At 45.0% G+C, this 116,413-nt stretch overlaps 4 protein-coding genes and 1 non-coding gene across 5 annotated transcripts; 1 reads left to right on the forward strand and 4 right to left on the reverse strand.

Annotated features, from left to right (window-relative positions):
• Window positions 1-15,739: 15,739 nt before the first annotated feature.
• On the reverse strand, window positions 15,740-26,875 carry LOC144937994 (calcium-activated chloride channel regulator 1-like). Its single transcript, XM_078865691.1, has 3 exons — window positions 26,825-26,875; window positions 22,972-23,199; window positions 15,740-15,970 (listed from the first exon to the last, which is right to left on the reverse strand). Exons 1-3 carry the CDS (start codon window positions 26,873-26,875, stop codon window positions 15,740-15,742), a joined length of 510 nt encoding a protein of 169 aa, XP_078721817.1.
• Window positions 26,876-27,485: 610 nt separating this feature from the next.
• On the reverse strand, window positions 27,486-35,345 carry LOC144937995 (calcium-activated chloride channel regulator family member 3-like). The gene is made up of 5 exons (XM_078865692.1): window positions 35,184-35,345; window positions 33,360-33,500; window positions 30,998-31,148; window positions 29,506-29,614; window positions 27,486-27,759 (listed from the first exon to the last, which is right to left on the reverse strand). Exons 1-5 carry the CDS (start codon window positions 35,343-35,345, stop codon window positions 27,486-27,488), a joined length of 837 nt encoding a protein of 278 aa, XP_078721818.1.
• Window positions 35,346-36,572: 1,227 nt separating this feature from the next.
• LOC144937932 (calcium-activated chloride channel regulator 1-like) lies at window positions 36,573-65,877 on the reverse strand. Its single transcript, XM_078865554.1, has 14 exons — window positions 65,253-65,877; window positions 62,778-62,918; window positions 61,105-61,255; window positions 59,014-59,119; window positions 58,152-58,326; window positions 56,155-56,379; window positions 54,476-54,700; window positions 54,160-54,334; window positions 51,878-51,984; window positions 51,109-51,333; window positions 47,798-48,068; window positions 45,901-46,071; window positions 40,897-41,130; window positions 36,573-39,984 (listed from the first exon to the last, which is right to left on the reverse strand). Exons 1-14 carry the CDS (start codon window positions 65,424-65,426, stop codon window positions 39,356-39,358), a joined length of 3,009 nt encoding a protein of 1,002 aa, XP_078721680.1. The 5' UTR covers window positions 65,427-65,877; the 3' UTR covers window positions 36,573-39,355.
• A 14,885-nt stretch (window positions 65,878-80,762) lies between these two features.
• Window positions 80,763-110,373, reverse strand: LOC144937996 (calcium-activated chloride channel regulator 1-like). Its single transcript, XM_078865693.1, has 14 exons — window positions 110,227-110,373; window positions 104,448-104,588; window positions 103,158-103,308; window positions 99,948-100,053; window positions 98,847-99,027; window positions 98,033-98,248; window positions 95,298-95,525; window positions 94,085-94,262; window positions 92,597-92,703; window positions 90,576-90,800; window positions 87,856-88,129; window positions 83,363-83,533; window positions 82,380-82,613; window positions 80,763-81,181 (listed from the first exon to the last, which is right to left on the reverse strand). The coding sequence occupies exons 1-14, from the start codon at window positions 110,371-110,373 to the stop codon at window positions 80,763-80,765; spliced, it is 2,778 nt and encodes a 925-aa protein (XP_078721819.1).
• TRNAA-AGC (transfer RNA alanine (anticodon AGC)) lies at window positions 86,711-86,783 on the forward strand. Its single transcript has one exon. It is a non-coding gene; the product is annotated as a tRNA-Ala (tRNA).
• Window positions 110,374-116,413: the final 6,040 nt, after the last annotated feature.

Below are 116,413 nucleotides of genomic sequence, written 5' to 3' on the forward strand. Positions count from 1 at the left end.
TTATGTGTGTGTGTTCAAAATGTTTAGCGTACTTCCCAACATGCAAATTTGCCATGTGGGTACTTTCCAGACTGTACACCATGCAAACATTATAAAAATACACTTTTGGGGGGGGGGGGGAGCTCAATAATGTATATATGTTTTGCACGGCAAATGAGCTGTGACGTCACATCTGTCATGTGACCCGCGCATGTGGAAGCGTAACACATTGTAGTGTCGTGGTTAGCGCGCTGCGCTACGAACCCGGCGACCCGAGTTCGATTCCTGCTCACGGCCACCACCGGTGACGATTATTTGAACCGGTCCTGGGCCTCCCCTAGGTCGACTCAGCCTCAAACGAGTAACTGGTGTGGTGTGTGAACATCGCCACTGGGGGGACAAAGGCGGCCGGGCGTGGTGAATCCAAGTCCCGGGCGAAGCTGGGTAGTAAAGCTAGTAAACAATAAAACTACACAGGGCACGGTGACAGAATCGATGTTATGGCATATTGTTGTAAAACAACAACACCTTTTGTCTGGATTATTACTCTTATTTACAGTGGTGGCTCCTCCTGACGGGCTGGTGGTGGCGGGCCAACTTGTAAAAAAATTAAATGGGGGAAAAAAACGTTAACAATACAGGCAGTCCTCTACTTACGATGGAGATGCGTTACGACGACCCCATCGTAAGTCAAAAATATCGTAAGTCGAAGATGGCCTAGCCTGCCCAGGAGTCTTAAAGAATGGTGATAATTTAGCAAAACAGAGCAATTTACAGTACCGTACTGTATAAACTATACACTATGTATTTATTAATTACAATACTGTATTGCACAGTAAAATGTAAAGTAAAAAAACAAGGTAAATTCTTAGCCTACCTATATTAACTGCAATTTAATAGAAAGTTTTTTCAGGAAACAATCCTATCTGCTATAAAAAAAAAACTTTTAACATGCATTGAACGTATCGCACCTCCCACGCTGCTGCGTTTGCCTGCCGCGCGAAATGTAAAATATTTTACAATTTTGTCGTATCGCTATCGCCATCCTAAGATCGAAATATCTATACTCTTAGGTTTTTTCGGTAAAGTAACGTAGGTAAAAATAAATAAATATTTTACCTACATTATACAAATTATAGAAATAATAATAGAAATAAACTAATAATAGAAATAAAATAATTATTGTATTTCTATGATTATTTCTATTGTTTTTATTATCTAAACCAATTATTTATTTATATTATTATTTCTATACTTTTTATTATAAATGTTTATTTTGTATGTTTTATTATTTATTTATTTTTACCTACGTGACTTTACCGAAAAAACCTAAAAGTATGAATCCTTGCAGTCACGAAAGCTTCAAATCTAGATCGAAATATCGTAAGTCAGACCATCGTAACTCGGGGACTACCTGTACTTAGCTGTTTATTCTAACGACCGTAGAACCTCCCTTACCACTCTCCACCTCGCTCTTTCACTCCACGGTCCACCAGCCCCCCCTTTCCGCAACAACCCGTGGGGCTGCCATGCCTCTGCCAATAAATTTACCCCAGCGGCCGCCGCCGCCGCTTATTTGTTCCCCAGCATGCACGCACATCCCAGGACGCTTTTCCCCAACAATCGCTTCACACCTCGGCCGTTGTCGGCGTTGCCCCCGGGCGCCGTCCAGGCCAGGTTCACGATGCCGAAATCGAGCAGCTCAGCCGTCAGGTCCGTCACACGGCACGGGGGCCACGCCGACTGCGCCGACACCTGAGACACGTTCACGACAGGCCGGTCACGTGCTGGCAGCCTTCGTCTGTAACACGACCCAAAAAGACCAGCTGTTCTCAAATAAAACGAAACAATTTTATTTTTATTTTTTACCAGGTTAAGGCCCACTGAGCGACATCGCAATACTCTTAGGCTTTTTCGGTAAAGTCACGTAGGTAAAAAATAAAAATACAATTAATAGAAGTAATAATAGAAATAAAATAATAAATCACGACGTTTCGGAGGCAACACAAGTCTCCGTCATCAGGTGGGACCGTCACAGCTAGATATACTGTATCAAGTGATGAATCCTTGCAGTCACGAAAGCTTCAAATCTAGAACTACATCGCTATTTTTTCAAAAGCGACCTGGCCACAAATTGACAGCTCAACGAAGTGACTTATCGCGTTGAAATGTGTAGCGGCCAAATACTTTATAACGCATGTTTATAAATGTGGAGGTAAAAACCGAACCCACGACCTCCTGCATACCGGCCGAGGGAGTTAACATCTCGCCACTGTGGCACCCCTCGCAAAGCAATGCGCCTGGTCTTGTCAGATCTTGAAAGCTAAGCGGGAGTGGACCTGGATTGGGCTATGGGCAGCAGTAACAATGCACACAACAGCAGGGGGCAGTGCAGCAAAATCAATTGTTGTACTGTACTAAGCTCCAATGTCTCTGGTCCTCGCCTTCACCAACTCGCACTGACCAGCGTGGTGAGGTATGGTCATAATAACCCCCGCAGTCTACATGGTGTGTGGGGAGTCATCTAGCAATGAATTGACAAAGGCTAACATTTTTTTAAGGGAGACCTGGGTTTTAAAAATATAAACAACAGCAAGAAATATATAAAGCTACAAGTTTAAGACACGATACTGGCTTCTTGCGAATCCGGTGAACAGTTTTCATTCTATTTTTGTGTGTGGCAACATGTTCAGGAAGGAAATGCCAAGGTCGAGTTCTGGTAGGATGAACAAAGACAAAAATTCCCCCCGTATAGCCTTTACAGACTGTTGGGGCAAGTGCTGTTAGCGAGCAGCACCTGCAAAGGCCGGAACGGTACACGAGGGGGGTGGGTGGCCAGCACCAGGCCCGGCCGCCTTTGTCTCCCTAGTGGCGATGTTTACACACCGCACCAGGTACTCATTTGAGGCTGTGTCGACCTAGGGGAGGACCAGGACCGGTTCAGATAACTGTCACTGGTGTTGGCCGTGAGCGGGAATCGAACTCGGGTCGCTGGGTTCATAGCACAGCGTGCTAACCACTACACTACCGCTCCACCCGAGGAAGGTTGAACAGTGACTCACACACGCACAGTTTGTGCAGCAGACAACAGTTTGTGGATCACAGTTGTGTGATTTCTTTTTGTAATTCCCAAACCCTAAGAGGTGGCCAGAAGATGGCAGTACAGCAAATAGTGTTTATAATTCATCTGTGCAGTCCTTTGAAGCTAATCTGAAAGTATTTAGATTCAATTTCGATTTAAAGCTTTCGTGACTGCAGGGATTCATCTTCTTGGTTCTTTCGGTAAAATCACGTAGAAGAGAAATAATAAAAACATAAAATTATATTATTTTATTATGTTTTTTTATTATTATTATTTTATTATTTCCCTTCTACGTGACTTTACCGAAAGAACCAAGAAGACATTTAGATTCAGTAAATACGTTAGATTTTCTAAATGAGGCAATTAATTAAATGATGGTAAGTCACCAATCTACTGTGAATATCCCGTAGGCAGCAGGAGAAATTCCACATTCACATGGCAAGGGGGATTTAACACAGTCGGTACTCATTCTGTCAACCCCACAGGAATCAAAATCTGAGTCAACCCCTAACTGGAATTAATTTCACAACCTTCAAATTCCCCACGCACCTGCGATTAGCACGGTCGACTACGTACGGTGCGAAACAATATCAACATACACACAATTGCGAGTCTCGCTTTCTAGCCACTGCACCAGCGAACTGGCTACATAGAGTCACTGTCGAGTTGCATTTTCATTACAGAATATGTAAGACCTTGCCGATAGGTAAAGTAAACATTTCCTTATATTGCGCCTTGAATGGTGATCGATATAACCCTGGGTTTAAAAGGAACTCAGCACTGCCTATGCAGCAGGTCAAGAAGCAGGGCACTCAGAGGAGACACGGGAGGTCACCGTCCTCACACTGCAAGACTCGGCGGTCACGCTACCTTGAAGTTCCCGCCTGGAGCGGAGCGGCTGAAGTCCTCGGTCGGCTGTGACACAGGCCGCGCCTCCGGTGGAAGCACCTGTGACACCACCGTCTCTCCTGGCAGCAAGAGGCATCCTTTCAGTGCCTCGTTTGGTGATGAGCACGAGTAGGCGCGACCCGACTCACTGTGTGTGTCTGTGTACCGAGGTGAGTGCCTACGGCTGTGCCGCTCGCAGATATTGTCTCCGTGAGGCTGGGCAATTCATTTTATTTTATTTTTAAAAAATATATTACTGTACCTCGACAATACACCTGAGATGGAATATCCCCATTGACGCGTACACAGCGTTTGTTTAGAACACTGGAACCCTTATGTATCCTAAAGACGTTTTAGCTCTGAGCCTCACGCAATGACCAAAAACCCTAAAAATCATAATCAGGCCTTGGTATGGCTGTATCAGCCTCAGGAATTAACATTGAATCCTCATATTGATCAATCTGGCTTAAGCTGGCTGTGCGAACCACGGGCAGTAATCATATGGGAGCATTGGTCTGGCGAAATAAGCCTTGGTAATAATAACAACAATAATGTCTGCTATGTGTTGTAATATCATACCGGCTTGTGTAAAATTGTCTTCTTGTGTCAGATGTAACATTACTATACGTATGGCACAACTGGAAGTGACTTCGTGTATGCATCTCTCTATATGTGGGCCATTACATTCAACTTCTCATATCTGCAATCGTAAATCACCTAGCGGCCAGGTCATTACCTCACACAAATAGAAAACAAATGCATCTTCTTATCCTCAGAGTGTCTTTGACCTCCAGTGACCTTGCTCTCAAAGATGGCACATTCCAATGCTCTCTATTGTTGACAGCATAGGGTCAGTAAATACGAATACTCTACATCAGCAATGACTAAGTGTCACCTAAATTAAGCCTGTACCAGTTGTATAACTCGCATTTTACATGGAATCAGTTGTAATCAGTCATATTGTCACGCCATTTCCCTTCCAAGGCTCTCAAAGACTTAGGATGTTCGTAGAAATGCATTGTATAAAAAAGTGTGCCAATTTTCCAAGAGCGACTGCTGTATTACAAAAGAGCATTTTTTTTTTTACTTACATTCGTCGCTACTTCTTTAAAGGTTAAAACGAATCATTAGTCCACGGCATTGACAAAAAAAAAGCTACGCGTTATGAATGTTTAAAAAGGTCAGCTGTGAAAAATACGGCACAGCCGAACGCGCTTGGTTTAAACGTGTCAAACGAAAGGGCGGCGCGATAGTATAGCCTTACCATTCTCGTTTTGTATTCCAGGAATGAAACTGCTTTTGAGACTGAATCTCTCTGAAAATCGCGTCTGGCTCCTCCATCCTTGCACGATGACTTTAAAGCTGTATTGGTCAGAGCCAGCGTCGCTGTTTTGAGTAAAATATCGGGAATAAACCCCGTCATCCTTTATCACGTCCGCCCCTGAAAATGAGACAACTCGTGAATTTACAGCTTTATTTTTTCAACGCGTATTTTACGCGTGACAATACAATTCTGAGCGCGTCGCGAGACCTTGAATCCATCACTTTTCACCGAGCATCGTTTGGGAGAAGCACAATTTTTCGCTCAGGTTCGTGTTCGGTGGAAGTTGTAATTGCAATAAATTAGACGCGTTCACAGTCATTCCAGTTTGCCGTTTTCCACGACGCACGTAAAAAACAAAAAAACAATCTTAATTTATTCTTGCATTTTAAGTTCACATGAATGATGGGTTGAGATTCTGCGATGTATAATTTAAACGCGTGGAATCGTATCCTGGGACGCCAAGCCGAAAGGAAACGTCCTCTATGCGCCACGCACTGCAGTTCGAAGAGTGGTTACCCACGTGGCCAAAAAACCTGTCTCATAACGACCCCGCATTCCCGACCTCACGGTCATAGCCGATTAACGAGTCACAGTGGGGGGGGGAGGAAGAAAAAAACATTAAAAAAGGGGTTTTAAATGGGTTTATAATTGTATAGTCAAAATGGGCCTGAAGCCAACGTCGTATGTGAACATAGCAGGGTATGGGTTACTGAGAACAGGCTGCAAGCTGTAATTACAACAGCCTGAGCCCCTTTGGTATTAAATAGTATCGAATGGATGGTGTATAGACGTGCTGCATGGCGCATGTTGTAAGCTGGCCAAACAGGAAGCCTGGGCGTCAGCCGTAGCCTATCCCGACTCAAACTAGTTTGTCCCTGGCTTCTCTTGTATTAATTGCCCACGTCAGGAAGCGTGCCTTGGATCTGTTTTTTTCATTTGAAGCTTTGACCTATGCTGTCTTTTGAAAAACAGCAGCTCACGATGCCACAGGAGTGACGCTACATCAACTTCAGTTGAAGCAAGGGGCATTGTTTCTTAAATCCATTGAGGTGGCGAGATGTTAACTACCTCGCCTGGTGTACAGAAGGTCGTGGATTCCATCTCAACCCTGATGCCTGTATATTTGGAGTTTGCATGTTCTCTCTGTTGTCGAGTGGATTTTTCTCTGGGTCCTCTGGATTGTCCCTCAGCATTTAGAATCAACACGCGTTTAGACTATTTGGCTGCTATAAATTTCCACACGGTATGCTACTTCGATGAGCTATAATTTGTGGCCAGGTCGCTTCTTAAAAAGAGCTCTATAGCTCGGTGGGCCTTACCTGGTAAAATAAAAAGTTGAGTTTTAGTTAGTTTTAGAATCGCCCAGTGACAGGGCGGCAACCACTGGCAAGGCGATCAAGTGTGCAGGCGATGTAACTGCAGTGGGAGCTATGGGATGGCTGGGCTCAGAACACAGGGCTATGAAAAGGGACGAAATGGGACAGGGGACCCCATGTTATTCCACTAGCAAGGGACCCATGTAGATTTGACACCTGTGCTGGCTTTACAAGGATCTTTTTATTTTTGAGGCAGCTGTCCTGGAAACATCTGTAAGTCTCCCCGGACCATGAAAAAGTCACAGTTTTTTTGCTAGTCATTAAAGACAATGCATCTAATTGCACATCGACCCTCCAGTTCTGAGGGATATTCTTCCCATGATACGTTATGGATTTTTTTGTGCCTCAAAGGTGGCAGCCATCGTCACGCCCTGTGCAACATGGCCACATGGCGGGTGCCTCACTTTAGACCCAGGTGCTCCCTGTGGCTTTACACAGCCGACGAGAGCCGGATCCTCATTCATTGTGAGAGAGGTTGTGCAACCTAACCTCTCTCAAAAACTGTGCAACTTAATCACCCGTGGCCGCTTTGGCCACATCTCGGCGAGCCGTTGCGCAACAAGGAATATTAAACGGCGTTACCGTAGAATCGCAACAAGCAATCACAGTCCGCAGACCGACTGCCCGCGAACGTCGAGCCTCGCTCTACCGTGAGCACCCAGTTGCATGACCGCTCGCAACTGGTTGCAGGAGGTGCCCAGTCCACACGCAAACGAGTGAGTTAAGTTTGCGCGCGTCTGGCCCGCTCACGGCCGTGTTACCCCGCCTTGGACGGACTGCGCGACTCCGACCTCCCCACCCCACCACCGCACCTGCGCCGTTGTCGAGCATCTGCAGGTGAAAGGCGTCGACGCCGGGCACCTCGACGACCGCCGTGACGTTGGCCCCGCTGATGGCCCTGAAGCCCTGCGCCACCAAGGCGTGCAGCGACATGGGCCGCCGCTGCGCCGCGGCCTTCTCCGTGCCGCTCACGCGCACCGTGACGCCGATGGGCGGCACGGTGGGCGACGCGACGCGGCTCGTGACCGCCAGCGTGAGCAGGGTGCGCGCCTGTCCGCCGTTCACGATGAAGTAGCTCCACGGGCCTGGCTGGAGAACGACAGCCGGCGTCGTGAAGGTGTTCATTTAGCCACTGCACAATCCGACGCGTGGCCTTTCGCGAGCAATATTATTCTTCTTCTTGGTTCTTTCGGTAAAATCACGTAGAAGGGAAATAATAAAATAATACAAATGAAACATGATAAAATAATTCTCACGACGTTTCGGCCACAACGCAATCAGCCGTCCTAAGGTGAGGAACAGGTCTGCCGGAAAGGCAGCGTCTGAATGTTTCGTTTTTTTATTATTTTATTATTTCCCTTCTAGGTGACTTTATCAAAAGAACCAAGAAGATGAATCCCTGCAGTCACGAAAGCTTTAAATAGAAATATTATTCTTGATAAAGGGTTTTTTTTGTGGGGGGTGTAAATGTGTCGTTAACCCGCCTCCACCTGACGCAGCCAATTAATAAAGTTTCTGACGGCAGGTTGTAATCACCAGTGAAACGTCGTACTCAAATTGTGAATGTTGTGGGTTTACTCTCCAACACACCGGTGTGCTGAAGTATTTACAAATTGAAACTTTTTTTCCATGACAAACCTTACTAATTGGCTGTGTCGAGTGGTGGGGGGTTAACAACACATTTATACTCATGCAATCTCACCCAAATTAGTTTTTATTATGAATTAACCACTGCTGTTGTAGTTATAATAATAATTTAGTACATTTGGTACTGGTACTGTCATTCTTGTACTGCAAGGCTATCACGAAGTTACGCGTTACATTTGAGCGCTATATTTCAGAGACACAGTCTGCAGTAGTTTCACAGTAGGGGGCGATGTTGCTTTGTGTAATCCCGATTGAGTAATTAAAATTTAATTTCTACAATTTTGAAAAATTTGGATCATTGCGCTGGCACACAATGGCCTTCTCTTGCCGAATGATGTCACGGGATCTTTAACATTAACTGTGAAGCAGGCGGCACATATTTTACGGCTAATACACCCGCAGTAATAACCAGGGCAGCCTGCAGGATTCGATCCATGAACCTCAACAAGCGGTGAACGCGCCACCACTGCCTGTATAGAGAGAGAGTAATTCCATGTCAGCTGAGCTTCATATTTATTCATTCAACGGTGTATATATGTGTGTGGTGTGTTGTGCATTTGTGTAAATGATGTGTGTACCTGTGTGTGTGTGTGTGTGAGCAATGTGTGTAAGTTTGACTCAGCCTCAAATGAGCACCTGGTAAGGTGTGTGCCATGCTGGCCTTCACAGGTGCTCGCTAACAGCGCTCGTGCCAACAGCCTGTTCAGGCTACACCGGGGATCTTTGTCTCTATATGAATGTTGTGTTAGAGTGGTGAGTGTAGCCCTTTTGTCAATCCAGTGGCGGATGAGGGCCTTCAAACAGCATGCAGGTTATTAGCGTAATTTGACAATACTTCACCACACTGGTCATTGCGGGTCGGCGAAGGTGGGGAGCAGACACGGGAGCACAGTATAGTCCAACAATGGAGTTTGCTCCACTGCCCCCAAAGTGACCCCTAAACCGCCTTTAACTCCTGTTTTTTTAAGCATGGGAGTTGCCCATCCAAGTACTGTCCAGGCTCAAATTTGGTTAGCTTCTGAGATCTGATTAGATCGCATGTATTCCGTTTGATGTTGTTATAATGTTAGCACAGTTTAAATATTTAGGGGCACAAATCGTGTGTTGGTGCAAAGGTAGCGTCGGGCACTTAATGGCAGAAAAATGGCCACACCACTGGTTTTAACATAATTTTCCTGGATTTTATTTCTGCAAATCAGATCCTTTGATGTTAATCGCCACTCTCGTCATTATTAGCTCTGTCTTTAAACAGAAAAAAAAATCATAGTGGGCTAACACTTTGACCAAACGGCTCTTCTGCCAAATGTTAAGGAAGAAAGTTTATTGCCAGAAATGTTAGTTGCTCGTATAATCTATTTAAAGGCATCGTTAGTGATGGAAGTGGTGAGGTCTTTATTTGCCTGTGGTTGTACATCACTGCCAACACAGTTCCTTAGGCTGGGTCTGAATTAATGAGTGAAAACTTGAGTTGTACATCTGTTTTCTTGGTTCTTTCGGTAAAGTCACGTAGAAGGGAAGTAATAAAATAATAAAAATAAAACATAATAAAATAATTTTCACGATGTTTCGGCCACAACGCAAGCAGCCGTCCTCAGGTGAAGACCAGGTCTGTCGGGGAGACAGCTGTCTCCGCGACAGACCTGTGGCCGAAACGTCGTGAGATTTATTTAATTATGTTTTATTTTTGTTATTTTATTACTTCCCTTCTACATGACTTTACCGAAAGAACCAAGAAGATGAATCCCTGCAGTCACGAAAGCTTTAAATCGAAATTTGTACATCTGTATTTAGCTGCCATGTAGCAATTTATCATTTTCAACCCTGAATGAAGGCTTCAAACACACTGTGTCAGTCGTGGGGGATGTTTCACCAACGACGCCACGCTAATCAGGCTGGTGTAGAGGGGGGCCCAGGACCGGTTCAGTTATCACTCGCCGCTGATGACAGCCGTGACTGGGATTCGAACTCGGGTTTCCAGGCTCATGACACAGTGTGCGAGCCACGCCATGCACCGCTGTCCTCAAGCTGCCATGCATTTGTAATAAAGGTCGTGGAAGCGACTTCTGGAATCCGGTCTTTATTTGTCTTTCGTTCACAACACTCCCATCTTACTCCTTCACGCTGCTGACAGACAGCGTGAGAGGGAGAGAGAGAGAGACACGCGCGGCCACGTGGCAGCCTGGACCCCGCTCCAGCGTGGCCTCACCCTCCGTTCGTTCCAGATCTGACCACGTGTTGTTCGTCTCCTCCCCTTTTAATACCTAGGTCACGTGGTACCTTTCCACCAATCCTGGTTAGCCTGTATGGAATCTTCTAGACTCCATAGTACGCTCCCAGGACCACGCCCCTGACTCGTCCCCCCATTGGCTGTGGCTAAAGCCAGCAGAACCAATCCTCTACTTACAGATGTCACCTTCCCATTACGTCAGGGCCACGCCCCTAGACTTCTCCCCATTGGCTATGGGCCAGGACCGGCAGAGCCAATCATCATACGAGGTGTAATCCAACAGCAACCCGGATATTGTCCTCACATTACACATTGACATGACGCTTGTATTTTTTTGTATTGCATGTATATTTGTACATTGTACACTCTATCCGTTTTTACCGCGTTTGTATTTGTGATTTTTGGTGCGTTTTAAAGGGTAATGTATAGGCAAAACTGAGGGCTATTTGAACAGTTTTGTTTAACCTGGAGATTGTAGCCATGCAGAGGGCGTCAGCATTTCAGACTGATTTGTGCATGTTGATATATTCAGTGGGGTATAATAATAATAATGTGCTTTGGCAAGGTCTGAGCGCAGGCAAAATATGGTTTCACTCACCTTGGCGATGCCTGGGATTGTAAGGCGTGATGTGTTGAAATTAGCATCGATATTGAAGTCGGAAGTGTTATAGACCCTGCCGTTTGGGCTGGTGATGAGAATCCTCAGACTTCCGTGTGTGACCTCTGTCACAACAAACTTGGTGTCGTTTCCAATCGTGCTGTCGAGGTACACTGTTCCTTGTACGTGTTCCTCAACATCCATCATGAAGGCCTTGCTCTCCAGCTAAACATACAATAAATGGAAAAGAGCTGTCGTTGTGTTAATCGTACTTAATTGCGAGCTTTGGTGAGCTCCAGACACATTTATTTGTACTTGTAAATGCACGCACAGCACTACACAGGGTGGTCATAAAGTGTCTGGTTTGAAGATACCATCTTGTCGCTTGTTCAACAAAATACTTTAGGAAAGAAAACAAATTGCCATCTTGGAATGTCACCCAATAATAGCTCAATACATTAAAAACATTAACGTTTCAATATATGAAACATTGCGTATTAATAGAACACGTAACTATTGGGATTTATTTGACGATCACCCTCGATTACGTACCTGCACGCACACTCACGCACGCACAGAACATGTTGACGTTAATATTTCATGTACAGCTTGTCAAGCGCATTTTAACGAAAGAGCATTTGAAGGTCGTCATTATCGTCTGGGATGATTTATTCATTCGACGGGCAGCATTGCGGCCGCCGCCGATGGTGGGTCTTCGCGTGCTCGCACTGAAGGCCATCACCTGGATGACCATGCTCTCCCAGTTTCCGTCTCGATTGCCGGTCATAGTAAAGGCGTCCATCAGTCCATTGCTGTCCACGTTGTCTGTCGCGAAGAGCTGCAGTCCACCTGAACGCGCGTTTTCATCGCGGTGGAGAAATTCGCGAGAGCTAATCATTTAAAGTAAAGATGTAAAAACAAATAAAGGAACACAAACTTGTTTTGGAATAACACACACACACAACAATCGAATCAAAATGATGTAACGAATGATTAAACCGTTGACCAAAGTCCATGATAGGAAATATATTGAAAGGTGTAAAAAGCAGACAACCCTATTTTACCGTTATACATAAATAACCAAGCTATTTAATAACCTACATAAAAGAACCATATATGAAACTTCAAGTAATGTAAAATAGTGTGGCGATTTGGGCGTTATTTTAAATGACCTGCTCTGAATATATTGAGAAGACCAATAACATTACCATTTTCCTTGCAATGGGGTTGATTTTTAATTTAGATAATTCTCGCTCAAATGCCCACACGCTGGCGGTGTGATGGCTCGGCAGATTAGCACCTGCTTTGTAACCAGGAGGAGCCGAATTTGAATTCTGCTGCATGCCAATTGCCAGTGTACAGAGCCACACGCCTCTGCACTGACCAACGTTTCCACATCCTTCCCTTGTCCAATTTCCACAAGGCAGAAATTTCTAACACGGTTAGAATTTTTTTTTTAAGTGGCCACAAGATGGTCGAGATGCACCCAATCACGGGAAGAGAGGACGCGAAATGGGAGCCGATGACTCCGTGCGACACTGGGATGCTGCCGTGATGTGATGGTTAGCAAACTGGACTTGCAGTCCGGTGGTTAGATTTGATGTTCCAGTTGTATGTTTGCATGTTGAACTTGTATCACACCGTACATAACCAACTGTGCGAATCAGAGGTGCGGGGGAATAACAACAAACTAAACACAAAAATCGAATCTAAAGAAATTCGTATTCAATCTAAATTTAAAAGTGCATAGCTCCAGTGGCTTCCTAATATCGGAAGGAAGAGCGTTCCAGACGTCCGCAGAAGCGCATCTGAAAGCGCGCGTTATGCAGTGACCGTCTTTGTTCAATGGTTAGCCAAACGCCGCTGAGAGGCGAATCGGAGTTTGCGTGATGTTGTATGCTCCTTGACGAGATCAGCAAGGTATCGTGGTTCATTTGTGGCAAGCACGTTGAGTGCGACCTTATAAGCAATGGTGCAAGTTTCTTGAATCCCTCCCCGCCTCTGTCAACTCAGCAGTATAGCTTTTAATCAATCGGTAGGTCGCGTGCGGTCCAATAGAGTGCAGCTACTCCCACCTCTTCCAGGTCTGGCTAGCGTGGAAGAGAAGGCCAAGTACCCTCTAGGCTGGGGCTGTCTTGAGCTCCGTATGGTTGAGGCCCTTCCGCCAGCAATGACGTGAGCAAGCAACATTAGGATGGAGGGAAATGGATATTTACCTTCACCATGCAAATTATTTTTAGCTGTTTGGCCGTTCCATGGCCGTTGTGCATTGCATCGCTTCACCTGTGATAGCAGACAGCTGTTCAAACTCCTGGGTGGGGGTGTTGCCCAGCGCGATGGTGTGCACCACACACTGGCACTGCTGCACGGTCTCCAGGCAGTTCTCGTTCGTCGTGTCCCCGGCGTCCGACAGCAGAATTATCTCGTCCCCAAGGGCGTCCCCGTTGTCCTGCGACAGCACCTGCGTTCCCGTCAACACGAAGCTGTAATGTTTTAGGGTTGCGATGCAACCAGCAGCGAGCGTGATGGTTAGCGCTGGGAACGCAACCCAAAGATTTGCCGGTTCGACCTTCCGTCGCCGCAGTTGAAGCAAGAGGCATTGTTTCCTAAATCTGCCACGGTGGCGAGATGTTAACTACCTTGCTTGGTATACAGGAGGTCGTGAGTTCAATCCCGACCTGATGCCTGCTGTATATTTGGAGTTTGCATGTGTCTCTCTCTCTCTCCCCATGGTCGCGTGGATTTTTCTCCGGGTCCTCCGGTTTTTCCCTCCCTATTTATGAACGTGCGTTTACAGTATTTGGCTGCTATAAATGTCCACGTGATAAGCCACTTCGTTGAGCTATCATTTGTGGTCAGGTCGCTTCCGAAAAAGAGCTGTATGTCTCAGTAGGCCTTACCTGGTAAAATAAAAAATAAATAGTTTAGTTTTAGTTTAAATCCCCCAACCCTTGTCCACCCAGCAGTAAAAATGGGTACACCACAGTTAGTCACTCGGCAGGTCACATGGTGGGGTAAAGGGTGGGGAAAATACTCTCCATAGAGGGGTTCTTTTGAACTCTCTCTCACGTCGGCTCTTTCGTCAGCAGTGGCGTAAGCAAGCGACCGCCGGGCTGCTCCTTCGTCGCCTTCAACTTCACTTACAGTTATCGGAGTGATTATATTCACATACGTGTTGACATCGTGTATAATGATGTGCCAGTCAAAATTAAAGTGCTGAGGTGGCTGGATGGCTCAGAGGACAGAGCAGTGAGCTCAGCACCGCTGGGGTCTTTAGTTCAAAATATGGGCGACCACCCTCCCTTACTCCCCCCTTGATTGAGCTGGTTCACAAAGCGTAGTGGGTTGATGGTCTCAGTCTGGTAACTGCATTAAAAAGTTCATGCCATATCAAATTTGCGTTTTCACTTAAATGAGCTAAAATTCCAGCTCCAACCATTATATACATCAGTTTGACTGTCACACGACAAACGCTCTCATAGCAGTGTGTGGGAATGCGTGGCCGTGTAAAGGACCTACTTTGCAGAGGATAAACAAATCACTTTGAGAATGTGTCAGAAGAAAATCTGCTCTACAGCTCGATGAGAGTTCCAAACAGATTTTTTGTCTCATGATATGAGGCCAATAGTACAGTTGCAATTTGGGGGAAAATACCAACAAAATTTCAGACAAATTGTTTCCCTGATAAAACAAGCAATGAGTTGGCGTGTATCTTCATTGGCGACTCTTAATTATAGTGAAACTCTCAATTTTGTACATGTCTTTCCATTAGGAAAATCATTGTTGACTTCTCAAACAATAGTACTCAAACGTATCAACCATGGAGGGTGATAGGCAGAGTCAAATCCCCGAACGTAATTTTTTAACTTATAATTTTCCAATTTTGAGTTTGTCACTCCCACCACATGGCCACGTAGCTGGATTATAATCAATTGCATTCCCATTAATAAAATATTGCCACTTACCAATTACAAGTCCAATCATAACTGCATGCCCAAGTATATCATGCACACATGCAGCTCATGGTCATTCTACCACTGGATGATGGCCTTTCCATGTCGTGAGGATTGTGGGAGTTATTTTACCATACAGTACTTCATTACGCTGGTCAGTGTGAGTTGGTGATGGGGGAATGTCGATGTGGGAGCGTAGAATATGTGGTACAAGAATCTATTTTGTTTCACTGTCCTCCGCTGTCCATCAAATTCCCAGGTCTATCGATTACATGTCCACTCATATAAAACTAGTAATGGGCAAGCATTATTATTTCATATACAATTAAAATACTACGTTGACATTTTGCCAGCTTTTGCACTCTTCTCAAATATCTAGCAGAAGAGAAATGTTTGTTGCATGGCAGTCAAACCAATGTGTCTCAATTCTCAGAGCATCACATTTTCTCAACTTAGCTGAACTCCAACTTTAACGTGATGGATATTTTTTTTTCGCGTGTAGTCAATAATAACGACCATGAACTCACCACGCTCGAGAACTCAGTTTGATCACAGGCGGTAGCCCAGATTCCCACCCAGGCTTCTCAGCAGTACCACCTCAGCGATGTGACCCTTAAGCCACCAAACCATCTCAGAATTTTGCGTCGAGGAGACGAGGCTGCGCATCAGACCTGGATCCCTTGCTTCAGTCCGTCGCACATCTTCGTGGCCCCATAGGCTGTCTGCGGGAGCAGCTCCACGAGTTGCCTGCGACTGGCCTCGTCGCTCAGCAGCACGAGGGGCGAGTTGACGACGACTGTGTTGCTGAACGACACGATTCCGAGGTAAGTGCCGTACTCCAGCACCTGCATTATGAGGATCTCGGCCGCCTGTCTCATCCTCATCATTCGCGAATTCTGAAACAAAGACGTTGTGTTTCTCACGGTCACGAGTTTTTCAACGGGTCGCCGAGCGTTGGTTTTGGGCCCTGGCACAGGAAACGAAGTGTGGGCCGGTTCCCCTTGTCCGATTCCCCCACTCTGTGTACCCCTGGTGCCTGTGCTTCTGCGGGCCGTGGGGCTCGGTGCAGTTGCACCGCCTGTACACTCGAAAGCTACGCCACTGGGGCTCTGGCTGTGCAGGAAAAGGTGAAGGTTTTTTGTCAAAAGGACAGAGGATAGATTTTATAGGACATTTTAAAATGTTAGGGTGGAGGAAGGAACACTCTCCTCCTCAATTGCGAGTTTTTGGGTGACGTGTGTGGGTGATCGATTGATATATGATGCAGAGGCAAAATAAAAAAAAAACGCACTCAGATTTTATAGCGTGCATGTACGCTTTCTCAGGGCAGACTATCTTAGGAACTTTAACCACATACTCTCTGTGTAGACCGCAGTGGTGTTCATACTACTTATCCTGATTGGAGTAAAACGAACCTGATGACGGTGACTATATTAATGGTTATGGCAAAAGCGACGCGGATCTCATCCGCCACCCACACACGTGGCGCTTGCAACACGTATACAAATTGCTCCTTGCAGTAAAACTGTCTTTTAAAATGCGCCCGTTATTAACTGTATCTGTGAAGGACAAACCGAGAGTCTGTGGTCCAATAAAAAGTGGAAATTTACAGGCCATCGTTCGCTGCTCATGATATGCTGCTCATATACGGAGCCGTACATCAAGTGGTTGCGGGTTGAAGATCCACCGTAGCTTACTCCTTTACACCATAAACCCAACTTAATTCCAGTAACTGTCCTCACGAACTCATTTAATGTCACTGTGGACCGTGAGCCCGATGGCATGTCCCAATTCATGATTGTGGTTCTTCCTTAACGAGCATAGAAATATATTCTCCGAAAAACGTGCGGTATTCGAGAATTGAGTCATCTTCCTAAGCGCTTGTCCAAGGAAACCAGTTTAATAATGGAGCTGAAACCCTTTTCGAGATGTGAATCAATATAACAGGATTACTGTATGTGCAATATCTAAGAACATAACGTGCTTAAATTGTATGAGCGTTCAATCAAAATGCTAGCAATGAATTCCCCTTTGACTGCAGATGGTGGAAATTGCAAGCTATAACTTGTTAAGATTGTGCTGCTGCAGAGCTCTGTATGGCCAGTAGTGTTCCACTGTTTCATTCTTGTCTAACTACCAAACAGCCTTCCAGGTTGACATTCGGCAATTGCGGATGCACCTTTCTGGCATGGAGGTTTCTCTGGAGGGGGTCGGAAGTGGTGCGATTATTTTGCTTGGGGATGTCCTGTTATTTTTTTGGTGACTACAATTAAATGACATTTAACAAACCCCCTTATCTACCACCACAATTAGAATTAGCCTGACATGCAATAGTGCATCGGTATGCGTGCAGCCCTTTGTCAATTCGCAGCTGTATGAGTCGTGAGGGTTATTTGACGATTCTTCACTACGCAGGGCCGTCCATAGGGGGTTGTGGGGGGGCCGGGACAAATTCCACTCCGTGCCCCCCCCCCCCAACGCCTTACATCTGACACCGTGAAGTTGAAGTGCTGATCTCCCCAAAGCGCGGGGCCTAGGGTGGTTCCCCCCGATTCGCTGCACCCCAAGGGATTTCGCCAAGCTGATGAGCGTGATTGTTGAATAGCAGGGGCATCTAGGACCGGTTCAGACATCACTCGCGACTGATGTTAGTTGTGGCCAGGAATTGAACTCGAGTCGCCAGATCCATTGTGCCGTGCGCTAACCATTGCCCCACCGTCCCCTGTTTTTTGGTGGTTCCCCATGAGGCACATCACATGATGTACGCATAAAAACTCATTAATTGGCCGAAAACACCTTAATGTATAGAGGACTACAGAGCTTGGGCAACGTTTGGAAGTGCCTGCTCACCGCCTGGCTGCTGCTGCTGCCTTGCAGCTTGTCTGTGTGTGGCTCCTCGGCGATTGTGAAATCACACTTCATGAATGACGACGCAATCTGAACCCAGCATAATCATTGCCATAAAACATTTGGCATAGCTTCTCGAGATGCAGCCGCATTTACATATTTTAATAAAATTATAAAATAACAAGACATCATAATTCCACATTGTAATGTAACTGGTAATGATACTAGCCGGGTCTAAAGTGCAGTGCGCTAACAATTGTACCCATCCGCCCCTCCCCCCAACTCCCATTAATGGTAAAACTATTATCTATGCTTCCTTCACAGTTCACATGTGTAGTGACAGAGAAAGGTCACTACTGTGTCGGCCCGTACGAAGGCTGGGGGCCCCAAGGGGGTGCCTGGGGGGTCACGTGATGGAGGGATCCGGACCCTCCCAGAGGTGGGGGAAGTGAGGCGTGTCCTGGGAAGGGAGGCGTGGCCTGAAGAGAGCCAGCCACGCCCGGGCGGAGCCAGCCACGCCAAACCAAATATAAGCGTGGTGTGAACGCAGAGCGAGGCGGCTGTTGTACTGTACTCCAAGGTGAAGACATCTTCGGTCGTCAAGTCCCGAGTCGTCGTCCTGGGCCAGGCAGGCCGTTGCCTGCCTGGTCCAGTCTGTGTCGTGTTCCAGAGTGTTAGTGAGTTGAGGAAGGTGGTCACCACCTCATGTAGAGTGTTATATTATTTACCGTTTAATAAATAGTGTTGCCTCCAAGTTGCGTGTGTGTGCACCTAATTCGGTCTTACTACATTTGGTGTAGAAGTGGTTATCGAACTTTCGCTGATTAATTTGAAGAAGCTGTACCCTTCGCTGCCATGGTGTAAAAGCTGGCAGCGAAGTGCAAGACCCAACCGGAGGTGCGGATGGACGGTGTAGGTTGCACCTGGCCTCTCCCTGCGACGACCCCGGAGTCCGGGGCCCCGGTGGTGTGCCCCGGGGGATGGGCGACTGCAGCCTGCATGGGAGGAGGCTGCGGGCCCGGGCTGGTCGCCATCGACGGCGAGTTGGAGCGACGTCGCTCGTCAACTCGACCAGCTGCTGGTGGCAAGGGAGTGGCCGGGTGTTGGTGAGTGATGGCGAAATTGCAAGATGACGCAGCTGTGGCGTTCGCGCCGTTTCGGCGGTGCCGGCGTTCCTGCCATTTCACTGCGGCGGCGTTCCCGCCAGTTTCACAGTGCCGGCGTTCCCGCCATTTGCACCATGCCGGCGGTTCCCGCCACTTCAACGTGCCGCCGTTCCCGCCATTTTTTTACGTGCCAGCGTTCCCGCGGCGGCGGCGTTCCCGCCATTTCAACGTGTTGGCGTTCCCGCACTTCCCACAGCCGCGTTCCCGCCATTTTCACCGCGGCAGTGGTTTCGCGGTGGCGGCGTTCCCGCCTTTTGCGCTTTGGGTGCTGCGCCGGCCTGGCGGCGCGCCGCTGCAGCCCTGTGATTACGGGCCTCCCTCCCCACATTGAAGTAAGAAGAGCGGGGGAGGGCATCGGTGGTGAGAGCGAGAGGGGCCCGTGATTGAAGAGAGGGTTTCGACGTTGGAGACACTGCTGGGAGGGACTTTTTCAGTTTGACTCTCCGGTTTTGTGTTCCTCGCGGACGGTTTTTCCCTCTGTTCTTTTTGCATTTTGGCTTTGCGAGTGTTATTTGGTGTTATATTGTTGTTGTGATGTTGTGGCCAGGAAGAGGTTGGCTTAGGGCTTTTGGTTTGCTATTTATAGGGATGTTAGTTGGGTGCTTGGTGTTGTGGTGTGTTGCTGTGTGGCGTTTTTGATGCTTGGCGTAGGGGTTTAGGATTGGTTTGTTGTTGCGGTTGTCTAGGATTGTTGTTGTTTATATGTGGGGACTGGATGGAGCATTGCGCCAAATGATTGACTGTAAGAACTTCGTATACTGCATATACTGTATTAATCAATTCGGCGATTTTGGACGTTTGTGTCTAGTTTTTTTTTTGCTCTCAAAATTCGAATGCCCTGAGTCCCATGGTTAATGTTGAAGGGGATTTTGAAATGACAGGTTCGGTTTGTTTCAAACTCACTGGTTGGTTTCTGTCCGTTGTTGCACAGATGATGTCTTTTGTGCGGGAATGCTCCTTGTGTTCTACGTGGATTGGGGGTGCGTTTCCGTTAATTGCCGTCAAATTGCGTTGCTCTCTCCACTCGGTTGGTACAGCTGCATGCTGCAATGCGAGTCTCGGAGATGATGTGTACGGATACGGGATGTGAGGTGTATTGTTGTGACCATTGAATATTCGGGATCGTCACAAATTGTGCGTACCTGTTCGGCATTGGATCAGTTCTGTGGGGGATCATAATTCAAATTGTATGTGTTGTGATGGTGTTAAATTGCGATGGTGACATGCTGCCAGGGATTTGGAATTGTGCTGCTGGCTGTCACCTATCTTGGGGCGCAGGTCCTGACCAGGATGGCCCAGTGAGTGTTGCGTGTCTAACATGAACGTTGTGGTCCCGTCATGCTATGGCTGACGGCTTGACCTGACAGCCCGGAGATTGAAACACTCCGTGGTATGTCTAGCCTAGCGGGCTGTGCGCTCACAGGGCTCGGAGAGTGTGGTCCCGTCATGCAATGGCTGACGGCTTGACCTGACAGCCCGGAGATTGAAACGCTCCGTGGCATGTCTAGCCTAGTGGGCTGTGCGCTCACATGGCTCGGAGAGTGTGGTCCCGTCATGCTATGGCTGACGGCTTGACCTGACAGCCCGGAGATTGAAACACTCCGTGGTATGACTAGCCTAGTGGGCTGTGCGCTCACAGGGCTCGGAGAGTGTGGTCCCGTCATGCAATGGCTGACGGCTTGACCTGACAGCCCGGAGATTGAAACACTCCGTGGCATGTCTAGCCTAGTGGGCTGTGCGCTCACATGGCTCGGAGAGTGTGGTCCCGTCATGCTGTGTCTGACGGCTTGACCTGACAGCCCGGAGATCGAGACACTCCGTGGCTTGTCTAGCCTAGTGGGCTGTGCGCTCACATGGCTCAGAGAGTGTGGTCCCGTCATGCTGTCTGACAGCTTGACCTGACAGCCCGGAGATCGAGACACTCCGTGGCTTGTCTAGCCAAGTGGGCTGTGCGCTCACATGGCTCAGAGAGTGTGGTCCCATCATGCTGTGTCTGATGGCTTGACCTGACGGCCCGGAGAGTGAGACACTCGGAGGTGCGTTGAAACAGTGGGCTGGAGATTCGTAAGGTTCAGGTGGAGTTGTCCTGTTACGTTGGGACTGTATCCCTCAGTTGTTAGGGTGCATGTTGTGCAATGAGTGAACGATGGGTCGTCTCAGCTCGGTCGGTACAGTTATATGCTGCGATGCGAGTCTTCGAGAGAGACCGGCTCGTCTCAGCTCGGTCGGTACAGCTATATGCTGCGATGCGAGTCTTGGAGAGAGACTGGGTCGTCTCAGCTCGGTCGGTACAGTTATATGCTGCGATGCGAGTCTTCGAGAGAGACCGGCTCGTCTCAGCTCGGTCGGTACAGTTATATGCTGCGATGCGAGTCTTGGAGAGAGACCGGCTCGTCTCAGCTCGGTCGGTACAGCTATATGCTGCGATGCGAGTCTTGGAGAGAGACTGGGTCGTCTCAGCTCGGTCGGTACAGCTATATGCTGCGATGCGAGTCTTGGAGAGAGACTGGGTTAAAATCCCACCGATATGGCCGACGTGTGCTACTGGTTGTGACGCCGCGTCGGAAAGGCGGTGGGGTGGTAACATGGAAATTCCCCCCCCCCGATATGGCCGACGCGTGCTACTGGTTGTGACGCCGCGTCGGAAAGGTGGTGGGGTGGTAACATGGAAATTCCCCCCCCGATATGGCCGACGCGTGCTACTAGTTGTGACGCCACGTCGGAAAGGCGGGGGGGGTGCTAACGGGTGACTGTCATTGCATGCGTGATTCTAACGGGTGGGGGGGCTGTGCTGGAGCGTAAGTGGGTTAGCCAGTTTTCATGTATAATTGTTGTTAATTCCCCGTTTTCTATGCGGTTCCCTTTTACCCTCGTCGATTCTGTATATATTACGTGATTGTATTTCTTATCGGTCGCCGGTCATTTATTGATGTTGTTGGTTCGGAGGCACACCTTTTCGATGTTTCACAGTTGTGTTACAGCCGAGGACGGCTGTGTGTTTATACAGGGGGGGGTGATGTAGTGACAGAGAAAGGTCACTACTGTGTCGGCCCGTACGAAGGCTGGGGGCCCCAAGGGGGTGCCTGGGGGGTCACGTGATGGAGGGATCCGGACCCTCCCAGAGGTGGGGGAAGTGAGGCGTGTCCTGGGAAGGGAGGCGTGGCCTGAAGAGAGCCAGCCACGCCCGGGCGGAGCCAGCCACGCCAAACCAAATATAAGCGTGGTGTGAACGCAGAGCGAGGCGGCTGTTGTACTGTACTCCAAGGTGAAGACATCTTCGGTCGTCAAGTCCCGAGTCGTCGTCCTGGGCCAGGCAGGCCGTTGCCTGCCTGGTCCAGTCTGTGTCGTGTTCCAGAGTGTTAGTGAGTTGAGGAAGGTGGTCACCACCTCATGTAGAGTGTTATATTATTTACCGTTTAATAAATAGTGTTGCCTCCAAGTTGCGTGTGTGTGCACCTAATTCGGTCTTACTACACATGGACACACAACTATAAAAGATAGAACCCCAAAACCGTGCGAAATTTACGAGATTGCTTTTTAACTCGCACGTCCGACTTAGCCCAGTTGGCTTCGTAGTACGGTGCGAAAGAAGCTCAGCATACGGCGCGTACGCAATATCGGTCGCGAAAGCCTACGTGTTAAACTTACGTAACGCACAACTCACGTACATGTTCCTACGTGTTAAAGTTACGTAACGCACAACTCAACGTACATGTTCCTACGTGTTAAACGTACGTAACGCACAACTCACGTACATGTTCCTACGTGTTAAACTTACGTAACGCACAACTCACGTACATGTTCCTACGTGTTAAACGTACGTAACGCACAACTCAATTACATGTTCCTACGTGTTAAACGTACGTAACGCACAACTCACGTACATATTCCATGCTTCCCGAGATGTCCAGGACGAGCGTCACCACCCTTCGCGTCACCTGGACGAGTTTAAAGGTGGGCTGTGTGGATGGCACGTCGCCAATCGCATTTTCTTTGCCCGCAAAGTCCTCGGATGTGAGCATGACCTCCCAGCTGCTCCTGAAACCGCACACGCGGTTCTGCATGCTGGGCGCGTCCACGTTGTGAGATTTCTCATCGCAAAACTCGGTCACCTGAACGCCCCGGGGGAAGAGAGAGAGAGAGAAAAAAAACATCCCACGGTTACACGGTGATTGTGCATCGCCTGTAAAGGTGAAGCATACGCGAGATATCTCCACGTGTCTTTTGACGGTTCTCAAGTGCAACAAGTGGCTAGGTTGTGTTTGAAAAGGCCTAACGTTGGCGAGTAACAAATTATTTGGTGGTTCTGCGTTGGCAGTGGTGCACAAGTACAAAGAACAAAATACAATTCGGGACATTCGTCAATAACATTGTGGCCTTAAGAGAAAAAAAAAACTAATAGGTGACATTTCAAGCAATGCACCTTCTTAGCGCATTGCCTGAAACGTTGCCTATTCATACACTTTTCCTTTGCAAGGCAGTGCTGTTGCAGAATTATCACGCTTGGCTACATACAGTGGAAAGAAGTTCAACATACATACATTGACGGAGGTTAAATTTCGATTTAAAGCTTTCGTGACTGCAGGGATTCATCTTCTTGGTTCTTTCGGTAAAGTCACGTAGAAGGGAAATAATAAAATAATAAAATAAAATTAATAAAATAAAACATATTAAAAAAATTATTTTATTATGTTTTATTTGTATTATTTTATTATTTCCCCTCTACGTGACTTTAACGACAGAACAAAGAAGATTGACGAAGGTGTTCAGTTTGTTTTTGCTGTTGTTCATTTAACATCTTGAACACCAATGGTTTATATTGAAATATGAAAGGGAGGATATTTTTCTCTTTTATTTTATTTATACATTCAGCAATGTAAGCGCAGAAAAATGGAATTAGGGTACAAGGGATTGTCGCATTCGGTGCAAACCAATGGATCTAGAAAAAAAAACCTCGTTGTGATCTAGGGCTGGGAAGAGAAGCAGAGGAGAGAGAAGAGAGAGGGAAAAGAGGGAGAGGGAGAAGAGGAAAGAAAGAAGAGTGATGGGCGGAGAGTACACAGCTGTGTGAGATGATGAAGCCAGTTCCAGGCTAACACACGGAGCGGACACTAAACTGAAAACTAAACCATTTTTATCTTACCGGGTAAGGTCCACAGAGCTATATAGCTCTTTTTCAGAAGCGACCTGGCCACAAATGATAGCTCAACGAAGTGGCTTATCGCGTGGGAATTTATTGCAGCCAAATAGCCTATACGCACGTTTATAAATGTGGAGGGGAAAACCGGAGGTCCCGGAGAAAAATCCACTCGGCCACGGGGAGAGAGACACGCGCACTCCAAATATACAGACGCCAGGGTCTGTATCAAACCCACCACGACCTCCTGTATACCATGCGAGGTAGTAAACATCTCACCACCGTGGCGCCACTGTGAACGGCCAGCGAAGCCTCCGAGAGAGCCACGGGCTGTGTGAGCACGGCCACTTCATGTGGGTAGATCGACAGTTTCCCACTGTCTCAGTTGTTAAAGCGTAATTATTGATATACTCTTCTTGGTTCTTTCGGTAAAGTCACGTAGTCACATTGATATACTGTCATGAAGGGGCCAATCACAGTCCACAAGTGGGAAACTTTCTACTCAATCAGATAATAATAATAATAACTTGTCCAGGGAAACTGTGTATGTGTTGCCGTATTATCACAAGGCAGTTTCCATGTAGAACATGTTTTAAATAACATTTTTCACTTTCAATTAAAGAACACAGCCATAATTATAGTGGGGGAGGGTGGAGTGGTGGTGCAGCAGTTAGCGCACAGCACCATGAACCTAGTGACCTGGTTTAAATTTCCACCCACGGCTAATAAGAATAATAACAACTTATTTTTATATAGCGCCTTTCATTGAAAAATCACAAAGCGCTTTATATGTGAAAATGTCAATACTCCATACATATAATAGCATTTAAATATCTCATTTAGTATTTACCACAAAGCCTGGTGATATCTTCATCCATCTGCAAATGCTATTTATGAGTAACAGTCGTAGCCATTATCACCAAATTTTCATTCTATTCAGAGCCACCATCTTAAAGAATATATATGTTACACTCAAAGCCAGTGGCTTGGTGCATAAAACGCCTTCATCATATTTGTTTTAGTTGTCCTATCTAAATCAAATTAAGGGACATTTGCACTTGGAAGTCCTTTATAAAATCCACGCACGAGCTGTACATTTGCACGTCTCACATTTTGCGATGTAGTTAATGAGAATGAGGATACATATTTTATGTTTTAGTTAATTTAAGCAAGTGGCGGCATTGTTCACATTTCGTATAAAGCATTTTCATTCTCACCTCCCACATATCACCTCCAGAAATAACCAAATAAAAATGATCCCTCTCCGCCCCCCCCGCTCTCAACGTGGGCATGCCCCCACCCAACCGCCCTTCACATTTAGACGCTCCATAAATCCAAATTTAATTGAATTGATTCTAAAATTTCATCAATATTTCCATCAGCTCGTTGGATTGGATCGTTGGTCGACGAATGAATGAATGAATACATTAATAAAATCGTGTCTCGAGTGGCTTTGCATGAGAAATGAGAGACATTTGCCATTGTTGTAAATAGTTTTGTTCATTTACAGCCCCTCCGCGCGCTGTGCCGGTCATAGGGGTCATTGGATCATACTTCACCACAGCTGTCAATGTGGGTTGATGGAAATAATGGTGGGAACCAGGATACCGCTCACTACTTATGTTAGCCATGGCCAGGAATCACACTCAGTTTGCCAGATGTCATTGCATACACAGAACGCTAACCACTGTGCCGCGGCTGCAATAACATTGTTGTAGTTAGCATTATTGTCACTTGTCCAACAACAAAGTGCCTTTGTGTATTGGTTAAAGTGTTTTGTGTTTATCTCTGTAAAAATATAGCTTTATGAACACTGCATTGCTTTACTCATACGGTTATTTTATCATGCTTGAGCTTCGGGACGCATTTTTAACAGCTATTGGGTTTCTAATAAGTGTCGTCTACTAAATTTTAAATTATTTGGGAACTCAATAGCAAGGATTACAATGAATACGTTCTTCCAAAGATTATATGGGGCGCCATGGTGGCTAGAAGTTATCTCCCTCGCCTGGTATGCAGGAGGTCGTGGGTTCAATCCCGACTCGGCTGTATATTTAGAGTTTGAATGTTCATCCCGTGGTCGCGTGGATTTTTCTCTGGGTCCACTGGTACCCCCCCCCCGCGTTTAAAGTATTTGGCAGCTATACATTTCTGCGCGATAAGCCACTTCGTTGAGGAATCATTTGTGGCCAGGTCGTTGCTGAAAAATAGCTCAGTGAGCTTTCCCTGGTAAAATAAAAAAATATTCATATTCTTAGGTTTATTCGGTAAAGTCACGTAGGTAAAAAAATACAACTACGGTTACCACCTGAAGACGGAAGCTTGTGTTGCCTCCGAAACGTCGTGATTTTTATTGTAGTTTTATTTTACTTTTATTAATTATAATTTTTTACCTACGTGACTTTACCGAAAAAAACCTAAGAATATGAATCCTTGCAGTCACGAAAGCTTCAAATCTAGAAAAAAATTGTTTCAATTTATCCGGGTAAGTACCGTGGATCCAGGTCCAGTTTCTAGTCATCCCCATCTCAGGTTTTCCAACCACGAGCTTCGCACCGCCTCCCAGGAGAGCACTTCGGTAGCAGCTCAGCAGCACCCACTGGCGCATTCAAAATCACCTTCACTTTCCTCTCGTTCTCTAATGAATTCATGGCCTTTCCGTGTCAACTGTAATTCCAACAACCAACGGGGAGATCACTGCCCGCCTGAAACCGGAGTCACTGCACGCACATTAATTCACCCTACTTGTTAACAGGCTATATAAATATATAAGTACTCTTACGTATACGTTCCTATCGTAAAATACTTTACGACTCAGTGGACACGTGTTAAGTTGACAATAGCCACACGATTTTCATTCAATCACAGTTCCAATTGGGAGGCTGCCGTAAAAAACAATGCGTAAACAACTACACGAATTTTGTTGTAGAAATTTCATTTGGGAATATATTGTTACTTTTTCAAATAAACACAGGGCGCCTGATTTCAATAAGTTGACTTATTTATCCTACTTCTTCCTTTAAACCAATGGAATATGACACGTAATACAAATTATACGCTGCCACGCGTGGTGGTGTTTCATTCAGACGCTGTCTTTCCGACAGACCTGTTTTTCACCTGAGGACGGCTGCTTGCGTTGTGGCCGAAACGTCGTGAGAATTGTATTCTTTTATTATGTTTTATTTTTATCATTTTATTATCTCCCTTCTACGTGACTTTACCGAAAGAACCAAGAATATGTGACGCTGTTGTTATTGCTGCTTAGATGATGATGCTGCTGATGAAGACGGGTGACAACGATCCATGATGGTGATATTGATGATTAATGACCGCACGGCTCAGAGCCGGCCTCCTCACATTGTCCAGCCACTGCAGACTCATGTAGGACACGTTCGTCTTCTGTATGGAGTTCGGGTAGAAGGTGCATCCCTGCTCTGGCAAGTTGGTGGCTTCGTCGATGCTGCAGTCCTTGGATGTGCACATGACGTCCGTGCACGTCACCACGCTGATGGAGCCCTGGATGTCCTTGCTGCACCTGGAGAAGCACACGGGCAGATAGCCCAGAGCAGAGGTCGCAAACGGGTTTTGATTCCTTACCCGTAACCGGCCGCACCAGGGTCGCAAACGGGTAACCGTACCCTACCCGATACCCGGCTACCCGTACCCGGCCAGGTATCGGGCACCCGATTGCGACCTCTGGGATGAAGCCATGTTGCAGGCGCGGGTGGGTTGATTCTAGGAACTTGAATTGTGAGAAGAGACAAGACGTTGGGAAATGAGTGACAAACGGTGACTCACCAGTGACTCACGGCCTACCCGTACCCGTACCCGGCCGCACCAGGGTCGCAAACGGCTACCCGTACCCGGCCGGGTACGGGTAGCCGGGTATCGGGTAGTGTACAGGTATCGGGTACCCGATTGCGACCTCTGGCCCCAGAGCCGACTTGGTCTGTGTTTAATGTGCAGATTGCAGCGTCTGTCTGCAGGGGGCTCTGCTCCTACACACTCGGAACTCAATGTCAAATTTCAAACGAAACTCAAACACATACACGGTGACCAAACGCAGAGCTGAGAGGGGGGGGGGCAAAAATAAAGGAAATCTACTGCTGGATGAAGGCCTCCCCACACACACCGTGTTAGCAGCCATGGGAGTGGTTTTTACCATATTTCACGACGCTGGTCATGATCGCGATCGCAGTGTATGGTGTCTTAATGGATTATAAAAAATATATAGTTTACAGCGTTTTTTTTAAATCCACTGCTGGATGAGCACCTCCCCGTGCCTTGTCGGTGCTGTGGAATTTTGACCATACTTCACCACGCCGGTCAGGGTGTGTTGGTGAAGGGGTGGTGGCGGTGACAAAATGGACTGGATCGGGTGTCGCTTGCCACTGACGCCACTGAACCAGAGTTGGGAATCAAACTCAGGTGGCTGGATTCAAAGCGTTCTGCGATAAAACCATGTTAGCAGCCATGGGAGTTGCAGTTAAAATATTTTTTTTTGTTATTTTCTTGGAACCTATCTACGTGACTTTACCGAAAGCCCCAAAGAATACATTTTGCGATAACTACTGTGCCAATCTCTTCGTCCTCTACCCCCCCCCCCCCATGAATCAAGGGGTCGTCCATAAATGACGTCACGCGATTTTAGACGATTTTTTACCTCCCCCCCTCGTCACACGGCGTCACAAAAAAGTCAGACCCCCCCTCAAATATGACGTCACAAAGATCTGCCCCCCCCCCCCCACAAAAAATAAAACATTCAAGTTCAAGTTAATTTATTAGGTATAGCCCTGTGAGCCATTCGGCTCTTGAATCGGGTGCAACCGCAACAAACAAAAAACAAAAACATGAACAAAAAACATCTTAAAGTGAATATGTGACTAAGTGCAAACAGAAAATCCAAGAAAAGACAGCAAAATATTGCAGAAAAACACCGTACACCAACGCTGTGTGCAAAAATCCCATGCTTCAAATCGCTTTAAACTATTGTCATTGTAGTGCGTATTTAATGTGGCGCTGCACTCTGATGTTGTAGGAGAAACATTTATTAAAAAGTCTATTCAATTAATTAGAACGTGTGGTCTATATTTATTTAAAGTTGCGCATTTTGATGTGACGTCACATTTCTCAAACCCCCCTCCCGTGTCACACATCGTCACAAATGTCTGACCCCCCCCCCCCTAGGTGCGTGACGTCATTTATGGACGGCCCCCAAATGTGTAAATGCTCTGAATGCTGCGTCGAGCGACACGCTCCCGCCGGCTCTCTTATTACCTACCGAGTGTTCTCGATATTTCCAGCCGCCGAGACGTAGAAGGGCTGCGGACTGCCGTACTCGTCAAACAGACCCCACCGTAGGTGGCCCCACTCGTGCAAGAACGACTTTTCTGCACGGCAAAGCACGGGCGAGGTGGGGTGGGGTACTACGTTAGAGTTGTCAGTGTTCACGTGTACGTGTGTGGAACTTCTTTCGCGCCGTACGTAGCCAACCGTGGCAATCGGTGGTGCGGGGGAAGGACAACGAAGCACAACAAGCAGTTCTAAATATGTGTGCAGTTCGTGTGTGCTTTTAAAGTTATGTTTGTTTAAAAAAAAAGGTGTATGTTTGTGTCTCTATTTATGTTCAAACATTAATGGTCATCTTTCATGACTTAATGGCATACGGTGATTATATTGTGCTGCTTGTTTTCGTTGTAGTGGCAGTCGTCAAATGTTTTTGCATTCTTGTTTTTGTCAAAATATATTCCTCTTTCCTTCCAGAAATCGCTTTTTGTGTATTATTACTGGCTTTGTGAAATATTATGTAAACAAACCATTACGGAGCTGAATATTTTATTTCTTAAATTTTTAAAGCGGGACATTGTTTCATCAACAGTGGTTTTCCTATAGCATGACTTGCCCTCATCATGACAACGTAGAATTTCCACCCCCGACGAACAGCGATGGACACTGCCATCGGCTAATTCTAGATTTGAAGTTTTCGTGACTGCAAGGATTCATACTCTTTGTTTTTTTCGGTGATTTAATTTATGTTAATTGTTTTACCTACGTGACTTTACCGAAAAAACCAAAGCGTATGCCATCGGCTAGTTTGAGCAAAAAGAGACTGACCGAATTTGCCGGGCGGTGGTAGGGCAACGCTTGTAATCCAGAACTGTGGAGGCGAGGGTTTGCTGGAGCGTACAAATACTGCGTTGGGTGTCGAGGTGCCATACCCTGGCTTGCCAGTCAGACGAACACGGTACAGCAAGTGTGGACTGATATCGTCTGACACATCTGTGTGGGATATAACGTTGCCCCTTCGCACGTGTGTGGGTTACCTCTGGGTTCTCCGGTTTCCTCCCTCTTGCATGAACACGCATTAATTGGCTGAAAATATCTGAATATAAAAGCCCCATGTAGCAGGATATTTCTGAAATAGTCATTGAGCTCAATGTGGCTTCCTGGGTAAATAAGCAACATTATTTCGTGGAAACCTAACATACAATTGCGCAGATGGGAAAAATACATTCAAATGCCAAATTTACTGGAGTAATATAAATCACATACAAATGACCAATGACTTTGAGGCGTGTAAGGTAGATACCAATTGCATATGAAATGAAATTTAATATTTAAATCAACTCCAGATAACATTTCTTTAAAAATGTATTCACCTATCTTCCAGGGGATTTTATATATAAAAAAACAACATCATATAAACAATTGCCAATGTGAAAGAGCAAGACGCGGTTTAGGTAACGTGGCACGCCATGGCATCCGTGTCGTACCTCGTGGTCCATACAAAGAGATGGCAGTGTCTTGCAGTAGGTAGCTGGGAGCGAGGCGGATGTGCTGGCCCTTCTCTCCGCACAGGCCGAACTGCACCGTGTAGGGCGCATCGTTGCTCGAGTCATGCGGCTGTGCCACGACCACGTCCGCCTTGTTGTGATAAGGACAGACAGACGACCGTCATCTTTCGATTTAAAGCTTTCGTGACTGCAGGGATTCATCTTCTTGGTTCTTTCGGTAAAGTCACGTAGAAGGAAAATAATAAAATAATAAAAATAAAACATAATAAAATACAATTCTCACGACGTTTCGGCCACAACGCAAGCAGCCGTCTTCAGGTGGAGAACAGGTCTGCCTTCTCGACGGCTGCTTGCGTTGTGGCCGAAACGTCGTGATAATTATTTTATTATGTTTTATTTTTATTATTTTAATGTTTTCCTTCTACGTGACTTTACCGAAAGAACCAAGAAGATGGACCGTCATCTTCTTGGTTCTTTCGGTAAAGTCACGTAGAAGGGAAGTAATAAAAAAAATATATAGTAAAATAATTCTCACGACGTTTCGGCCACAACGCAAGCGTGGCCGAAACGTCGTGAGAATTATTTTACTATGTTTATTTTATTTTTTATTTTATTACTTCCCTTCTACGTGACTTTACCGAAAGAACCAAGAAGATGAATCCCTGCAGTCACGAAAGCTTTAAATCGAAAAGACGACCGTCACTCCAGCTCCGCTCGGTGTTTCCCTATAGCGACGGGGTTTTTAGTTCAAAGCGGTGTTAAATGTACATTGTTCGGTGATGCCGCGTTTGGCAGTGATGCACAAACACAATAAACACAACAACTCAACACGTGCGTCGATAACACTGCCTTCGGAAAAATAAGGAGGGTCATTGCCCGAAACGTCACCGATTAGGTTTCCTTTTAATGCAGTGCAGTTGAAGAATTTGTGTTTTTTTTTTATAACGTACAGCGTGGCCACAGCGTCTATTCGCATGAAATGTTGTTCTCCGGCGCACTGTGACCTCGCGATTTGGCAATGTCTGTATCACGAATTCAGTGGACGATGGATTTGTAGATGATCTAATCTGATCTTCCCACCCCGACGCCCAGATCGGATAACAAGAACATGTGATGACAACAATAATGATTTTACAATATGCAGCCATCCACTTGGAAGAATCTGTGGAGGACAACTTAGGCACGAATCCAGCCGTGTGCTGAGAAAGACGGTCAATACAAGGAGGTCAACACAAGGAGGTCAACACAAGGAGGTCAACACAAGAAGGTCAACACAAGGAGCCGTTCGAATCGGAGGGGTGGAGGTACACTATCTCAGTTTCACGCAAAGGGAATTTGTGGCCAATTCAGTTTTCAATATAACTTCATGCTGCATTTGTCTGCCTCTTCATTTCATAATTCATGTCTTAATTTGTTGTTGTTTATCCACTCAAATGTTAATTATGCTGATCCCGATGATCTTTGTAAGTAAAAAATATATGTTTTTGGGTAGTTCATCTTTAATATCTAAAATCTGTATTATCTCCCTTTTTCCAAAGAATAATGCTAGACATAATTCCATGATTGAGGTATTACATTTGTGTGGTAACATTAAGTAAATAATATTCTTGGTTCTTTCGGTAAAGTCACGTAGAAGGGAAATAATAAAATAATATTAAACAATGCAATTCTCACGACGTCTCGACTGCAACACAAGCAATCATCATCAAGTGTGAATTTCACTTGACTTTACCGAAAGAACCAAGAATATGAACCCCTGCAGTCACGAAAGCTTTAAATCAAAATTAAGTAAATAAGTTCACGAATTATGTTTCAACAGATGGACCCGCGTCTGTGATGAAGTCCACATACATTCCATCTAGGATGGGAGTTTTTCCATTTTTCACACTGCTCAGGGTAGTGGTCAGTTCTTCTTCCCCTTGTGAATTTTTTTTTATTTAGCCTTGTTTATATCAATCAAATGTCAAATAACAACAGGGGAAGTACAATTATGCGCGCCGAGTCATCGCAACACACTTTAACTGACCCGAGAGATGGACACAGCAAAAGCACTCAACGACGTTTTTTAAAAATAAATATACATTCCTCACAGGGTTACGAGCCCGCAACTCTTCCACCTCGCGATGCTGATTGACATGTCTCCCGCCCCGGCTTCGTCCCAGTAAACATTGCCAACGATTAGCAACGGTTGGCTACGTCCTGTGCGAAAGAAGTTCAACGTACGTGCACGTACGCGGCCTGATTTCGTGAGAATCAACGTTGGCACCAACCTCTCTCCGCGTTCTACCTGGGTGGGGTGGGCCGGAATGCCCCCCCCCCCGTGGCCCCCCAAAGTTCTCACCGTGTTGAATGCCTCCGTGCTTGGCCGCCCGTATCCCTCGTGGGGGCTCCACGAAGCGGGCAGCAGGATGGTGACGTTCCTGAAGAAGGCTCGTCGTCCCGTCGACGAGTACAGGCGGGCCGACGCTGCCGTGATCACCTCCTGCGGGAGAAGGTTGTCGGCAGCGTTTTTGGCCCCACAACGCCAATCCTCACCGCGACCACTCGTTCGACACCCATTGCTCACCACCACCGCACCCCCACAAATAAATCAAAAGAACTCATCGCTTGCGCTCGCGGCCGCACGACCGCGCCTTAGCCAAAGTAAGACGTCTCGACTTGGAGACCAGCAGCACTTTATAGTTGGTATGCTTTATTTTAATTGTTATTCATCTCTATTTCTTGATTGTGGCTACAGACATTGATGTTTGCATTTTATTGTTGAGAACAGCGCCGTGTGACCCCCCCCCCCCTTCCCCTCCCCCCTTTGGAAATGTGTTGTAGTTCTTACCACCTTTCCACTATATCTATTTTTTATCATCATGTATTTCTGAAATGATGTACGCAGCCGCGACGTATCGGCTGCTCTGACTCACTTGAGTGTGGCTCTGTGAATAAACGATTGATTATTACGTTCAAGACAGGAGGTTAATGACTCTCTAATATTCAGGAAGAGTAGGTACCTCACTTTGTGAATAATATGATTGGCGTCAAGCTATGGATTGAGTTATTTAATTGAAATGTAAACATTTAATAAGTCCACTAATTTTTATTTCAACAGATGGTATCGCATCTTTGATGCCACCTGCACGGCCTGCGTGCGTACGCATCGCGTGGCCGCCTTCACTCTCCGGCTCCAGCCCTTTGGGAGTCCCTCTCGGTCATCCGCAAGTCTCCGACTCCCTTCCCGATCCCAGGTCCCTGCAGGTGGCGATCGACCTGATTCAGCCACGAAGGAAGCCGACCACCACCTCCCCCCCTCCTGGTCTCCTCCAGCCGGCAACTGGCGCTGCCTGCAACCAGTGAAGTCTCAGCCTCGTCTCCCGAAGCAATCGATGATGTGATACAACATTTTAAAACTAAACTGATCTCCTGGGAGGCGGTGGGAAGCTCTTTGGTTTGAACACACATGGGGTCGAGATCGCTAGAAACTGGACCTGGAGCCACGACACTCCCCCGGATATATTTAAACATTTTTTTTTATTTTAGCAGGCAAGGCCCACTGAGCTGTATAGCTCTTTTGCAGAAGCGATCTTGCCACAAGTGATAGCTCAACGAAGTGGGTTATCACGTGGAAATTGATAGCAGCCAAATACTCTAAAAGCATGTTTCTAAATGTGGCGGGAAAACCGGTGGGCCTGGAGGAAAATCCACGCAATGACAGGGAGAGAGACACGCAAACTAAAAATATACAGGCGTCAGGGTCGGGATCGAACCCACGGCCTCCTGTATACAAGGCGAGGTAGTTAACATTCCGCTACCGTGACACCCCTCCCCATGCCCCAAGATCCTGTGCAGGGACCTCGTAATGAAGGCGTTCAGATGGGCCCTCAATGAATTATTTAGTGGAATCACGATGACCGCTCAGCATAGATGTATGGGTTATCCCTGCCTCAACACCCACTTTACAAATTGTAAACACACTGGCGTCTAGTTTGCTGAAAGTGCAACTTCAAGATGACTTGATGGATGTTTTCTTCATTGCCCTAAAGGGTTGATTTTGTAATAGACATATACGCTAGAATGCTCGTATTAAAATGTGAAATGATCATGTGAAATCATAAAGGCGAGCTCCCATTTTAAACATTTAAAACAGCACCGAGTTTGTCATAATCCACACACGTACCTTGATTTTAATAACGAGTTGCTCATTCTCAGAAACGCTTGGGTGAATGGCGACCACCAGTCCTTCATACCCATGGTCCACAAGCTTCACATTCGAGGCCTCGCTGGTTAAAATGGTCAGTGCGCCGAACAGCAGAGCGGCAGCCTTCACGTAGACGATCATTTTTGTCTTTACGGTTTTTGCGCCGCAGTCCTGTGACTGAAGACTACAAAAAACCCGGCAGTGTTTGTGTCTCATTAAAACTGTTGACGTTGTGTTTGCGGTTACACAGAGAATCTAATTACTTGCCACAATAAATCCGGCATATTGCTAATCCTTTACTACCTTATTTCGAATCAGCCCTCGCGATTAAATTTAACAACAGCAATATACTATAATGACAATCGTGAAAATACGAGCAATTAAAAAACAATTCAGTGCGAGAAACTGGAAGGAATTAAATATAAATGTAGGCAACATTAAACATAAAAGTGATCTTTGTACCATAGAATATTTAGGTAAAGCATCTGTTTTTTAATGTTATTTTGTTGAATGTTTACTTTTCCTGATGTGTCAATACACCAAGTTTATGGAGCAAAACTAATTTGACTGAAGGTTGATAGTACAACCGCAATTTTCATTTAGTTAACAATGGCCATAACACAGAAGACCACACCCTTTCTGCATTTGCGTATCTGATATTCATCAAGTGTGCTTTTCTCAATTAGAGGTTGACCGCTTGACATTTAACACATTGTAATTTATAAAAAAAAAGTAGAATTATACAACCGCAATCATTTATTTGTAATCTTTTCTTTATTGTAAGTTTAATATAAAAAGCAAGACAGACAGTACTTTATCTCAACATTGATACACAACATGTTATGATATCCACACGTTTAAGCATTTCAAGTGGGTTTCGACACAATTAAGTTTTGGCCAATTCTATTCTAGGTTATGGTGGCAATGTTCAGGTGGCTAAATGCCAATGTTGGGGTCTGCTAGCCACGAGACACGGCTTCAGGAGAGAGTCGTACTGTGACTTGTGTCTTTAACCTTCCATCTGTGAAGGATACGTGCGCATTGGCCTGTTGATGTTCTTTTTTTGCGGTTTGATGGTTATACTAGTGTCTTGGAGGGATGTCAAAGCCAGGTGGTGCGATGTTTGGGTATCGAATGAGATGCTTAATCTTTCGATTTAAAGCTTTCGTGACTGCAGGGATTCATCTTCTTGGTTTTTTCGGTAAAGTCACGTAGAAGGGAAATAATAAAATAATACAAATAAAACATAATAAAATAATTCTCACGACGTTTCGGCCACAACGCAAGCAGCCGTCCTCAGGTGAAGAACAGGTCTGTCGGGGAGTCATTCAGATGCTGTCTCCCCGACAGACCTGGTCTTCACCTGAGGACGGCTGCTTGCGTTGTGGCCGAAACGTCGTGAGAATTATTTTATTATGTTTTATTTTTATTATTTTATTATTTCCCTTCTACGTGACTTTACCGAAAAAACCAAGAAGATGCTTAATCTTGTTCCACTCTTGTTTACCAGTGTTCTTCTGGATGTTGGTGAGATTCTATGATGGTGACAGCACGAACCCAATAAGAAGGACGCTTGTGTTGCGCCCGAAACGTCGTGATTTAATTTATTTTAATGTTTTACCTACGTGACTTTACCGAAAAAACCAAAGAGTATAAATCCTTGCAGTCACGAAAACTTCAAATCTAGAACCAATGGGGGAATGGGAATTGAGTCGCTGGCGGCGGTGCACATCGTTGAGGTCTTGGTTGATGGATATGTTGTCAATGACGAGATAACGTGTAAAACTCCCTTGGAGTTTGCGCGTCTCTGTGGATATTTGGTGGCAGAATTGTTCGCCACAACGGGGAGCCAGGGGATCGGTGTCAGTTCCAGTGTTGCCGGTTATGATGAACATTCTGTCAATTGTGCATCCAGCAGTTTTGTTAAGGAGCTTCCGGGCCAGGCTGGAACACAATGGCTCTGCCATTGAGTAGACCAGTGAGAGGGCGGGCAGGTCGTTCCTGAAAGTTTCTGTAGCAGGGCGATTCTTGGGTTTTGCCTCTTCACGTGTGTTTTATGTGGTGCTTGAAGGTGAGGCTTCTGTCCATGATCACCCCTAGATATCTAGGAGTGGAGTCATTGCGCACTGGGCTACCACAGGGCACAGCAAGGGTGCCATCTGTTGCATAATTGTTCAAGTGGAAAGGCGATTGTGGTGGTTTCGGAAGGATTTGTGCAGTCTCCAGCTATGGAAATATACTGCCAATGAAACTAAAACGTTCAGTAAATAAGACAAATATTTTCTGACGGAGGTCTACATACACAAAGCAATACAACTTTACAGTAGTTTAATAGAAAAAACACGTTTTAAAATGTGAAAGTAAAAAACCCGATTATAGTTCTCAGGCCTAGAAAACAAGATAATTACACACACACAGATAGAATCAACAGAGGGCGTGTGTTCGTTCATGCATCTGTGTGACCACAGTGAAAAAACTGTGATCATGATACCCACTTCCTTGTTCATCTATTTTCCAGAAACCAGAACAATAAGCACTTGCGATTATTGCCACGACCATCAGCAACGTTAGTCCCATCGTCATGAGCATGTGGAGTGGTGGTGGTGATGAAGACAAACAAGTGAATAGCCTCATTCGATTCCATTGTTGCGTGTAATTATCTTTTATACTGTAAAATACTATTTTTATTTTACCAGGTAAGGCCCACTGAGCTATACAGCTCTTCATCAGAAACCTGGCCACAAATGATAACTTAATGAAGTGGCTTATCATGTGGAAATGTATGGCAGGCAAATACTTTTAAACGCACGTTTCTAAATGTGGAGGGAAAAAACGGGAGGACCCGGAGAAAAATCCACGTGATCACGAGGAGGCCTTCACTCAACAGTGCATTTACGAAGGGCTGCAAATTGATTTGTAATAGATTTTTGGGTCAAGCCACTATAGTAAAATATGTGTCATACACCCTCATCCACTCGACATAGCCAGTTCATAAATGTGTCACGTGAGCAAACGTGCCTTCAAACCGTCACTTGAACTCAGGTCATCCTCGCATGGCTTGTGGATAGCCATCGAACAAAGATGTTCACCGCATCGCACGATTTATGGTGAGCTTCTGCAGTGGTCTGGAATGCTCTTCTTTCCGATATTAGGAAGCCACTGAGGCTCGAAGCTTTCGAGATGTGGCTGTATCGAAGAATGCTGAAAATCCCATGGACAGCCAAAACCACCAATACACAAGTTCTGCAAGATATGGGCACTGACAGGCAACTGCTGAAGACCATCATTAGCAGGAAGTGTTACTACCTAGGCCACATTGCCCGAAACGACCACAAATACCAGCTATTAAAGCTAATCCTGGAAGGAAAAATCGAAGGGAAAAAACGACCAGGACGGCCAAAAACGACATGGCTCAGTAACATCAAAACATGGCTACAATTAACAACAGCAGCACAAACTCTACACGCCGTGCTAGACCGGGACCAATATCATCGTGAAGTCGCACATGCCGTTAGGCAGCACTAAAGAAGAAGAGGCTATGCAATTTTAAATCTATAATTGAAAACTAATTTCTTTGGAACTTATTTTCGTGTTTAGTTTGTCGTCCTTCCCTCACACCTCCGATGAGCACTGTTGGCTATGTACAGTGCGAAAGAAGTTCAACATACATATAGTTTTACAGCTGATATGAGCTCTAATTTTATCACAACATAGCTCAGGTCGCAATGTAGACAGCTTAGACATGCTGTAAACATAGGCTCACTTATGTAGCATGTTTATCTTCTGTATAAGTGTATTTAGATCATGAATACCAAAAGCAAAATAGAATTGCTGCTTGCTAAGTTCTGTGCGTGTGCCATGATTCTGTGTCAGAAAATATCCTAAGCATGATTATGTTTATAAAGCGGTTGAGTATATTTTTGGATTAGCTCACCAGTATTATGATGTGGTTAGTTTCAGGTTAACAGAATACCATATTGGGCGATTATGGAATCTTACATATATTTTTAGACAACAAGAGTATATTTTATTGGTTAAACAGAAAAAAAGGGAGATAGTCAAAACAAACGATCTTGCTATTTGGCGTGGCCATTGATCTGTAGACTATATGTTCAGCTCGAAATATCGATAACTGGGAATATTCCAACAGTTTAAGCATCCTTGAACAGTAATATTTCACAGGCATCTTTCGTGGAGTCAGGCGATGAATTGGGTGCAACGACTTGGGAATTGGACACCGTACTCAAAACGGTCAACGCCTGCACTTGGCCTAGTTTTTCCTGGTAAGCCATGTCTTGCGTCGATATTCGGTAATGGCCGCCTTTCCTATTCTTAGTTAGGTAAACGATGCCTGTGAGCAAGCACGCCGACACCAAGACACATATTCCAACGGCAGCGATGATGGTGCGCGTGTTACTATGCGACGCGGCGTGTGCCGCTGTGGTCGGCGCGACCGTGGTCGGAGCGACCGTGGTCGGAACGGTCGTGGTCGAAACGACCGTGGTTGGAGCGGCCGTGGTCGCAGCGACGATGTAGGTGATGAAGGCCACGTTGGAGAGGGGCGCCACGTTGTCGCTGCTGTCGACCGCCTGCACGCAGAAGTACAGCTCGTCGCCGGGGGAGAGCTCCGTCGTCGTGACGGTGAAGTTCTCGATGTTGCCCGTCAACCCGGGGGCGTTCAGATCACCCCACGCCAGGTCCTCTCTCTCCACCAAGCGAAAGTCCGTGCCATTCAGCAAGCCATCAACGCTGCCGCTCATCATGATTTTGTACATTGCGGCTGCACACGCGCAAAAGGATGACGTTTAAGCAACAACAACAACAAAAATTCCCCTAAATAATAATTATCTGAATGCGGTGAAATAACTAAAAAAGATTTCCTCCTCAGGTAACTCTTTTAAATGAGACTATACTTGTCTCCTGTGAGTCCTCACCCTGGTTAAACATAATGAACTTACATTTGAAACCTCCCAGAACTCAAAAACAAGTTCTCTCAAATACAAGTTTTAATTTAGCTGAAGGAAGAATCCATAACAAAGATTGTATTACTCTTTGCATTACAATTTGGAATTACGTGACACGTGAATGCAGCTGCTAGACGCTGTAGAAAATGTTTCACATGTCTCATGGGGAACCACCTACAACAGGGAGTGGTGGTGCAGCGGTTAGCACACTGCGCTCTGGTTTTCGCGACCCAAGCTAAATTCTTGACTACTGCTAACACCAGTGGTGAGAGATATCTGAAGTGGTCCCAGGTGTCCCCATTCACCAACTCCCACTGACCAAGATCGTCAAGCGCGGTCAAACAACCGCCGTGACCCACAACAGCGTGGAGAAGCCTACACCTAACAGTGGACTGATCTCTGAAGTAGCTCTGTGACATCCGCTTACGTGGGTCGTTCTCGAACGTGAGGGCTTCAGGTGCCCTGCGAGAGATTCGAATGGACACGTTGTCTCACGACACGATGCCGATAGCACATTTGGGATATGATTAGGGAAACGACGACCAAAACATAAATATTTATTTTAAAAAAGCCATGGAAAATACTGGTATGTATGTATTTTGCACTTCTTTCGCACCGTACATAGCCAACAGGTGCGGGGGGTGGGAGGGGGACAACAAAATAACACACAAAAAGCAGTTCGAAAGAAATTCGTTTTCAATCGAGATTTAAAAGTGCTGTTTACGTACCTTGTCCAAAGTCACCGTCCCCTCCAGGGGCTGTCCACGTGAGGGTCACAGAGCTGGAGGTCTGCAGCTCAGCTTGGAGGTCAGTTATGCGGCACGGCGGAAAGACGTCCTTCATGCCACCTGGCGGCACCGCAACCTGGAAGGAGCCTGCCGACGCCACCCGGATGAAGTCTGGAACTGGCGTCGGGTCCTGCTTGATCACCGGGGGAGGCAGCTCCGTCACCTGCAGTTCACCTGGTGGACCGAGCCAGCAGACGAGTCAATTCTGATACAGAGACATAGTCGAGTCAGCTGAAATAGAGGCCAAGCGAATCAGTTATGACAAGGGTACAATTACACTGGTCAACACACTTTTTCTGGCATGAGGTATTCCAACGGTTTAAAGGTAATTTTGGGGTGCTGATTTCAAATGTGGCATCAGGTTTTTGAGATATCAAATATTACATTTTCAATAAAAACTGCAGAAGAAAAATATTAAATAAATGTGGATATCTACATAAAATGATATTATAAACACACTATCCTAAAATACAGCACCATATTTTAACACTAAAGCAGTCACTGACTCGCAACAACTTGCAATCATAAGTGACAGAGTTAATTTCGGGTAAAATCAATGAAAATGGGGTATGCCGATAGCATAAAATGAGATGTGATAGAGCAAATCTGAGATCAGATTTGGAATCAGCACCCTGAAATTAGTTTAAAACAGCTGCAAAAGTCCAGGCCAGAAAAAAAATGTTTTTGTTGTTGTTGTTGACCAGTGTTATTAATGATACAGAGAAGAGAGCAGAGTCGATTCTGACACAGAGAACATAGAAGAGTCAGTTATAAAAAAGGAATAGCAGAGTCAATTGTAACAGAGTAGAATTCTTAATGATACAGAGACAGACCACGGTCAATAATGATAAGAGACACGGCTGTTATTAATGATACAGCCACCGTTCCGCTGTTTGTCACGTATGACATGATGAGCACAGTAGCTCTAAAAGAATGCTGGCATATTTTCTATTTGATTGTCTATTGGTGGTGGCCAGTCATTGGATGCTTGTGTGTTCCGTTATGAGGAAGGTTGCATAGAACTTGAAAGCAAATAGTTCTTCTGGCCCTACACCAATGGGGACTAGGCTCTAAAGAAAGCCGTCTCGGGTGTGGGCCAATCAACTTCAAGGACAGTGCATATTATCATCCTCATCAGAGTTGCTTCTTTTTGTTTGCTTTTTTGACTACTTGTGTTGTGGTCATTGCAAACATGATGCCTTGAATAAAGGTGTCAGTTTTGTACCAGTTAAAAGGGTAAAAACCTACTATTATATTTTGCCACTGGTAAAAGAGATCTCATAGTATAAATGCTTACCCCGAGCTCTCAATACTCTGATATTGCACTGTGTTTGAGTTGTACGCCTTCTGGTGTCATCTGGCCCTACACCAATGGGGACTAGGCTCTAAAGAAAGCCATCTCGGGTGTGGGCCAATCAACTTCAAGGACAGTGCATATTATCATCCTCATCAGAGTTGCTTCTTTTTGTTTGCTTTTTTGACTACTTGTGTTGTGGTCATTGCAAACATGATGCCTTGAATAAAGGTGTCAGTTTTGTACCAGTTAAAAGGGTAAAAACCTACTATTATATTTTGCCACTGGTAAAAGAGATCTCATAGAGCAAATAGTTGTTTGATAAATGTGGCCAAGGGACTTCTGAATTCAGTTACTAAAACATTGCGGAAGGATTACAGCAGACTCCGAATGCTTTCGACATAATTTCCGGCAAATGGTAAAACTGTCAAAGGTTGTAGATGTTTAGCGGTGTTATTTCACGCGGACAACTGTGTCACTTTATCTTCTTGGTTATTTCGGTAAAGTCACGTAGAATGGAAATAATAAAATAATAAAAATACAACATAATAAAATAATTTCACGACGTTTCGGCCAGAACGCACGCAGCCGTCCTCAGGTGGAGAACAGGTCTGTCGAGAAGACAGAGTCTGAATGACACACCCCAGGCTTGGAGCGTATATTTAAGCTGGGACTCTATGTCTTCTCGACAGACCTGTTCTCCACCTGAGGACGGCTGCGTGCGTTGTGGCCGAAACGTCGTGAGATTTATTTTATTATGTTTTATTTGTATTATTTTATTATTTCCCTTCTACGTGACTTTACCGAAAGAACCAAGAAGATGAATCCCTGCAGTCACGAAAGAAGCTTTAAATCGAAATTGTGTCACTTTATTCGTATATAACTCCTCGCGTTCAACACCCGCGTATGTCCGTGGCAACTCTTCCTCTTGCACTGCGCGTCTGCTACGCTCCGCTCGCTTTCTCTCGCTCCGCTAGCCTGCTACGTTGCACTCTGCTAGCTTCTCCACTGCTAGCCTCTCACTGTACACTCTGCTAGCTTCTCCACTGCTAGCCTTATCACACTCACACTTCGGATTCTGCTAGCCTCTCACTATACACTCTGCTAGCTTCTCCACTGCTAGCCTCTTGCTATACACTCTGCTAGCTTCGCTACTGCTAGCCTCTCACTATACACTCTGCTAGCTTCTCCACTGCTAGCCTTATCACACTCACACTTCGGATTCCCCTAGCCCAGGGGTCGGCAACCTGCGGCTCCGGAGCCGCATGCGGCTCTTTTGAACCTTGACCGCGGCTCCGGGGCGGATGCTAGCGAGGGGAGGAGGCGCACTGTGACACCTGCTCTGGCGTTGCCGCTGCTGACAGGTCGCCGCTCCGCTCCACACTGCCCGCCCGGCGACAGGCAATAACGTTGCCGTTGCTTTGTCACATGTTTGGAAGAAGTAAAAACCTTCCTGGGCAGCAAAGAGCTCACCTTTGCTGAGCTGGAACAGCCAGAGTGGCTGGAAAAATTACATTTTATGGTAGACATGACAGCACATCTAAACACGCTAAATACAACCCTTCAGGGGAAAGGAGGCACAGCCCTGCACATGCTGGAGGAGGTTTTGGCATTCGAGCGCAAGTTGACAGTGTTTGTCAAAGATTTACAGAGAGGTACACTGTCTCACTTTCCCTCTTTGAGAGAGTTCAAACAAAGTCATGATACGATAAATTTGGAATATTTCAAGTCTGCAATCACCACAATGCAAAGTTCGTTTGGGAAACGATTCTGTGAGTTCAGAGAGGAAAAAACGACATTATCCTTCCCTGTCACTCCCCTGGCGATCGATCCATCCCTATTGAATATGACTGCATTTGCAGGTGTAAGTCAACCTGATCTTGAGATGGAACTGGCCGATATAGCCGACAAAGATATATGGGTGTCCAAGTTCAAATGCTTGACCGCTACTCTTGAGGATGTTGCCCGTCAGAAGGCCATTCTGGCTCAGAATCATAAATGGAGTGATATTGAAAACCTTCCCAAACAGGACAAACTTGTATTCGAAACATGGAATGCCATCCCCAACACTTATATAAACATGAAAAAGTATGCATTTGGAGTCCTGTCGATCTTCGGCTCCACATATGAATGTGAGCAGGTCTTCTCCAACATGAACTATATTAAAAACAAACATCGATCACGCCTCACAGATGACAGCTTGCAAGCCTGTGTGAAAATGAAGGTGACGTCTTACAGCCCTGATGTGCAGACACTGTGCACTGAGGTTCAGGAGCAAAAATCCCATTAACCAGGTAATTTAGCTATTAATTTGCAAAAATATATTTTACATTGTTAAGTGAAAAAGTCCTTTTTTTATTCAGATTGACAGCTGACTGCACGATCCTGTATATAGCAATAAGGTAAGAAACAATATATGCAGTGTTATATTTGTTTTAATAGTTGCAATGGTTTTGCGGCTCCCAGTTTATTTTTTCCTTCGGAAACGGGTCCAAGTGGCTCTTTATGTCTTAAAGGTTGCAGACCCCTGCCCTAGCCTCTCACTATACACTCTGCTAGCTTATCCACTGCTAGCCTCTGACTATACACTCTGCTAGCTTCTCTACTGCTAGCCTCTTGCTATACACTCTGCTAGCTTCTCTACTGCTAGCCTCTTGCTATACACTCTGCTAGCTTCTCCACTGCTAGCCTCTTGTTATACACTCTGCTAGCTTCTCCACTGCTAGCCTCTTGCTATACACTCTGCTAGCTTCTCCACTGCTAGCCTTATCACACTCACACTTCGGATTCCGCTAGCCTCTCTACTGCTAGCCTGTCTAGTGTCTACCCTCCCTCTCTGCGCCTGATCGCCCTGACGTGACCTCACTGTCACACGTGTGTGCACACTGTGTGCAAACCCCCGCGTGTGTTACTACACCACGACATATGCAAGCCAGCTTTTTAACACGTGTAAATTATTTGTTTACTGATCAATAAAGGCATTAGTGTGAGTCCGTGTAAGTATTCATAGCCAATGCAGTATATATACATTTACATTTTGCAATGTAAATTTTGATCATGGGAGCCTTGATTAAACCAATTTCATAGGCTTTTGGGAAATTATCAAATTCCGTGACTGTGCACAATCAACTGGCCTATAAAGAACATCATTTACATTTAAACTGCACAACCTAACTTGAGTACATTTCGCATAATATAAGAACATTCGGGGAAACATTCGCCATAGTCATGTAAATATATAAACAACACATTCACTATACCACAAAAAATCATTACAAATATCTCATTTTGTTTTGCGTAATTATCATCATCATCATCAGTTACCATTTATACCGCACCTCCTATGAAGTTAATCTCGAGGCGCCAGAACACAGAGCTATTTGAGATCATTACTCAGTAAGGATGTTATTCGAGGAAAAAACACAAAGTGCAAAAGCAATAGAGTGTTTACAAAATAAGTAACAAGTGAGAATAAACTAAATTGAAAAGTTAAACTGTGCCCAGTCCTTGCACTGCTGTGCTGCAAGGGCCCCTGGTTTCTTACCATTCTGTAATTTGCTGACACGCACCTACTGGACATGTGCGAAAAAATACTTAACAGCTCATTGGATTCCTCCAGAATACATCCAGATTCGGATTATCATTCTTACCATTCGCCTTTCGTTTCCCTGGAATGTAGAGGGACCGTGAGCCTCTCTGTGGAGCCAGACTTGTCGTTTTGTTATCTCCTACAACCTTGACCTTCAAGCTGTATCGTCCAGTTGCCGTAAACTGTGCGAAGAATCTGGAATAAATGCCATCATTCTTTTTGGCGTCAGCACCTGCACACAGCAGAAGGGTACTTCATGTAAATCCTGGCATTTGCTTGCATTTTTGTGCAGCGTCATGAACTCCGACGCAGCAGTAAGTGCACTGCACTACGAACCTGGCCACCTGAGTTAAATTCCCAGCCGCGGCTCACATCAGCAGCGATATTATCATCAGTGCTGGTCCACCCCTCCCCCCTTCACTTCACTCAGCTGCTTTAGTGGACAGTGTCAAACAACGCCCATGAACGATATGCTATCGACAGACCTTCGTGCAGCAGTAGATTGACAAAGGGCCATATATTGCACGTAGTTAGAATTGCCACGAGCTATATTTGTTACTGATTATGCCACGGTGGTATTCAAAATATCAATGAAATTTTAAAGGCGCATTCTGAATCCGACAGATTTGCTGTACGTAAGTTATGCTTTAGTTGTGGTGCTGCATTTCCCAGTTCTACTTGACACGTGCAGGAATGTAATGGGAAATGCTGAATTTATTGTGGTCTGTGCATGGTCTATACCGAGTGATGTATACATAGGATGTCAAAGTTGATGTCGTGCTCAAATGCGCATTGAATGATTGCTCATCTCTTGTTTACTGCTCTGAATCAGTGGTGGAAATGTTACATTCTGTTGATAGTGTTTGTTTTTATTGAGGCAATACACGGGCTCGTTACATCACATAGGGGCCATCCATAAATGACGTCACGCGACTTTGGACGATTTTTGACCCCCACCCCCCCATCGTCACAAGGCGTCACAAAAAGTCAGACCCCCCCATCAAATATGACGTCACAACGCTCTGCCCCCCCCCCCCCCAATTAAATATGCTTAAAATCGCTTTAAACTATTGCCATTGTAGTGCGTATTTAATGTGGCGCTGCACTCTGATGTTGTAGGAGAAAACATGTATTACAAAGTCTATTTAAGTAAGTAGAACGTGTTGTCTATATTTATTTTTAAGTTGCGCATTTTGATGTGACGTCACATTTCTCAAACCCCCTCCCCCCTCATCACACATCGTCACAAATGTCTGACTCCCCCCCCCCTAGGTGCGTGACGTCATTTATGGACGGCCCCTTAGTGTCGCGTGGTGGAACCCTCTACGTGAGCGAACGAGAAAGGGTTGCAGGCTCCGCTGCCCCAAACATTTATATATTTACGCGATCTAACCCAGAAAATCTGTATTATGGATGATTTTGGTCGCGAAAGCCTGCTCCGTGTTATGCTGAGATTTGTCCGAGGTGTTCGTCAGCACCTCAGGTGCGATTGTTTGGTTTGCTCATGTTACGAGCTGTTGAAGGTCACTAGAGCTTTCCAATGTTTTGGCATAATCGTCTTTCAAGTAACCCCAATCTAACCCCAATATTCATCCAGGCAGTTAAGTAATGATCTGTATATTTGAATAGATGATACCTGTTTGGACACCCAGTAATTTCTGGTCATGTTTTACAAACTCCAGATTCAGTTATGCCGATTATGGGATCGGAGCAGAACAGGCCTGGCCAAAACAAACATAATATACTTCTGCTGTTGTCTGGTCAAGAGCGCCCATAGGCTAATGGACGCAACATAGTCTTTTTTATTAGGATGAATTTTGGTGTTCATCTATTTACAGATTGGCTACAATCATCCTTAAGGGCGCATTCTAAAACGTTACGCAACAATGCTCACTTTCATGGGAAACCCTTTTCTCTCACGCCAGCTAACAACACCCCAGACAGCCCACAGAACGCACCGGCCCCGTTGTCAAACAGCTGCAGCTCTAGAGGCTTTTCGTGGGGCCTCTCGATGGTGGCGATGACGGTGGCGCCCACGACGGGCGTACTGCCCTGCTTGACCTCCGCGAACACCTGCATGGCGTTCAGCTTGTCGTTACTATCCGTTGGCTTGACGACTTTCACCTCGATAGGTGGGAGGTTACTGTTGGACTGGCTGCTCGTGATCGAGATCGCAATGTTGTCTTTGACCGAGTGTTTGTTCTTTAATTTGTACGTCCACGCACCAGGCTGTGAATATAAATATAAGAAATATACGTATTAAGAAAAAAAAAACAATTTTACAACACTTCTACGTTTAGCCGTTGGGTTTTACAGCGTTGTGGTTCGGCATGATGTCCGACGTTTCGCTCCATCTGCTGGGAGCTTCTTTAGGTAGCCCGGTTGAGTTGCTCGCAACTGAATCGAGAGGGGGCTCAATTTACTTCCATAAACAAGCTCCCGTGCCGTAGAGCAAAACGTTGGACACCGTGCCAAAGACGAACATGCCCTTGTATGACCCCAACACACATTAGAGAACTACACAGCACAAGCACGAAGCCTACGCAAGGGTACAAACAACAGTTGGCATTTCACATCGTGGCTTTCACTCATGCGGGATTGCAGGATACACTTACTGTGTCACGGATTCCTAATCGATATTTATGGCCCGTTTACGTCAACACATTTAAATAAACCATAAATTTAGGACAACTGTTAAGGTCCCTGAACGCATTTTCCCACACTCAGAAATGTTATTGTATGTATGTTGAACTTCTTTTGCATAGTACATAGACAATCAGTGATATTTATAATCGGAGGTGCAGGGAAAGGACAACAAACTAAACACACACACACAAAAATGCACTTCAGTGAGATCATTTACATATTATCTCCTGGAATGTATTTTTTAAAACCCTTTCAAAATACCTCCACCCACCCTCTCTAGGATATTTAAGACTCTCATTGTGCCCTGAATAAGGCCATTTACTTAAATTGTCAAGCTGTTCTTTTTCTCCCAATGACTGCAGGACAATTGGTGTAATTTCCAAGTACAGTAATCAGTTTTGAGCAGCAGTCTTGTGAATAGATGTAATAATGGATATAATCTAGAAGGACTTGCTTAACAAGTTGTGTGCTTATAGGTATGATACATTATTAATTGTAATTATGCAGACCGGCAGGCATGCCAAGTATAATTTGTCTTATACAATGTGTAGCATTGTATAGAGCTTACAAAATACGAGTATGTATTCAGAGATCGAATAAATAACTTAATTAAGGAATACCGCAGAGTTTGACTCGGCATACGTATGAACAAAATGGAAGTCACATACATCGAGATGGTTAAACAAAAAAAATATAACAGTTAGAGCACAACAATGTGACATGCCTGTCAACCCCCTATCAGTGCCTACCTTATTACAGACTAATTTAGACCTTATTGGTCACCTCGTACACTTATAAATCTCAACGTTCATCCTACAAAGTCCCATCACAAGGGAGATGGGTTTTTTGCCCGTGTTGAAACGTCTGTACGTTGTATAAACCTGAAAACTCAATTTCCCTGTACAAGAATACGGATAAACTATATAAGTTGACAGGTATGACGTGAAAACAAAGCAGAATATATTATACATTGAGCAATAATTGTAAGTGGATAGCAATCAACATTATAGTTTAAAAGAGATAAACAAGAGGAGGCCGGAGTGTTTTTAGAAAATGTTATTTGATCGTAACAAGCAGCAAACCAAGTTGTGAATTGAGAGAAAAGTGTTCAATTGGCGCAAATTGCCAGCTATGGCACGCGGATCGCAAACGTGGACAATGAAAATTAAAAGGCAAACTAAATTTGAAGATTTAAAGCTTTCGTGACTGCAGGAATTCATATTCTTGGTTCTTTCGGTAAAGCCACGTAGAAGGGAAATAAAAAAATAAAAAAAAATAAAACAATAAAATTCTCACGACGTTTCGATTGCAACACAAGCAATCATCATCAGGTGTGAAAACCACGGCAATTTTTAAAAAAAAATTCTTGCTGTGGGTTTCACACCTGATGATGATTGCTTGTGTTGCAATCGAAACGTCGTGAGAATGTTATTGTTTTATTTGAATTATTTTATTATTTCCCTTCTACGTAATATAAATTTGAAGGGTGAACATGGGCAGATGCATGCATTGAATTACACTTTTCAGACAGAAAGAGGAAGAAATGGATTCAGGGAACAAAGCACGAATTAGAAACAAATTATTGACTATCTACGGGGACCTTTATGCCAGTATCAATGATGAAAAATAAGAATATGCTTTACCCTTTCTGGCAATAAAACAGGTGTTAAGATGTTCAAACGCCAAATAGATTCTTTTTGAAAAGGAGTCAAGTCTGCATTAACCATATTATCAGAGCATGTTTGTTGGCATGTTTTGCCACAAATACGTGTTCTGAATGCAGACTTGATGCTATGACATGACATTGACTTAAGAAACCTAAGTGGGCATGGGCCAGGCACGTCGTGGTTAGAAGGGACGATGGGTCGGTGGAAGAGACTGGCAATGGAACGGCAGCCAATGGAGAGAGGCAACACCCAAAATGGATGACCACCATGGGGATGTGAACAACGGAATCAGACCGTGCGCAGGAGTGAGATGGCATTAGGGGCCGTCCATAAATTACGTCACGCGATTTTGGACGATTTTTTACCCCCCCCCCCCATCGTCACTCGACGTCACAAAAAGTCAGACCCCCCCTCAAATATGACGTCACATAGCTCTACCCCCCCCCCCCCCCAAAATTAAAACATGCTTCAAATCGCTTTAAACTATTGCAATTGTAGTGCGTATTTAATGTGACGCTGCACTCTGATGTTGTAGGAGAAAACATTTATTAAAAAGTCTATTCAATGAATTAGAACGTGTTGTCTATATTTATTTAAAGTTGCGCATTTTGATGTGACGTCACATTTCTCAAACCCCCCCCCCCTTGTCACACATCGTCACAAATGTCTGACCCCCCCCCCCCCAGGTGCGTGACGTCATCTATGGACGGCCCCTTAAGACATCGCAGGACCATGAAAGATGCAAACGGCGTAGAGCGAGGTAGGGCTAGTCAATGGCTGACGATGACTCTATGCAGCTAATTACATAGTCAGTTTAAACGTTGATTATGAATAATAACATAGTGTACAATATGTAGCTGTATGCTGTCTTTAGAAATGAATGTCTGTCAGTACTATGCAAGCATATTTTCTCTTTTATAATCTACTGGAAATGACAGTTGACACGTTGTTCTCACCTTTGAAGTGCCTTTGATTGTTAACCGTGCAGTCTTGAACGCCGTATCGATGACAAACTTGTTGTTTTGATAATCGAAGTTGTCTGGGTCAATGATGTGCATCTCTGGCACGGTGCTTGCCAGCCACGTGACCACAAACTGGGTGTTGTTCCCAATGGAGGCATCCACTTGGATTTCCCCTTTCATTGTCTCACCACTGTTGAGGGACTGACCTGTGCTTTCCAGCTACCGAGAGAAGCACACGCACGTACAAAATTAGAATACTCAGCAATGACCGCGTGGCAAACGTTGACGGAATCGTGGAAAGAGATGTGAGATTTTAGGCAAGTGTTAAAGAAGGATGTAAGCCAAAAGACAAATAGCTATCCTAGGTATCTTTCCCAAAGTTGATTAAATTACTTGCAATTTACCGTGCTTAATTGATGCACAAATATAAAATTAAAAACTCTCCAGTGGTGCGACTGTGGTCATCCAGAACAGACCGTACAACACGTGACGACGCGATGCCCGATCCACAAATACGAAGGAAAACATCACAGCTATACACTCCGCTACTCCTGATGCGGTTATCTGGCTTGATCACATGATTGTGAAATTGTAGTCGTTGCTCTGCATCTACATCAGCCAGGATCGAAGCCATGACCTCCTGTATACCAGGTGAGGTGGTTAACATCTCACCACCACGGCGCCTAGTGTTGGCGCAATGCCGCGCTATGAAAGTGAACGCGATTTTGGGTTGCTTCTTCTTCATCTCCGTTCTCGTCATCACCTGTAGCACAAGAGAGCTCGTATCGCCATTGTCCGTCTTCGCAGATGAGAAGGCGTCCACGAGACTGTTTGTGTCCAAGTTGTCACTGGCAGAAAAAGTCATGCCTCCTACACGAAAACATTGCATCGAGTAAAAGAAAACACAAACAAACAATGTGCAGTTCATGCGAGCGATGTGTAAGTTCATGTCGCTGCAATCTCTACGTTCCGTATCTTCCTCTTCCCTTGCGTAGTGGGGTATCTATCAAGTGCGCAGGCAGTGCAACTGCACTGGGGCACACCATGGGGGCCAGGACACCTAGCTACGGAGAGTGGGTATATGTTGCAGGGAGCACCGTTATGCATTCTTTGCACCAGCGCCCATGCCAACCCTGCTGCGCAACTGCTACTGTACCAATACACTTCAGCGGATACCTCCTGATAAAGGTCGTGTTATAACTAAATGTCGGTGTAAATGGTAATATCTCTCTGCCAAAATAAAACAGAGCAATGTATTTTAAAAAAATCATTACATATTCAAAAAATCACGGCTTGAGTTGGTATTATCATTTGGAGAATGTACAATAGGTAAGCAGTCTACCTCAAGGTACTGTGCTTTTGATTAACACATTCCTGCGGAGGGAGCTGGTAGGTACGTTGGGTTGCTCAGTCAATGGCCAGGATCAACGGCGGCGCAAATATGGCCGACTGTGAGGGCGGGCACAAGCCGGCGTGAGTAGGTTAAACGTTGAGTTTTATGAGGGCACCACGGGGTGACCAGCCCCTCCCCACCCAGCCCCACCCCACCCTCCCCACCCAGCCCCTCCCCACCCTCCCCTCCTCACCCTCCTCTCCCCACCCAGCCCCTCCCCACTCCCCACCCAGCCCCTTCCCACCCTCTCCACCCAGCCCCACCCCTCCCATTTTTGGATGCACGACGGACGGACGGACAGACACAATAATCCCCTGTGGGCTGGTGGAACCAGGAGGTTCCTACCAGTAACAAAGGTGTAAAACAGCCTCTAACCATCACAACTTTGCGTACGCCATTATTTAACGAGCAAAGCCATGCAGGGCTCGATTGAAGTGGAGCCTATGTTTCCACACATTCGCAGAATTCCGGCATCGTGTGGAAGTCCATTCACAACTGATTACGCCTCGTTTCACTTGCTGGATTTTGGCCCGATTTCCGCTGGGTCGAATGGGCGGAGTTCCGTTCCGCAGAAGAGATCCCACCGTCGGTATAGCAGTCGGAGTATCGAGGAGAATCTGAGATTGTGCGTTTGCTCTCTAATATTTGTCGGCTCCACCCTAAAGCTGGCCCACTTTGGATCATTCCACGATCGTGCCACAAGGCACTGGTGGAGCAATTTCTGTTCCTGGTGCGGAATTGGCCGCACATGAATTGCCGCATGCAAATCGCTTCTGACTTTATGCAGCTCCATCCCGTCTTGCCACCAAAAAGGTGACAGTTCAAGTTCAAGTCCATTTATTAGGTATAGCCCTGTGAGCCATTCGGCTCTTGAATCGGGTGCAACCGCAACAAACAAAAAACAAAAACATGAACAAAAAACATCTTAAAGTGAATATGTGACTAAGTGCAAACAGAAAATCCAAGAAAAGCCAGCAAAATATTGCAGAAAAAAAATCACCGTACACCAACGCTGTGTGCAAACATCCCAGTGGGATGCAAGTCAAACAACAACAACAACAACCACAAGACAACTTATATTAAGGCCATCAGTCTAACTCTGTACTACAACAAACAAACATGGCTAAACCAATACACTTTTCGAAATTACCAAAATAAAGCCATGAAAGCAATGAAACAGTGATCATAGGAACTGTGACGGAATTTTCACAATAAATGGCATAAACAACATGTACCACCAAAACCCTGCAGCCATAGCTGGCTGCATGAATCACTCCAGAAAGGCAACCACAAGAGATATATGTAACCGACGGAGATGCGTGACTTACTTAAAGAGGTTCCTTTGCTGGGATGTTTGTCCAATGCCATTTAATCAGTGTTCGGTTTTGGTCTAGAGGAAACTTAAGATCCCCAATAAAACCCACGCACGCGAAGGGGTGGCACACAAACACTGTAATCTCCTGATCATCACAACCACCAACGGCAATAATGTCTTGCAAGCTCTGGCGGTCTCCCACCCAAGTACTAACCGGGTTTTAATAGCTGCTTCGCTTCAGGAATCAAGCGAGATCGTAAATATTCCCGAGAGAATTGGTCACAAATGATTGAAAAATTCCCAGTTTTTTTTGTTTACAGTTTTTTTTGTGGCTTACCGGCGCTGGTTAGTTTCTCAAGTGCTGGGTCCGCGTTTGGTCCCAGGGCTATGGTGTGTACGGTGCATTGACTATTTTGGACTTCATCAACACAACTGCTGATACCATGGTCTTCACCGTCAGTCAGCAAAACAATCTCATCTCCAGACACATCACCATCCAGCGCCCTTAGAACCTGCAAAACATCAGATCACCCCTGCATGAGCCATTATGTAATTAAATATCAAAAATCTTGTTTAAAATCTTTAATATTGGCCATTATCGGATGCTGGTGACTTGCAGTGAAAGAAGAAATGACGCAGTCTTCTGGACTCACCTGAAAGGCATGCCTGACTCCCGCGCACACATTTGTTCCTCCCTTGACACTTATGGGGAGGTAGTTTTTAATTGCCACACGGCTCGCTTCGTCGGTTATTCTCGTCATAGCAAGGTTCGTTTTTGCTTCGCTGTTGAAAACGATGATCCCTATCAAAGTTCCTGCGTCCAAAATTTTCATGATGAAATTCTCAGATGCCTGCCGCATCCTTTGCAAACGGTTTGCCTGCATGCACGCGCACAGAAACCAACATGTCATCAAGTATATTCCACGCATAATTCTGACGCGCGTTCAAGTTTTCACGTTTATTTTGCTTAATCCGGTGAGAACTCAAGAGATGAGGATAGTCTAATTTCCAAAGTGACACGGAGTGGCCAGGGCTGCTGAGAATATTTATATTGACAGACCTAGGTATGTCGGTTTTTAAGATTAAAGTAGTCAATATCTCCGCCAACTTTCTCCCTCGTCGCACGCACTTTCTGTGTTTGAACAGCGTTAAAGCTCGGCTCATTGTCCCCAGCATTACTTCTCTACAACCTCTTACCACAGGGAGTTTCACTTCTGATCCTCCAGAAACCAGTTCTTAAGTATAGGCTTACCTAGTTCAACAGGGGTTGGCAAGATACGACTCTGGGCACCTGCATGTTTTTAACCCATATACAATAATGGTAGCCTATATCTCTATATATATATTATTTGAGTTGCACTATGTATTGGGTTTAGAGGAAGGCAATCTCACAGTGACAGTATTAATAAAAAAAAATGTAAAGGTACAATACTCACAATTAAGTTATCATGCGTCTTGCTTTCATGCTTATGTCAGTTACCAAAAAAACCCTGGTGGTGTTCAGTAACAAACACCAGTAGCAGCGCTACTATATTCTACGCTGTGTGTGTATTTTTCGAAAATATAGTTTTTCCCATTTGTAACGATGTTTTTTTGTGTAGCATTTCTGGTTCATTGTTGGAATATTTTTTTTGTTTCTCTAAACATTGTTTTACTCGCTTATCTGTTTATTCAGGGCCCTCCTTGTGGCCGACCGGGCCCTTATGCGTTGCGTAACGCCACCGCATACCCCCCCCCCCCCCCATAGTTGCTCCCCTGACTATAGCCCTTGCTGGTATAAGAGACTCTACTAAAGGGAGCTCTGTAGGACTCTTCTGGGGGATATTTTGGCATAATCTTCCATATTGGCCAGACGTCGTGGAAGAGTTTGTGAGTGTGCCTACACTTTTCCCCACCTCACGTGACCTGCTGACTGACTATCGGGTACCCGTTAATACTGCAGGGTGAACAAAGGTAGGGGGGGGGATTTAAGAAACCTTTCCATTGTTTCTAGATTTCAAGCTTTCGTGACTGCAAGGAATCATATTCTTAGGTTTTTTTCGGTTACCTACGTGACTTTCCATTGTTTCCATGCGAGACGGAATTAATTAAACCCGCGACCTCTTTTAATCAAAAGATTACAATTATCAGGATGATTTTAAGCTAGTATCAAAGTTGAAAATAACATACTAAATCTGTTGATACATTTGGTTTACATCTGATGAACGTAATCACATTTGATAGTCACCTGTTTACACCAGCGTTTTGAGATGTTGCACTGCTGGCAGGGTGAGCCTAGTATGTTCAGTGCATGGTACAAAGACCCGAATGTGATCACCGTAAATGCGCTCACCTCGTTCATGCTGCCAGATACGTCCAAGACGAGGGTGACGACGCGAGCTGTGGGCTGCAGGAGCGTAAATGACGGCTGCGTGTCCGTTCCGACCGGCAGTTTTATTTTCACCTTAAAATCGTTGTGCTGCTGCATGATTTGCCAGGTGCTCTTCGAAGCACACAGACGGTTATGGAGGGTGGGAGCGGCCTTGTTGTGTTGGTTTACAGAGCAGAATTCTTTGACCTGCAGTTATAGCGGCCAAAGGTTCATCCGTGTTAATGCCTCTGGTTAATATAGCATTGACAGTCATTCAAAATGTTATTCTTAGGTTTTTTTCGGTAAAGTCACGTAGGTAAAAAATTAAAATTAATAAAAGTAAAATAAAATAAAAATCACGACGTTTCGGAGGCAACACAAGCTTCCGTCTTCAAGTACAGCAAGCGTGCTGTGACGGTTCCACCTGAAGACGGAAGCTTGTGTTGCCTCCGAAACGTCGTGATTTTTATTTTATTTTACTTTTATTAATTTTAATTGTAAATTTTTACCTACGTGACTTTACCGAAAAAACCTAAGAATATGAATCCTTGCAGTCACGAAAGCTTCAAATCTAGACTTAAAAATGTTGCACGTATTAATGATGGATGTTGTGCACAACAGAAATTTAGGGCGAGACGATGGAATCTCAAGAATTACAAGGGCTGGATCAGGGCCAGAAACGAAGAGACAAGGGAGAGGGAAGTAGTGGTACCCATCTCAGTCAAGCTGAAAGTCGACTCGGGTGGCTTAGTGGGACCAGTTGTAAATAAGGGAGGGAAACCACATAGGAGGAAAGGTGAGAACATGGAAGAACAAAAGGAAGATTGTGAACACTTTTGACGTTATTCAACTGCGCGGATTTAAATATTAAGAAGGATGAGACTGAGAGCCTGGTATAAAACGAGGTGGTTCTAGCTGGTGAAACACGATTTAAGTGAATATGGCGTTGGGCGTGGAGATAACCCAGGATCGGAATGAGTATGAGAGAGAGGACCCACAAGTTGGACCCCCACAAGTGTGGAAACATGCCAGAAATAAGAATGCATTTTAAAAAACATGTTCTACCTTATTTTGTCTCACAATAAGAAGCTTGTGAGTTCAAATCATGGCCATGGGTCAACTCAGTCCATTATACAAATGGAGTCGATGAAGTGAGTGATAATGCTGGAAATAAACAGTGGGTTTTCCTCTGCAAAGCCTGTCCCCTGTCTCAGTAATGTGGAATTTCAACCACTGGCTCAGACTGACTGATGGAGATGAATACTTTGGTTTTATTATTTCATTTTGAGAACGACTCGGTATCCACTGCCATGACTATAACCTGTAATTTTGTGACAACAACAAATTTATATTTAAGTGTTTTTATCCAATCCTTAAAAGGTGAGGAACGTAAAATGATGCTGCGATCTGTTATCATCTGGGACAAAATTGGCATGATATAGTTGTGGTTTAATCAGAAGCCACAATAAACTGCCTTGTAGACTACTACCATGAATATTCATTCACAATTATTAACATATACTGGCAACTACGTTCATATTCATGTGCGGGAGATTGGCCTAAATAGACACTTCAATATTTCATAACATCAAATATTAAAGCCTTTATATTTCAACATATATAAGCCCTAGAAACACCGTGCGCAGGATAGATCAAAGTGCCTGATAGCATGGGAGGACAAGGACTAAGAAGAGACAATGACGATTTAAGTTTGGTGGCAGCCATAGGAGGAAAAATGCCCAAGAGGACATCCACCATAGTCGTGGAGTGATGATTTCAGAACACATGCAGGAGATAAGATGGACTGTTGCATCGCAAGACCCTGATGAGATGGCACGATGGCTTGGGGAGCCCTTCATCCAGCAGTGGATATATTATGGCTGATTATGATAATGATAATGGATACACGATGATGATCGGTGGATCTACTGCAATTTTCAGATGTTAAAGTGCGTTTCGTGTCTGGGCCAGGAGCTTACGTTGTCGAGGGCCTGGATGGACATGATGGAGCTTGATGCTGTCTGATCCACGTCTGGGAAAAATGTGCATCCTTCTTCTGGAAGGCCCGTCTTGGGATCAATGTTACAATTGCGTGTAGAGACGCTGTCGTTTCTCATCACCATCACGTGACCACCCGTTAAGTCTTTGGAACACCTGTGTGCGGTGAAGGTATACATGTCAACTTAACAATTAGAGTAAGACAGAAGTGTCTCAGTTTAAATCAGTTATATATTTCAGTTTCTTTGCATGATATACATACCTCAATATTATGAATGTTTTTTACTTTTATGATAACTGGCATGGTTTTTATGTGTTTATGTGATTTCCCGCCCCCCCCTAAAATCTATAATAATATTGTTGTTGATTTCAGGGTAATGGTTGCACAATGTTTAGCGTGCTATGAACCCAGTGGCGGATTATATCTGAACGTACCTCTGGGGCTCCACCACATCCCTCTGTCAACAATCCACACTGACCAAGTGTGGCCAAACAATTCCCATGACGAACACAGCAGCGTTGAATTGTCAAAGGGCTATGAATGATCATTATTATTTGCTCTAAAAAGGCAATTCATCAGATAAAGTTTGCAAAAATATTAGAGCTATGTAAACAGAAAAGAGTGACAAAGTGCACGAGAAATATAACGCTGTGATATCTCCAACAAACATTTTTACATAAAACTGGAGTGCTGGTGGATCCCCTCCTCCCCCCCCCCAGGTTTTATCTGCTACTTGAGATGATTAACTCATTGCATGGGTTCAATCAACATAAAATGTTAAAGGCTCTAACTGCTGGCTACATAAAATGCAGGAAGCGGTGGAGAATAAACATGACACTGACCTTGTAAACTCGATTTTGCCTTTATCCAAATAGAAGGGCACTTGATCGTTGTATTCATCATAAAGTCCCCAACGGAGGTGGCCCCATTCATGGACAAAGACTTTTCCTGGGACACAACATAAAGACAAAGTGAATCCCTTATAACCTTAACAGACTGTTTGGGAAAGTGCTGTTAACGAGCGCTTATGAAGGTCAGTACGGCACACGAGGGGGTGGGTGGCCAACACCACGCCCGCCGCTTTCGTCACCCTCGTGGCGATGTTTACACATCGCACTAGGTACTCATTTGAGGCCGAGTTAATTTATGACACAATACACACACTTGCATTTGGCCTGGATAATAACGAAAAATAAACATCCATTAGAAAGAAAAATATTGCCTCAAATGTGTGTCTGTTGTTTGTTAAAAACAAAGAACAACCACATCTGCTTGGACAAGTAAACACGCACACCGGCTCTAAATTGGATCTCGTTAAAGATGTTATTGACAAAGAGACCAGTAAATAGTAAAATGAATAGATATAACATTAATTATAAAATATTGGAGAAATAAAGGCATGAATGTCAACAGAGGAAATATTAACCATCTCAGGTTTATTGGTGCCAAATCATGAGGATCAATGGCAATGAACTACAGGAAATGATTGAACAACTTAATTTTTAACAATTGCTTTCAAAGTTGTGCTCAAAATAAATGTAAGCAAATCAAAGCAAAAAAGTCAGAAAAATACTGAGGATATCTCTCAGAGGCAATGGCGGAGCCAGGATTTTCAGTTAGGGGGGGCAACCCCTCCAGCAATGAAAAATGATAGTAGTTGTTAGTCAGTAAGGACTTGTCCCTTGCTTTTTATTCGACGCGTGTGCGGCGATGGCTCAGCCATCGATCGAGGGTCGAATTCGAACCGCGTTGTGTGATCGGCATCGCGCTCGCTGAAGGTGAATGCCTTCAGGGAAGTCGTGTACTGTATACGCAACTGCGCATAATTCTGTGAGTCACTTATAACCGCTTTGCCGTTACTTATTGCCAATTATGGACTCAGACTATTGTCATATCATCTCATAGAGTCCCTGGCACATAATAATATGCTACACAGTGGCAGTGGGGGTCGCAAAATGCCGATTTATTACTAATAAACCCCAATGATCCGATCGAAATTAGGGATTTCGATCGGATCATTGGGGGGGGGCACGTGCCACCCCCCACTGGCTCCGCCAGTGCTCAGAGGGACAACTGGAAAACATATTAGAGTTTAAACCTAGGGCATTTATCGACAGTTGATTTAAATAAAATAATAATTACATAATAAGGGTGGACATATTTGACGGCAGTGCTTTTAAAAACTGACATCATGAGGTGTTTAATCAGTGTATTTTACCTGCAATTACATATGGATCAGCAAAAAATACATATGGATCAGAAACATAGGCATTGAAAAATAATATAGAAGGACATCTGAAAGTTTTGCAATGATGCACAGATATGCATGCTTGGAATTACAGTGATTGGCAGGAAGAGGCATATGTGGATGAGAGAACATACACAGATGGCTGCTTCTAACAGATTGCCAGAAATAAATAATCCATGTGTATACATGTAATAATGACAATGTCTCATCGACAAAGCTCTGCAGATGAATAACCAACTCAAGAAAGAATAAACAAATTCATACATTCTGAGTCGGGCAATTGAGTTAATGGGCAAATTTAAATATTCATGCATCGTCGTAAAAGTGCCAACCTCTGTTCATAACAGAGCTCCAAAAAATGTTGCTGACATCATATAATCTGCTTGAGAGACTTGCTTGGATTTATATTCTTGGTTCTTTCGGTAAAGTCACGGAGAAGGGAAATGAAAAATAAAAAAAATGTCTTGCTGTGGATTTCACACATGATGATGATTGCTTGTGTGGCAGTCGAAACGTCGTGATAATTTTTATTGTTTTATATATATATGTATATTTTATTATTATTTTACTATTTCCCTTCTACGCGACTTTACCGAAAGAACCAAGAATATGAATCCCTGCAGTCACGAAAGCTTTAAATCGAAATTTGCTTGGATTTGTTAATGTAACCTCTGCGGCACTGTACCTCGGGGGCCGTATGCTTCCAAGTAATGGTCGGTCAGGAGGAAGTTTGGAGTGAGGTGAATGTACTGGCCAGGTTCCCCACACAGGCCAAACTGGTGCGTGTACGGCGAATTGTCGGTCGGATCATCGCGGGGCACAATGAGCACATCTGCCTGCATTCGTACACACAGCGAGCGGCCAGGGAAATTCTGTCAACGCATTTTCAAAGTCAAACATCATATTGTTCTTCACGCAAAGGAACAAAGATGTGGTGTTAAACTGTGATGGTTGCAATCGGCCAGGTATATAAGTTCCATATAACCCATGGCAGGGTCCATAATCTTCATAGGATGACCACTGTTGACATTTCGTAATCTGTCATCCCAAGCCAACTCAATAAAAATTGGGGCAATGTATTCTTTTTTTACCGTTTGTCCTCCATGTCTCAGTTTTTCCATAGTATAAAAAAAAAATATATAGCTCTCTTCTAGAGCTTTAAAATGACACGAGACTCACTCACCTATCTACGTCAACTGAAGGAAGTAACGATAGCTAGAGATTCATCTTCTTGGTTCTTTCGGTAAAGTCACGTAGAATGGAAATAATAAAATAATAAAAATAAAACATAATAAAATAATTCTCACGACGTTTCGGCCACAACGCAAGCAGCCGTCCTCAGGTGGAGAACAGGTTTGTCGAGAAGACATTCAGACATTCAGACTCTGTCTTCTCGACAGACCTGTTCTCCACCTGAGGACAGCTGCTTGCGTTGTGGCCGAAACGTCGTGAGAATTATTTGATTATGTTTTATTTTTATTATTTTATTATTTCCATTCTACGTGACTTTACCGAAAGAACCAAGAAGATGAATCCCTGTAGTCACGAAAACTTTAAATCGATAGCTAGAGAGTCACCAAGTGGTCTTGCCAGGTAAAACTTTGATGTTCTATATCTGGGGAGTGAGAGGTCAGATTGACCTAATATGTGGGTGGTAATCTTATTTGCCAAAGACAAAGAGCCTTGCTAAATTTCGTCGAAAATGTGGTTTTGTTAAATATGTAATTACCCCAAAATTATATAATTTTTTTATGGTCCTGGATGGATTGTGAGCTGAATAGATTCCATCTGCAGTGCAATTTTAATTAGCATCCTTTCAATTGTAGCTGGAACATTTCAAACACACCACACCACCCAACTAGAAATATCTCCATTTCTCATCGTACTCATATTCAGTGCTGGATAAAATTGTCTGATTTTTTTAAAATCTAGTTATAGGTTTAACACGTAGGCTTTCGCGACCAATATCATCCATAATACAGGTTTTTTTAGTTAGATCGCGCCTGATGAAGCTAGTTATAATTACTGGTGAAATGTCGTACTCAGATTGTAAATGTTGTGGCTTTGCTCTCCAGCACACCGGTGTGCTGTACGAGTGACGAATTGGCATGTTCTGTTTACGTGACAAACCTTACTAATTGGCTGTGTCGGGTGGTGGCGGGTTTAACGACACATTTATATATTTCCGTGATCTAACCCAAAAAAACCTGTATTATGGAATCCAGTTAGATCGAATATTATGGTTAAAGCAATTGAAAGAATGAATATATGTATGCATATAGAATATATATTTTAAAAACTTTAGTATTGTTTTAATATTCACTGCGTGTCAATGCCAGTGTTTTTGTAAGTACTTACTGCTCCATAGGACTCAGACTTTGGCCGGTTGTAGATTGGATTTGTTTTCCATGATGCCGGAATAAGAATATTGACATTCCGGAAGTAGAAACGATACTTTGTTGCTCTGAACAAGTCAGAGGATGCATTTGTGATCATATCCTGCAGAATAAATATTCACAATGCATTAACGCAATCCAATATAATGTGTTTACAACAATAGATTTGGGAGAACATTTTACCGAATACTCTTTGGTTCTTTCGGTAAAGTCACGTAGGTAGAAAAATGAATAATAAATCACGTTTCAATCGCAACACAATTCATCGTCATCAGGTGGAAAGATACAGCCGTAGAACTGCTGAACAAGAAAGGGCTGCTGCAACAAGAGGTTATATATAGGTTTGAGGTGGGTGTCACCCAAGGGTAAGTGGGCGTGGTCAGAGATGGAAAGAAGTCCCGTCGCCTCACGCACGCACGCACAACTGCGTTAAAGGGAGAGATTGATTGGCATGTTAATGTTCACGAGTATAATGGAATAACAAGTATAACCCGTAAAAACAAAGTTTTTCACTATAAATCCTTTATATGCGTGGCGGCTAGAGTCCTCTCGTCCTCTGGCTTGAGATGGCTGCCAACTATGGGTCAGATGATTGTATTGCACCATTAAGCAATTGGTAATTAAATATAATATTTTTGTCCTAACAAGTGTAAAATTTTTGAATTTTTTTTCACGAACATTAATTGTCACGCACAACGAGTCTGTGTGGACAATGTCAGCTCGATTGGATCACGGGAAGTGGGTTAAAAAACGACCGAAAGATTTGCACGGTCGTAAGCAAGCAAGCGAACTTAATATAAAGGATTTAAAAAATGGGCCCCATCGTCGCACACGAGCACCGTCGCCGCACTCACGCACAGCAGCTACGTTAATGGGAGAGATTGGCATGTTAATGTAAGCGAGTTTAATGGGAAGATAGCATGTCTGTGTCAGAGGAACGGGCATAGTGGCACCTTGTGGGCAACACAAGCTGCGGCGTTGGCGGCTCACGACGTTTAGCCACAACGCAAGCAGCCGTCCTCAGGTGAAGAATTGTATTTAATTATGTAAAATTGGTATTATTTTATTATTTCCCTTCTATGTGACTTTACCGAAAGAACCAAGAATATGAATCCCTGCAGTCACGAAAGCTTTAAATCTTCAAATTTAGTTTGCTTTTTCATTTTCATTGTCCACGTTTGCGATTCGCGTGCCATAGCTGGCAATATTCGCCAATTGAAAACTTTTCTTTCAATTCACAAATTGGTTTACTGCTTGTTACGATCAAATAACATTGTCTAAAAACACTCCAGCCTGCTCTAGTTTATCTATCATATACTTTACCAGTGTACGGTGTGGTCCACATGTATTGTGACCCCCCCCTCCCATTTAATTATCTCAAACTGTTTTTAAAGGTTAAATTAAAATATAAATTAATATGCAAAGGAACAAAAATTAGCGGTCAATTTATTGGGGGTGGAGAGAGGGGGGGGGGTCACATCACATCTGGACCACCCTGTACAACAGTCTTGGGCTCCCACACCGGAGAGGAGCAATTGCAAAACATCTCACGACCCTCCGACGTGGTGGCGAGCAGAGCTCCACGTTGCCATTCGGCGCCTCAACACGTTGCTGGCATCATGCCCGAGGAGAAGAGAAAACAATCATAACGTTTCACGAGGTCGTGACCTTTGAGGTCAGCGGCAGCGGCAGGGTTGGGGGGGGTCACCGAAACGTTGCCATGGTTTGAACGACGATTGTTCGATTTGATTTGAAGCTTTCGTGACTGCAGGAATTACTCGTTGGTCCTTTCGGTAAAGTCACGTGGAAAGAAAATAAATTAAATCATAGAGTACGACGTTTCGATTGCAACACAAGCAACCGTCATCAGGTAGAACTAAATTTGAGAGAGAGACGAAACACAGACACGGAGACACACAGACAGACACACAAGCAGAGAGAGATAACACAGAGAGACACAGAGAGAGACACACAACATAGACACACACAGAGAGAGACACACAACACAGACACACAGATAGAGACACACAGAGAGAGACAACACAGATACACACAGACAGACACACAAGCAGAGAGAGACAACACAGAGACACACAGACAGACACACAAGCAGAGATACACACAACACAGAGACACACAGAGAGAGACACACAACATAGACACACAGACAGACATACAAGCAGAGAGACACACAACACAGAGACACACAGAGAGAGACACACAACATAGACACACAGACAGACATACAAGCAGAGAGAGACACACAACACAGAGACACACAGACAGACACACAAGCAAAGAGAGACACACAACATAGACACACACACAGACACACAAACAAAGAGACACAACACAGAGACACATAGACAGACATACAAGCAGAGAGGCAACGCAAACGAAACAAATGTAGGGGGAGGGAAGGGTTGGGGGCTCTCACCTTTATGGCGTCAACTAATTGGGGGTCCTCCGGCACGGCGGGGTTGATGGCGATGACCAAACCCTCGTAGCCGTTGTCGATTAACTTCACTCGCGAGCCGTGGCTCAGCCCCACGGCCGCGCACAGCACCGCGGTGACCACGACGAGCGGAGCACGCTTTTGGGGAACGTTCATCGTTGCTGCCTTTGGCGAACTGTGGCAATATTTACCGGCACCGTGTTGAGAGGGAGCGGGCGGGCGGGGGGGGGTGGCGATTTAATGTTTACCTCGAGTAGGAAACGGTGTTTGCGGGCAGCATTATGATGTATTTATTAACTTGCTTTAAACACTGCGAAACGTGGGTCACGGTGGGTGGCAGTTGAAGTCTGCCCGTTGAACGACTCAGCCTCGTTATCTTGCACGCACAATAGCACACAGCAAGAGGAAGTCACTTTCGGGAGAATTTAAATTGTGTTTTTTTTGTATCTCTCAATGATTATTCTGTAATGTATAGCCTCACGATATCACCACCATTGACAAAGTGAAAACAAACCGAGCAAGAATGATCACAAGCCTGGGTTTGAGTGAGATAGTAACTCACAAGACCGAGAGCATGTGAAAATTAGTGACAGTGGCGAAGCAGTAAACGCACCACCCCTCTTACGTGCCCTCCTCTCTGTTGGGGAATGGCTAAATCAGCCAGTGACCACTTCCTTATTTTTCAGTAAATTCGCTCGTTTCTTTGAAAATTTCGTGGGGCGGTGGTGACCCTGCTCCACCATAACAGCCCCTAGCGGACACGATTACAGCGAGCCTCTCAGCCTGTTTACAACTTGTCCAAACTCTTCACGCTATCACACAGATATTTCGCAACGGGCACGAGCGCTTGTTTTGGCAGAAGTTGTGCAAAGTCTGCACACACGCAACATGCAACACACCACGCCGACGGGAAGTCTATTCAGTTCATAACATTTGCTTCTCCTCTGTAGCCCATGGGCCAGAAGAGAAATCGAAACCACCTAAGGTTGAACAATTTTTGTATTACCGATTTATTTCTATGGAAAATAGTAGTTAATTATTTTATTGGCCACTCGTTTGACATGGTTATAACACAATTCGCTGTTGTTAGCCACATTAAGAAACGAGATTAGCGCGGTTTGGCTGTGTACGGTGTGAATGAAGTTCTACAAACGTACAGAAGCATTAAAATTATGCCACCACAACTGCTACCGACAAGCGAAATATGTGGTCCAGGCTCATGGACTACATGTCTGCATGCTCTGATCAACGAGAGTGACCATTGGGTAAATGGTCTGGATTTAATAAATACTTCAGTAGTCTACGATTTTACAATTCAGTAAAGTCCGCGAAATGGCGGTGTGAGTCAGAAACTCCTGGGTGTGGGAAAACTTGACTTTGAACAAGGAGTGTTAACCACGGTTCGTCCGTGTGAAGGTTTTGTAAAACGACCCGTATGCTCCTGTACCCACATCGCAGTCGATGTGAAACGTTGCCCATTGTTGACCCAACGTTGCATGTTTACTGGGATACTGCTGGCTTATGATAGTTTTCAGTTTCATTTAGTTTTCATTTATTAGGTATAACCCTGTGAGGCATGCGGCTCTTGACTCGGGTGCAACCGCAACAGAACAAAAACATGAACAAGATACTGTAATCTTAAAGTGACTACACGCAACAGAAAAAATCCTGGAAAAAACAGCAAAGTCTTCCAGAAAAAAACACCGCATTTAACGCTGTGTGCAAAAATCCCAGTGGGATGTAAGTCAAACAATAACAACCATAAGACAATGTAGATTAAAGATAGACCTCAAAATACTGTACTGTTAGGGAGGCATGCAATGATTCACCCCGCAGCAATTAATAAATAATCATTTACATTTTACATCTCGTTTTTTTTGTCTTGTTTACATTCCATTGCCTCTTGTGTCACTGCCTGTTTCGTTAAACTATACTCTCTCAAATGCATCGTCACTCTCATTTGTTGTCGCATTCATTCCCGTAGCCTCCAGGTGCAAAAGTGTGTCAATGTGTGTGCGTGTTTCCAAAACTTTTCACCTACGTTTGAGAAGAGTTTGGTGCTAACATAAGAACCCAGCGACCCGAATTTGATTATCGGCGACAGTAGACAACCAGTGGTGATTGATATCTGAACTGTTTTTGACCCCCCCCCCATCACTAACCCTACATTGACCAGCGAAGAGAAATAGTACGGTTAAACAGGCGCCATGCCCAACACGGTGTAGGGAAGCCTTCGTCCGGATGTTGATTGCCAAAGGGCCAAGATATTATTATTATTTTTTGAGAAATGTTCAATGGTAATCTTAAGCACTGAATAGATTGTATCCTGGAAATCCTCAAGGTCAACAGTTCAGTGCTGCAGTTGCTTTGGCCGTGCTTGGAATTCATCACGTGCTGGGATTATTGTGCTTGCATTGACTGTTTCATAGGGTGTTTTTGCATGTGGATTTTTTTACTGTGTAATATCATCTAGTGACTAATAATTCAACTTGGAGAAACAAAGAGAGACTTGTGCAAAGCATGTGTAGTGGTGATACGCGCTGGGTGTATACGTCGTGTGCCAGCGCGTATGTACGGGTGTGTGTGTGGTGACGCGCGCTGACGGGGAGGAGCAGGCGTCAGTGCGCGGGTGGGGGTAGTGCTGCTGATTGGCTGTGTGCCGGTGACGCGCTGAGAGGGAGTGATCGGGTGGCAGCGCGGTGTGATTGGTCGGGGAGTGGAAACACGCGCTGGGCGGAAACGGATCGTAGAGATAGCGCGTGGTGATTGGGTAACTGAGGAGCGGTGCCGACGTTGAGGTCCGCATCCGCTCCGTCTCCCGGGAAGAAGAGATATATAAGGTGATGCACAGAGGAGTAGGAGGGCAGAAGTGGAACCATCTAAGAATGAAGACGAAGGTGCAGAGATAGAGCCCGGAGAGGAGAGTAATGGAGAGTAGAGGAGAGTAAGGTATAAGTGTGTAGCCAGAGAGAGAGAGAACGGTCTACACGAGCTGAGTAATGTATAGTGTGTAGCCAGAGAGAGAGAACGGTCTACACGAGCTGAGTAATGTATAGTGTGTAGCCAGAGAGAGAGAAAGGTCTACACGAGCTGAGCAATGTATAGTGTGTAGCCAGAGAGAGAGAAAGGTCTACACGAGCCGAGTATGCATACGGTGTAGCCAGAGAGAGAGAAGGGTCTACACGAGCCGAGTATGCATACGGTGTAGCCAAAGAGAGATGCAAAGTCTACACGAGGCGAGTGGAGAGTGTAGCAGAGGCGCAGAGTCTACACGAGACGAGAGAAGAGTGTAGCCGAGGCGCGGAGTCTACACGAGGCACAGAGAGCCAGCAGCACAGAATCTAAGAGAGTCAAGAGAAGCGTAGGGCGGAGAGAAGAGGTCACGAGTTGTACCGTTGTATGGTGACCGCATTGTGAAGAAGAGAGGCCACGCGTTGTATCGTTACAAGTCAAGATTTAATAAAAGAAGTGTGTTCCCGTCAAGGAGTTTCCTGCCGTCATTTTCCAATACTTCATCTGGCGTCAGAAGTGAAACGGGCTTCCAAGCATGGAGACAAGGAAGACCCGTAGGACCCACGGGATTGACCGCGAGGAAAACCTGGACGACTCGGGGCCGCTGGTGGCGGGGGGTGAGGAGGAGGACTTGCCCACGCTACAGGATCCGTCGTCGGCGCCGGCCGAGCGACCGGGGACCGACGCCGGGCTTCGTGAGGCGCACTCCCGACTGGCGGAGCTGCTGCTCGCCGCCGCGTCCATCTTGGCGGAGATCAGCTCGTCGGGAGGAGCGGGGACGGTGGGGGACATTTTACAAGGTCGCCCCGCAGATTCCCGCCAAAACGAATGGGGGATTCCCGCCATTGCGCCTGGGCCTACTTTTGGCGGGAACGGCGAGCGCCACGTGGTGGTGGGTTCCCAAGCGCGCGCATCGACGTCATCAGCGCGCGAGGGGGTCCGCCATTTTACGTCTGCTGCTGGAGCCGCCATCTTACACACCGACGGAGAGGCGGAGAGGAACCACGAGGCGGATGACTTCATTTTTCAGCAGCGTCTGCCCACGTTGTCAGCCTTCAAGGCAGAAGGCGGAGACTGGGGCCAATTTCAGCGAAGGTTTTTGGCGCATCAAGAGATGTCAGCGTGGTCCGATGCTACGGCGCTGCGGGCGTTGCCCGCCATGCTGGACGACGATGCGCTCGCGGCCTTCAGGGCTGCACGGAAGTCGGACCGCTCCACGCTGAAGGATGCGCTGGGTTTGTTGGCCAGGGTCTACGGACCTCCCTCGGCGTGCCGCCATCATTTCTACGCAAGACGGAAAGCGGCCACGGAGACCGCGCTGGCCTATCGCACGGCGTTGCTGGCTCTTGCTGATGCTGCGTTCCCTCGGATGGACGAGGAGGGCCAAGACGCGATGGTTTTGGAGCAGCTGCTTAAGTTGGCGCAGGACCTGGGGGTCCCTATCAACACAGCTGACGAGATTGATATTTCTTCTTTGAGAGTCGCCACGAGTATTCAAGCGCACGAGGCCCTACAACGGAAACAAGGCGTTGGTTGCAACGCTGCTGTCGTCGCAGCCCCGGGTTCGGTGGTCACCGAACCCCAAGTCGTCAGCCCACGAGAGGAGGCGTTCGCCACGGGACGACCAGGGGACTGGAGGCCGGGGGCCCGGTCGCCTCTGCGATCGGGCCGAAAGTCGGAGCAACCAAGATCTACTCCGACCCTCGTCACGTGCTATAACTGCGGCCTCCGGGGCCACGTGGCGTCCGGGTGCCGCGCTCCGCGGCAGCGCGCCATGGGAGCTCGGCTGGACGACGACCGAGAGCCCAAGTCATCTCTACAATCCCCGGCAAGTCGCGGCACCTCACACGCTCGGCCTGTTTATTCGGCACACATGGGACGCCGCGTTGCGGCGGAGGAGGGCCGGTTAAGGTTCGGGGATTCGGTTCGGCGAGGGGGGTTCGGCCGGGACCAGGGAGACATTGAATGGGCGGAATTAGGGCATAGAATTGTGGCTGCTTCGGCGGGTTCGTCCGTTGTTACGGGATCTATTGATGGGGTTGAGATTAGGGTGTTAGTGGACACGGGGGCATCGGCAACTATTATATCGGACCTCATTTATAATATTCTTCCAGTCCAATGTCGTCCGCTGCTTCCAGTGGATGTGCCATTTTACGCCGCTAATGGGGGATCGTTGGGCATTATCGGTCAGGTTAGGGCGTCCATTTGCATTGGAGATATCAAATTGTCGGGACCCGTTTTTGTTTCGTCTTCTTTGGCAGTTCCGTGTCTTTTGGGCACTGATTTTTTGGCTAAAATGCCTATTAAAATTCTTATCGATCAACGATGCATTGAACTGCCATCGGGTCGCCGGATTTCATTTTTGACGGGCCCTACTGACATTCGGACGGCGTGCGCTACGATACAAGCGGTGGCGACGCAGACCGTGCAAGTGCCCCCGGGTTCACAGATGTTGATTCCCCTCCGGTTGTGGAAACCATGGGTGAGGGAGGCTTCGGGACAAAGTATGCTTTTGGGTCCTTCTAACAAGGTTGTCGGGGGTCTTGATTTATCGGTGGCTCACACTTTGGTGCGGGCTGACAGGGATCCGTTTGTGATGGTTTTGAACGCGGGGTCGCGACCAGCTGTCATTCCGCAGGGCACCGTGCTGGCTCACGTGGCGCGGGTCCCTGTGGATGATGGGTTGGTTGCGCAGGTGGGCTCGAGCCCCGCGCGGAACGTTGAGCCAAGGGAAGACCTTGAGTGGGTCCATTCGCTATGCGCCGCCTCGGACGATTTGTCGGCGGCGCAGTTGGGTGCGCTGCGCGAGTTGCTCATTGAATTCTCTGATGTATTCAGTAAACATAAGTATGACATTGGGTGCACGGATTTGTTGCACCATCACATTGAAACGGGCGATGCGGCGCCGGTCAAGCTAAATCCCTTCCGACTGAGTCCCGTGGAGAAGGAACATGTTCAGTCGGCTGTTAACGAAATGCTAGAAGCCGATATTATTTCGCCCTCCTCTAGCCCGTGGGGAGCGCCTATTGTGCTGGTTAAGAAGCAGGACGGGTCCCTGCGATTCTGCGTTGATTTCCGTCGCCTGAATAAGATCTCTGTGGCTGACGCGTATCCGCTCCCCAGGATGGATGAGTCCCTCGATGCATTGTCTGGTGCGCGATATTTTTCGACTCTTGATTTGTTATCGGGGTTTTGGCAGTTGCCGCTCGACGAAGAGTCGAAACCTAAGACAGCATTTCGGACTCCAGGGGGGCTGTTCCAGTTTAACCGGTTACCCATGGGACTTCACTCTTCTCCAGCGACGTTTCAGCGACTTATGGAGCTGGTTTTGTCGGGCTTGCAGTGGGATACATGCTTGATTTATATGGACGATGTCATTGTTTTCAGTAAAACGTTTGAAGAACACCTCCAGCGATTGAGAGGGGTGTTCTTGCGAATGCGATCGGCTAAGTTGAAATTTAAACCGGCCAAATGTCACCTCCTTCGTAGGTCGGTTAGATACTTGGGTCACATTGTCGATTCTTCGGGGATCTCCACCGATCCCGCGAAGACGGATTGTGTCGGTTCGTGGCCGACACCTACGTCCGTTTCCGACGTGCGTAGTTTCATCGGGTTTGCTTCTTATTATCGGCGGTTCGTTGAGCACTTCGCCACTATTGCAAAACCCTTGCACGCTCTAACGGCGAAGGGAGTGAAGTTCAAATGGGGACCGGAGGAGGAGGCCGCGTTTCGCTCCCTCCGGGACGCCTTGGTGGGTGCCCCACCCTTGTGTTATCCCGATTTTGCTAGTCCCTTTTTGCTGGACACGGATGCTAGCAACACGGGCATTGGGGGGGTGCTATCCCAAGTCGTTGGGGGTGTTGAAAGAGTTGTCGCCTACGGTAGTAGGGTGTTGTCTCCGGCGGAGCAGCGCTACTGCATCACCCGTCGCGAGCTGCTTGCCATTGTCTTTTTTGTGCAGCAGTTTAGGCCATATCTCTATGGTCGTCACTTTACGGTCCGAACGGACCACGCGGCGCTACAGTATTCATTGAGGGTCGCCCAGCCCTCGGGCCAGTTGTCGCGTTGGTTGGAAGTCCTCCAGGACTATCAGTTTACGACTACGTACCGTAAGGGGTTGCGACACACAAATGCCGATTGCTTGTCACGGTTGTTGCCTTGTGATGAATGCGCGTGTTTGTCGGGATCGGCGCGCTGTAAACCGACGCTTCCGGGGGAGATGGGGGCACTGGCTGCGACAGCGGGCGCACCGATCGTGGATGATTCCACTGCCTCTCAGGGTCGGGACTCGCTGCTCTCGTTGTCGCTCAGCGAATGGGGCCGCCTCCAGATGGCGGACAGCTCGCTGCTAGCATTGCGCCGCAAGGTTGGGGGTCCCGAGGGGGACCAGGAGCGTACCGGCTCCTATGTACTTGAGCAGGGCATGTTATTGAGATGGGACAGTTTGTCCCAGGGGAACGCACTCGTGGTGCCTTCCGCTGTGAGGGGGAGGGTTGTCTTGGCGGCACACGAACGCCTCTTGCACTTGGGAGTTAACAAGACGCTTGCCCTGCTTCAGCGTGACTATTACTGGCCGGGAATGGGAAGTGATGTGGTAAATATTCTGAAGGGGTGCGTTGAGTGCGCCAGGCGTAAACCACCGCCCGTGGCAGCTAATCCACCGCTGCAATCTATTCAGGTCTCGCGTACCAACGAGCTCGTTGCACTCGATATTTTGGGGCCCTTCCCAGTCACGCCGAGAGGGAATAAATATTTGTTAGTGGGGGTCGAATACTTTACCCGATGGCCTATGGCGTGGCCTCTCGCTAACCAGTCGGCAGCGGCTGTGACGGATGCCTTCGTCCAGGGCTATGTCCTGGACAAGGGGGCTCCCGAACGCCTGCTGACCGACCAAGGTAAAAAATTTTCGAGTAAATTGTTGCAAGAGGTGTGCGATCTGTTGGGTACCAAGAAGGTGCGTACCTCCCCGTACCACCCGCAGACAGACGGGATGGTGGAGAGACTCCACAAAACTTTGACTTCCATGCTGTGCCAGCAGGTGTGCGAGGCACATGTAGATTGGGACCTGCAGGTCCCGGGAGTCCTTGCCGCGTATAGAATGGCCCCCCATGCAGCTACGGGGTTTTCCCCATTCTATTTGATGTACGGTCGGGAAGCTGACCCGCCAATGGAAACGCAACTTGGCCTGTCCGCTCCACGAACTAATTCTAATTTGGCAGAACATATTAAGTTTAATATTCACAAGCTGACAGAGGCGAGGGAGGCCGCACGGCTTAATTCGCGGGCTCGCCAAATTGCTAATGAACGGTTGCGGGCACGGAAGGTGTCCATGCACGAATGGAAACCAGGTGACAGGGCCTGGCTGCATTGCCCTCAGGCACCCTTGGCTACGTCGCCTAAATTGTTGAGACCGTGGAGGGGACCCGTGGAGGTCGTGCGCGTTGCACGGCCCCAGTGCGTTCAGATAAAGTGGGGAAAGCGCCGTTGGTACGTTCACCCCTCCCGACTGAAACCGTTCTCGCCTCCATATGGCCTCCCCTTGTGTCGTGATGGCCGGGCGTGTGACGTGACCGGCGACCCAGAGGGGGAAATGTCTCTGCCTGATCCACACGTATTTTCGCCTGATCTGCTCCCAGGTGTCTCGGAACTGACAGTTGCCGATCACCGGCGGCCGGATCTCCGCGGCGGGGCCGGCCCTTTCAGGCCCGTTCCGCGCCGTCTGGAGCAGCCGGAACCGCCGGACGGTCGTCAGTGTCCCGCCCCATACGACGGACCAGCCAGACGGACTCGCGCCAGGTCGTGCTACTTTGCATGACCTGCCTCGTGAGGAGTCGGGGCAGTTGGAGCGCCTCGTCACTGCGTGTAGTCGCAGGGACGTGGGACGCGTTCGTTTTTTGGAATTTGCTTGTATCGTGTTATTGTTGACTTTTCGTGTTCATTGTCAATCTGTACATAGTTATTCTTGTTGTTGTTGTTATGTTACGGGGCACACTGGGGGGGTTACGGGTTTTTTTTTGTTGGTTGTCGTCTTATCGTTGCGGTTGGTTGTTGTTAGCAGCCGGGCCGGCTGCGAGCTATGTGGGAGGGGGTGATGTAGTGGTGATACGCGCTGGGTGTATACGTCGTGTGCCAGCGCGTATGTACGGGTGTGTGTGTGGTGACGCGCGCTGACGGGGAGGAGCAGGCGTCAGTGCGCGGGTGGGGGTAGTGCTGCTGATTGGCTGTGTGCCGGTGACGCGCTGAGAGGGAGTGATCGGGTGGCAGCGCGGTGTGATTGGTCGGGGAGTGGAAACACGCGCTGGGCGGAAACGGATCGTAGAGATAGCGCGTGGTGATTGGGTAACTGAGGAGCGGTGCCGACGTTGAGGTCCGCATCCGCTCCGTCTCCCGGGAAGAAGAGATATATAAGGTGATGCACAGAGGAGTAGGAGGGCAGAAGTGGAACCATCTAAGAATGAAGACGAAGGTGCAGAGATAGAGCCCGGAGAGGAGAGTAATGGAGAGTAGAGGAGAGTAAGGTATAAGTGTGTAGCCAGAGAGAGAGAGAACGGTCTACACGAGCTGAGTAATGTATAGTGTGTAGCCAGAGAGAGAGAACGGTCTACACGAGCTGAGTAATGTATAGTGTGTAGCCAGAGAGAGAGAAAGGTCTACACGAGCTGAGCGATGTATAGTGTGTAGCCAGAGAGAGAGAAAGGTCTACACGAGCCGAGTATGCATACGGTGTAGCCAGAGAGAGAGAAGGGTCTACACGAGCCGAGTATGCATACGGTGTAGCCAGAGAGAGATGCAAAGTCTACACGAGGCGAGTGGAGAGTGTAGCAGAGGCGCAGAGTCTACACGAGACGAGAGAAGAGTGTAGCCGAGGCGCGGAGTCTACACGAGGCACAGAGAGCCAGCAGCACAGAATCTAAGAGAGTCAAGAGAAGCGTAGGGCGGAGAGAAGAGGTCACGAGTTGTACCGTTGTATGGTGACCGCATTGTGAAGAAGAGAGGCCACGCGTTGTATCGTTACAAGTCAAGATTTAATAAAAGAAGTGTGTTCCCGTCAAGGAGTTTCCTGCCGTCATTTTCCAATACTTCACATGCACTATGATTAAGGAAGCTCATAGTGATGATTCAAGTAGATACAGATATGCAGGATGTTGGAAAATAGTTTTCTGCATTTCAGCGTTGTTCAAATGTAGAATGATTAGTGTGATTTGTTAATATTTACTTGCCGGAAGCAAATCAGTCAGTCTGTAAAATCAGAATTGCCGCATCGCCCAACGTAGACATAAGATCCAGATGTCATCATGACCAAGGCCATTGATGGCACCAAACTTATCCAACGCCTTCTACTCACTGCCAGATCCCGCAGCTGTTGCACAGTAGAGATGCGACCTCCAAGATTTACCTTGACAGTCTACCACCATCTGGTATTAGGTCTTCCCCTTGGTCGCTGAACTTTTGGAAACCACTTGAATGTCTGTGTTGGCAATCGACCTTCCCCCATCTTACACACATGCTGTACCTAATCATATCGACAACACTTTGCCTGCCATGTTATCTTCCAGACTTCTGCATTGCTGTGTACGAAATTTAATAATTTATGTGCAGCGTTTTGGGATGCAATTGCATAAATTACGCTACATAAAATGAAATTAGTATTATTATTGCTTACCTTGTGTTGCTACCAAATTCTATAACATCTGTCTCAAACGCCTGTGCCAACATTCAACATTCCAGCACTTATTTTCAATTTTTCTGATCCACGCAGTAATGCATATCTAACTCCCTCTTCAAATACCATTTTCTTTACACTCACATCCATCTCTCTTCTCTTCCAAAGTGGTTTATATGGCCCATCATAAACCTGACCTGGGACACCAGCCAAAGAGCCGGAGGCAGCAGAGGCAAATTTGGAAAGGCTTCAAGACAGTTGCAGTTGAGGCAGCAACAAAAGTTATACTGGTAGGAACCCACTGGTTCCACCAGCCCAAAGGGGATTATTGTGTCCGTCCGTCGTGCAGGGAGCGGGCTGGGTGGGGAGGGAGGGGCTGGGTGGGGAGGGGCTGGGTGGGGAGGGGCTGGGTGGGGAGGGTGGGGAGGGGCTGGGTGGGGAGGGTGGGGCTGGGTGGGGGGTGGGGCTGGGTGGGGTGGGGAGGGGCTGGTCACTCCGTGGTGCCCTTATAAAACTCAACGTTTAACCTACTCACGCCAGCTTGTGCCCGCCCTCACAGTCGGGCAAATTTGCGGAATACACCACGCCGCCATTGACCCTGGCCATTGACCGAGCAAGTAAGTCAGACGGACAAGTAGATATGTGCTCAAACATGAAAGCGCCATGTAAATGACCAGGGATGTGAATCAGAAGATGCTTGGCGAGAAGATGAAAGGAGAGCAGAGGATGCAGACTATGCTGAATGATCATGGGGAAGGAAATTGAAGAGCAACTGGCACAGCATTGGACTTTATTGACAGGAGCAATCAGAGGAGATGGGAGATGCTCATCAAAAGAGGGACAACAAACAAGTTCCCGATTGCGGAGAGAGCATATGTTTAATAATGCAGGGCTGGAGGCGGTTAGAGACAGTAGTCAGGTTGAACTTTGAGAAGGATGAAGTGCTGGGGGCATGTCAGGCATGGTTCTGCCAGCTTTTAAATAGAGAAAAACCTGTAGACTGAGTATAATTAAAAAAATTACATTAAGCCATAGCAAGGGGGCTTCTGTGCAGAATAAAATTGGGGTATTTGTATTGCATAGTGTTACATCATAAACTTTAATAATGATTGTCAAGATAGAAAAAAAACCGTCCAAAAACCTCCCAAATGTTTAATAAACAAAACTAGAGCAGTCAATAAGGACAAAACTGCTGTATAATTAATTTCAGTGCCGATTGTTTCAATCGGCACTGAAAGGCACAAGGGTGGTGAGATGTTAACTACCTCGCCTGGTGTGCAGGAGGTCGTGGGTTCCATCCCGACCCTGACGCCTGCTGTATATCTGGAGTTTGCGTGTCTCTCTCCCCGTGGTCACGTGGATTTTTCTCCAGGTCCTCCGGGTTTTGCCTCCATATTTAGAAACATGCGTTTAGAGTGTTTGGCTGCTGTAAGTTTCCACGTGATACACCACTTCAGTGGGTTATCATTTGTTGCCAGGTCGCTTCTGAAAAAGCTATGTAGCTCAGTGGGCCTGACCTGGTATTAATGTGTTTTTAATATATATAGTTTTTTTTAATAGTTTCGGTACATTGGAACTTCCTTGACTTTTTTCTCATTATTTCAGCAGGGAAGAAGAAAATAAAACTTTGAATGATGCATTATGACTGTTCAGAGTTGAACGTTTGATTTTTAACGTCGAATTTCTCTCTGTATGATATCGTCCATTGCCTCATAGTGCAAATAGGAGAAACAAAGAGACACTGTGCGAAGCATGAACTCCGATTAAGGAAGCTTGGGGTGATGGGTTAAGCAGAAGAAATTATGCCGCATATTGGGCAAGCAACTTCGGTTTTGAGGCATTGAAAGGATAACATAGATTGGCACAGATAGATAAAAAAAGTTTTTTGCTGTGTTGAAAACTCCTCGCAGCCACAGCCTACAACACCTGCTATTCATTTGACGTTTCTAATGCGAGAAGTGCTAACGAGTATCAAGCCTGCTTGGCCCCACGATCTTATGAGATTGAGTGCCTTCAGTGCGATTTGTCCGAGGTTATATAGGTTTCTATCACGACTCCTTAAATCAATTTTTTCCCCACATATCATAACGAGTTGGATTTTCATACCTTTTTTTATTACCTTCTGATATGTATTATAGTTTAAGGCAAATGTTACCTTCAATACCCGAGAATGTATTTGCCATCGTGCGATTTTGTTTCACAGTTATGAACTCGTGTAAAAGTCAATTTTACTTCTAGATTTGAAGCTTTCGTGACTGCAAGGATTCATACTACTGTATTAGGTTTTTTCGGTAAAGTTACGTAGGGAAAAATAAATAATAAAAGTTAAAATTATAGAAATAATAAGATAAAAGACATTATTTTATTATATTATTATTTTATTTCTATTATTAGTAAAATAATAGAAATAATGATAGAAATAAAATTATTTTATTATATTCTAATTTTATTTCTATTATTTTTTTTATATTATTTTTACTTTTATTTAAATTTCGATTTAAAGCTTTCGTGACTGCAGGGATTCATCTTCTTGGTTCTTTCGGTAAAGTCCCGTAGAAGGGAAATAATAAAATAATAAAAATAAAACATAATAAAACATAATAAAATAATTCTCACTACGTGACTTTACCGAAAGAACCAAGAAGATTTTATTACTTAATTTTCCCTACGTGACTTTACCGAAAAAACCTAAGAGTAGTCAATTTGACATTTCCAACTTGCGAATGTTCTCCCATTCACGTGATTCTCTTTCTGTCTTTCAGTGCGATTCCAAGCACGTGCATGTACACGCTTATTCGGGTACTTTTCAACTTGAGGGCCGATGTGGAAACGTGAACGTAATAATGAATAGCAATGTACCAACGTGACAAATAGAAGTCTTTAATCAACGTACAGTATATATTACCTGCTGTGACATATGGAACAGTAACACGGACCATCTTTGTATCCGACCAATGCAGTCAAAAAGAGGGTTCAATTTACTGCACAAACCCAACGTATTTATAAAGGTAATGCAATAATTGGTTTTTTACCCTTCTATCTGGCAACAAAACTGACACCTTTTTACAAGGAGTCATGTTTGCATAGACCGCAATACCTGCAGTCATAATACAAACAAAATACATAACTCTAATAATGTGCACTGTCCTTAAAGTTGATTGGTCCACACCCGAGACAGCTTTCCTTAGAGCCTAGTCTCACATGGGTTGTGAGACTAGGCTCTATGCAAACATGCGGTCTATGCAAACATGACTCCTTGTAAAAAGGTGTCAGTTTTGTTGCCAGATAGAAGGGTAAAAAACCAATTATCATATTTTTACTGGCAAATGAGGTTCCCATAGTGTAAAGGTAATGCATTCAATCTTGCACATTTTCCACCAATTTAAATACGAATTAATGTACCCATTCGTTAATCGACGAGGCATCACACTTTGACCATGCCAGCCACGGTGTTTGGTTTGTGTGACCATGCTACACCATGCTGATCAGTGCGGGATTGGTAAAGGAGAAGGAGTGGGCGAGTCGGCAGGACTGATTCTGGCCCCACTCGTCACTGATGTCAGCCGTGGCCAACAATCGAGCTCAGGTTTCCGACTCACAGTGCTGGCCATCGATGCATCACTCCACTCCAAATGTAATAACGAGCGTATACGTCAACAATGTTATAGCATGTCGGTCATATGATTACACCTGGTGTTCTCATGTTCTATAGCAATCGGATGCTATATTCTTGGTTCTTTCGGTAAAGTCACGTAGAAGGGAAATCATAAAATTATTTGTATACTATGAGACCTCCTTTTCCAGTGGCAAAATATAGTAATAGGTTTTTACCCTTTAAACTGGTACAAAACTGACACCTTTATACAAGGCATCATGTTTGCAATAACCACAACACAAGCAGTCAAAATGCAAACAAAAATAAACAACTCTAATGATGATGATAATGGACAGTGCATATCATTATCATCATCATTAGAGTTGTTTCTTTTTGTTTGCATTTTGACTGCTTGTGTTGTGGTTATTGCAAACATGATGCCTTGTATAAAGGTGTCAGTTTTGTACCAGTTTAAAGGGTTAAAACCTATTACAATATTTGTATATTTGAATATTTATTATTATTTTATTATTTCCCTTCTACGTGACAATAACCGAAAGAACCAAGAATATGAATCGCTGCAGTCATTAAAGCTTAAAATCGAAATTTAATCGGATGCTATTTTGGCTAAAACATTTATAGATCAAAGATAGCACACAGTGATCACGTGCAGCACATACAGCACACTTTTAACAGCACTTAGAAACATGAATTGCGTCGTGTATAGTTACACGATGCACTTTCATCACGATTGTCCGCTGGAGAAATAAAAGGAAGCTCTCAAATGCTTAATAAACGTAGAAACAAAGTTATGGGGCGTTAAGGAAAACGCTGCTGTAAATCAACCACGGCGCCCCAAAAGATCGATTTCAATCTTCCCGCTTTTATTTCAACTTAAAACCCGCCGTTAACGGAGCAAAAGTAAGAGTTTTTAATGAGATGTTTAAAAAATCTCGATTAAGGGCAAGTGCTGTGAGCGGCGTGAGGCGGCGTGCTGGACATAGCTGCACAAAATGGAGATTGTAATGAATAATCAAAAAAACAATAAATTTTCAAAATCAATAAGCAGAATCAATAACATGTAACCAATGCGATTATTTCCTAGACCGAGATGTTGACGTCATAGTAAAGTGGCACGCCCCCTCATTTCCCTTTCTTTGATTGGCTATCAGCGCCGCTTCTATCTCAGTCCGCTTTCATCGTCACTACAGTGCCGCTCGTTTCAGTATCGTGGCATTTTCTTGGCTTCCTCGTCCCTCTCCTTGGCGCGGCAGCATCTCTTACTCGCGAAGCGCACGATCGTCACCATGGCGCCGAGGAGGAATAACGTCGAGACGAATGTCACGATGACCATCATGGCTATGTACAGAGCGCGTGACGGCGGCTCGGTGGCGAGGAACACCGAGGCCACGTTCGAGATGTTCGCCCAGTTGTCCACCTTGTCGATGGCTCGGACGGAGAAGTAGCGCTCGCTGCCGGCCACGACCTCGCTCACCGTCACTTTGAATGTCTCGAGGTCGCCCGCGATTGCCGGTGCGCTCAGGTTTCCACGGGTGACGTTCTCGTTCGGCACGAGGCTACTCTCGGTCGCCTCCAGCAAGGCGTCCAGGCTGTCGCTCGTTATTATCTCGTAACCCGACGCTGAAAATGGAAGGCGGAGGATGCAATTTGAATTAGCATCGATTGGTCTTGTTGCACACATGTGGACTTTCTAAATAGCAAAGCAATTTCCTTAGGCTTTATTTATACTGGAGGAATCCGATGAGCTATAAAGCTATTTTTTTACAGTTTGTCCAAAAGGGACAGGTGAGAACGTTACCGGAGCCGAGCGGATGTAGACATGTGGAACAACATTTGGTACTTCATCGGTGAATCAATGGGCATGCAGCGATGAAATGACTCGTCAAAAATAAACTCTTTCACACAATACGCGTATCTAATGGTGTGTGTAAGAATCAGTTATTTTTCATTTGTATTATTCGTATACAATGTAATTCGTATACATAAACTCTAGAACCACGAGGTTCAGCATAAACTGCTGACTGGAATAAAATCGAGCAGTAGAATGGCATTTCGATTCCCACTCATGGCCAACACCAGTGACGATTATCTGAACCATTCCTCGGCCTCCCCTCGGTCGACTCGGGTTTAAATGAGTACCTGGTGCGGTGTCTAAACATCAGCATTGTGGAGGGGAGACCAAAGCAGTCAGGAATGGTTCTGGCCACTCATCCCCTTGTGCAATGGTGGAGCCAGGATTTTCAGGTAGGGGGGGCAACCCCTCCAGCAATGCAAAATGATAGTTGTTAGTAAGTAAGGACTTGTCCCTTGCTTTTTATTCGATGCGTGTGCGGCGATGGCGCAGCCATGGATCGAGGGTCGAATTCGAACCGTGTTGTGTGATCGGCATCGCGCTCGCTGAAGGTATGATGCCTTCAGGGAAGTCGTGTCCTGTATACGCAACTGCGCACAATTCTGAGTCACTTATAACTGCTTTGCCGTTACTTATTGCCAATTATGGACAGTTCCTGGCACGTAATAATATGATACACAGTGGCAGTGGGGGTCACAAAATGCCGATTTATTACGAATAAACCCCAATGATTCGATCCAAATTAGGGACTTTAATCGGATCATTGGGGGGGTACGTGCCACCCCACCCCCCCACTGGCTCCGCCAGTGCCCTTGTGCGTCGTGTCGGCCTTCAGAGGTGCTACTCGCTGATAGCACTTGCCTCAGCAGTCTGTTAAAGGCTATACGGGGAGATATTTGTCTTTGTGGTCGATAGAAGCTGTAAGCGCCGTGCGTGTGAGGCTGTGTGGCTGTGTGGCTGGGGCACCTTGGCCGAAGTCGGCGTCGTCCCCGGGCGCCGTCCAAGCCAGGCTGACAATCCCCGGCGCCAGCAACTCGGCCGTCAGGTCGAGCACGCGGCACGGAGGGTAGATGTCCCGGGGCCCGCCCGGCGGCACCGTCGCCTGGAAGGAGCCTCCCGATGCCACTCGGCTGAAGTCCTCGCTCGGCACCAGCACCTGCCCACCCGCCGGAGCTGGCACCTGCGTTACCTCCAGCTCCCCTGGTGGGACAGAGCAGAGTTCAATATGACACAGAGCCACAGTAAAATACATTTTTCGTGAGAGATAGAGCTACTCCACCTCGGAACACTGACACGCCCAACAAACGCTCAACGAGCTGGGCAATGTTCTCCGCCATTAAAAAAAAACGCTTTCCAAAACACACTGTTCAATAAGAGCCAAATTATTCCTCGTAACGCCACGGCAGAGCCCTCGGCTCATTGAACGCACACCAGATGTCTCGTCGACACAGTGTTCGTAAGGCATTTGTTTCATGTTGCGTATCAGCGTGTTTTTGTGGACGCAGTACGGCATTGACATTCTCCGTGCACATTTGAAATGTGTTCTACGCGATATCCATGCCACAGCCTGCAGCCTTGCACCTCCTCCTTTCAGAAGGGCTTCCCTGGAGGGCGTCACAATCCACATATTGAGAACCCATACCTGCCAATCCATATGGTTTACCCTTATTCTTGCCCAGGGAAATTTAGTTTCCAGGTCCATATGGCGTACAGCCGTTTCAATGCGGGCAAAAACAATTGATCTATTTGTTTGTGTTTCTCCGTTGTCATGGGACTTTGCAGGATGAACGTTGAGATTAATAAGGGGCACGGGGTGACCAATAAGATCTGAATTGGTCTGTAATAAGGTAGGGGCACTGATAAGGAGTTGACAGGTATGAGAACCGCTGATCTAGTGTTACATTGCCCAGTTTTGCAATTGCTGAAGCGTGCAGACGGTGCAGGCCCACCTTTCTCGTTGCGAAAGCCCGGAATGAAGGAGGCCCGGGAGTGTCTTTGTGGAGCCAGCTTCGTGGTCGTCTTGTCACCCGTCACCTTCACCTTCACGCTGTAGCGGCCAGTCTCCGTGAACTGCGTGAAGAATCTAGAATAAACCCCATCGTCCTTGTTCACGTCGGCACCTGTACAGAACAGAAACAAAGATCCCACGCAAGGTCTGAACATACTTTTTGAGGCTAGTGCTGATACTTAGCGAGCACCTATGAAGACCAGAACGGTTACACGAGGGGGTGGATGGCCAGTACCACGCCCGACAAGTGTTGAACTTTACACACTGAACCATGTACTAATTTTAGGTTGAGTCGACCTAGGGGAGGCCCAGAACCGGTTCAGATAATCGTCACTGGTGTTGGCCGTGAGCGAGAATCAAAATCAGTTTGCTGGATTCGTAACGCAGAGTGCGAACCGCCACACTACCACTCCCCGCCTGCACACACAAACAGTCAAGTAACCACTGTCATAGCACTGCATCAAAATCCAACAATTTAACAAAGTATGAACGGAGGAAGCTAATTGCGGTTGAGACAGATGTAATATAATGCTGTATGAAATCCAATTATTGCTGTCATTGTTTCCTGGACTTTCGTAGATACCGGGAGTGTGAGTGCGCGAGTGTTTGACGTTGCCCTACGTGGCCTGTGCTCTGTTTTGTTTGTGTGGGTTGCAATGTTAAGTGTTATTGAGATTCTAGATTTGAAACTTTCGTGACTGCAATGATTCATATTCTTAGGTTTTTTCGGTAAAGTCACGTAGGTAAAAACATTAAAAAGTAGGAGGCAACACAAGCTTCCGTCTTCGGAAGCTTGTGTTGCCTCCGAAACGTCGTGATTTTTATTTTTATTTTATTTTACTTTTTAATGTTTTTACCTACGTGACTTTACCGAAAAAACCTAAGAATATGTTATTGAGATACAATTTTCATGAATGATGCTGTATAAAAAAAAACTAATTATTATTAGATTTACTCTTTAACAAATCGAGGAAATGCAATGCTTTCGCCTTTGATCACTACACCTATTGTGATAGACAATTTACTAGTTACACGTACTATCGTATTTTTTCTAACGGAAGTAATTTACCGTATTAGTTGCATCCCAGCTGTGTATACCTATATTTCTATTGCTGTTGTCCTGTGTTCGCCAGATCACAATTGTACAAGATGCAAAGTGGCATAATAATGTGGGACACGGAAATCAGTTGCTGTAAAAGGTCCCTGGTGCGATTTTGCTGAGGTTAACGATTTAAAAGGAAGTTACACTTGAATGTTCATGTTGAAGCAAGCGATTTCAAACTTCTGTATTCCGATGCCAACTGTGATGTGTTGCAGCACTTTTTTCCTCAATACAGCACTGCATTATCTAAAAAAAACATTTTACCCGATATGACTTCCACGACCTCAAATGAACATCTGTCAGTTCTATTTGGTCACATACAAACAAAACCTTATTCTAGATGCATTCCACACTTGGTAACCCGTATGGCTGAGGATTATCAACTATTTCAAATGCATTGGTCTTTTTACAATTTTTATTCAAATTTTGATATAACCATCATGTCTGGAGATGATGAATGTCTATTTGGAACTATAGCAGAGCAATAAATCACCCATGTTAGAGAATGTTCTGTGGAAGGTGATATTATTGTAGTGACTGATTCAGAGACACTTAGAGTAGGGGGCACTCTGTTTATGAAACGGCCTTAACAGTTCACACTTTGTGACTACAGCTCCCAGTCAGGACAGTCGGTAGACTGGCTGACTGGCGACGCCGAGATGGTGAAGACGGAGACGGCACGGTGGGATCCCACTCCAAACGACAGCCCCGAGGTCCCCTCACCGGGCCCCTGTTATACTGTCAGCGTGGCCTGGCTCTGGCCCGGCCACGCCCACCTTCTGGAACCTTCTAGCGAGGTCTCGATGTGCCCCTTCCGTGACCTTTCCCCTACATCCGTCTCTGGTCTATCACGTGACTTGCTGTCAGTCAGGGCTGCTGTAAGCTGCTGATCCCCTTCCTTGCCAGCAGCCAGCGCTCTGCTGCTATGTGACCGATTGTATGTCACTACACTTGAAGGAATAATCTGAAACCTGATTCCCACCACCATCCGGCACAGAAAAAATCCCTCATCAAAACACTACACCATAGGGCATACTGCATTTCTGACCAACACCACCTAGCCAGTCAACTGGAACACGTACACCAGGCCCTCAAGATGAATGGGTACAAGGACCGCATTATTCGTAAAGCTGTTTCTCCAACCATGGAGAAACAACCCCCTAAGAAGCCGATCAAAACCATCACGTTACCATACATAGCAGGCGTTACCAAAAATATTTCCAAAATCTTAAACAAACACAAGATCCAGGTCCGATTCAATACAGTACACAAAATCCGTGATCTAATTCCATCTGTGAAGGATGTCATTCCTGACATGCAATATCCTGGAGTTTACAAACTGAGTTGTACCTGCGGTAGCAGTTACATTGGGGAAACGAAACGACATGTCTCGGAACGTGTCCGCAAACACAAGGCAGATCTGAAACACGGCAGAACCAATACCTCTGCCGTGGCTGACCATTGTTATAAAGCTGTGGGCTCGCATTATATTGTTTTTTTCCGGGACCAAGGTACTCTGCAAACCTTCGGGCAACTATCAAAGGGTTGTTCATTAAGCCATCGAGATATATAAACATAGACATAACTTTAACCGAGAAGATGGATACAAATTGAGCAATCATTGGAAGAATGTTATTAACCAGGTAAACCCCTAACTGCTTTATGGTCGTTGTCTGTCGTTCCTGCCGAGGACTAGTCTATTATTAAATCCTTTATATTAAGTTCGCTTGCTTGCTTGCTTGCTTAGGACCGTGCAAATCTTTCGGTCGTTTTTTAACCCACTTCCCGTGATCCAATCGAGCTGACATTTTGCACACAGACTCGTTGTGCGTGACAATTAATTTTCGTGAAAATTTTTTTCCTAAATTTTCCACTTTTTAGGAAAAAAAAATTAAATCCTTTATATTAAATTCACTTGCTTGCGCGCTTACGACCGTGCAAATATTTCGGTCGTTTTTTAACCCACTTCCCGTGATCCAATCGAGCTGACATTTTGCACACAGACTCGTTGTGCGTGACAATTTATTTTCGTGAAAAAAAATGCAAAAAATTTCCACTTTTTAGGAAAACATTTTTTTCTTATTTTTGCAATCGCAAACAAAATGGTTTGCGTTTTGACCGGTCGGTAACACGATTGCGTTATGTTGTTAGTTATATGAGGTATGGTTAGCTCTTGTTGTAGTGTGTGGGGGATTAGCTCAGATGGTAGAGCGCTCGCTTAGCATGCGAGAGGTAACGGGATCGATGCCCGTATCCTCCAAAGGCCAATATTTTTAAATCCTTTATATTAAGTTCACTTGCTTGCTTGATTGCACGCTTATGACCGTGCAAATCTTTCGGTCGTTTTTTAACCTACTTCCCGTGATCCAATCGAGCTGATATTTTGCACACAGCCTCGTTGTGCGTGACAATAAATTTTCGTGAAAACATTTTCCTAAATTTTACACTGTTTAGGGAAATTTTTTTAAATATTTAATTACCAATTGCTTAATGGTGGCAGACAATCATCTGACCCATAGGTGGCAGCCATCTCAAGCCAGAGGACGAGAGGACTCTAGCCACCCGTTTCATGATGACGCAAATGTTGACTAACCACATGGCATGAAATCCCTGCCCCCACGCTGTACAATGGAGACTATTATAGAGCAGTTAAATTGAAGCCGCCAGGTTCTTGAAAGTGGTAAAACGGGTCAACGCTGGTGCCCTCGGGAATATACGGGGCATGTCAAGAGGTGATCTTTCATTTTAAAATCCTTTATATTAACTTCACTTGCTTGCTTGCTTGCTTACTCAAGAAAAACAGAAATGAATAATAAAATGAAACCGATGCCACGCATATAAAGGATTTATAGTGAAAAACTTTGTTTTTACGGGTTAATTTTTTATATTCATCGGTGACCACGCTGAGACAATTGATGGCTGATACCCAGAATTTAACAGAATATCTCAGTGGTGCCATCTCAGTGATCTGAGCCATAAGTCACTGAGTATTCTCCATGAATGCAACAGAATACAATGTGGATATATTTAGCGTTAAAATGCAACCGCATCCCAAGATGCTGTACAGCCACAGTAGGAATAGGTATTTTGTAGCAGGAAAAGAGGAAGGTCTTGAGCCTGGGCTTGAACGTGGGCATGGAGTCAATAGCAGGGATGACTGGGAAAAGGGATTTCTCGTACCGTGCGAGGCAGGAGACGGGAATGAACTCCTCATCTTGTATGCATGTCTGTACGTTGAACTTCTTTCGCACCGTGTGTAGCAAACCGTGCTAACTGGAGGTACAGGGAAGGACAACAAATCTGACAAAGGCCTCCTCCCAGAAAGAACGCACCTGCCCCGTTGTCCAGAAGCTCCAGCTTGTAGGCCACCGGCTCGCTTGGCCGCTCTATGAAGGCAAAGACAGTGGCGCCCACGACAGGCGTGAAGCCCTGCATGATCTGGGCATAGAGGGCGTTGATGTGGGGCTGTCCACCCACACCCGATAGTACGTGCGCCTCCATGGTGATGGGTTGAACTCCTTGTCTGGATGCGCTGCTGGTCACCATCAGGGCAAATGTGTCCTTGTTGGCAGCTCTGTTGCATATCGAGTAACTCCACACCCCAGGCTGAGGGTAACAATAATTTCCATTTGTTATAATAAGCATAATAATGTGAAGGGGGTGCCCAGGTTCAGATATCGCTCAGCACTGATGTCAGCTGTGGACAGAAATCGAACTCAGGTTGCCAGGTTCAGCATGTTGGACGCTAACCACTTCTATATTTCTCCACCCACCTCCATTAGTCATGCACACGCAGTATCTGTTCTAGCATTCACTCAACGTCAAGAGGTCATCAAGACCAACGCTTTTGATGCTGCCAAACCTTATTCTGTTTGCTAGATCGTATCGTAGGTTCCACACTCGACTTTTCAGCGATATTTATTACAGTATTCCACGATTTGGCTTCAGGTCTTCCCATTGGTCATTGACCTCTGGAGTTCCCAATCATTGGAAATGTAGCTTTTACCTTACGACATACATTGTCTGTTATGATATACCATGTACGATATAAGCAGTAACATAATGAGCATCGCGAACTCACGGTCTCTTTGTGGGTGATAAATCCAATGGTCTCGCTATGTGTATATGCAGTCTGTCTTATTGTGAAGTCATACTATCCTCCAATAAACTTTATTTCAGTGGTAAAGCCCACTGAGACACCATAAATAAGAGAACGAAGCACAGTATTCCATTTTAGGATAAACAAGAGAACAGTAGTGTAGAGAAAAATAATAGGTGCATAAAAAAAACAATTACGTACGCTGCAGAAACGTACACATTCCTCGACATGTAACGTACATTGATGCAGTCAGTTTAGGGATGCGTTTGGTGGTCATATATATGTTTGGAACACGTATACATTACAATGACTGTTAAGAAAATCAAGTGTTCTTGGACAGGACACATCCCTTGAAAGGACGATGGCCAACGGGATGAGACTGGTGACAGAACGTGGGGCACAGGAGAGAATGCAACCAAGCGGAGCACCACCGTGGAGAGTGAGTGGTGACATCAGTTCACGCGCAGGAGTGAGATGGATTGTGGCATGCTTGATGGCAACAATATGTGGAAGGATTTCATCCAGCGGTGGGACAGGCTTTGGCTGGTCACGGTGATGATGGATTGTGTGGATATATGTGCATGAAACTATGCAATAAATATTTCGTATGTACAGCGCGGCGTTGCCACCTGTCCAGCGTCACCTGGACAGTCCAGGAATTGGCATCTGTGTACAGGTGGCAGGAATTGATGTGCGCTAAAAATCCGGTGGTCTTATATTGAACTTTTATAAGTACGCTGCAGTTTCTATCGACCGAGGCTATATCTGGGCTTGGTCTGTGAAAAAGTTGGCAACCCAAGTTACAGCGATTAGCAGTACCTCTCATACTTGCCCATACTCTTTCTGACCCACCCATACTGGACATCTGTGAAAAAGAGCTTCACAGCTCATCGGATTCCTACAGTCTAAATACAGATTCTGATTCTGATAATACAATGTGGGTATGTGGTTTTATCACCAGAATGCACCCAAATCTCAAGTCAAATCTTGCCAAGGAAGGTTGATCCTGGATTGTGCTTGGATGGGTGACCACCAGGTATAACATATGTTATGGATCTGTAGAGGACAGGGCAGTAAAATACACCGTTGTACCACCCTTCTGCTCTCCAATGTCAATTTTCCCCACGTTCGCAAAAGCTGCGCTGAGCAGCATGGTGAAGTATGGTCACATGACACCCCACGACCTGCACGGCATGGGGAGTCCCTCATCCAGTGGTGGTTTTACAAAAGGGCTGTACAGTACACATACATGCACAATATTAATATGCGAAAAAATAGCAAACTGGGCAACTGTAGTGGAGCATGTTTTGCCACATACAAGTGGCAAAAACATGCAAACAAACATGCTCTGATAACACTGGTCAACAAAAAAAAAAAAATTCTGGCCTGGACTTTTGCAGCTGTTTTAGACTAATTTCAGGGTGCTGATTCCAAATCTGATCTGCTCTATCACATCTCATTTTATGCTATCGGCATACCCCATTTTCATTGATTTTACCCAAAATTAATTCTGTCACTTATAATTGCAAGTTGTTGCGAGTCAGTGACTGCTTTAGTGTTAAAATATGGTGCTGTATTTTTAGGATAGTGTGTTTATAATATCATTTTATGTAGATATCCACATTTATTTAATAGTTTTCTTCTGCAGTTTTTATTGAAAATGCAATATTTTATATCTCAAAAACCTGATGTGATAGACAAAAACTGATGCCAGATTTGGAATCAGCACCCCAAAATCACCTTAAAACCGTTGGAATACCTTATGCCAGAAAAAGTGTGTTGACCAGTGTAATGTATGCATTGTCTTTAAACCCCATTGGCCTACACCAGAGAGACAGCCATAATGATGGCCTTGTCTCAACTGTGCTAGATCAGAGAACGCCAAAAGGGCAAAAAGTACAGTTCATCATTTTAATATTGGCAAAAACGTCCCATAAAAAAAAAGATACTCACTTGCGAGGTTCCCGGAATGGTCAACCGTGCGGTTTTGAAGCCCTCGTCGATGGTGAAATTCGAATTGGTGTAGTTGTTGGCGCCCGGGTCGCTGATGACGATCTCAGGAACCTTGTTCAAGAGCCACGTGACGACGTACTTGGTGTTGTTTCCCACGCTCGTGTCCATGAACACCACTCCTTCGAGGCACTCGTTGCTGCTCATGGTTTTCCCGGTGCTCTCGAGCTTTCGTAGAGAAAATATATATATATGTAAAACAGCAATGCAATGTTAAAGTTCTTGCTTCCTACCGGATGATCCAATTGGGCTATATTTATTTGTATACTTTGAAAATCCCGTCTCACATACACATATATTTACTGGACAAAGCAATCAATAATGATTAATTTGTGGAGAAATTAAATTAACTGCTGATTATATGTGACATACACATGACACCGGCACACATTCGCCCATGGTTATGAATAATGTATAGTAAATTGACTACTCAAATACATTTCCCAGCGAAGAATGGCACAATATAGTCACGAAAGCGCCGGCTCGACACCATGGCAGTGTACACAGGGGCCCACCCTTGTGTTATTTATATTTTTTGTATTTTTCAATAAATAACTGATGATGGTTTTAAACAATATTTGAATCCATTCATCAATTGATTCCTCGAGTGAGTAATCACAACTCTATAAAAACCAAAACATCCCCCACATTCTCCAGGTTAGGTCACAAACGTTAAAAAAGCAAACCTGAAAATGTAACGAATATTTTTCATGTTGGTGGTGTAGTGCTCATCTTGGTCCTTAAGTTATAAGCTGATTAACAAACATTCAAAATAAATTAACACGTAGAGTGGTATGATGAAGCCTGTAACCAAATCACGCAGAGTGTGCCTGGTCGCAACAAATCTTGGAAGTCTAAGCAGAACTGAGCCTAGATATTGCTTGGATGGGTGGATGTGATGCACACAATAGGTTGATGATATTGGGCAAGGGTTGGCAATGAAAACAACAAGTATGAGAATAGGTTTTCCCCTTTTTTCTGGCAACAAAACAGGTGTTGAGATGTTAAAACACCAAACTGAAACCTTTTACAAGGAATCATGTCTGCATTAACCACAATACTTGTGGTCAGAATGCAAACAAAAAACATACTCTGATAATATATGCATTGTCTTTGAAACTGATTGGTCCACACCAGAGACAGCTTTCTTTGGAGCCTAGTCTCAAAAGGGGAACAGCTATTCTCATATTTTGGTACTGGTAAAGGAGGTCCCATGATACAACAAGTGCCGTTTTTTTTCGAATTCGGTAAAAACAACCCCTCAATATTTCAAGAAACCGCAATGCAATGTGAATGCGATACGGTGGTCCTTCATAAACAAAGTCACGAAGCAGTCTGGAAAGATGATAGGGCTTGTTGTGCCTCTGGTGGGCAGCAGAGGGCACGTGGGAGAAAACCAGAGTACACGTGAGCACACCCACACGCGCGATAAGGAGTTAGGGGTAACACTCAATCCACTCTGTCACGAATACGCTCCCTGCCTTCGCCCCGTACCTGCACTGACCCGCATGGTGAAGTATGGTCAAATAATCCCGCACAACGTGGGTTAGTCCTCATCCTTCAGTAAACTTCGATTATATTTCGATTTTAAGCTTTCGTGATTGCATGTATTCATATTCGTGTTTCTTTCGGTAAAGTCACGTAGAAGCGAAATAATAAAATAATATCGAAACGTCGTGAAAATGTAATTTTATTATTATTATTTTATTATTTCCCTTCTACGTGACTTTACCGAAAGAACCAAGAATTAAATTATATTATCAATCAATCGATCGAAAGGGTTGTACATGTGCCATGTGTTGAAGCTTAAAATGTAAACTCACATCCTGGTTGGCTAAGACAATAGCTAGTGTAAACTCACATCCTGGTTGGCTAAGACAATAGCTAGTGTAAATAAAGATAGGCAAACTTTTCAGACTGGGTTTAGTTTGTGCGGCTTTGGTACATTGTTGTGCGGGCTTCACCTGTATGACCAGAGAGTGTGCGTCTCCGCTGTCTGTCGTCGTGGATGTGAACGCGTCCACCAGGCCGTTCGCGTCTAAGTTGTCCGTCGCATAAAAGTGCAATCCACCTGGAACGAAGAGCGGAGCAATTTTACACCAGAATGAAGCTAAACCTCCATGTTGACGTGTCCAGAGTACACTACTTCTATGACAATAGCTAGTGTGGCACATTAGGAATGGATCACTTTTAATTATATCCTTGTGCATCAATGGAGTAAAGTCCTGATGTGCTGTGCAGTGCATCAATGCATGTGTGTACAGCAGCACGTGTGTACAGCAGCATGTGTGTACAGCAATGCATGTGTGTACAGCAGAATGTGTGTACAGCAATGCATGTGTGTACAGCAATGCATGTGTGTATAGCAATGCATGTGTGTACAGCAGCATGTGTGTACAGCAGCATGTGTGTACAGCAGCATGTGTGTACAGCAGCATGTGTGTACAGCAGCACGTGTGTACAGCAGCATGTGTGTACAGCAGCATGTGATGACTGAGTCGGGCCTGTAGGTGGCTGGCAGGGTTAATGAATAACCGCACTTGGACACCGGCCACGTGGTTAATGGCGACTCGGAAGAATTGCTGTGTGTGACACACGTGCTGGTGCATTTTACAGAGTGACGGTGCTGTTCTTCCCAAGATTGCTATTAACCACAATAAATGTGTCTGCCCTCGATTTGGAGCACCTGCCCACGTCCTTCATTTCGAGTGTGCAATACTAGGCATGGAAGTACGGTACTATCGTCAGTAATGGGTGTAAGGGGCGGGGGGGGGGAGTCAATGGGGGGTGATCGAGACCCCCAAGAAGTCGCATTTTATATTAATATTTACCGAAGAGAACACTTTTTTTTTACGGAGGACCCTGCAAGTATAGAGACACTGTATTGCCTCTAAGGGGGAATTGTGGGATTGAGCAGAACACATGACAAAAAGGGACGATAGCTGGTGGATGAGATTGGTGGTGGCATGCCAGCCGAAGCAGGGAACGGCGTTAAGAGGACGGCTGCCATAGAGATGGAGTGATGACATCAGTTCAGGTGCTGGGGAGAGATGGATTATGGAATTTCAGCACCATGAGGCATGGCGACGGCAGGAGAAGGCTTCGTCCAGCGGTGGATAGACAATGGTTGATGATGATGATGATAATAATAATGAGACACCATCAAATGTTTAATTACTTGAGCTAGGAAATAGATACCGATGGAAGTGGCATTTCTTTCATTCAATAATTAGCATTATTAAGGCTATTCAATAACTAGTTTTAGGTAAGTATTTTGAACTTCTTTTGCACCGTACATAGCCAACCATGCCAACCGTGCTAATGAAAATATCAAATTATCAACTTGCGATATGAATCTCAACAACTGCATTCGTACACGGCTCTTCTCCTCTGGACAGCATACGTCAAAGAATAATACTTTGAACATTTACATGAAGTGTAGCAATGCTCACCGGTGATGGTCGAGAGCGTCTCAAGACCCGCATCTGCACTGGGTCCCAGGGCTATGGTGTGGATTGTGCAGCCGCTGTCGAAGGCCTCCTCGAAACAGCGGCTGATCTTATTGTCCTCGCCGTCGGTCAGCAAAATGATCTCATCTCCGTAGGCGTCGCCATTGTGTTCTGACAAAACCTGAAGGGTAACACGGGTAGCATCAATTAAAGGTCCGAATGCACCCCCCCTCCTCCTCACCCCCCCCCTCCTCCTTTTCATCGTGTTTTATCTCGTGAAAACCAAAATATCGCTTTGCTATTACTTTTATTACAAAATGTGAACGATCTAATTCTGTCTCTACATATATAAAACTAAATTTTGGCCGTAAGCCTATGAGGCCTTCTAGACCAATGCTTTCCAGAAGCATTTGTTTAATCAGATGACCTCTGGACCTGCTTCGACTTTCTCATCAACAGAGTAAGGCCTGTTTAACAAGTTGTAAATATTTAGTTCTTCTGTGTGAATATTTGGCTGGCCAGTACTAAAACGAGCCAAAGCCACCACATTCAGCAATGCTTAAATATAAGCATCCCATGTTTAAGGATTAAGACGGCTCCTATATATAAACAGGATGGGGCACACTAATGTGGATAGATAAACATATGAACTATATTTTAGTAAATTGAGTTGTGACTGTAATGCATTTGAGTAATACTCATTTGTGCTGTATACCTCTCCCATGCGATATCGGCATGTACCATTTGTTGTTTGGCATTATGTGCTAGAAGCTTCAGTTTGACTGAAGAAACTTCCAGCAATTGGAGCACGCGGAGCGAAACGCCGGACATCGTGCCGAACAAAAACGAGCTTGAACCCGAAAGCGCAAGGGAGAGCTACATCCAACTGACGGTTCCGCCATTGTCGACTTTGCGAGGGTGGACGATGAAATGCGGCAAATTCGTTTTTACACAGCGATAGAAAAAAAACTTGATCAAAAGTGAATAAAAATTTAGAAACAAACACTCGTAGACGTTAGCATGGTACGTTTCCATCAGTGATGTCAATACTAGCCACGTTGATATTTGGTTATTTATTTTAATTAATCTGTTATTCATTCATTATTAGAGACATTCACTGAAGCACTTGCGTTACGCCGTATAGTTAGAACAAAGCCAGTGTTGAGTTTTTCAGCTTGGAAACAACACAGACAGTCCAAACCAATATATGGATTACCGAAAGTCCCTGCCGTACTCCTTCACATATTTCTGTGCCGCCCCCATTGGAGACTCGAGGCAGGTATTTTGCGAATTCTTTGCGGCTCGTGTCATCCGTGATTCTGGTCAGATTCTTGTTGATGTATGACAGGTGATCAAACGTCACGATTCCAGCCATTGTTTCATCCTCCAGGATCTGCATGATGAATATTTCCGACGCTTGCCGGAGTCTCGGGATCCGTTGGTTCTGTAGTGGGAAAGTTAACGCGCAACCCGGCACACACGCACAATTTGGGTCATGCTTGGAGACGATTATCTGTGAACACTTTATTGTGCAAATAGCCAGTTGCTGAATACAGTAAGATAGTGAGTTATTTCCAATGGTAAATAAACCCAATTTTAAATTGTGCTCACATTTAGTGAGCACAAAATACAATTTTTGTAAAAACTTACCCGGGCTGACTGTCCCCCCGCTATCAATCAGAACGCGTCGTGTATGTAGGCCTCGCGGATATTCGCGTAGGGTGTTTATGTTGTCACCTAACGTTTTGTAAACAGCAACAATCTAATAACATATGATGAAAAAAATGAAGAAAATTTGTCCAAAACATCGATCAAAGCAGGTTGAGAGAATGGTAACTCAGAAGATTAGAGTGCTGAGCTAGCACTGCTGAGATCATGGGTTTGAATCTGGGTGTGTCAAAATGTCCATTGTCTATGGTTACAGTACTCTAATAACACAGAACATGTAGTTATTCTGAAATACTCATACATGGAATCTATATATAAAAAAAACAAGAAAATTGGCCAAAAAAAGAAAATTGGCATATTGAAAAGGTCTTTAATGGTTACTATTTTATTCATTGATGTTGCTGGCAACGTTAGTTTCTAATATTGACATTTTTTACGAGGGTACAAAAAATAGTGCTTTCCATCTTATTCTAATGATTTTTTCATGCAGATCGATATTGAATAGTGGTTATTCCTTTGGTCAAGTAAAAGTAAAAATAGAAGTCTGAAGTTCTTCGCAGGATTAATAAATAACTACCAAAGTCCAAATGTGGATGGAAAGCAACGTTGATGGGGGCACATCATTCTTGAATTGCATGCTCACAGCGTCTTTTTTTACACCGTTTTATATTGCTGCAGTTGAGTTATTTTGACAACCGTGGCCATGCAACACAAACCATGGTACAGTGCATATAGTAAACTACCGTAGCCTGCGCTCCTTCAATGGAAGAAATTGCAAAACTACACAAACTCTCTCCCGAAGCCCTCTCTTGGCTTGCAAATTTCAACACTGGCAATTAGCTCCTGAACATATTGGCACCCTGAAGAAGATGAAGAATCATTTTCACGAAAAAACAATACAATTATAAAAGTGTAATCGATCGGCGTTCCTATAACCGCGAGACCTAGTTTTTCCCATTTGCTGTTAAATTGAGGTGTATCGCTGTTTATGCAATTGTTATCGACATTAAATAGATGTCGCAAAACATAGTTGGGGCGAAGGTGTCTGGCTTTGTAAGTTGTCTTTGCTGAATTTACAAAATAAAATTCCATTTTTTTAGCTTATCATGGAAAGCTTTCTTCACGTTCACCCCCTGATCAGAGTTTCTAAAGCACATATACACCGGTTCCTGCTTAAAAAGTAAAGCGTGACTTATTAAACAGCAGCTATGATTACAGGGCTGTCAGTATAAGAAACCATGAACACCACTATTTATCCAGAAAAGCCTCACTTTGCCTCACGAGTAATTTTCAGAAGGGTCCTGCATCGTGGTGTTTGGTCAATTCCATGAATGCGCGTTCAGCAAGTTGGGGGGAAACCAGAGTACCCGGAGAAAAACACACCACGTGGACGTGGAGGTGACACCCGATCCTGTAATCTTTTCGCCACGCCTTGCAACCCCACGCCTAGAACACCTGGCAAACCCTGATACTCACCCATCCCAGTACTACCTGGGGTGGGTTACCACAAGGGTCATAGATAAAGCTTGAAATAATCAAACTCAAAGTTAAGGTGACAAGCTTTAGTGTTGTGTAGATAGGTGCATCGGGGTTAAAATTTCAGAGTTGTAAATGGTTAAAATACAACAGGGTACATACGCACATAAGCACAACATTAGCATTCCAAAGATACCGGCTGAAGATTCACTGCTTGAGAATGTCCATATCCAACTTAAATTGTGAGCGCAGACATATTCTTAGTTCTTTCGGTAAAGTCACGTAGAAGGGAAATAATAAAATAATAAAAATAAAACATAATTAAATACAATTCTCACGACGTTTCGGCCACAACGCAAGCAGCCGTCCTCAGGTGAAGAACAGGTCTGTCGGAAAGACATCGTCTGAATGAACACCACCAAGCTTGGCAGCGTATATTTAAGCTGGTTTAGTGGAGGAAGGGCGCCTAGACAAAGTAATTTGCATATCAACAGCTAGTTCTAGACAGAGGCGCCCTTCCTCCACTAAACCAGCTTAAATATACGCTGCCAAGCTTGGTGGTGTTCATTCAGACGATGTCTTTCCGACAGACCTGTTCTTCACCTGAGGACGGCTGCTTGCGTTGTGGCCGAAACGTCGTGAGAATTGTATTTAATTATGTTTTATTTTTATTATTTTATTATTTCCCTTCTACGTGACTTTACCGAAAGAACCAAGAAGATGAATCCTTGCAGTCACGAAAATTTTAAATCGAAGCGCAGACAATCATAGAGCATTAAGAGTGCAACGAGAATGCGAGCGACTCACACTTGTCATGCTGCCAGACACATCTAGGACGAGGACGATGACCCGGTGTTTTGGCTGCAGGAGGGTGAACGACGGCTCCATGGGATTGCCCACTGTGGGGTTGGCGAAATCTTGGTGGCCCAGCATCACCTCCCAGGCACTCTTTAAACCACACAGCCGGTTGTGTGGATTCGGAGCTGCCTTGTTGTGCGAGCTTGCCGAGCAGAACTCTTGCACCTGCCAAACAAAGTCAAATGTTTGAGCTGAAAATTCAAGAATGCGTATTTTTTTCAGCGTACGGTTTGTCACAATCACAGCCGAATATCTGACTTGTTGAAGCATACGACTTAAGAATAATCAGGCATCGACAGTTATTTGATAATGTAATTTGTTCAAATACACAGCCAATTATATAAAAAAAACTGATATAAGGATGAGGATTTGTCTTTATTAATCGCTTAAATGCCAGGGCATTTCAAAGCGACTGGGCAGCAGACCTCGACATTGGCATTTAACTCCTGAACATATTGCCATATATACAATAGAACCTGATGTGTTTGTAACCGTTTTGCTAGGATTATATAAACAAGAGCTAAACTGATTACACATTCTACATTAGGCTCTTATAAAACCAAGAAATATCACAATTCAAGCCTGGCTTGAAATTGTTTACATGAGCGACCCAAATCATATGCTCACTAATGTTTACTCTCATCCAGCTTTATTGGCGAAAATGTTACCCGTGCCTCCATTTCAACGAGTACGGCAATTCACCAAAATTATGCCTTTGATTATTTGGTCAAGACCTGAAGAAGGTTAAGTAGCTGCAGCTCACATTGTCAAGCCACTGCAGAGCCATGATGGATTCTCGCGCTGTTTGGTCTTTGTCCGGGAAGAATGAGCAGCCCTCCTCTGGCAGGCCAGTGAAGAGATTGCTGTTACATTCGCGCACTTTACAAGCGCCGGTGCTTCCACACGTTACCACGCCATTGCCACCCGTGATGTTTTTTGAGCACCTGTGCGTGAGGAACGGTGTTAAAATCTTCATGCAGCGGAGGAGATTTTGTTGTCGGGCAGTTTTAAAAAGCGTGGTCAGCCATCATTAGGGGTTTTGTCACCCGTGCATTGTGGGGGCAAGCAGGATCAACACTGATAAAGTAACCTGCTGTTTACACCATTGGAACCTCATTTACCAGTAAAAAATATGATAATTGTTTTTTTACCCTTCTATTTGGCAACAAAACTGACACCTTTTTTTTTTACAAGGAGTCATGTTTGCATAGACCACAATACCTGCAGCCATAATGCAAACAAAAAACACGTAACTGTGATAATATATGCACTGTCCTTGAAGTTGATTGGTCCAAACCCAAGACAGCTTTCCTTAGAGCCTAGTCTAAAAAAAAAGTGTCAGTTTTGTTGCTAGATAGAAGGGTAAAAAGCCAATTATCATAACCTGCTGTTAATGCTGTGTTTACGATTTTGACGAATAGTAATGAAGTACAACAACCAGGCCTAGATACAACATGTTTAATGATCCAACATTTTTTATTTATCCGAAAACATGTCACAAATGTGACGACATTTTTGCAATCTTGTGACACCACTTTGTGTAAATTATTCAAATATAAAAAAGTTTGCATGAAATATATTTTTTACCGATGGAACTTATATATTTTTTATAGTTAAGATTCAATCAATAATATTTAAAATAATTTAAAAGTATTTAATGGAGTGCATAAACAATTAAAATATACAGCACAGCATTAAAATGTAAGAAATGTAAATCTGAAAATCCATAATTGGCCGTAATAATAAAAAATATCTGATGTTCGCAAACTTTTTAATCTGAAACGCATCTCTATCTGCCGTGTATTTTTTTTATGGAAATTGCAAATCATTTGCCACGGTACAAATTATAGCTATTAATACCAACCTTGTGAATTCCACCTTTCCACTCTCAAAGTAGAAAGGAATGTCATTGTTGTATTCATCATAGAGTCCCCAGCGGAGGTGGCCCCACTCATGAACAAAGGTTCTTCCTGGAAAACAAAACGCAAATCTTCAGTTTGATTAATAAAGTAGCACTTCAGTAACATCTATCACGTAATAATTGTGCAGTTATGTATATGTAAAAAAAAACTACTCTCTGACCTTGAGTAACCTTCATGGGTTTAGAAAGAATATAATTGCAACCTACATCGCATTTCTGGTAATTCCTACATTGTTGCCAAAGGCCAAATAATTCCCAAATTCGCATGTATGTTATTTGGTTCTTTCGGTAAAGTCACATAGATAGAAAAAAATTTAATAATGTGAATACAAATGATAATAATTAAATAAATATCCCATTAATGTCGACTGTGGCCTGGTTCTTAATCGGAGTGAGTGTACTGGCAGTCTATAGTATAGACCAGGGGTCGGCAACCAAAATAACAAGAAGAGCCATTTCTTTCCAATTCGGTACAAAATTCAGTATTTCAAGAGCCGCAATGCATTTATGTACATACTGTACATACGTACATATCGTCAAGAAGCAGCCCGTAAAGAGCCGCATGCGGCTCCGGAGCCGTAGGTTGCCGACCCCTGGTATAGACTATAGCCTGGTTATTAAGTTTGGTGAGTGTACTGGTAGTCTATAATGTAGACTGTAGCAATGGTTATTAAACTGAGTGAGCGTACTGGCAGTCTATAATGTAGACTGTAGCCTGTTTTTTTTAGCTTGGTGAGTGTACTGGTAGTCTATAATGTAGACTGTCGCAATGATTATTAAGCTGGGTGAGTGTACTGACAGTCTATAATGTAGACGGTAGCCTGGTTTTTAAGCTTGGTGAGCGTATTGGCAGTCTATAATGTAGACTGTAGAAATGGTTATTAATGGTTATTAAACCGAGTGAGCGTACTGGGAGTCTATAATGTAGACTTATTCTTGGTTCTTTCGGTAATAAAAAATAAAAAACAAAAACCACGACGTTTCGATCACAACACAAGCAATCGTCTTCAGGAGGAAAGAGGGGGAAAGTCACCGAAGGCAACCGTTTATAGATGTTTAAACAATGGGCGTGGCACAAGCGCACGAGAGCTCCTGCGGCGCATGTATGTGTAATATCTTCAATAATGGCGGGAGACGAGTTGACGGGGCAGCACTTATTTATTAACAATGGTTGCACAGTAACAGGCACAACCGAGATAACGCCTATGCTACGCGTGCCTGGCTCGGCCACGCACTCAGTCTCTCCCGTAGGGTACGCGTGCCTAACTCTGCCTTGCACTCAGGCTCTCCGGCTACGCTCTCCCCACGGGGAGCTATCAGACCCGCCTTGCCAGGCCACGGGTCTCGACCACTGAGGTACACAGCCCGGCCCTTACAAGGACGTCGGGCCGTGAATCCCAAGGCCTCGCCTCTGAGCCTCACAGAGCCCCGGCCCTTACAAGGGCAGCGGGGCTAGGGGTCTCAGGGCCTATCTCTTCCTCCGTCTTCTGTCTTCACCGGTTACCAACTCCCCGAGTGCCCCCGCGCATCGCCTTACATAGTCCTCCGCTCCAGGGGGCGGGGCCTATGCGGACCGCGATGTGGGCACCCGCCTGCGGACCGTGATGTAGCCACCCACCACGCGCTGTCTCACGATCCTCCCCGCCAGCACGTATCACCACTACATATGTATGAATGTTGAACTTCTTTCGCACCGCACATAGCCGACCGTGCTAATCGGACGTACGGGGGAAGGACAACAAACTAAAAAGAAAAAGCAGTTCCATAACCATAAGTTCGCATAAGGTAAACAAGGTTAAGCTTGGATAGTGCTTGAATGGGCGACCGCCACACATGAAACGGGTGTTATCGCCTGCTGCAGGGCTGCATTGTGGGCAGCAGATGGCAGTGCATTGAAATCCACAGTAAAATCCACGACATTCCCGTGTTCATGTTCCCCGCCGTCCCCAACTCGCACTGACCAGCGTGTCGATGTGTAGTCAAATAACCACCACGACCCGCACGTGGAGGGAGGCCCTAATCCAGCAGTGGAGTTATTTTTAAAAAAAGCTCTACGTGGACATTGCATTCTTACAGTTGCAAATACGGTATCACAATCACAGCAGCTGCAAAAAAAAATGTAACGGTATGTCACATGATTAACCTTTACTGATAAAGACCCAAGTGGGTGCTTAGAGCACTTGGCTCACAATCAGAACGTTGTGATTTTAAATCCCAATCAGGGGTCAACTTGGCTTGTCATCCTTATGGGGTAGATACAATTTGTACAACGTGCGATTCAAGAGGGGCCAATCTAATGGGGAGACGGACCTGTCATGGGAAGGTGGTATTTTCACTTGATCAGAGCCACATAGATGGGTGTCGCCTCATTGCTCGTTTGAGTAGGAAGACACTTTGACTCAACTTTATAAGACATAATGCTACTTGGAGCTTTTAAAGCCATGATGTTATATAAACACAACTTTTTATTTATTGCATTTGGGATGTTTGGTTCAATTCTAATAATGAGTGCGGGAGAAAACTATATTAGCTGAAGAACAGTTTGATATTATATACTACCATCATTGGCCACCCTTTGTAGTCCACGACTACCACACCTCGATTCCCTGGCAGCCACTGAAAAAAGCACCTAACCCAATCCTGCTGAACCTCAGAGACGTGACCAGCTTGGGTGCTAACAGGGCAACATGTTTGTATTTACACTATGAGACCTCCTTTACCAGTGGCAAAATATAGTAGTAGGTATTTACCCTTTAAACTGGTACAAAACCGACACCTGTATACAAGGCATCATGTTTGCAATAACCACAACACAAGTAGTCAAAATGTAAATGCTTACCCCGAGCTCTCAATACTCTGATAGTGCGCTGTTTTTGAGTTGTACGCCTTTTGGCGTCATCTGGTCCAACACCAATGGAGACTAGGCTCTAGGGAAAGCTGTCTCGGGTGTGGACCAATCAACTTCAAGGACAGTGCATATCATTACCATTATCAGAGTTTTCTTCTTGTTTGCATTTTGATTGCTTGTGTTGTGGTTATTGCAAACATGATGCCTTGTATAAAGGTGTCAGTTTTGTACCAGTTTAAAGGGTAAAAACCTACTATTACTTGTTTGTATTTGGCGCGTGCACAGAGCGAGTTTATGGAATGTACCTCGTGGGCCGTACGCGTCCAGGTTATTGTCATTCAGGAGGAAGTTGGGGGTGAGTTGAATGTACTGGCCGGGGTCCCCGCACAGCCCGTACTGGTGAGTGTACGGCGAGTCATCGTCGGGGTCGTCTCGGAGAGCAATAAGCACCTCCGCCTGTGCGCATGGGGAAACAACTGTGTGATTACTGTGCCTTATCAGCACACCTCTACCGTTGTGTCGACTTACCAGCATCAAAGAGAGTATTATTAGATCTTAATTACTATACTGTCCATAGGCTCCAGGCATCAACTGAACTGATGCGTGGGGAAAATCGTTCAATGGTTAATTGTGATTTCTCACTTGAGATACATATTTATAAAAAATGGCTGAATTAGAAAAATGTTCAAATCATAATCAGTATATTTGTATACTGGAAGATGTTCTCCATAATACAGTTTTTTGGGTTAGATCGCATAGATATAAATTTGTCGTTAAACCCGCCACCACCTGACACAGCTAATTAGTAAGGGTTGTTACGTAAACATAACATGCCAAATCGTTACTAGTACAGCACATCGGTGTATTGGAGAGCAAATCCACAACATTTACAATCTGAGTACGACGTTTCGCCAGTAATTACAACCGGCATCATCAGGCTGCAGCCAGATTTGTGGAGAAATCTTCCTGTTTCATTTCTTAAATATAGCGGTAGATGTGATGACGTTGTGTAACGTGAGAAATGAAAGTAGGACAAAGATGAGCTCCCGTGTACTCGGCTGTTGTGGCGAGAAAGCTTTAAGGGCTCTGCCTAACCTCGCCCTACACAAGTAATCACCGTTAACAATCTCACTTAATTATTAAAATTGTGTCTTTCTTAAATGTCACTTTAACGTATTCATTGTGAAATTTGTTTTAAAATGAAAATTACGGTTTAACCAGGTTTCATTTGCTAAGACTAAAATGCACACTTTTGATCTGAGATGGTAACGCTGTCAACAGTGAACACATTCTCCAACTGTGTCGATTGTTTGTGTCTGCAAAAATATTTGCACGTGCCTCCCTACTGTGAGACCTTTATAAAGGCTCACTGAATGCAAGTACAATATTGGCTTTAGTTTGGACAGCACAGTCGGTGTATGCTTCGTAAACATTTTTCAATATTCACCTTTATGGTTAGAAAAGCCACAGCAAGGCTGTATAGTGGTGCAAAGTAAAAATAAACGTTTATGGGGAAACAAAGTCCAACGCTGTTGGACGATCTCTATGCAATTAGCAGTGCGTCAGTGGCCCTGCCCATGTTTGTGAGATCTTACTTGACCGTAGGACTCGGATTTCAGCTGCTGGTAGCTGGAGTTTGTTTCCCAAGAGGATGGGATCAGGATACTGATATTTCTGAAATACATTTGGTTGTTTGTAACTGTGTGCAGGTAGGCAGAGGCTTGGGTAACCATTTCCTGCCAAATAAAATACATGAGAAGATTGAATACATGTTAGTAGAAAATATTAGCATGGGTGATTTATATACGTATGCTGAACTTCTTTCGCACCATACATAGCCAACCGTGCTAATCGGAGGTGCGGAGGAAGGACAACAAACTAAACACAAAAAGCAGTTCTCAAGAAATTAGTTTTTAAAACAGATTTACAAGTATATAGCTCCAGTGGCTTCCAAATATTGGAAGGACGAGCATTGCAAATGGTCGCCAAAGCGCATCTGAAAGTGCTCAATGGTTAGCGGTCGCCCAGGTGTGATCTGGCACGGAAGTTTGAAACAATGGGCAAGTTTAATGAATATTGTTTCACGCAGCAGTATCAATGTCGATCTTAGTCGATCTCCAGGTTGAGTGACGAGGGGTAAATTGTGAACACCTTCACATTTTTTCAGGGCGTCTGGCCAGTGAGAAATAAAACAAAAACTCTCCAATGTGGCTCTCTCGAGATGCCTTCAGTGCAGGGGTCAGCAACATTTCAAAGAAGAGGAGTCATTTTTTGTTCTTGGCTTTGACCAAGAGAGTTCGAGAACCACATCACTGACTTAAATAAACAACACAGGTGATGGAATAAACTGCGTCTATTCATTCTAGATTTGAAGCTTTCGTGACTGCAAGGGGTCATATTCCTAGGTTTTTTCGGTAAAGTCACGTAGGTAAAAAATAAAAATTAATAAAAGTAAAATAAAAATAAAATAAAAATCACGACGTTTCGGAGGCAACACAAGCTTCCGTCTTCAGGTGGAACCGTCACAGCACGCTTGCTGTTTCAAGTAAGTACTTGAAACAAGTATTTGAAACAAGTAAGTACTTGAAACAGCAATCGTGCTGTGACGGTTTCACCTGAAGACGGAAGCTTGTGTTGCCTCCGAAACGTCGTGATTTTTATTTTATTTTTTATTTTACTAATTTTAATTTTTTACCTACGTGACTTTACCGAAAAAACCTAAGAATATGCGTCTATTCAGTTTATTTCCCCCTGAATTATAATGTAACAATACAGTTTTGACTGTACATGTTGTTATCACCAAGACATTCCATAGTGACCCATTCCCTGCCATATTTTATAAATGATCTTTAAGTTACGTTTAATATTTAAGTAAAAAAAAACCAGATGCTCGCGGCAATGGGGCAGTCAAAGAGCCGCTAGTTGCCGACCCCTGCTCAAGTGGAAGCCCTTCCACCAGCAATGATGCCATCAAGCAATTGCAGTGATGCACATTTTACGTTTTAATAGCCATGTATGGATGCACTCATTGATAAATAAATATATTCGTATGGTTACGATGCGTGTATTGAATCGTGTGCTGGATAAATAATTGTTTACGATTCGATGCCACATATCCAATTATATGGTGATGTTACATATATGCGAATGAGTGAACGAAACCGTACTAAATTAGGCAAAGTAAATGATAAATAAAACGATGAGAGTGAATATTAGACACAAAAATCATAGATTGTTGAATCAAATCGTGACCCTGAACCAATAATAGGAGGGAGGATTGGAACATTACATCCTTAGCAGACAATGTCAAGAACAATGATCTATCCTTTCCATGCTGTTGAAATAAATATAGATTTTTCACCATTAGTTTTCTGGCGATTTATTCGCAATCAATGTTAAAATGCATCCATTTTAACTTAACAAGAAATCATCCGTTTTATTTGTAATGACACTGCATTGATTACACTGGTCTATAATTTTTTAGACGTCGTCTGCTTCAGAGATTAAATGTGCTGTTTATTATGGATTTTGATGTGCTGAATTCAAATATGACAAATAAACAACCGATTGACTACTGTTCCCAGGATATTAAAGTTTTTACATTTTACGTCTATGTTTATTGTGTACATAGTAGAGGTTTACTCATACATTTTAAACCTAGGTCTTGTCACGTGTTTATGGTTGCTTTACATGATAACATGCCACCTGGCCTGTTCATGTAACACTTTAAAATCAGCAAAAGGGTTATGTAAATAAAAATTATTATGAAACAAAAGGCAAAAAACTATTATGTATATATAAGTACATAGTTTAGTTCTTATTCAGTGTCGACTCGGCGCTTCTTGGCTTGTCTCTTGGATTTATTAAACGGAGCATCTCTTGACACTGTCCAGCAATACTCTGAAAGCATTGATGGGCTCCATTTGCTCTGATAGCGTTTCTCCATTGTTGCAATGTCCTGGTGACATCGCTCGCCATGCTCGTAGTTCACTAAATGAGAGTGCAAAAAATGTATCTTTAGTGACATTTTGCAACCAAGGCTTTTGTGTGCCTTGAGGAGGTTTTCCACCAACTGCCTGCAATTGTCTGCCTTGTTGTTTCCGAGAAAATTTGTTGTCACTAACTGCAAGGCTTTCCATGCCGTCTTTTCCTTGCCACGCAGTGCACTGTCAAATGCATCATCTCGAAGAAGTTCACGAATCTGAGGACCAACAAAGACACCTTGCTTTATCTCAGCTTCACTTAACCTGGGAAACTTTCCACGGAGGTACTTGAAAGCTGCTTGTGTTTTGTCCATGGCTTTGACAAAGTTCTTCATCAGACCCAGCTTGATGTGTAAGGGTGGTAACAACATCTTCCTTGATTAACAAGTGGTGGATGCTGAACACTTTTCCTCCCAGGCTCCAATGACTGTCGGAGTGGCCAAACTGTCTTGATGTAGTGGGAATCTCTCGCACAACTATCCCATTCGCAGATAAAACAGCAGTACTTTGTGTATCCAGTCTGCAACAACCTTCAAATCGCTACAAAGCTGCCATTGATGTTGGTCATAGTTTATACACCTGAAAAGTTATTTTATGTTGTCATAGGTTTACTTCATATGGACTGCATGACCAACTGGAATTGATAGCAAAACATTGCCATTCTGCAGCAAAATAGCTTCAAGACTCATCTTAGTTGAATCAATGAACAGTCTCCACTCATCCGGATCATGAACGATATTGAGGGCTGCCATCACACCATCGATCTTGTTGCAGGCTACAAGATCACCTTCCATGAAGAAGAATGGGACAAGATCCTTTTGACGGTCACGGAACATGGCAACCCTAACAGCACCTGCCAGGAGCTTCCACTGCTGCATTCTGGAGCCCAACAGCTCTGCCTTACTTTTGGGGAGTTCCAATTCCCTGACAAGGACTTGCAGTTCACCTTGTGTTATGAGGTGTGGTTCACAGGAGGAGGATGGGAGAAACTCTGGGTCATGTGACCTTGATGGTTTAGGACCAAAAGTTGTATCCTCTCCCTCTCCCTCGTCTGACTCAAGTGAGAATGATTCTGGTGCATCAGGAACCGGCAGTCCTTCTCCATGGGGTACTGGGCGTATAGCTGATGGAATGTTTGAATAATGCACAGTCCGCTTTTTCTTCTTTGACACATATGTCCCAACTGGAGGCGCCATGGAGAAGTAACAAATGCTGATAGATATGATCTGTTGTCTCTCTCTCTCTCTCAATCATTGGCACTGCAAAAGGCATAGATTTCCTTTTCCTGTTCAACCACTGGCAAAGATTTGTTGCACAAGTGTTGAAGTATATATGTGGGGCCCACATCTTGTCCTGATCTCCAATTTTGCAGCCAAAATAAAGGTGATAGGCTTTATTAACCATAGTGGTTATACTGCGTTTTTGTGATGCAAAAGTCGATGCAAAAGTCACTTCACCACAAACATAGCAAAAGATATCTGCTTTGTTCACGCAAGTACGATGCATTCCTGCTTACTCTAGCTAAACAGAAATGTGTCCCATTGCAAAATCAAACACTGACAAATAAGAGAGCACGACACTGTATGATTTCTAGAGCTGATATAGGGCAATTTGTTCAGCAGAAGGATGTAAGCCTAGTTATGATTGCATCATCAATGACTTCTAGAATTAATATCATGTATGATGCAATACCAGGTTCAGATTGCATCATTCAATGTTTTGCTCAAAAAGCAAGTACTGTCCAAACCCATTCATAGATTTATTCATAGATCCAGTCAAAGATGTATTTTAGTCATTTCTGGATTAAATTGAGATCCCTTCTCTTATAACTGACTTATCCTCCGCCATTCCCAAGTCAAGGGTCGTATATTCTGACCCAGTAGCATATCTTGAAAACTAGAGCCAATCAACAATGTTGAGCATCATTTTAATTGATAATAGGGGTTTCCCCGTTTTTCTGGCTACAAAACAGGTGTTAAGATGTTAAAGCACCAAACTGAAACCATTTAAACGTGACTGTATTAAAATTTTGACTTCTGGTCAGATATTGTAAAATGTTAAAGGCGCAAACCAGCAATCGCTTGCTTGGACCACTGTAAAATAGTCTCCTCTTGAGGGAGCTCTAGCGAGCCCCTCTAGAGGGTGTTTGGCCTACTCATCCAAGCTGAAGAAGCGGGAGTACGGACACTTTACCCCACCGCATGCAACCTGCCCATCCTGTGTGGTGTAACCATTTATATGAGAATCAGAACATTTATTTATACTGGAGGAATCCGACGAGCTTATAATGCTCTTTTTCACAGATGTCCATTTGGGGCGGGTCAGAGCGTTACAAAAACGAATTATACAAAAAGACAATAGGCGTGAAAAGTATGGGAAAGGTAAGCAAATCACTAAAATAATATACAAATTAGTTTTAAATATTATATTTTACCAGGTGAGGTCCATTCAGCTATATAGCTATTTTTCAGAAGCGTTCTGGGCACAAATGATAGCTCAACGAAGTGGTTTATAGCTGCCAAAAAATTTAAATAATTCATCAGTGCTGAGTGGACGGAGGTGGGTGTGTTCAAGAATCTTGCCCCATTGTTTCAACTGCCACGCTGGGAGATCGAATTGAAATTGGCGACTTCTGTATTTGCAAGTCCAGCGTGGTAACCATTACACCATGACAACCACCTGAGGTGTTGCGAATAAAGCATAGCCAATAACATCATGGTTAGGTACAGAATAAAAAAATGTCCATGCAGGTTGAGCCCATACATTTTTGGCTTACTCCACTGCTCGCATAATGGTGACCGACTTAGAGCTTTACAAACGTGCCAATTAAGTGTATGCGTTATTTTTAGTTTTACTATTTTGTACAAAAATGTGATCATTTACAGTAACGGTGACTCTGGAATGTAGCAATAACTATACGAAGTACTTTAAAATGTGTATTTATATAAATTATATTTGTATGTATGTCATCGGCGTAATGTCGAGATGACATTGAGATTTTTGTTTAACTATTTTTATTCGTATTTAATACATTTTACTATTTAAAGGTCGTTAAGACCGTATGTGTAATTACACATTTTTTTTGGCAAAAATGTCAAGATCTGAATTTCCTCTGTGGCAACAGTAAAAACATAAAAAACAAGTAATGAACATTCTTAGGATTGCAATATATATATTTTATATAAAATGGCGTGTTTTGAAATGCACTCAGGTGAAGCCAAAATTTGAAAGTTTTTCGAACAAAAATCATAGAATTCAACACTTTCAACCATTTGCAACGGCGAGCGCCTTGATATGCCATCACATTTGGATACTTTTACGAACACAAAGAGTGCACCGTTATATATATTCATTGCAATGCCATTTGAAACATAGCCACAAGAGCGTTCACCTTGATGGCATCGACGAGTTTGGGGTCCTCCGGCACGGCGGGGTTGATGGCAATGACCAAGCCCTCGTAGCCATTGTCGACCAACCTCACCCCTGAACCCAGTCCCACAACCGAGCACAGTAGAGTGGCCAGAGCCACAGCAAACATCTCGCAAACCTTTGTCAAAGACGTATGGGCTCACAAGGTACCCGAGCACTATTTGAGGAATCAGGTTGCACATCTGCAACTATTTATGTGCACCCACACCCCAGCATCAATGCGCAAGCAGATGGGTTTGTCCTGCCAAGTGACGTCAAAGGTTGAAATAAACGAGGGTCATCGATGACTCTTTATTGCCTGCCACAAAGTTGCACGTCCGTGAGGGTGGACTGAAGAATTGTATTTATACTCATAAACAGAGCTATGTGCTAGGCCTCTTTGCAGTTAGGGGCCGTCCATAAATGGTGTCACGCACCTGGGGGGGGGGGGGTCAGACATTTGTGTCAGAGTGCAGCGCCACATTAAATACGCACTACAATGACAATAGTTTAAAGCGATTTGAGGCATGTTATTTTGGGGGGGGGGCAGAGCTTTGTGACGTCATATTTGAGGGGGGGTCTGACTTTTTGTGACGCCGTGTGACGAAGAGGGGGGGGGGTCAAAAATCGTCAAAAATCGCGTGACGTCATTTATGGCCAGCCCCTTACCTGTGTGTGATAGTAATTAGCAACCCTTTCAATCCACCGCTGGATGAAGGCTTTCCTGCCCATGATGTGTCAGGCATGGGTGCTGTTTGACCAAACGTCACCACGCTATTCATGGTATCCAACAGACGGTCACTGCATCGGGCGCTTTTAGGTGTATCACATGGCCTCAGGTTGCCGGGTTCACAACCTGCGCTGCCGCTCCACCTGTGCAAAGTGAATGTCGACAACGCGAATACATTGAGGTTGTGCCCGAGCCACCGGTCAATATTATAATTGGTAGCGCGTGGTGTCCCGAATGGATCCTGAGTAAATCCCCTTTCACCAACTGGCATCGACTGGTGTGGTGTGGCATGACCAAACAATGCCCATGACCGGCACGGCTTGTGGTTGATTGACAAAGGGCTACTAATTATATGAATATAACGCACTGAACTATGAAAGCAAGGTGCCGTTGAGGTGCACTGGTTGAACGAGGCCTGTCGTTGGCCAGTACCACTCGATGCAGTGAAAGGGCCACGATCCACTGGGGCAATGATCACTGTTTCATTGGTTTCATGGCTTTATTTTGGTGATTTCAAAAAGTATATTGGTTTAGCCATGTTTGTTTGTTGTAGTACAGAGTTAGACTGATGGCCTTAATCTAAGTTGTCTTGTGGTTGTTGTTGTTTGTTTGACTTGCATCCCACTGGGATTTTTGCACACAGCGTTGGTGTACGGTGATTTTTTTCTGCAATGTTTTGCTGTCTTTTCTTGGATTTCTGTTTGCGCTTAGTCACATATTCACTTTAAGATGTTTTTTGTTCATGTTTTTTTTTGTTGCGGTTGAACCCGATTCAAGAGCCGAATAGCTCACAGGGCTATACCTAATAAATGAACTTGAACTTGAATGGTCGCCCATCAGCAATCGTCACTGGCAATGGTTTCCACGACGTTTCCGACTGCGAACGACGTCTCGTCGCCAGAGGTCGCAACCGGGTACCCAATACCCGTACCCTACCCGATACCCGGCTACCCGTACCCGACCGCGTACGGGTAGCCGTTTGCGACCCTGGTGCGGCCGGTTACGGGTAGACCGTGAGTCACCGTTTGTCACTCATTTCCCAACGTCTTGTCTCTTCTCACAATTCAAGTTACTTACTAGAATCAACCCACCCGCGCCTGCAACATGGCTTCATCCCAGAGGTCACAATCGGATACCCGATACCCGTACCCTACCCGTACCCTGCCGGGTACCCGTTTGCGACCCTGGTGCGGCCGGGTACGGGTAAGGAATCAAAACCCGTTTGCGACCTCTGCTCGTCGCCCTGGAACAAATCTGAACACATCAGATCACAGCTCCCCCTGGTGGGAAACTGGGAAGGCAACGTCAGATCAACAGGCAGCGCTCGTACCGCCCTCCGTTGTTAAGAAATTAAATTGCAGCTTCATTCTGTGTGGTATCTGGACGTGATGGTGTTGTGTGATGATGTGGAGAGATTATCTATGATGCGGTGTGATGGTGTGGCGTGCTGTTGATAATGTGGAGATATGATATCGCATACCTATCAACAATTTATCAGTGCCCTACCTTATTACAGACCAATTAGGACTCGCATTGAAACGGCTGTACGCCGTATGGACATGAAAACTCAATTGCCCTGCACAAGAATACGGGGTAAACCGTGTGGGTTGCCAGGTATGGTATCCGGACGTGATGGTGTGGCGTGTTGGTTTTTGTGATGATGTGGAGGGACTATATGGTGCGGTGTGATGGTGTGGAGAGATAATATCGTGTAGAGCGATGGTGTGGGTTGGTGTGATGGGGTGCTGGTGATGGTGTGGCGTGCCTTGTGCGGTGAGATGGTGTAACGAGATAGTGTGAAGTAATGGGTCATGATGGGAAGGATGCACCTCTGCTATTTTCAGCCACGTATCAATTTGCAGTCTGTAGATCTGTCACTGTGAAGCAAACACATCGGGTCGAGATCACGCTGATGCACAGACTTGAAGCCGCCATTTCTTCAAATGAAGCGTTGAGGTCAATAGCCCTGATTTAAAGCTTTCGTGACTGCAGGGATTCATCTTCTTGGTTCTTTCGGTAAAGTCACGTAGAAGGGAAATAATAAAATAATAAAAATAAAACATCATAAAATAATTCTCATGACGTTTCGGCCACATCGCAAGCAGCCGTCCTCAGGTGAAGACCAGGTCTGTCGGGGAGACAACGTCTGAATCTGTCGGGGAGACAGCGTCTGAATCAGATGCTGTCTCCCCGACAGACCTGGTCTTCACCTGAGGACGGCTGCTTGCGTTGTGGCCGAAACGTCGTGAGAATTATTTTATTATGTTTTATTTTTATTATTTTATTATTTCCCTTCTACGTGACTTTACCGAAAGAACCAAGAAGGTCAATAGCCCCCCTGATCAGAAGCTGCAAGTCCCTCTTGCCCATTAGCAGTGGCTTGTGTCGCGGTGGCAAGATGTTAACTCCCTCGCCTGGTGTGCGGGACATTGTGGGTTCAATCCCGACCTGACGCCTGTATATTAGGAGGTTGCACGTTCTCCCCATTTGTCGGGTCCTTCGCTCTTTCCCTCCACATTTAGAAACACGCGTTGAGCATATTTGGCTGCGAAAAATGTCCACGTGATAAGCCACTTCGTTGAATAATCATCTGTGGCGAGGTCGCTTCTGAAAAAGAGCTTAATAGATCAGCTGGCCTTACCTGGTAAAATTAAACATAGTTTTTCGTTTAAGTTTACAATAAGAAATGCTTCAGCAACCATTGCTGTTGTCGGCTTTCCTAAAATGTCCCCATTGTATCATGATCACCTTTTCCATGACATGACAGTGCATCATTTCCAACAAGGCCACATGGTGAGTAGATCAGTTTCAAAGCTACTAAAATGTTTTAATCACCTCAAGTGTCTTACATATATTGACCAGGACTATCTTGCATCATTCTAATACTCTGCAGATGCTGTTATGCTATGATTGATTCAAGAAACTCAATATCATGTCCATCTACAACATTAATATACTCCAAATATGCACCTTTATCTATAAATACACGTACCTCCGCGACATCGTACCGAACCCTTTAAAGTATTATTCCAGGCAAATTCTTAAATCCATGCATACGACACAAGACAACCCGATAACCTTCACTCTCCCCACTGCCCCACCACGAATAGTCAATTCTCTGTCAGATGCAAATGTTCCGTACTCTGGGATTCCTATCTTCACATTGCCAAAATATAATCATCCCTCAATAACTTCAAACAAAGACTACGGGTCAGCCTGATGAGCCAAACTACCCAGTAGCCTCCTCCGTGAAGCCTCATTCCCACCAAGTCAAAGATCCCCCGTGTAGCCTTCACAGACTGTAGGGGCAAGTGCTGTTAGCGAGCACCTATGAAGGCCGGAACGGTACACGAGGTGGTGGGTGGACAGCACCACGCCCGACCGCCTTTGTCTCCCCAGTGGCGATGTTTACACACCGCACCAGGTACTCATTTGAGGCTGAGTCGACCTGGGGGAGGCCCAGGACCGGTTCAGATAATCGTCATTGGTATTGGCCGTGAGTGGGAATCAAACCCGGGTCGTTGGGTTCATAGCGCAGCGCGCTAACCGCTACACTACACACATGCACACACAAAAATAAACATGTTTTTTTTAACACTGATTTTAACATGTTTAATTGTTATTAGTATGCTTTGTTTCATTGATTGATCGATCAGTTTTGTATATATTGTTATTTTTTTCGAGTGGTTTTCTTATAAGCCCTCTTGGATTTCCAACCTCACCTGCACACCTTTTTACCTTTTTTATTTTCACGTTTTGTCTTCCGATTGTGTTATTTTGCGCGAATAAAAATACAATTGCATGTTTTACTGAACAAATTACTATCAGAATAATTATTTCACGATTTTTATTATCAAAGTTAGGCAAGGTCAGCATGTGTAGCCCTCAGAACCTTTTAAAATTGTAATTTCCATAACAGTCATTACCATAACAACTAATGTTGTTTAGGCAATAATATAACTGTTTTGGTAATGACAATTATAACTGTATGTTTAACTTATTTTGCACCGTACGTAGCCAACCGAGCTAATATAAATGATGGCTCAGTACAGTAAAACCTCTTACAGCGGGAATTGGAATTCGCGTTAAGCTGGAAAGGCCACTAAAATAAATGAATAAATACCTTGTGTTTCAAAAGTTAACGATAAACACGTTCCTTCAGAGTGGGCAGGTAGAAACTTGGTTGGACAGCGCATTCATGCACGACAGACAGACAAATAATCCCTTGTGGGCAGTGTGGAAGCTGCTGTTCCTACCTGTATAAGTGTAGTGTATCGTGCCGTGTATAGTGTAGTGTGTAGGTTAAACGTTGAGTTTTATAAGAACACCACGGGGTGACCAGCCCCACCCCACCCAGCCCCACCCCTCCCACCCCCCACTCAGCCCCACCGTAGCCCCACCCTCCCCACCCAGCCCCTCCCCACCCTCCCCACTCAGCCCCTCCCCACCCTCCCTCCCCACCCAGCCCCTCCCCACCCTCCCCTCCCCACCCAGCCCCTCTCTCTCCACCCAGCCCCTCATCACCCTCCCCTTTCCAACCAGCCCCACCCCTCCCACCCCCAACTGAATCACCTTAAGGCTGGGAATGTTGAAAGAAACACGAGGCAAAAAGATCCGATTTTTTCTTTTCAAGGCTTCCATTTTATGAATGGAGCCACCCTACCCCAGTTCCATTTTGTGAATGAAACATCGCCCGTCTCCTCATTGGCCCGAGTTGCGGCGGTGTCCCCCCCCCGCCCACCACTAACCCCCCCCCTCTACCAACCCCAACCCACCGCTCCCATTGGTCAGCGCCCCCGAGCCAATGGGAGGGCTCTGGTGGGGCGGGGCCTTGCACGACAGACAGACAGACAAATAATCCCTGGTGGGCAGTGTGGAACTGTTGTTCCTACCTGTATAACTCAAGCGTACAAATAGTGACCAGAACAATATTTTTACGCTTATTATCCTGCATGCAGTATGAAACGATGTGAGTATATGCACTAACAACAATAACTCCAATAATCCGCGCTTAAGCGGCGACATGGCGGGTCGCTGCATCTCTCGCTACGCGTGGGGGCGGAGATGCTAAAATCTGCACTTGTCTCATGGATTTTTCATCCGTTCGAGGAGCGGAAAGTTTCTATGATCCGTGGTGCGCCGCGCCGGTCATGAAAACAAAAAGGGAAAATCAAGCGCTTCGCACTTCAAAAAGGCCTGCTTATCCCCACACGATGTATCCTGGAAAGGTATGCATATTGTGCAAAAACAAGCTAGAGTATTATTTTATTAAGTCATTGTGTTTATCGGTTCCGGTTAGAACATCACCTCTTTGCTCATGGTCAAATTCTGCTTATATGACCTTGAACCCACAGAATGGGTCACCAGTGATGTATGACCTTAACACATCTCTTCAACAGGCCGTGCAGCAATTTATCGAATAAATTAGGAGGGAAACGGG

This window comes from Lampetra fluviatilis, chromosome 20 (assembly GCF_964198595.1).
Source record: "Lampetra fluviatilis chromosome 20, kcLamFluv1.1, whole genome shotgun sequence".
NCBI lineage: Eukaryota > Metazoa > Chordata > Hyperoartia > Petromyzontiformes > Petromyzontidae > Lampetra > Lampetra fluviatilis.

Coding starts and splice junctions, on each gene's coding strand:
- LOC144937994 (XM_078865691.1), bottom strand. CDS start 26,875: ATGAATTCATTAGAGAACGAGAGGAAAGTGAAGGTGATTTTGAATGCG. Junction 23,200..26,824: donor AGGTGATTTTGAATGCGCCA/GTGGGTGCTGCT, acceptor CGGGGCGTTCAG/GTGACCGAGTTTTGCGATGA. Junction 15,971..22,971: donor TCTCGGGAAGCATGGAATAT/GTACGTGAGTTG, acceptor TCTTTGTTTCAG/AATTCGCGAATGATGAGGAT.
- LOC144937995 (XM_078865692.1), bottom strand. CDS start 35,345: ATGATCGTCTACGTGAAGGCTGCCGCTCTGCTGTTCGGCGCACTGACC. Junction 33,501..35,183: donor AACTCGTTATTAAAATCAAG/GTACGTGTGTGG, acceptor CTTCTCCCGCAG/GAGGTGATCACGGCAGCGTC. Junction 31,149..33,359: donor GCACGGAGGCATTCAACACG/GTGAGAACTTTG, acceptor TATCACAACAAG/GCGGACGTGGTCGTGGCACA.
- LOC144937996 (XM_078865693.1), bottom strand. CDS start 110,373: ATGTTTGCTGTGGCTCTGGCCACTCTACTGTGCTCGGTTGTGGGACTG. Junction 92,704..94,084: donor GACGCTCTCGACCATCACCG/GTGAGCATTGCT, acceptor TCTTCGTTCCAG/GTGGATTGCACTTTTATGCG. Junction 82,614..83,362: donor GGGCTTTCGCAACGAGAAAG/GTGGGCCTGCAC, acceptor CTGTCCCACCAG/GGGAGCTGGAGGTAACGCAG.
- LOC144937932 (XM_078865554.1), bottom strand. CDS start 65,426: ATGAACGTTCCCCAAAAGCGTGCTCCGCTCGTCGTGGTCACCGCGGTG. Junction 56,380..58,151: donor CCATCCAGGCCCTCGACAAC/GTAAGCTCCTGG, acceptor CTATAACTGCAG/GTCAAAGAATTCTGCTCTGT. Junction 41,131..45,900: donor AGGGAAACGAAAGGCGAATG/GTAAGAATGATA, acceptor TCGGTCCACCAG/GTGAACTGCAGGTGACGGAG.